General features: G+C 42.8%; 5 protein-coding genes across 6 annotated transcripts; 3 read left to right on the top strand and 2 right to left on the bottom strand.

Annotated features, from left to right (window-relative positions):
* Positions 1-4,870: 4,870 nt before the first annotated feature.
* NEMP2 (nuclear envelope integral membrane protein 2) lies at positions 4,871-16,430 on the top strand (the record flags this gene model as incomplete). Its single annotated transcript, XM_079538847.1, has 9 exons — positions 4,871-4,958; positions 7,129-7,244; positions 8,434-8,662; positions 8,841-8,913; positions 10,016-10,109; positions 10,757-10,871; positions 11,481-11,706; positions 13,900-14,076; positions 16,205-16,430. The coding sequence occupies 9 exons, from the start codon at positions 4,871-4,873 to the stop codon at positions 16,428-16,430; spliced, it is 1,344 nt and encodes a 447-aa protein (XP_079394973.1).
* A 5,105-nt stretch (positions 16,431-21,535) lies between these two features.
* Positions 21,536-39,040, bottom strand: MFSD6 (major facilitator superfamily domain containing 6; the record flags this gene model as incomplete). The annotated part of the gene is made up of 6 exons (XM_079538923.1): positions 21,536-21,709; positions 24,009-24,289; positions 26,026-26,124; positions 26,703-26,864; positions 31,810-31,907; positions 37,497-39,040. The coding sequence occupies 6 exons, from the start codon at positions 39,038-39,040 to the stop codon at positions 21,536-21,538; spliced, it is 2,358 nt and encodes a 785-aa protein (XP_079395049.1).
* A 20,079-nt stretch (positions 39,041-59,119) lies between these two features.
* On the top strand, positions 59,120-94,255 carry HIBCH (3-hydroxyisobutyryl-CoA hydrolase; the record flags this gene model as incomplete). Of its 2 annotated transcripts, XM_079539110.1 has the most annotated exons (14): positions 59,120-59,151; positions 59,953-59,995; positions 60,711-60,851; positions 62,060-62,144; positions 63,020-63,100; positions 64,927-64,979; positions 78,582-78,660; positions 81,234-81,379; positions 82,369-82,455; positions 84,106-84,164; positions 84,587-84,668; positions 89,238-89,357; positions 90,013-90,046; positions 94,140-94,255. In XM_079539110.1, 14 exons carry the CDS (start codon positions 59,120-59,122, stop codon positions 94,253-94,255), a joined length of 1,158 nt encoding a protein of 385 aa, XP_079395236.1. The 2 variants fall into 2 exon arrangements, with proteins under 2 accessions (XP_079395236.1, XP_079395237.1); XM_079539111.1 differs by lacking the exon at positions 82,369-82,455.
* Positions 94,256-98,509: 4,254 nt separating this feature from the next.
* LOC306949271 (small membrane A-kinase anchor protein) lies at positions 98,510-98,773 on the bottom strand (the record flags this gene model as incomplete). The annotated part of the gene is made up of 1 exon (XM_079539125.1): positions 98,510-98,773. The coding sequence occupies one exon, from the start codon at positions 98,771-98,773 to the stop codon at positions 98,510-98,512; it is 264 nt and encodes an 87-aa protein (XP_079395251.1).
* A 26,122-nt stretch (positions 98,774-124,895) lies between these two features.
* MSTN (myostatin) lies at positions 124,896-130,394 on the top strand (the record flags this gene model as incomplete). Its single annotated transcript, XM_079538959.1, has 3 exons — positions 124,896-125,268; positions 127,336-127,709; positions 130,014-130,394. The coding sequence occupies 3 exons, from the start codon at positions 124,896-124,898 to the stop codon at positions 130,392-130,394; spliced, it is 1,128 nt and encodes a 375-aa protein (XP_079395085.1).
* Positions 130,395-144,179: the final 13,785 nt, after the last annotated feature.

Here is a 144,179-nt window from a genome sequence, read left to right on the forward strand (position 1 = left end):
TTGTGTGGAGATGCATGCTTGCTGTCATAAAACATGTCAGGTATTTTATTTTGAACATAAGAGAAACTCTTCTTCCCTCAGATCCACCAACCATTAAAGCACCCTGAGCAAATGGAGGAGGACTGCATCTGACAGCAGCAAAGAGCCAGCAGTGCTGGGTGTGGAGGGAAGGAATGCCAAAGTGGCACATTTTGCTGTAACAGCAATTCTAAACGTGGGTATTTCTTGCAGGGGTGAAGAAGGACAGAGGGTATGCAAAGCCAGGTTGTGTAAAGAACTGCTGAACAACCCAAACCAGACAGGCTCTGAGAGAACAAGAAGCATTACAGCGCTTGAAAATGCTCAATCATGGGTGCGTTAAGAACAGGCAGCCTGAGCTGGACCAGTCTGAGCATGCATATAAAAGAGGAAGCAGCAAGACAGTAAAAAACTGATGGGGTCAAATGGTAAAGGATGCTACACACTGCCTTTTATGCCGTCCCCAGAAGTTTTAGGAAGAGTTGTCCTTACTGGGCCTTCTAGATACTGAGGTAGCTTACATTTCCCTGTAATGACTTCTTAGTCATCATCCCCTTGATTAAAACTATTGTTTTAACCACAAGAGCTGGGCTTTGACATGGGCAGCTAGAGAAGTCATTCTCTTGACTTCTGTCCTTAAGACCTCGGCTGAGATAGGCTACCAGCCTCCCAGGCAGGTCTCCACAGAAGAACAGGCTATTGACAGATCGCTCTACTCGTGCTCAGGGCATTAACGTGAACAACGACTGGGTTACAGGCAGGCACTGTGAAGAGGAGTCACCCCCAAACTTCCACCTGCCCTTATCACAAGTCCTTGGCTTGAGCAATGGGTACACCAACAACTGCAAAAGTGATAGGAAAACATTATCAGAAACTTAACAACTTCCCTTAGTCTGTAAGAGCTTGACAATCTCCTCTGACAACACAAGCATTAATCACGAAGGTAGTTGAGTGCATCAGGGATAAAATTTAATTTCACGAAATAAAGAACTGCTGGGAAGAGAGTAATTCTTTTCACATTTATTTAATAGTGCTAGCAATTCATTTCTCCAAGAGAGCTTTGTCAAATCCCAGAACAATTACAACAGGCTACTATATAAACGTAGTAACAAGCAACAGAGCTTAATACGAATATAAATCTGAAAGGATGAGACAGAGACACTCACGTACTTATCCATAAACAACACGATGTTCCTGTGGCCTCCTTACAAAACCATACACGTCCTGTGAATTTCAATAGCAGACCCCGGAGACTGACTTGATCTGTCAGTTCTCCTTTACTTCCAGGCTTTCAAGATCTGTTTTTAAATCAATCACAGTGATTTGGAAGGATGTTTTAAAGCTCACGACAAAGGGTGAGACGTACTTCCCTGCAGGACAGATGCAGCAAGAAAATTGGACCTGTGAGGCCATGCTTGCCTTTCTGCTCTGAGCAGTGAGGGCTCTTCACCACCAGTGAAGCCTTAGACACAGTTCAGGCTTGCTAGCTGGGATGCCAGCAGCAGTGCTCGGTTCTGTGATGTGGTTATTTAGCAACTGAAGTCTGAGCAAGGATCACCTATTTACTACAGAACACTTGTAATCAAAAGAAAGCAATTGATTTTGTTAGCTACTAAGCTAGGCTGCACATAAGCTATTGGCCCAGGAGCCTAAAGTGCTCATTTTAGAGTCACCTCCTGCAACCACACGCTATTTTCTAGCATTTCCAGCCACTAGCCTAGCTTATTTTTCACATGTCTTTTCAAAGAAAACATCTTTTCCCCCACCATACAGCACAAATGCACACTTGCTCACATCAGTGCTACCAACTGCCTGTCCTACATTGAGCAAAAGTCCCTTGGAAGAGAATACATTTTATTGCAGGGCTTTTTTTGTAAGCAAGAAGCCAGCTGTAAACGTGCTTTTTCTGTTCTTTGTGCTAGACATCGTTAAAAAAAAACATACTTAAGTGTTTGTCGTAACAATTTCTACCCTGGAATCTTCTTGTGCCTTTGGGACCTTTCTCTATGAAAAGAATTAATGCCTACACAGCACTGTAGGGCAAGTGCACAGCTGTCCTAGGACCAACCAATTACTGCGTGTAATCACAGTCTCCTTCTAGCACTGCAGAAAGCATTGGGAGCGAGAGAAACCTGATCAGTGGTTTCTTACCTCCCAGCAGGATCACAGCCTTGAATCAGTACAGGTGCAGCGTGTGCGTGCTTTTTCAGATTTATATATGAAGTTGTATTCTACAATGAAAAAAAAAAAATATTTGGGAAACGGATGTTAAGGTTTTCACTTTCCTCGTGTAACGCTATAACCGGATGGAAAGTACTGTGATAATAGCAGGGATGCAAAGACTTTGGCTGCAGCAAACGAGAATGAGCCCAAACGTAACAGCCACAGATAGAGAATGGAAAGAAAAGAGCTTACCTTCAAAATGCCTTAGGCAAGCAGAAACCTCCAACAAGAGATACCCTCACCTCCCCTACCAACCTTTAAATGAGGACTGGGAAGGAGGGGCTCCACCCCTCACAGTCACTCAGATGCATTGCATGCACCTGAACTCCTGGAGTTGGCCCTGCCTTCTCACCAGGTGCTCCATCACTGCTTCAGGCCGTGACTGAGCATTTCCACTATGCCTGGTTTGCTGTGATGGTTTCTGAGTCCAAGCACAGTCTGAGTGTGCCCCTCACCCCTCCCCCCCCATCACCAGGTGCCTTGGCTGTCCCAGCCCTGCACCACGGTGTCACAGCAGGTTTAAAAAAATGCTGGTTTAAAAATTCTTTACAGAGACTCAGATTTTACTCTCAGAAGCTTTAGTTCAAAGGGCTTTGTTTTCCTACAGCCAAGTTGTGAATGCAGTCCTTAATTTTCTCTCCTCTGAGAAGAGGCTGTACTTGCAGCAGAGATGGGCAGGACAGCCCTTCCTGCACAGCAAAGAGTCATGGTCTGCAGCACAGCATGGGCTGGAGATGGAGGCATCTGTAGGACTTTTTGGGGAATGGCTGGGCCTTGTTTCCTTAGACTGTACTATGCTCCATTCCATGCTCATGCCTTATGCTCATAAGCAGCCAGATCCATCCTATTTAAACATAGGCTCTTGAAAAACGAGATATAGCAAATTAATCACAGCAAATTTAACATAATAAGAGCCCCTGGTCAAATATAAAACAAACCCTTGCCTTCCTATTGCCGATGCAAAGCGAGGGAGGAATCCAGTCAGATTTATAGCACCGCTTCCGTGCTACAAAAATAGCTACATTGAGCATTCTAAAAATAAGCCAGATAAATATTTAAGGCCCACTGCTAGTCAACGGAAACCCAGTGCTGAAGGCACTCAGCAGGAATAGCATGGACAGGATGGGTGAGCTTCCACCGAAGGCACTGCTGGAGCTGGAACTGAGACACGGTCACCTTCCCACACTCGTTGCCATTGGTCCTCAGGATCCTAGCAGGTTGCTGCTGCCCAGGGCAGGGTATGAGCACCGTACCCCAGGAGGGCAGGCCCCCCCCATTTCACCACAAGCATCAAACATAGCCTCCATCACACTAAAAGCACCAACACTTCTCTTTGTAGATCATTTTTCTCACCGAAAAACAACGCGGTATTTTGCCCGTGAAATATTTCAAACTAATGCGCTCCTGAAAAAACAGCTGGAGATGAACAAAATAGTCTCAAATGGCTTTTCTGTCTAATTTTAACTCTAAGAGACCATTTACATCAAATAGAAAGACAACATAATGTACCTGATAATAAATTGCATTGTTTGTGAGGGTACTTATGGAACAGGAATTATTTGCGTTGCCGGCGTAAACATTCAACAGAACCCGCCAAAACATGTGCAACTATTTAAGAGGGAACACGGCGGTTCTTCATCCTCAGGAACGGAAGGCAAAAGAAAAGCGCTTCACCACGGAAAGGCGCCGCTTTGTTCTGACCGCACAAGGGCTGCCCGTTGTGCTATTTTTCCCTTTTTTTCCAGGAAGCCAAGTATTCAGCACCCGGATCGCAGAGCTCCAGCAGTCGGTCCCTCTTCCTTTGACGCTCACCTCCTACGACTGACACAACCCAGCGCGCACACAGCAGCTCCGAGGGGCAGCACAGCCCTCCCTTACCCTGCAGCCTCACCGGCAGCGGGCAGGAGGGCAACGCCCGCATCCCTGCCAGCACAGCTACCCTCTGCTGACGGCAGGAGGAAGAAAAACACATGCACACAATGAAAAGAAGCGTCCTGAGTCACCCGGAGCACACGCTGAGATGGCGGTGGCGCTCCTGGGAGCTGAGCTTTAGTTAAAAAGAGCCGCGGGCGGGCGGTGAGCATCGCCTGGCGGGGTGCAGTGCCCAGCACACAGGTGCTGCCGTGCTCCCAGCGCCGGGCGAGCTGGTGAGGTTCTGCCGGCACGGACGGGCTCCTGGCTGCCACTGGGACGCGGCCGCAGCTTCAGCAGCGGCTCTGCGAACATGTGGAGGCGCGGAGAGGCTCGGCGCTGCACCCGGCAGCACGCCCTGCCTGTGGGAGCTCTACGAGGGAGCGGCAGCGCCTCGCAGGGGCCCAACGCACGTGGCCCAGCCGGGAAGCAAACAAAACGCAGCGTAATGAAGCGCAATTCATGGCAGGAGAGTAAAGAGCCCCTTATGAAGGCATCCATGCGGCGGGGTGCTGCTCCCCGCGGAGCTCAGGCCGTGCCCTGCCCACCGCCGCCTCCCCCCGCACACACCAACCGGGTCAAAGCGGCACGAGAAGGGACGCGGCCCAGCACGCAGCCAGCCCCGCGCCACGCCCGCCCTCGTGGCCGCCCCCGCCGGCACCGGCCCGCCCTCGCCGCGCTCTCGCCGGGCCGTTTGAGGCGGAGCCGGAGTCACCGCATGGGTCCGCGGCGGCTGCCCTGGGCCCTGCTGGGGCTGGGGTTGGGGCTGCTCCTGCTGGTGCTGGCCGGGGCGGTGCCGGCCGCAGGTACGGGCCTTCCCTTTCTGCCGGGAGGGTCGGGCGGGGCCGGGGGGTGAGGTTGCGGCCGGGGCCGCCTCCGGGAAGCGGCGCCGGGAATGGTTTCCCTCCTCGCGCGCCTTCGCGGGCAGGGCCTGCCGTGCCGGGCCGGGCCGGGCCGGGCCGGGCCGAGCGGGGCTGAGCTGAGCGCACCTCGGGCTGCGGCCTGGGGGCTGCGGGCGGAGAACGGCGCTGCGGCTCGGGCTGCTGGGAAGCTCGGTGCGGGACGGCTGAATGCAGAGCCGCTCTGTGGCTGCAGGAGCCGGAATCGCGGCAGTGCAGAGGTCAGGAGGGAGCTCTGGGATCACCCCATCCATCCCCTGGTACGGCAGCTCGCACGGGCGGGCGTCCAGGAGATCCTGAGTATGTCCAGAGAAGGGACCCTACAGCCTCCGGGCAGCCTGTTGCTGAGCTCTGCTACTGACAACAAAGATCCCCTTTGTGTTCGTATGGAACTTCCCACATTCCAGTCTGTTCCCGTTAGCCCTTGTTCTATTGCTGCATGCCGCCAAAAAGAGCCCAGCCCCATCCACCTGACTTCTGCACCTCAGTTATTTATGAGCAATTAGGGCCACCCCCAGCCTTCTCTTCTCCAGGCCAAACAACCTCAGGTCTTTCAGCCTTTCCTTGTATGGGAGGTGCTCCAGGCCCCTACTCACCTTTGTGACCCTCAGCTGGACTCTCTAGGAGATCCCTGCCTTTTTTGAACTGGATGTGGTGATGTACACTGGCCTCACATAGAGTAGAGCAGAGGGAGAGACAACCTCCCTGACTTGTTGGCCCCAGAACCGTGATTCAGGTCTGCAGGAGCCATGTGTAACCCCCAGAGTTGTTTCACCTCTCACATGGAAGCTCCCAGGACTTATCCTGCCTCCTTTCAGCCCTGTGCATCTCAGTCAGTGCCTGAGGAGAGCGGCACTCAGCCCATCTGAAGTACTGCACTTCCTGCTGTGGGATCTGGGATGATGAGCATTTGTTCAAAACTTCACAATAAAAATGCCCACACTGAAAGCTGAAACCAATATACTTCAGCAGGATCGTCTGTAGACACATTCTAATTCTAGGATGGCTTAATAAACTTAGATAAGAACATGCATGCAAGTATTTTTAATTGGTTTAATTAAATTGTTAAGAAAACAATTTAGGCTGGGCTTAGCTCTGTACAGAGCTGGGGCAGGCCTGTACCTGCCAGCAGTATTCTCCTGTCCAGACTGAGTTTGCACTGGTGGTTTGCTCTGGCCAAGTGCTTACTTGGCGGTTGAGAGATTAGGAGACTGTTTCGGCAGTTACTGCTGAGCTTGGCTTGGCCCTACGTTTTCTATTCAGAGAGCCAGATGACTCCCTCTGTTCTGATCTGCATTCATTTCATTTATTCTGCTCTTTAATTACGTTCCTGGAGCGCTGCAGTAAGGCGCTGTAGGGCAGATGTTGGTGCACAGACAGGATTTCATGCCATTCTGGAAAGCCTGCTCCATGGATGAGTCAGGGGCCTTTCTCCCAAAAGGCACAGGGGGTCACTTAGGTTTCAGGAGAGCTGCACTGTCCCTGTCTCCAGACCCCTGGGAGCTGTCAGCACAGTGACCATACTGACACGCGGCTGGAGCACATCAGGAGAGCACAGTTGAAGGTAGAAATGAGGAGGAGTTCCATGCTTCACCGTGAGAACCGTGTTGGAAGAGAACAAGTGCTCTGCCTGCAGTGAGCGCAGTGTCACGTGTTGGGTGACTGCGGTACGTGAGCCTGTTTACCTGCTGGTGCTCCCACAGTTACATGCAGCATTGGTAAAGCATCAATGACAGTGAGGCTACGCCCACATGCACCAGCAGGGAATTTGGCCCAGAGGCCTGGTCCTGCGCCACGAAAACACGGGTAGAGATGCCAAGCTTTCACTGATTGCATTTGTAAAAAACCTCACCATGCATTATTTTTTTTTTCCCCAAGGTGTTGCAGTTTAGTTAGAGCCTAAATTACTTGATTAGACGTGTCATTTGAATTCTCGTCTAAATCATGCTGAACATGCTACCCTGCAGCCTAGTCTTTATGTTCTATTATCTGCAAATTGCTTGTGATTTATTTAAAAAAATTAAAAAATAAAAAAATTATATTTTGTACACATTTAAAGTGAACTTTCCCTCTTCAGGTAGAAGCTGTAGCTTTCTGGAAGAGGGGAATGCCATCCAGAAACTGCAAGAAGACTGCTTTTGTTACGTGCAAAACAGAATCATGCACTTACAGTACATTTGGTCAACTTTGCAGGTAAGAGCTCCTTTTGGGGATCATCCACATGTTCTATATGCAGCCCGTGGCCTTTTCTCAGCTATGTATATGACCAGTTATCAAGATCAAAGCAGCACCTCAGAGCACCATAAAAGTACAGCACTGCGATCCTTCACACCCAAACTGCTTTCCCCTTATTAGGAGGATGTCAGGCAGACTTACAGTGTCACAGGGGGATGCCAAACAAACATTAACTCCCTTATTTTGATGCACATCTTTCATACTAATGGACCGTTGTTAACCTCAACAAGGATTTTTGCACCTCCAAACATCTTTACACAACTTCTAAATTTGAAGATAAAATACACTGCTGTGAACCATGTATTGTAGCATCCCTCTTCTGTCCATAACATAAAAATTGCATTGTTATCTACAAGAAGAATAAAGCCAACTGCTTACAGCTCCAGAGGGGAATGAGGAAGGGTATGGACATCAACAGTATAAGAACAAAAGGTGTGTCAGGTTGTTACTCTGAAAGTTAGACAAAATAGACAAATTCTGGCTGTTTTTTCATTTGGCTCGGAGGATCACCTTACAAGAAACGTGCTTAGTAACAGCAGAACAATATAAAAATCTCATGCCACTAGAGACAATAACAGGGTAAGGAAGTAGAGGAGTATGTTTGGTTCTGTTCTTCCTGGGCAGCTGTACTGGACAACGGAAGGGAGCAGTTTTGCTGTGTTTGCTAGAGAAGCTGGCTCTCAGACCTGGAGGTGGAACATGTCTTGTTCTGTTCTTTACCCCTCTGTCCCTCATACACACATTGCATTGTTATCTACAAGAAAAGCAGTACAGGTTGTTAGGTTAAGGAGGGGAATGTGAAAGAGAATAAACATTTACAGAAGAAACCATGGTCTGTCAGACACTGGGTTTTGTTAGAACTGTGTGCATGGGCAAGTGTGGTGGTGGAACCAAACCCCCAGAGCCTGCGTGTGGGGGCAGGGCTTTGGATACAACTGTGCTTACACGGAGTTCTCTGAGTCACACCATAAGGCCCAAACAATATTTGCACAGTACTAATAACCAATATTAAACAACTAAAAATTGTAGTGACATTACTTTCTGTGCTGATCTTCATTCGCATATGCACGGTGTACATGTTGTGCATCTCACAAAACAAATACCGCAATGATTCTGAGCTACAACTCTGTCTTATTGTTTGATTTAGGTAAAAATAAACAGCACAAAAACATTCAGGTTTGTGCCTACTCCAGAAAAAAGCAACTGTCAGAATTCAGAAACTGTGTTCGAGTTTGCTGCCTGTGCTGTTCAAATATTCTGGCAACCAGAGACATCCACAGAAACTCTCTTAAAGGTAAAGCAATATGGAGAGGACTTCTGCTTCAGAATACAGCCCTTCGAGGAAGAACTGTACACTGTGAGCATAACACGAGAAAGTAAGTAAAACAGCTTCCTGTTTACATTACAGACAGATTGATATTGCCAGCATTACTGCCTGTACCATACCTTCTGTAAGAGGCCTGAAGCTTGTCTGCTGATATTTAATATAATCAGTGTTTCAGAATGAGTTAGTCTAAAGCCCCTTTCTGTTTGTTTTCTTTTTCCCCTTTTTAGTGCTAGATGGAAAGCTCTTGTTTTTGTTTGTAGCTGGAATTTTTCTGTTCCATTTTGCAAACAGTCTGAGCAGGTGAGTACTGGCTGCTGCGCTTTCATGTTTCTTTCCCAGAGTCTGTGCAGCTTTGGTCTGTTCTCAGAGCTGAAGGCACAGTTCTCTGGGAAAATTAAATAAGGAAATGAATGTATATCTAAACATATATTAAATATATGAATATCTACCTGGGAGCTTTTGCCATAGAACTGCATTAGGGTTCTATGTATCGTGACATCCTGCGCTGGGTGACACCAAGCCAGTCCTCAGAGAGCAAGAGTGTGGATTCAGGAAAATCCTCTCCTTTCTGTAGGCCACTGAGGTTAGCAGCAGCTGAGGGATGCTGCACGGCTTATAACTGGTGCCTTGCTGCAGGCAAAACGCTTGGGGTGAGGTCCTCTGGGGCCTGGCCTGCCTCCGCCTTGGTGCCAGCCTTTCCTCACCATTCTTTTGAAGCACCCTTGCGTAGCCCGTAAGGGAGGATTCTTACTGGCATAGCAAAACACCTGAACCATGACTTCAAAATGAATCACAAAGTAATTGGCAGGAGAGACCTTTAGAGCAAGCAGAGCAGCAGCAGTTTTCAGACTTAACCAAATCATATTTTTAAGTCAGATTTTTATCAATATGCCAACTTAGAAAACCTTGCTTTTTTCCCACTTTTAAATATATAAGCCTACTCTTGCAGCACTGAAGCATACAGAACCACGGTGTTCATAAGAAAATGATGTGACAAAAGCCTATCATAGAATCCTCAGAATTGAAAGGGACTCTTAAAGGCCATCTAGTCCAACACCCCTGCAATGGACAGGGGCACCCACACTAGATCAGGGTGCTCAGAGCCCCATCCAGCCTGATCTTGGATGTCTCCATGGACGGGGCATTCCCTACCTCTCTGGGCAGTCTGTTCCAATAAACAGTCTGGTAACAGTTTCAGTGATTTTATAGTAGTAATTGGATTTTTTCCTTTTTTTTTTTTTTTAACATGAATTTAAAATCTAAACCAAACCTATTACCTGTATAACTGACTTATAGTTGTGTTCTTACTGAAGATCGCTGCTGTCTTTACAAATGTTGGCATTTTTAACCACTCACTACTTGGAAAATACTTCTTACAACATTCTCTCTTGTTTTCTTCCAGGAGCACCAACTTCTTTTACCTGTCTGGAATAATACTGGGCATTCTTGCTCTGTTAATTTTTGTCCTGCTGGCACTTAAAAGATTTATTCCGAGGGTAAATCTACATTTGTAAAACAAAGTAATAATTATTATCATTATAATAATAGAGGAAGTGAGGAGTCCAAGGCCAGATTCTGACGTTGCTCTGTGTGGGGAACTCCACTGAAATGGGTGTGGGAGTCAAGTAAATATAATTAGGTCAGAATCAAGTTCTAATTAGCTTGCTGCCGAGTTGAAGGAGAGTGTTGGTGCAAGTTTATTGGACTGGAGCTAAGCTTGCTTTTGAGTATATGAATCAGTCTAAATCAAAATGTAATTTTAGTGGCAGTTGGGACAGATTTTCTTCCATTCAGCAGGGAATTAATTGTAAGGAGATGTGAACTTTTCTTTCACCAAATCTTTATCTCCGTGCATCGTTCCAGTATTGCTGAGTTACGTTAATTGAAAACACACTTCAGGAAACTTAGGTCATGACACTGAGACACAGCAGACAAAGACAAAAGGTGCAGCTGCTCTGCTCAGACTTGATGCTGTGTACTTGCAGCAGAGCACCGTGTAGTTCAAGTCTGACACAGAGCAGAAGCCTGCAGGTCTGCCAGAGCCACATTTGTTTTTGCCTGTGAATTCCTTTGCACACCGTGGTCTTGAGTCTGACTGAGACTCCCAGACTTTTTTTCCCATTTTTATTTTGTCAATTTCCAGCGCAGCACCTTCTGGATACTATTGAGTGGCTGCTGGATGTCCTCTCTCTATCTTATCTACTGTTTCAAAGAGAATATACGGTGGTTGTGGTCTGAACACAGGATCTACTTGTTGGGTAAGAATGTCAAACTGAAATCTGCAGTGCGCTTTTGGATAATTTGGTGGTTAGATGAACACCTGCCCATTAAGATATAAAAAAAAGTTACCGCAACTCATTTATGGATTACTTTTTTTCTCCCGAGCCAGAAATGCTCTAATATTCCAAAAGTTTCTAATTCACTCACTAGGTATTTACTCACATTATATCATTAAATGAAGAGTTTGATCTAGTGCGCCAGGAGCAGCTGAAACAGCAGACTTTGCATTAAGTTGTCATTGACTTGCCATAGCGTGCTCTCCCTATGACAGCAAAAGGGCAGCTACGATGACTTACATTTTGCTGAATATGGGAACTGGAAGCACAAACTGCAAACTGCTTGGCAAATCTATTGCTCTGGCACCTGCCTCAGCTTTCTTACAGTGGAAGAGAGCTCATGTGCAGCTCTTTCAGCATTACCCGTAAGCCTTTAGAACGCACAGCTCGTACAACATAATGCAGGTAACTACAAGCACAAAACCAGCACGCTGTGCTACTCAGCAGTTGCAAGCTTAGTCAACCAGCTAGTAAAGTTCAGAAGGGTAGTTTCCATCTGTTCCTCCATGATGTTGTTTCGTGTTTCCACAGGGTACTTTGTGGCTGTTGGAACTATCAGTTTTGCCACTTGCTATCAGCACGGACCGCTTACCAGTGAACTGAGTATAACCTTGTTCACGTGGACGCTGCAATTAACAGCCTTTGTTTTCATTTACTGTGGTGTCACCATACCTCAAGTTGCATATGCAGTAATAGCAGCCATGCTGTGCTCCAAAGGCCTGGGTTATCCCCTTGGTGCTGCCTGGCACATAGGCAGGTGCGTATGTATTTATGAATGTCCCGTGTCCCTTTATGGCCAGGAAACATTACTGCTCATAATGAAAAAAAGCCTTACACTTCCTTACACTTGGATAATTGGTAAATTTCTATTGCCTTTTTTTTTTTTTTTTTTAAGCAAATGTAAAGCTACAGTGGAAGAAGTCTAAATCCCCAAGAAAGACATATAATTACTTTCTGTTTGGCAGTTACAAATACAAATTTTGTTCTATGGGAAATGGAGAAATATGACTGCGCTCTTAAGTACAAAAGTAGCACCTTCTAGTCTGCAGCATATGGCAACCAAAACATTTCTGTTTGGTCGACTGATCAGACTGCAGCAGTAGTGCTTTGGTTTCACACGGTGCGAGAAAACCTGCAGGTACTGAATCGTACAGGATGGAAGTGCATGTTAGAAATGGACAGTCCTTCCTAAGTTAGATAGCTTTCAATATTAGTGTTCAGAGACTAAAAAGCTGTTTCCACCAAAACAGTGGTTCCCATTGATTTTAGTTCTCCAGGGATATCATCATAGATACGTGTGTCTATGTTTAGTACGTGGAAACAGTCAGTTATCACTGTGGAGACATTCCTCCCTGTATTCCCCCCTGTATTCCCTGCATGTGCTCCACTTACATTGTGGCATTTGAAGTTGGAACTGCTTTCGCGATGTAGATCTTAGTTTGCTAAGTACTTCTGTTAGCAATATGGGAACAACATGTTTGCTCATCCTTGAATTTAAAGCATGTTTTATCACAGATGTAACACTCAAATGAAGATTCTAAAAAGCCCTCACAGTTTACAGCTGCTTGTTACCTCCAGTGATGACACTCTAAGTGCAGACTGTTCCACAGCTGTAGACTTCTGCTGAACCTCTTAAGAACCACAAGCAGGCAAAGGTTAGAACCAAGATAACTGAAAGAGTAAGAAACAATTTATCTTTTAGTCTCACGCCATGCTTAGTGTTTGAAGAACATACCGCTTTGCTCCTCTGCTCTTTCCAGATGGTGCAGCATGGTCCCTGTTGAAGTATTATTTATTTTAGTTGGAATTTTTCATTTATCAAGAGCCGATTTTGCCAGCAGCTGAGAAGCAGTGTTTCAGCTGCAACGCACTATCAATACTGTCCTAATGTAAGCAGGTTCCATTTGCTCTGAAATCAGTAAGACGTGACTAGGAGCTCACAGAAGTCACAACAAACCTGTTTTACCATTAAACACTGTGGATTGTTCTCGGGGTAGGATCCCTTCTCATTTTCAATGAATTGATGCTTCCATAGAGCATACTGAAATATGGCACTACAGATCTTCCTTAAGAGAATAAAAAAGCTTTTCTTTCCTCTCTTGAAACACTAAATAGTAGCACCAAGGAGTGAGGCCATGATGCCTGATACACAGCTCAGAGCAACAGATATATCAAAATTGTTAAGAATCTTGCTTTCATTATTAAGATTAGCACTGATTCCACTAAGCCAGGAAGACCTTTGTCATTTGACCTGACCAAGGGCTGCAGTTCATTCTTTCTTTGTGGGGAAATAAGGAGGAAAGCTGAGTGCTGCTGGTTGGAGCAGGTGTTTTTATACAGAGCTGAAAGTTTTATGGGCATCCAGCCCTTGCTTATCTTAACTCATGACAACATTTAAATGGAAAGCAGTCGACAGAAGGGAACAGAACATGGCACGCTTTCTAATTGATACCTAATTATATTATACATCGCTACGCAGCAGCTAAAAAAACATCAGATTGTAAACATTTTGGCCTCAGACTACTCAGTTTTGTAATTTGAAGCAAGATTTAAGCTATCTAGTAAACAACATGAACAACTTGTAACAGAGCATTGCTTATCTTTAAATTTAAAATATGCACACTGGGTTTTGATTCAGCCCGTGTTTCTGGAGAGACTCATTTTGCATGCTGCACCTAAAAATGGCTGAGCAAGTAGACATCTCTTCTGAGATTTTAGTCTATGCGTATACAATAAGGAAGCCTCATTCTGTGGAATGCTGGATGACACCTAGAGTAAGCAGCCTTGCAAACACAAAGCATCCTGAAACATTAACACAAGCTTGTAGCTTTTCTTCATAGGATAAACGTGATTGAAGCACGTTCATAGCAGATAGTAGAGAGAATGGATGGACTATAATTATATGCCAGAAGACTTCAGAAATACTAACTGCTATTTCATTTCATTTTAGAAAAATGAAGAATCACTTTCAATCGAAAAAGTTAGTGGTCAGATGCCTTACTGAAGAAGAGTATCGAGAACAAGGTGAAACAGAAACTGTCAGAGCTCTGGAGGAGCTGCGCTCGTTCTGCAAGAACCCTGACTTCTCATCATGGTTGGCAATATCCAAACTCCAGTCCCCACACAGGTAAGAAGATGTGGCTTTTCTAAGAGAGGAAACACTTGGTTAGACAGCAAACTCACATACTAATTCAGGCACTATTCCAGGTGAATTTATGTCTTGCATGCAGTAAAACATGGGGCTAGTTTTATCTACCTGAACAATGCTACTAAAGATTGCAGCCACATCTCTAAAGGATACCACTTGCTTGTGGTATTAAACCCTGTTTGTTCCTCTCTGACCATAAATAACTCTGGGAGCTTGCAAAGGGACACAGCTAATTCGTGGTAGTGGCAGCTTTCTCTGAAAGGTGCAGGCTTCCTACAGTGCCTAAGCAAGTTCCTACATGGTGACCCAGGTCACCATCTAACCATTGACTTGCCCCTTTCTTCAACTTTTACAGCACTACACTTCTACACTGAGCAAAATCAGAGCAGTCTGAAGATACATGCTCAAGCATTTGCTGCATTGAGGTCTTCGACTGCCAATCTGCACAGCCAAGCAAACCTATTACTTGAAGTATCAACCAGTACTTAAGACTGCGAAATACCAGGGTCTGCACCCAAACAGGATGGCAGGTAGAAGAGCTACTCCAGATAGAGCTTCAGTGACAAATGTAAGACAAATACAGGTTGTGAAGGAAAGAGTCAGATTAATGTGGCCAGGAAATCTTGCAGAATATAAAATTAACCATCATCTCAGTACATTTCCTTCAAAGTCAAAACCTGAAGATACTAGGAGCGCAGTTTCACATCTCAGCCAGCCACAAAGACTTGGCTTCTAACACAGAACCAAACGTCACGACTTCAAAGTAGCCCCAGTCAGCTTGGAATTGGATGAATAAAAACTGATTTTAGAAACTTCATCTTCTTTGGACGGGCACACAATCTCTCTGTCAGGTTTTAGAGATTAACTGTTGAACTGATGTTTGCTAAGATACTTGCCTTCTGTAGCATGATTAAAAGATACAAAAAGTGAAAATTCACTGCAGTACTGTTAACAAAAAAACCACACAGAGCAAGCAACTTAGACACTCTTTTTATAGTCATTACTTAGTTAATATTCTTCTAAGTCGTTCCTATAAAAATACAAAAATTTAAAGAACCAGAAGTCTGATTTTACATTTAATATCCCTTTAAACTTCCTATGGAAGATAAGTTTAGCACATAGGCAAACGTATGAAACAGATGCAGCCCCACCCTGTTCTCCATATAGACTTACAGCGCTTCCAAGAAGAACAAGGTGACACCATTCATCTTGCAGAAATGTTCAAGTCTAAAATGCAAATTATTGATCAGTTTACCAGAACTGATGCAGAATGTAGCTGCAGTTCCTTTTCCTTACATTTCTCTGATGCTGTCGACACTTACCCAGGTGTCAGAACTGCCGTCTGTTCCCATGAGCTTGCCAGAAACCTCCAGTTCCATTCTGCATCTTCAGTATAGTTGTCCACTGCAAGTAAGATTTGCGGTGAACTGAAATGTAGGAAGTGATGAGTTGGTGCTTTGTTCAGCTAAACCTCCTGTTTGGAGTTTACCTGGAGCAGATGCAGTTTTCCCAGTCTGCAACTCAGTTAACCAAAAGCAGGAATTCTTTCAGGGCTTCAGTTCAGCTTGCCTGCAGCATGCGTGCAGCACCAGGAGTAAGGTGATAGCACAGGAATGTGGGAGTGCTATGTTCTCACCATTTTCCCCATCATTAGCAGTATCAACTTACCTGAAATTCTTAGACTTTGTCCCCAGTACTCTACAGCTTTTAATTAAGAAATTCAAACACAATCTATTCAGTGATAGAGGTGCTTTACTCTGGATTACCCCACAAGCAATGAAGAAAAAAAATGAAGTCGGATCTTGCTTAATCACAAGACTCTGCAGAGGGCCTCCAGAAAGAACAAGAGTTACTTGTGTAGGAAGGACTGAAGACAGAAAGGAAGATGAGGCAGGGGAGCAAATCTTCAGGGGTGTCATCATCCTTTTGTCACTCTTCACTCTCTGTTTTACGTGACACTGTAGCTCATTCTACAGCTTCAGGGGTGACCTGCACTGTCTGTAGACACACCCTCACATCAGCCCTGCTTAATTTGCTGCTTCCCCCCACATTTGCAGTGTTTTTTCCATTTCCAAACTGATCATTTCTCCCTTTCAAACTTTGGCAGGTTTGCAGGTTTTGTTTTGGGATCTCCCCACGTCTCACCTGCAGAAACAAAGGCACACGATGAAGAATACGGCATTGGGAGCTCCTTCCTGGAAGAGCAGCTCTTTGAGACGAGGACAGAGTCTGACCAAGATGAGACAGCCAGCTACATCCATGAAGAAGACCATGAGAATGAAGATGAAATACATGAACAGATTTCATTTCCATATGCTACTGAGCTGCTCTGAGCTTTGGAAACTACCCTAAAAAAGGGAGAGAGGGGAAAACACATTAATCCTGCAAAGGAAGGTTTGCAGACCAAGAACTCACTTCTGGTGATTTCTTGTGGATGCTTGGGGACAAACGAGTATTTTTCAATAACTGTTTCCTGCATCACTGATATTGCACAATTAGAGCAACAGAAAGAAAGCACAGGGACTGCTCAAGCGAAGAGGATGTCACACTATCAGTGCTTGAACTGGGAAGCGTTGCTTATTTCCAAAGCAGGTACAGACAGCAGCCTGTCCCACCACAATGCCTTCCTTTGCCAAGGATACTACCTCTAAACGACAGAGCATCTAGGCCCTGCTCATTGTCAGGTCCTCTGTGCTGAGCACTAGAGGGAGAGGAAGCCATTATTAGAGCTCTATTTTCATGAAGTACCCTAAATATTAGCAAATTTAATAATGTTCTTAGTTTGCTGATAATCACTTTACTGCTCATCTGACTTTTCAGTGATAGAGATCTACAGGTTTAACACAGCTGAGTGACATTTGTTTGCTCTTCTGGCTCAGCTTGCTATCTGCTAGCTTCACTTTACCTCCCCCTTTTGTTCTAAGCTCCTCTTACTTTTTAAACTCCTGCCTCATTTTTCACCCATCTGCTTTTAATTGTTGTATTCCTGGACTCTGCACTGTGCTCATGCTGTACCTTGTTCTTTACACGTCTTCGTTTCCTCGCACACTCTTCTTCCCCATTCCACAGGCCTTTCCTTCTCCATCTTTAACAACTGCAGGTGGTCCCCCTGGTTCATCCACCTGCAGAGATCATTCTCTTTATTTCTTCAGACTGTCCCCCTGTCCTCATTTCACTGTTTTCCTTTGCTGTCTCCAGACTGCAGAGAGCACAAGACCGTTAATTCTCTCATCATCTGCAGAACGTATCAGCGGTTGAAGGGCTGCCTTCTTAATGTGCCCAGAGATGCAGCAGGACCTCAGCAGTGTGAGTTTCCCTACTGTCTCTCTCTGGTCAAGAGAGAAAACATGCTGCCTCTCTAATGGTACTGCATTCTGAGAGCTCCTCTGCATAAAACATGACCCAGTCTCTGTTTGAAAGCATCATTTAGATAGCCCCTCCTTCAGTTGCTTCAGGATTGCTTCATTGTGGAAGGAAGTCTTCCACTGTACAGTAAAGAGACACCTAACTCCTTTTTGTGGCATATATGCATGTTCTGTAGCACGTTTAAGGGAGAGAAACCGTGTCAAGCAGGTGCTTCAAACTATGTTCGCTTGAAAGTCCACAGTATTAAAATAAAAATAGATAAATAACAAGAGAACTCTGTTCAGAAAAGCCACAAGCATTAAAAACCACCCTAAGAGAGGTTGCTACTACCAAATCCAGTGGAATTAGCAGCCATGCTCAGAAGGCAGGATTGCCCAGGTGGGCAGTGTCTCTGGTAAGGAGTTATTTTCTGTAAGAAATAACTTTGTCTCTTTTTAGCTGGCCATATCTTCCATCCATATAATTTGAGGCCAAGCAGGAGAATCAGATTCATCCTAGCTTAAACCCATAACTTCTTTGGAATTCCTTCCACTATTGCAGCAGAAATGATCCTCTTGTAAGTATATTGTATGTATACTTCTTACACAGTAGTCAGAAACTACATTAAAATAACCTTTTACTTACATGATAACTAAATGGAAAAGCCCAAACAAAATGGGCAGTGACATTTGTCAGACACTTTCCCTTTTGCTGAATTGTTAAAGGGCAACACCAGGTACATCCACTCCAAAGGGGGTGGGTAGGAAGCAAACATTTTCTTGTAGTTCCAAAATTCAACATGTGGGTAAATACTATCCAAAGTGGAGCAGGAAACCACTAAAGCCATCCAAAGCAGAAGTACAGCAGCATACCAGAAAGATGACTGCTTTAGTTTGCAGCTGATACTGATCTTAAAAATCCTCCCCAGTCTGTTCTAACATGGGAAGCATTTCACAAACAAAGCCTTCCAAAATCAACTGCTGTCCCTCTAGCCCTTTGCCAGCAGTGAGTTTACTTGCTCAGCGGTGCTCTGATGCACGGAGATTACATAGACGAACAGAAACCATACCGGCAAGAGTTATCCAGAGTTCAAATGGAAGATCTGGAAACAGAATCTTGATGTTAATCCACTGCCTTACCTATGATAGAAGCCTTCTGTCCTTAACAAAGGATGAGTTACGTTTATCTCCCGTTTCGCCATGTTAAGAAAGAAGTTAAAATGTTGTATTTGTTTTGTATTCGTGGTGCACCATTCTCACCTGCTGTCTTTTACTTTCAACATTTTTAAATAAAAGTACTTTTCCAAGACGTGGTTCTCTGCCCTTAGCAGTCACTGTGAAAAGAACAAGACGAGGAGCCAAGTGAAGGCGTGTGTGGATGTCCTCAACTTTCCTCCACCACTGCAGATTTAAGAAACCCCAGCTGCATGTTAGCTGTGGCCGCTCCACAACAGTCCTCCTTCACGCCCATCCTCCTGGAGGAGTCTGCCATTCCATTTCTCCATTCATGACACATCAGAACCTCAAAGCGAAACTTAGTCCCAAAGATCTCTCTTTGTCACAGCTTTTGTATGCATACAAATGAAGCAGCTGACACAGTAAAAAACTGAACTTTCCTATGTCTAAATAAAATAGATTCCAGGCAAGGGCACCACCATACAGATCAGATGTATTACTGCCAATACGTGTAGTTGACCGAAACAGAAATGCTTCCATACAGCCTGGCACAGCCTGCCCTCAGGAGCCTCTATCTCCAAACTGCTGGGTGACCAGCATAACCAGCTCAGACTTTCGCTCCTCAAGTCTTGCCCACTTCCATATCACCCTATTTATGATGCACTCCCATGTGCACCCCTTACATTCTCCTCACCCCACTGAAGGAGATTTACGCCTGCAATCTGACTTTATCACAGGAAAGACTGTAGTTCCCAGGTTCCAGGTTTGCTTTCCTCCAAGGAACAAACCTAGAGGAGTTAATTCTCACTGAGTTATCTTCTGTGCTGGTGGTTATGTTCACTGCAGTACCACAACACAAACACACATAATAAAAGTTCAAACTGATGCTATTAAATACATTATGGATATTTTATATTTCTTACCACAGTTTTTACAGTTTCACAAATATCAAAACCCAGTGTACATGTCCATTTTGCAACACAGAACAACTATACAATTCCAAAAAGAGCAGGCATTTCAAAGAAACAATTCCAAAGTGTAAACACAGTGTACAAGCTCTTCACCTCACAATCCAGGTGCTATGCAGTAGAAGCTGAGGTAACACCGTACAGCATGAACTCAACAAATGGTTGCTTTGTCTCAAGATGGTTTTTAGCATCCTTCTGTCCTTTCGCCTGTTCAGTCCTTTAGTTCTCCCCCAAGTTATACAAACATACAATAAATACATCTCTGATTTTAAAGGACACTTAGACAAGTCATGAGGATTTACGTGAGTACAGTACATGTAAGTTCAAGTGCAAAAAAAGTAATTAGTGGCTAGTCATCGATGTTCATTTTCTATGGTGTTGGTCCCAAGCAGAACACAGGTTGTTCTAAAAGCACAGCTAAAGCACAGCTACAGGAGACCCCTCAGCTAAGTGGATGTCAAAGCAGATGAAGCTGTGTATGCCCTTTTCCTGCTCAGCTGCTGCCATCCTCCTCTCCCCTAGCCCCATGCTGCTTGCCCCTGCATCGCTGCGCAGGCCACACGGTCCAGGAGCACGCACCATCCCTTGGAAGGCTGACACTGACATCTTCACAGAGGGCTGAGCAGTACCTACTCGAGTCCTGCAGAAGCTGAGTGCTCAGAATCTCCCAACAACAAGCTGTGGGTGTAAGCCAAGGGGCCAAAACACTATCCTGACTGAACACCTGGCTCCTCCTCGAGCCCAAGGATCTCCCTTCAGCAGCAGCTTTCACCACGCACCAGCCAGGAAGCTGGCTGTGGCTATTAGTGAACAGTATGACAGAACAATCCAGAGTCTTCCAGTGTCTCAACAATGGGCAAAGTAAATTCCTGCAATTTAGTTACGTACGCTTCGTCCTGAGAATCTCTCTACTCGATTTCTGCATCAACAACTTTGCCCCTGAAATTCTAATCATTATGATTATTAGGTGATTCTCCCCACCCGTCCCCCCTTCCCCAGGCACTTAAAGCTTGCTGTCTTCTTAATAAATAAGCACAGTAACTACACTTCATTAAATAAACCATTGTACAGATGATGAAATAAATAATAAAAAAGAAAACCAGTGTGCCCACTGAAACCTCAATCAATCTCAGGTTGTGCAATCTTGATCAAAGATGGTTGTTGTCTCAATACAACGTCAAACCTAAAGTTACCCAAACACACACACACACACACACACACACACACACACACACACACACAGCGCCCAAAAGAAGGGCTGCAAGCACTCTAAAAGCCTTCTTCTAGCTCTTCTGCTTCACTAAAATGCCACTTCAAAATCTCTCCTTTACAGAACTAAACTGTTATGTCAAACAAGATAACATTAGCTTTGAAAAACATATTCTTTGAATATGTTTTATTTATTCCATCACCATAATATGAAGCCACGCTTGCTAAAAGCTATTCTGTTTCTGAGAAATCCTTACAGTTCTACACTGCTTCTATATGTATTGGATCCAATATCTTTAATATGCTAAGCAGGGAAACCTCGGTTTCTCTCTTAAAAAGTCTTTTCATTTTGATTCATGAAGAAATTGAAAAACAAAAAATAAATAGCTGACCAAGTCAGGCACTCTGGCCTCAGCAAGCGATGAGCAAACTCTCCTTTTTCTACAGATTGCAAAGAAATCTCATAGCACTTGACTAAGCCTTAGCAAAGCAGCCAAGAATTCTTCCTACATTTAGATCCGACCACATCACTTCCCTCCAGCATTCCAATCTTTTGGCTTCCCTGCTCGCGTTGCTCTGTGTAGTCATGTGAATATTGTTTTTTATATAGTTAAAAGCACTTGCACTGCATCACATTATGCTCGTTAAAATGAAGGAAGTCCTACTTTTGAGCTCCTACTCCAGCGTTTCCCAGGTGAGAAGCAGAATTCCATGCACTGGATTTGATAAGATGAGAGCATCTCAGGGCCCCGCGGCGGCAGGCTGAGCATCACGGTCCGATGCCAGGCGGTCGCCATCTACTTGGGAATCTGATGGTGCTGTTGATGTTGAACAATTTCTGGACTGCCCAGAATCTGCCACTGTTGAGGGTTGCCTTTCCGAGCTGGCCAACGTATTGCAATTCTCATTGATTTTCTAAAGAGAGGGGAAAGCATTGCACACAGAAAGTGAGTACAGGCACCTGGCACTGCCCCCAGCCGATCCCCCCCAGTGCATTCAGGCACTTTGGGAAGCTCACAAAGCGCTCACTTTGAAAGCTCGCAACATAACAAATCAAAGAAAGAAAGACAGAAAGCAAAAGTGGTGCATTTAAATCCAGATGACACTAACAGCAAGCAGACGTTTGCTTACCTTCCATCTCTTTTCCTAACTGCGCTTCCCCAGGAAGCATGCAAAAAACAAACTTGTTGTGTTTCGAGGGAAAAAAAAGCAATTAACTGGATTTCAAAGTTCAGACAAGAGCATTACTATGACGAAACAATCCTGTACATTTTTTCAAGCTCCTTACATATAGCTTGCTTCAATAGTTCCTTCCCTCCCCCATACACTGTGCAAACTCTCTGGATGGCAAAATTTCTACAGTGCTGATGTTACATTTCCATTCAGCCTATTCAAATAGGCCTCACTGAGGAGCATGAGAGCACATTTAAATACCAGGTACATTCATTCCCTGGGATCGAAACAACTGAATTTGACATTACAAGATGACTCACTATCTATAAATATTTGTTTTGCACTGAAGAATAGAGAACATGGCAACAACACCCCTTTGCCTGGAGGATAGGTGAGCAGTGGCAAAGATAGAACCAAAATCCTAGCGAAATCAAGACAAAGGATTTTCACCACTAGTTCCAGTTTCTTTGTGTTAACCTTCTTTCCCAATGACCTATTTGCACGTGCATTTTTAAGGAAGTTATTCACCAAATTTAATAAGAGATTTGGACAGCCTTTTCAATAGTTGCATTGAATTTTGGCACAATCAATAAGAACTATTCAGCACTATTTCATATCGGTATTTTTACAGGAGGGAAAGAGAAAGAAGAGACCACGCTCTACCAAGCAACTGGTGAGCCTTCGTGGGCACAACAGCACGTGTGGCTGCTTCACACAGCTCAGTGAGGTGGCCAGGTGCATCCAGCAGTGTCAGCCAAGTCTCTCTGAGGCACCACACAAGTGCAAAGCTTCCCCCTGCCATGCCCATTGATGCACCCTCTGCTGCTGTGCTTCTCTGACTGTTATGTGAAGACAGTTTGCACCAGGCACGACCCTTGAGGATGCTTGCCAATGTGAACCAGAGCCTTGTCTGCACAGGTTACTTTCATGTCAGACACCTAGAGTACCTCTGGTGTCCCCATAAAAAAAAAAAAAAAAACAACAAAGAAAACTTCACTCCTTAACCCAGGGAAGTTCAGAAAAGCCCCAAACAACCAACACAAACAAATTAAAGCCAACTCGTCTGTGAATACATTTGCAATAATGAAGACAAGTAAGCAAGGCAGGAGAGAGCTGACCCAGTGAAACTCCTGTACACTCTGCTCTGCTGAGTCACTGTCATGCCTCAAATTGTCCATTTCTGAAGACACAACTGTGGAAAAAGCATTTCTGTGTTTCTTCTCACCAGGTAGGTAAGAGGGAACTTCACCCACTCCTTCCCAAGTGGTAAACACAGTGCCTTTCACATTACCCATGCTGTTCTAAAACCTGCACTGACATCTCCCTGCTTTCCTTAAGCAGCATGCTTCAGCTCCATTCTGGACTACACAGTCAAAGCACAAGGTGACAGTTCCTACTCCCTGCTAATGAGACTTTTCAAATCTATTTTAAGTGAGACTGGATGGAAGGGGAATGGTATAAAGAAAGGACTGCCGATCAGACAGGTTAAGTCCCAGAATGGCTCGCATCTGGTATAACTCCACATAAAGAAGGGATGAACTTTATCTGAACTGAAGGCTCTGCATCCCACCAGTAGTTGTCTGGAACTCCTATTTCCACTGCAACATGGAAATCTGGTAGCATCACCCAAGAAATCAGTACAAAGTTAGGTGTTTCACTCTCTCCTAATTAGTTCTAAGACTTCATGTTTAGTTGTCACTTTGTAAACTTTGCAAATGCAAAACCTGCATGTTCCAGTTAATATGAAAACAAATGTAAACTCATAGGAACTCAAGTATATCTGAGCCTGCGAAACAGAGTCTTGCTCCATGTCTCCCTCTCCTATCTTCAGGAAGATGGTATGTGCAAAAACAGTTACTCCTGCTGTAGTACACACAGGCAACAACACTAATTCATACAGTTGTTCAGCTATTGTTTCCCAGCTCTGAATCTGTTATACACTGACAGAGAATACTTGCCACGTACTAATAGATTTCCCCAGCTATAAAAGATTTCAAGCGCCTCCCAGTACATAAGAACTTCCTGTGCAACAGAAAATTACCTGCAATGGCTGATTCTCAGGCATAGGATAGGTTTTGGATAGCTTAACCATCTCCTTTATCTGGTAGATAGCATAAGCTAAGGTGACCCAAGGAGAAGAGCTGACACCCCAGGCAGGCTTGTTCACATCCTCCTGTTCCTCCTGGTGTTTCGTTTTCTTCAGAGGCAGCCTGGGCTCAGTCCGAGGCATGACATCTTCTGACTGCTGTTGTACAAGGTCAATAGTTGCTATGGGAACAGGACTGGAAGGCACTGGGATCCTTTCTGCCAGCATTGTCTTTTCTGAAGTTTAAAACAAAGTAATCACCAGTTAGATCCAACAAGCATTAAAAAAAAAGAAAAAACAACCATGAAGCAGACAAAGCACGTAGTGACTGTGCTATCAGTGTTCTTATCACTGTGCTGAAAGCCCAGCACACGCACAGATAGCCAGGAGCCAGACACACCGTAACCTAATTAGCGACTGGATGCTGTCCCTACAAGCAAAGCTGCTCTGCAGCTGCAGAGAGGATTTCAAGCTGGCTGCAGGAGGGGCTGGTGAGCACGAAGCAGTCCATTTGTTCCCTGCCAGCTATTAGAAATATGGTACCTGGACATTTAGAAGATGTAAAGCCTCAATCTCAGCAGATATTCACATCTATGGTCATCTCATAATCTGAAACAGTACTCATTACTTCCCTGAAATACCATAATAAAATGGCTATTGTGACCCTACACAGTGAGTCTCACAATCCTGAAGAGGCAGAGTGTTTATAAGGAAAAAGTAATCGTGCAGATAGTTAGAAACTATTGGATATTTTAAGTAATAGCTGTACGTTGTCTGAGAGTCTGTAAAAAACACATCATACGTGCTGAGAAAATATTCTATCCAAGTATTTCACCAATTAAAAAGCTCCTGTTTTCAAAAAGATAAAACTAAATTTTGTTCACAGACTCCTAGATAGCACTGGGTATTTTAAACAATGGCTGGATGTCCCCTACTAGGGCAGAAACAAAGAGGCCAATTCTGCACACACTTAACCACACACTCAGTTTTATTCCTCCAACTGGTATTGTTAAAAATTGACCTAATTACTGGCATACTTAAAATTTAAATATCCACTCTTAAGATGGGGAGAACACATATTAAATGAAAACCAAAGACTGAAACAAATGACAGAATATGCCATCAGGATGAAACCATTATTCTGTTGTTTCATGTGTAATTAATCAGATCTTGATGGGAAACTGAAAAGCAAATATCCTTCTTTCTATCTTTCCATTTTTCTCATTATCATTTGAATAAAGGTGAATAAATATTTGAATACCTCAGCCCAGGCAACTTAATATCTACTCGAGAACAAGTCATTTAACACTCCAGCTAAAGGAAGGTAAGTTTTATTTCCTACAAAAACCTCACATTGCAAAGTCATGTTTGGGTAAAAAGCAGTTTAACAACTCACAACGTTTCAGAATCACCCCACAGTTCTCTTGCCTTTATAAGAACTACAAATCCTCAACTTGGCATTAAGTTTTTCTTTTCTCAAAGGTAGAGATAAAAAACTTCAAGTTCCACATGTGGGAAGATTTCTCTGAAACCAGAACAGTACAGACACAACTACAAAAGCTGCGGTCCTCTGAAGCCATCTCAACAATTTCTGGCAGAGGTCACTTGGACCAGTAACATATGAGAGTATGCAACATTGAGATGGCAGTCGTAGGGGACTGATGCAAGAGACATGACTTACTACATCCATTAATATTAACCTAGGATATCCCCAGAACTAAGAGGGCATCCAGGAAGTAAAATACGTTATGCCTTCCTCCTGTAGATAACCAAGCACTCAATGCTGCACTTCTTACAGTAGCAGCACACCTCAATTTCTTTCACTGCTGAGGAAAAGATTTCTCATTCAAAATCAAACTATTCAATCAAGATCTCAGTAAGGACACCAAACAAAATCATCGGTGCAGGGAATTATCTTTGGAGATTCCCCTTTCATCTCTTAGTGATCTATTTTAGCAACAGGAATATTTACCTTCTTCTTCATCAGGAACCAACAGCCACTGGATCAGTGCGAACAGAAGAAGAATCACTAAACAAGCCATTCCTATTCCTCTGAATGTGGCAGCAGGACCTGTAATGATAGATTTTTTTTAATTGAGAATCTATTTAATTAGGAAAACGATACAGGATGAATCAGCATTACACACTCTGAGTATCTGTTGACCCACATAGACTTTTAGAAGCTCACCATATTATTTTTTCTTCCCCCCACACTTCTTAAAGAAGTTTTACAAAGGCCTTTTAACAGAATATTTAGATTCTCATTTGTTCACCAGAGGCTGTAAAGTATCAGCCTAGTTTCTCACAAAGGATTCCTTTGTCTTAAGGATCAGGTTGTAGGCTTGCCCACACAACACTAAAAATAGCCAGGCATAACATACAATTTAATGCATCTACAACGACAGAATGAGGCTGTAAGCAACCTGCTCTGAACTCAGTGCTGGCCTTGCTACGAGCAGGGGCCAGGACTGGAGATATCCTGCAGGCCCTGCCAGCCTGAGCGCTTCTAGGACTCCACAAGTTACAAAAAGCACATCGCTCTTTGAAATGCAACAACACTTTAAGCATCAGCACACTGTAAGCCAGTAGCCCGGTAAAACCAGAATTTCAGTAAACACAACAAAATTTGTCAGCACATTTATCACTTACCAAAGTAGTTGACCAAAACTCCTCCAACCATTGCCCCGCATCCTCTACCCAGGCCCAGGTGCAGGCCCTGCAGGATGCCCTGGGCCGACGTCCTCAGCTCCGAGGGCACTGCTGCACTCAGGTAGGAGATACAGGCCGCCCATATGGCTGCGTGCGTGACACCTGGAGAGAGGGAACACAGTGAAAAGGACGGGGTCCCCTGCACACCACAGAGCTGCTAGGGGAAGCTAGAAGAGCCCCTCCCTGCCCGCTGCCTGCAAAGCACCGATGGAGTGCTGGTGATGCACTGCTGGCAAGCAATCCGCACGGAGATGCGAGGGCTCCTTGTTCTGCAGAGGCTGCCAATGGCTCTTTCTCCCTCTCAGATGACTGCGTTTAAGAGACGGGCCTCGGGAACACTAAAGTGCCTTGAACATCTCTCTGCCAGACTCCTCACCCCTCTGGGCCTGCAGATTCAGGGTTATACACACTCTTCTTCTTCCCAGAAGGAGAGCTAAGCAGAAAGCCACTGAGCCACCAAGGTGTAAGAAGAAGCTGCAGCTGGAGCCCTGTCTCTGCCATCTGCCTGGTGGCTGTCTGGGCAGCGGGGAGGAAGGGACAGGAAAAAGCTACACTGAGAAGTTGGAAAAGCAAAACAGTCCTGAAGCATCACACGTTAAATAAGCCTGAACTATTTTGCCACCCTCAGAATGAGTGGGAATATTTATTCTTATTTCAGTGGTATTAAAAATAGTAATCACAGCTTACCGATGCCTAAGCTCTGCTGCCTCACTTTAATAAAACGTGTCGGCACAACTGATGACTCAGTCAACGTGTTTCTGTCCTCTGCACTCAACTTATTGAAGAACAGTTGGACACTCAGGAATTAACTCTGCATTTAGGCTGGGGGCTCTTCAGAGCAAGGCAATGCATTAGTTTGTAATATACTTGCACAGCAACTTAGATTTTGCTTAGCTGTACATTACTACTAGCCTATGAACCTGATACCATTCAGGTCTGTTGGATGCCCAAGAAGCTGCAGAGTTTCTGTTCATTCCAAGTCTCAAGAAAAATATCACAGTTTTGGGGTCTGCAATAAGTTAACTGTTTAGAAGACAGCAGAATACAGAAGGGCCCCTTTTATAAATTGTGGAGATGGCCTTGGAGACAGCACATCATCTGGTTGAAAAATAAAAGGCTAACATTAGGATGAATGTATTTTACCCAACCACTTACAGTTCAAGGCTTTGAACCTCACAAGCTTTCCACGGAAAAAGCTTTGAATTTAAGACCTACTAAATACCAATCTTTCTTTAATACAGACCCACACGGGGAGTGGAGAAAAGCCCCAATAACAAAGCAGAGCCAACACAGTACAGATAACAAGCTTACATCTTACAAACAGTGTGTTTTACAATTAATCTAAAACATTCTGTTTTACCAGCTATTCAAGAGTAAATCAAGTTATAAAGCCAGACAAATCAAAACCACACCAGAAATTACTTGAACCACGAGGCACGAAACCTCCATGTTTGTCTGCAAACAAAAGGCTGTACTTAACCAGCACCTTTGTGGATAGTTTCACCTCTGCAGGGAGATCCAGCTAGAACACAGAGTTTCTAGTTCCTCTGAAAACAAAGCCACCCCTTTAAAACAGCTTATCTTACTGGCCTCTGAAGGTACAGGCTTTTTTCATGTGTGCGCACATTACTAATGTGATTTTTTAATGTTAATTAATTATAGAAAAGTGACTTTCTGGAACGGGTTTTACAACAAAAAGAACTTAGCTTGGATTACTGCTAAGTACATTTCTTCTAACAATTTCTGTAAACAATAAATACATTTTGACAGTCCTTATTTAAACCACTAACCACCATTTGACCACTCAGACTCTGACAAGGACAAGGGCAACAACCCCACTGCTATGCTCAAAACGATGTTTAGCAAACAGTGCGCCTTCCATACAAACCCACAGCTGAAAATGTTGGGAGAAACATTTATTTCAAGAGAGATCTTTTCTAATCATAGCCAGCGCAGGATTCGAGCTATCTGCTCTCCAAACAGAGACCTGCTGCAGAAGGCAGCACCCAGAACAGTACTTGCTAGAATTGGGTGGGTTACAGCCATGTGAAAATCACTCATTTTCAGGTTATTACTGTAGTTTTGTACTTCAGAAAAGGTGTGCTGTGCAATTCAGCTGGCTGGCATAGCTGTTAAAAGAGAATTTGGACCATTGCCCTGAAACAACATGAACAATAAGCTGCAGGTAGTGAATACATTAAAACTTGGTCTGTGAACTGCAAAATGAACAAGACTTCTTGCAAGTTCAGGCCGATGGTCTGTGTCTACTGTGGGTATCTACCCACCAGAGCGTCTTGACATTTGCAGTTAGAGACTCAGCCTAAGGTCTCGTTTTCTTACAGTGCATGTGCAAACAAATCCTACAGATTCCAAAGTGTGACTTAAGAGCTGGGCTGAAATCTCCTCCTTTGTTGCCCAAGAGTATAACACGCTTGCAGAGTCCTTGCTGCCCCAGTTACACTGACAGCAACTGAAATGCCACATGACTCTTACTGCCATCAATAGATGGGGCTTGCAGAGTCATCTTCTGGAAATCTCTCCATGCCCTTCAGCACAGCACATGGGGATAATCCTCCCTGTATTTCAGAAGCTTCTTAAGAAGAAAAATAAATTGAGAGTCAGCTGAAACTGTTGTTGACCTTTACCATCCCTTCAGCTGAGTGTACCGGAGCAAACAGAATCTGGCAGCTTCCTGGAGGAAGAGGTATGTTTGACTGCTGCTAGGACTCCACAAAGGGATCTTAGAAACCTACCAACTTGATGCAGTCACACGGCACACGTGGTACCCACACGCACTGCACAATGAAACCTTTTTTTGCTTTCAAATACTTCTACCCTCAAGTACACAAAGCAACCACAACTCTTACCTCTGTCAACAAACTCATGTAATAAATTCAAGCTCCTCCCTCACCAAACTTCACGAAGGTGTCACTTAGCTCTAATGACACATGCAGAAAGTAAAGGATGTGGTAAATGCTGCAGAAGAAAAAATGAGTCAGAAAGAGAAAGACCAGTAGGAGCAGGGAGGGGAAGAGATTCATGGGCAGGAAAGAAAAGAAAAAGCCAAGTGTACTTTAAAAAGATGAACTTGTTCTACCATGGAGCAAGGCTGAATGAGATTACTGCAAGGCAACGGATGCCGCAGCGCAGCGTCAGCAATAGGTACACATATACTGTGCCTGCGGGCTGCATGGATGCTAACACACCAGGGCAGATGCAGGCTGAGATGTGCAGTTGGAACACAACGAGGTTATGGGCTGGTTTTGGTTTTTCTGTGTATGACTTTCAGCTTTCTCCTTTTCTGGCTGTGAATAGCTGCAAATCTCTCTCTTTTTTTCTTTTTTTCTTTTTTTTCAAAAAGCAAAATGAACCCAAGGGTACATGATTCAGCAGTGGCTGGACAGAAATAAGAGCTGGCAGATAAATGTGTAAGGAAGCACTATTTTGCAGGGACTTCTCTTTTTCTTGGGTAAATTTGACATTACTCTGGATTACAGCACAAAAGAAACAGAATAGCTCCCTTGCAGCCTTGCTGTAAAAACAAACCCACATGATAAACAAAACAACCTGAAATTTCAGTAGAATAAAAACAAGTTGCAAAGGTAAAGAAATTACTTTTTCAGCCTCAATGCTTCCAGGCACAAACTTTGGGCTGGACTGCTGAGACACAAAATCTTCCTCTGTATTTGGAGTTCAAGCAGCTTTAAAACAGCTTTATTTACACAGTAACATCCAAACCTCTGTATCCATCGTTTGCTTCCCGCTGATGTTCAAGGAGGAACTAATGCACATACACATTCTTCATGCTCTTAGTCACATAAACACATCTCAACACTTAGTGTGACAGGGAGGCAATGGTTCAATTGTTGTGGTTTGGGGGATTTTTGTATCAAAATTCAGAAGCTTACTCTTACAGCACATTTGGTCTTGGTGGCAGGCAGAGAAGGAGACAGGATGCAAATTTATTTCGGTGTCAGTAGGAATCTACACTCACCAATGACACCTCAATTAAGTTAAATTTTCACAGAAAAAGATTTCAGTATATACAGCAGAAAAAGATACTGCAAGCTCAAATCGTGCTACACACAAAATAAAGCTCCTAAGTAAAACGTGCGGAAGATCTTCCAAGCAACACGGTATGAAATCACAATACTGGCTTTAACAAAGACAGCTATGTTATTTTTAAAGGCGAGGAAAACACTCCCTGCATTTCAATCAGCCATTCTCTGGCAGGCCTACGGACACAAACAGCTCAGTATTCCTCCTGTACTAACAGAACAGAAAGGAAAATAGTTCAGATTTTTCTTGGTTTTGAGGAGTGGTACCCGACACAAAGACAGGAAGAAATGTCATTAAGACACAAGTGAGAGCAATGTATATTTCAACACTGTAATGAAGGCCTTACAAACTTGTTCGAGGATGAGACTTGCAAACAGGGCTCGACTTACTTCGCACAGACCAGACCTCCGTCCTTCCCACTACGTCTGCTAACGGGCAGTGACCTTAAAGGAGCTCTTTTAGCATTCACAAAGCTACTGCAAGAAATTCCTCTCCAGCCATTAAGAAAATTCAATAGTCTGAAACACTGATCAAACAGTGCCCCTGAAAAACGGCTGCAAAATAACTGAACAGAGACAGAATGACCCGGTGGGTTCTTGTCCTTTTTCATCTTTTCCCTCTGCATCTTTTACATACTGCAACCTTCTGCATGCAACGAAGTTGCTGCTCATCACCAAACAGAATCTGCAGAAGGTGTGCACCCAGCTCACCTTCCCTCTCATTGTTTAGCTAGAGGGTGTGTTGGCCCTGCACAGATCTGCTTGAATCAAGAGCCAACAGCGCACAAACGCAAACCCACCCTTCTGACGTCAAGCACTTCCCGAGATAAACAGCAATGTTTTATAAACCTGTGCTGCCTGGGAAACTTGTAGTCACAGGAAGAACGGAGAGAGAAGTGCCACATTTTTACTTAAAAATTACAATTTGGGTGAAAAATAAACATAAGCACAGGAGCTCAAACCAAAAGGCCACGAATGCACCATCTTACCTTGAAGTACTTCCATCGGGAGAACCGTCCAAGCATTTTCCAGATAGGAGATGTAAATGTAGCGGGCAGTATTGCAGGCAAGACCAATATAGAGCACTCTGGATGAATTAAGGAAAAGAGAAGTCAAAGCAGTTTCCACTTTCCATTTCTGGTTTGTTACAGTATCCTTGCTGCTTCAGAAATCAATGGCACACAGAGGTTTTACAAGTCTGAAGCACTTGCTCAACACAACTCCTTTGAGTCCTGCACCTGCATGGGAACTCTCCTCTTGCTTACCCCAAACACATAATCAAAACAACGCTCAAGTTAAGACTCTCTTCCAACTCCTAATGGGAAAAACACCAGGAGGGTCAGCAGAGACACAGGGCTTCAATGTCCTGCAGCTTCATGCCACGCTCTGCATGGAGTTCTATTTCAGAGAGACCATTTCTGAGCACATTCAGCATCCCTTCCTAACAATCCTGTTTGCAACTCATTCAGAGACTAATTATTGCATTTTAACAAAAGCCTGGTGCAGGTTTGCATTAGACAAATTAATTTTACCCCAATTAATACAAGTTTATAGTCCCAGTATCTACAAATTGCTCAGAACTCCTCTAAAAACACATCCCACAGAAGCAATATGGTTTGTAACAACATGCCTCAGGATAAAACTTAACCATCCTGTTGAAAAGCAGCAGATGCTGCATCTCTGAGTGAAGGGATGAAAAAGGAAAAAAAAAAAAACAAAAAAAAAACATAAAAGCTCTTGTTACAGCTCTTAAACAATGAAGGACAGAGGCTATTTTTCACAGTGCACTACCCATTGAATCTGAGGACTTTTCCCTTCCAGTTTCCAGATTTAGCTTCCAGATTGCATATTCACCTACATTTCCGACCGACTCCACTCGATACAGGATTTATCTTGGGAAAAAAAGATGACTGCAACCTCAGTAAATCCCTAAACATAGTTCCTTGGTTGGCTCCTGGTTTGGCCCAAGTGATCCAAAAGCAATTGGCAATTAATTCATAAGCACTGATTAACTCATAAGCACTGATACTCCTTGTGCCAGCGCTTAATTAGTTGTTCCACAAATGCACAATGAGTTTAAATTCAATGGTACAGAGCCACTGAAAAATCTGGAGAGATGCAATCATAGAACTGCAGCATCTTGACAACACCGGAGGTCTCCAAATAAACATGTTGACAGCTACAATACCAGTGCCATCACTTCCATTGTGTCAGCTGTATCAAAAAGATTCAAAATTACAAAGCTGGGTCTGAGCCTTTTGCAACAACACAAATTTGCAAAGACAGTATGGCTTACTTTCAGTAAGTTGTGCACATTTCAGATACTGCAACTTGTCCGCACACCACTCGGCACAAATTTCACCTCTCCCTTCAACTCATGTCCTCTGTGCCAATAGCAGTCCTTCTCATAGCCCCAGCTTCATGTAACCATGATGTATAGTCACACTACAGAAGGTAAACAACGCCAAGGGGTTTGCAGGCTCCCTTCTTCCTTCCTCTTGCAGTAGGACCCAGGGTGCTGCACACCTGGGGATATGAAGGCACCATCTCATACACCTGTTTCTCCACACAAGCAGCACAGATGCCCCCAGCTCTCTGTTTAAGACAGCTTCCTGCCATCTTATTTTCACTTCTATCTACCAACCACTTTGCCAGCCCAGCAAGAAGTTCCTTCCTTTCCTCCCAAGAAGTTCTGCAATGGCCAGACCGCTGGTGAGAACAGGCCTGCTCCGTCCTTTCACCAGCACCACCAGCACACCCAGCTACCTGTGCTTTTCCCATAGTGTTACACACAGAGCCAAATCTGAACCAAGAGTTTCAGAAGAGCAAGTTAATTACGTTCTACCTTTTAATTTATTAGAATATAGATGGAGTTGCAGGTAAATTACAGTTACTTGTAAGAAGATTTCTCTAATTATACTTTTGGAGGGGCACATCACATGGGGATCTGTGTGTATTTATGGAATCTGCTCAAAATTGCTTACAATAACCACTTAGGCTCTTTATGAGACCTAAATGGATAACGTAAACTGGCAATTCTCGCGAACCTTATTTGCAGTATCCACAGAGACAGCATATTCAATTTGCAGGTCAAACATTTAAAGCATTGGATCTATATTTGCGTGGAGAGTCTAAGCTGTTAGCAGCCACAACTAGCAGGCTCTGCTGCCCATCAAGACTCGCATGCTGGAATTATGGTCAGACAAACACACTCAAGCCCAACCTCAAGGAGGTTATTTTCAGAGGTTAACATCCTCCTCCTAAACTCAGCAGCAGCCCTGAGTGCTCCTACACAGGATGCCACTCAGCAGTGCTGTCTAAATATTTGATAACCCGTTCTGTGTGTTTTCTCTATCCATATCCTCTCAAAGAATGGATGCCCTTCACCACGCTTCTTGCACTCTGTTTCATGGAGGTTGGCTGGAGGCAAAGCGAAAAAACCTCTCTTCCTTCCACCTCTCAAACCCATACAACCCCAGAACAGCTTTCTAGCTACACTACTGGCTGTCATGACTCCAGGTTCACCCAGTGACCTGCTAATGCACTGCTGGAAGCATCAGCTGCACGCGTAACGTGCGCCCACATGCAGTGCCTGTGTGTGTCAACAGGAAAGCTAATGGAGACAGAAATAAGGCACTGTATCAGCATTTATTCAGTATGGTCATGTTTAAAATGCCTGGACAACAACTTCAGCAGTAGTTACAGCAACCCGTGAAACCGCAATCTGAGCGATCTGATCCAGCTGGGGATGCCCCTGTTCATCATGGGGAAGCTGGACAAGATGGCCTTAAAAGGTCCCTTCCAACTCTAAGGATTCTGTGATTCAAGAATGTGGGGAGCAGCTGATCTGCTAACACATATAGTGGTAGACACAGAAAGCTTCACAAAGTTAGAAAATGAAAACTGAGTTTACATCCATCACGGGTGTGAAGTTCATTTTATTTCAGTTCTACCAAGAACACTTCTGTCACCGTGACAGCGCAAGCAACTTTGCTACCCCTGCCTGTCTTCAAAGAATTAGGACAGGAAGGCAAGATTGAATGATACTGTTCTAAGAAATACTGCAGAAAGATTGTCCACACCTATCATTCTAGCAACTCAAGAGAAAGCGTGCATATATATTATTTTTAATTTACTGACATAAACCAACAGAAAATGAAACAACCTTCGCACTTGAGTCATCCTACCAAAAAGAGAAGTCAAGCCACCGCGAACATAACTGAAATACTCTGTGAAATATTCACAGCTTGCTGTGGATTGTTATTTCCTACAAGATCTTACATCAGAATTGCTATAACCATGTAACTTCTTGGATGCCAAAATGGCAAACAAGGAATTCTGAGGCACTAGGGGAAAGAGAAGATATGCATCCTGAATGCTTATGGCTCAGGTGGTTCTGAGAAGGACGTGCAGCTGAAGACTATTTTTCTTATCAGTACTAGAAAGAACAGCAGCAACTACGTGACAGACATACACAGAACTATCAATGGCTTCATGTGCCCAAGAACGGCAACAAAGCTGTGAAGGGTCTGGAACACAAGTCTTACAAGAAGTAGCTGAGGGACTGGGATTGCTCAGTCTGGAAGACGCTCAAGGGAGACTTCATCACTCTCTACAGACACTGAAAAGTTGTAGCAAGGTGGGGTTGGCCTCTTTCCCCAGCTAACTAACGATAGGACAAGAGGTACAGCCTTAAGTTGTGTCATGAGAGGTTCGGGTTGGATGTTAGGAAGCATTTCTTCTCAAGAAAAGTGATGAGGCATTGGAACAGGCTGCCCAGGGAGGTGATAGTCACTGTTCCTGGAGGTGTTCAAGAAACATGGAGAAGCAGCACTGAGAAACGTGGTGGTGATGGGCTGATTGGACTAGAAGATCTCAGTGATCTTTTCCAACCTTAATGATATTATGATTTCAAGTTTAGTTAAAAAGTAAAAGGACACCTTGAAAGAGACTTCTCCAACTGCGATGACTAAATATGAGTAAGCATTAGATAATGATAAAATATGACTAATGTGCTTTTCCCAAGTATAATTATAAAGAATGTTGTATCACTGCAAATACAAGCCAGTATTTTAACAAATTCACATTGATCCAATCTTGGTTTCATAGGCTTACTAGCACAAAGGAAAAATGAAGAACAGTTAACCCTGTACGTCATCTTTCCCTTTAAAGTCCATTGGGACTGTTATCCCCCTCCCTACCTTTTTATGTCATCTTATTTACAAGCCTCTCTTGTAGGCTTGTCTAAAACTCATTCTTTTGGATTTTCTTCTTTCTCTAGTTGAAGTCCCAGCCTAAATTTCACACTACAACAACATAAACGGTACAAATATACCCAAAGCTATCCTTAGCTATCATGATTGTGATCTCATCTCACCACTCCTCCATCACCATATCCTTCCTCCAGTCTTTGCACACTAAGTGTCACATTCTCTCAAGCTAATTGTTTTTATATTCAGAAATTAAACAACTGACTCAAAGTAAAGATAAAACTCCTTAACTTTAAACTCCTGAGTTTAAAGGAAGGAACAACAACAAAAAAACATTTATTGAGTAAACTCTCAAGTTACCATGCTAAGTATCTCAAACATTTTGAGTAGAGAGGAAATTAATCAAAGAAACTCAACCCTATAAGAGCAAATGAAAAGAGAACAAAAAAGCAAAGAGCAAAAACACAGAGCAGAGTGTAAAAAACCAGCACAATCAGCTTACACAAGACATCTCAATGACTGTGATTACAAATGGGCCACTGGAAAAGACATGCTAACAACACAAAGAGATCTATCTGTACTCGCTTGCACTAAGCACATACAAAAACAACTTTTATGACTTCATCAGCTCAGATTCACCACTGCCTTTCCTCCTCTAATGTTTTTTTTTTGTTTGTTTGTTTTTAAAGGGACTTCGAATATACAGAAACTAAGTAACTTGTGAATTGAGAGAGATACAATGTTCATTATTACATGCTAGAAGTAACCAATTTCACTTCAACCTGGCAAAAAAAAAAAAGAAAAAAAAAAAAAGAAGTGAGAAACTATCTCATTTCAGCAGCTAACACATGCAGTTGCGACTACAGGAAGAGAGCAAGGAACTGAACTTGTAAGCAACACTACCAAGCTGCAACCTCATTCTGCCAACACCCTGAGCCTGATCACAAGTGCGAGCACACAGCAGGTGCTCACCTCACTGCTTCATCTGATCCTCCTCCTCCCCTCTCAGCAGGCAAGTAACACCTATGCAGGCTACTGTGAGGGCAAAGGCTGCCTCGCAGGGAGAAGTGAGCTAAGCAGGAGGTTTCCAGAATGCTGCTACTCACAGGAAGAAACTGTACAATTATATTTCAGAACAGACAGTCCTTGAGTAGGAGGCAATCCATCGTGATCTCTAAGAGAGTTCCCCATCAGAGAGCTAGGAAATGTCTACACAAGGTTACAGGTGCCACGAATAACACACGCACTAACATGCAACTGAAATGCTAAGGAAGCTCTGCAGAACATTTTCAGCTCCTAAAATAATAATAAAAACACCTCCATGAAGCACCTATGTAACTGAGCAGGACTTTAAAATAAAAGATTTCATTTGAATTTCACTTTTTATCAGAAGGCCGGGCTTAAAATTTAACTTTTTAAAAATCTACTCATATATAGTTCTTTAATGGCAGCTAACATCTCCTTACCTGATATGACCAACCAACTCTATCAGTTTGTGGCTGAAGAAGTAGGCAGTCAGCTCAGACACATGACTGAGCACAGAGCAGACTCCAAAGAGAGTGGTGGTACCGTTCAAATCTTCCAAGTGCCAGTAGAGAAAGGTGAACACAAAGCCATACCCAAAGCCCATGAACCACGCCACAAAGAGCACCGAGCCATACTGGATACTACACAGCAGTTTTATTAGGTCCCAAAAACTGAAAGACTGTGATTGGCTCATACTGGTTGTAGGAGTGTTGTCAGAGGATTCGTTGGAGGCATTTCTGTCCACCTGTGGTATTTCCACCTCTTTTTTCTTATTTTCATCTTGCTTGAAGTGCGTATAATGAAATCGAAACTGGGTGGCCACAATTAATGCCATTGTCATCAGAACACCAAAAACAATGAAGACTATTCTGTAGTTCTTGTATTCAGGAGCTTTACATCCTTGACCTTCAATGGCAACTTCTATATGGGTATAGTCGATGCCGATTCCCACAGAGAGCATGGCCAGCCCCCAGCCCAGAGACCCCCACATACGCTGCAGTCCGTACCGATCCCGGTGCTTGCCCAGGTACTGCAGAGTTACCGTGTCCACAATAGTGACAGAGGAAGCACTGAAAAATTCTCCTATGATGACAACCAGCAGAATGAGCAGGAAGATGGCTTCTACTTCTTGTTGATCATAAACCAGCATGGCTTGGTCAGAAGGTAACGGCTTGGTGGTGGTGGCAGATGGGGTGGTGCTTGGGGTCACGTTCCCCAGTGAGGTGGTGACAGTGGTGTTTTTCAAAATAAAATGAGTACTGTTTTCCAAGGTAAACTCCACATCACCGCTCCGCGTAGGTAACAGAAATGTTACTTCAGGAGTAGCAGTCCCTGTAGCTCCCAACGTGACTGGCCTGGAAGTGAGCAGGTCTCTCTTCCCACGAACTTTTGGGGACGCAGTACTCACGGTTGTTAGTGCAGATGACACGGAGGCGTTTTGTGAAATGGTAGTTAAAAGGCTGCTTGCATTGGTGGGATGTGCTGGGGGAAGGCCCTTTGGTACGCATCTTAAGGTGGCTGGTCTAACAAATCCAATCCCTAGGTTAAATAAAACCCAGCATAAAAGTGAGAAGAGAAGGACAATCTTCCCTTTCTTGAAGCGATCCGCTACCACTCCCCAGAAGGGAGCACTGCAGAACTCAATAAAGTACCTGATGCCCACCAGAAGTCCGCTCTGACTGGGTGACATACCCAGCTGCTTGTAATACACAGGGAGCAAAGGGTAGAGAGAGCCATATGCAGAATAGAAGAAAAAATAGAAGACCTTTGAGATCAGAAGATCGTTGTTGATTTTGACGCAGTGCTTCTCTAACCAGTCTAGCTCTTCATCTGGGACAGTGGTTGTCTCTGTTGAAGGGGATTCATTCTGGGGATGCAAGTCTTGATCCTTAGAAATGCCATTGAAAGGATCAGCAAGCACATATTTTCTCTTCTGTTCTTCTTCATCATCGGTTAAAATGGCAACCTTATCATCAGCTGCCATGGCTTACCACAAGCATCCAATACTCTGTGTGCTCTCAAGGAACCAGGGCTACCCTGCAAGCAAATAAAACACAACATGATGAAGGAACAGGTCTGCTACGTCAGTCATCAAGGACAAACATGGATTCTTTTTCACTTTTTTTCCTTGAAGTGACTTCCCTAAGCAATAAAGGCAGTATTAGAGCAGGGAAGGTCATTTGCCTCGATTATTGGTACACAGTAGCATCAAGAAAAACGTGTTTTATGACCAGTGCTGTGACTGCTTGTTCTCCCAGCATATTCTCTTTCATGCTTAGGAGACAGAATACTTTATATATTCAAAGTTACGGTGGCAATTAAGTGCTATTTTAAATTTCCCTATGAAATGAAAGGCTAATAACAGAAAAGAGGCTAACATTCACACAGATATTAAATTCAATACTTCCTGGTGATCCAAGCTGCATCTGGCCCAACAGTTGACAGAACAAGCCTCAGATACCTCTAAAGCAACAGCCCATTAAAATACTCTAAACCTTACACAGTTCAGCATCACACAAGTGTAAAAAAACCACCACTAAGATTCCAAACTTCTCCAAGGTTTCTGCTCCTCACATTTCAATGCCATTTGTACGGGATATTATCTACAAGGATCTCTGGTTGCACTTAGGCAAAAAAGGTTACATACAAAACTTGGAACTGTAAATATTCACGTGTTGAAGGTCAGAAGTTAATCAAAGCAATGCCCGTGCATACACACAGAATGCTTTTTTCCTCCAGTTGCCCTAGAAAAACTTCAGAGACTTCTGATTTAAAATAAACAAACAACACGGCAACACATTAGACAGACGTTCTATTTAAGTTGCTAGCACAGTCAAATGTGGAAATACATTGCCTTGCTCTTACCCACCAAAACCCAGCAGCAGCGTTATTAGTTCCTGTAATTCCCAGTTCAGCCAGCCACTTCCACCTGACACTTGGAAGGACTGTGGGCTTCTAGCTCAACCTGCTCACTCATTTCAGGCTCTCTATGCACAAAACAAGTCCTTCTAATGAGTAAATTACATCAGCCATTATCTGTGCTTTTATTTTCTTTAAGCCTTGCCTTGTTTTGACAACAAAACCTCCAGAACTGCGCAGAGCTCCACTTACAGCAAGGGGAGGAAGCAGAGGACAGAGAGCTGTTCCTGCCCTGAGCAAAGCAGTATACGCTCACCTGCTTGCAGCAGCTTGCTTACCAGCTGCACCAAAGCTTTACAGCATTCCTTTATTCAGAACAAATTTCCTCCTGCGGACCCCATGACAAAAACACACTCCCTCTTAACCACCTGGATATCAAAACAGCTTCTTTCCAAACACAAATTGGAATTATCTTCATATGAACCCAACAGCCATCCATTTCCGAATGTATAAACTCAAAACCACCTGATTCCGTATCAACTATACTAGAGACTTTTAAAGCAATTTGTATTTGATCTGGTTGTTAAATCAGCTTCCCTTTTGTATTGGAATGGGACAACCATTTCTTAAGTTGCACTGATAATATTGCTGGTCTTCTTCCACTCCTCCTGACTTCAAGAGCCATAACATCCATCCTCTTCTGACCTGTTGTGTGCCAGGATGAACCCAACACTGCTAGCATGCTGACTAGAGCATCTAAATAAGAATGCTATGAAAAGTATATTTTGTAATCACTTCAGTAAATATTTTCCCATCCTGAGAGTGTTTCACTGAATATTATTAATAACACAGAACATACTCTTCAGAAATACAACAGCACCAAGACTGGTAGAAGCCATATGGCATTCCTTAATGTTTTGATCAGTAGTTTGTTTGGGAGACAGGTTTTGAAAGTGATTTTATTTTGTGAATTCTTAAATTCTAAAAATAAGCAACTGGAAATGAGAGAGCCAGCAAAGTGGTATTGTTACTGAAAATCCCCAGAAACCTTACTAATCTGTCTGGCTTTCCTTCTCTTGATCAAAAAAACCCTAAGCCAGACAGGGATTGAATGTGCAGCAAAATCAATCAGATGGCAAAAAATAAAGGTCTTTTACGAACCAGCAAGGTGTCTGCCTGTTACTTTAACCACAGTCTTCAAATACTACAGCTTCACTTTGCAAAACCGTTTTCTGATTCACAACACAGCAAGAGGACAGAAGACAGTGCTACCAGCAAGCTGAAAGCAGCAGAGAACAGCAGCAAGGAGAAAAGGCTGATAAAGTAAACAATGATTTTGGCATGAACAGGAATTCTAACTTGGTCAAGGCAGAATGAAGCACGAAGTTTGGGGTCAAAGGCTGTCAGGATACTACAGCATACTCCACACTCTGGAGCTATTCATCCCAAAAACATGGAGAAATAAACCAACCAAACCAACAGCTTTGCCCTGACTGAGTGCTGACCAGCACATCTGGCTGAGGAAACAAATCCTCACAGGGGAAACACCACAGCAGAGTTACAGGGTTAAAAACACAGCATGACAACTCCATCTGCCAACCAACAGAAAGTTAAGATTTGGGATGGAAGAGTACTGTGAATAAAGCTTCATTCAGCACCAATATTCCATCTGTTAAGATTTGATAATTAAATTATAGTTAGGATTCTCAAAGCAAAATCCTTAACAGCCCCATAGTCAGGGTTTGAACGTGTACTGAATTAAAACAATTCATCAGCCACACCTCAGTTCATCAGAACGCAGACAATCAAGAGTAGTTTCAATCCATCCAGCACCTGGAAAGCGGGCTATGTCCATACTGCCTCCAAAAACTCTCCAAGGGCAGAGCTCCAAAGCAGCAACTGACCTCCCAGCAACACACAGCTGGAAGAACAGAGCAGGCTGGAGTGCTGTTTGCCTGTGCAAATAAAGCAAAGCCAGCCATGGGGGAAAGCTTCTCACCTCACTTTACCTGAGTAGAAAACTGAGTCTGTTGTAAACTTGGGAAACTGTACAAGCTCTCCTATGAACATCTGCAAACAAATCTCATAAAAAGAAAACATGTATCTTATTAAGAAGTGCAATGAAGGTTTATTCAAGTTGCTCATTAACATTTGCTTCACAGCTTCCATGCCAGAAGGAAACTTACAAACAATCTGCCTTCCACGGCAAACTCACCTCTGTTGTGGCCACACAGCAGCAGCCACAGCACTGCACCCTGGTACTGCACCTCCTCCTCAGCCCTGTCTCCACACTGATCCCAAACACAGCACCTCTGCACCAAAGCCACCCGTGCCTGGCATCTCTCAGCATTCAATCCTGCATACAGCAGGCCTACAAGGCTGTCACAAACATGACAGATCACATCTTCCGTTTCCAAGTAAGTTCTACCCCAACAGAGCAGCCCAGTGCCATCATCTCACGCCCAAAAGAAGAAAGTAATGCACATAACTTATATTGTGATAGAAGAGTCAAGAGAGTCCATCCTTCACTACTCAGGCATTGTGTGTCCCCCACCCGTACTCCAGGCTCCAGGGGATACCACACAGCAGCCCCTTCCAGCTCTCGCAGGGCCATTCCTCCTGCTGCCCCATCCCAGCGCCTGCCTTCTGAATTCATAACACCAGAGCTAGGGCTCAGAGTGAATCAATTCTGCACTGCTGAGAAATGTTGCAGGTGTGAAGTGAGTGCATCTAACATTACCTACCACAATTAGCATTTCCAAGAAGTGAAACCACCTCGTTCTGTAGTGTTTAACTCTTTAAGTTGCTTTGTGTTCCTTAGCAGGCGCATGCTTTGTGTTTTGGTCTATGCAGGTATTTTCCTCCTCTCAGTATACACATGAAACCCCTCACGCTTTGACACGCTTCGTCAAATTAGACTGAGAGACTCAAGTATGTCTCAGTATGGCAAGAGCAGGTTTATAGTAGATTTAATGCACTTGATAATAGGTCTGAAGTTGCTAAGTGGATACAACAGTGGTGGCAATAGCATTAAAGAAGATAAGCCTGCTGTCAGCCTGGTCTGTGAAAGCAGAACCATCAAACTCATATCTCAGGACTCCTGCTTTCCTAGCCCTGTTTTCCATTTTATGTGTGCCAATTGGGATGTATAGAGTAGGAAACTCTTCACATAACACTAAGTAGTGAAAGAAAAGCAGTAATAGCAACTATGCACATCACTAATACCAGTAACTAGACTATTAAGTGCATGATTTTAAAACCGGTTCACTTTCTGTCAGCAGCATGCTCCCAGCTCCAGCTTGCTGGCAACGGCTGCAGCTGGATACCGGCAGCCAGCACGCAGGTGCCTTCCACGGCAGCCAGCCGTGTGGCCCAGAGCACCTGAAGCACAGCAGCACCCAGCCCAGACTACAGAGCGCTGCGGCAGGTTTAGCCAGATGAAATTAAGGCCGCGCAGAGTGCCGTGGCACCAGCTCCACCCGTGAGCAACGCAACTCTCTCACCTGCGTGGCTTCGTTCCTACGAGCCGCTCGGGCCGCGCCGGGGCCGCCGCCTGCCGTGAGCAGCACCGCCCTTCGGAAGGGGATTGTTTCGCTCCCCCTCCGTGCCCCGAAGGCCGTCAGAGCACACGCAGTCACACGGAAGTCCCTTTGCCCGCTGCTCGTTTACACCCAGTAAACAAATCCAAGCAATAACCGAGCTCGCCAGCCAACACCCGACAACGGCTTTCTCTAATAGCAGAGGACAACAAGACCCCGCGTACCTCGGTAACGCAACGCTGAATGGAGCGAGCCGTTCCCGAGACGCGCGAGCGCTCGCGCGGCCGGCAGCGCTTCCCGCGGCACAGCCCCCCCGAGCCGCCCGCCGCCACGGCTCCGCACCGCCGGCCCGAGCGCCAGGGCGCGCCGGGATGCAGCACGCAGCGCGCCTCCCGCACGGCCGCCTTCCCACCGCTTTAACGACAGCACGGCGCTGCCTCCCGCAAAGCCCGGCACCGCGCGGGCTGGAAGACTCGGACAGCGACAGCGATATCGACGGCCGGGCGCGGCGGTGCGGAGACGCCCGAGCGGGAGGCGGTCACGCATAAGGCCCGGGCACGCAGCCCAGCGGCGCTCGGCGCGGAGAGAAGCGGCGGGCGAGGCGAAGGCCCGGCGTCCAGCGCCCGCTTCCCGCCGCCCGGCCCCGCATCGACTCACCTCGCCCGGAGGCGGCTGCGCGGGGGGCGCCGGCCCGACACCATCGCACCTCGGCTGCGGCTGCTGCGGGCGGCGGCTCCGCGCACCAGGCCCGCCCCCCCCAGCCGGCCCCGCCGACACTGGGCCGCCGCCGGCGCGCAGGGGCGCTGCGGGAGGGAGGAGCCGGCCGGCACCGCCTCCGGCCCGGGAAGCACCGGGGGACGAGCGAGCGGAGCCGAGAGTAAAGGAGCTCGGCGCGGCGATTTGTTTCCCTGAGGCTGCGTGAAGGTCTGGACTGCGGCCCGTTGGAAGTTGTGACGCTTGCTCAGACAGCCCCTGCTCCGTGCTGTCAGCTATAAAAATGAGGATTAGCAGAAATGGAGAAATTGCTGCATTGCACTAAATTGCACCTAACTTTTTTTTTTCTCGAAAGCCTATGCATTTCTGGCCAAAGAGAGCTCAAAGAAGAAGAAATACAGTTTTAAGTCACATAAAGTACAAGCTTTTCTATTAAAACGCTCACTAGTATAAAGTATAAAATCATTGTAGAATTACACCGAAGTCAGTTAAAAGATTATCTGATTTTTCCCCAGGAAATCAAGCTCTAAAACACCATGAAATGTTGTTTAGAAACGTGCTGCAGAATGAAAAGAACAACAGCCAGCCAAAGTTTTTTCTATAACAAATAGCAACAAATTCATACTTTACCTTGGGACACTGGAATATTCAAAAACACTGCTTTATATCACGCCAATATACCCCATCTAGGAAGCTCTGTATTATGAACCCACAGCTTCTCAATGAAACAGAAAGAATTGCTGTGGATTTCTGCATGGGCTTTTGGTTACAAGCTTATTTTAAGTTTTACAGATTTCAACCCATGTGCCCCATCACGGTGAGACTGCCACTAAATAGTTACAAACACCTCGTTGTTTTACAAGGCTATAAAGTAAAATCCCAATTAAACTGAAAAACATATAGCAAAGTAGTTATAAAAAAAATAGGATAAAATTACCAACAACTATCGCTGGAGCTGCACACTGCTAACAGCAGGCTTTGCTTGGGAAGGACTTGGTGTCAGCTGACTCTGGAAGCAGCTGACTTGTTTCGTGGGATAGAGCAAAAATAAAGCAAATGCAGCACAGCACAGACAAAATTTTTATGTAAAACCATCTGACGCCGTCAGTATGATATATGCAGCCGATATTTTGCAGTAATGGCAAAAGTAAAGTACCTGAGCCCCGTAAGGAAATGGTTTCCAGGAGTTCATATTTTAATTTATAGTAAAGTTTCTTGGTTGGTTTCTTTCATGAACAAAGGCTGTGCTTTGAAATCAGGAATTTCCGGCTGACACCACATATTCAGCTGTCCTTCAGCAGCTTTTAACTGCGGGCCAAAAAAAAAGAAATAAACAAAGATACTTCACAGCAGTCAGATCAGAAAGATAAGCTGAAGGTGAGATCTGTGCTGCTAGGACTTGTTCCAGAGCACACAGGAGACAACGGGAGAGCTTTCATTTCAATCAGGCCTTTAATATTCTGCACAAAACATGAACAAAATCACTCGATGTGAGGCTGGATCAGGTCCTGGGCAACCTGATCGAGCTGTGGTGTCCCTGTTCATTGCAGGGCAGCTGGACTAGCTGGCCTTCAGAGGTCCCTTCCAACTCTATGGATTCTATGATTCTATGCTGTGCATGCATTAGGGTGACTATAGCAGTGGTTTCTTGCTCCAGGAAGCTTTTCATCACACACAGTTTATGGGTATTCCCAGGTAATCTGGGCAGAAGTGAAGTCACGATGGGGAACAAAGCGGCTTCTTCCCTCCTGTTTCAGAGACAGCCAGCAGCTTTATTACCAGCATATATTATCAGCAAAGGGAAATGCTGACAGAAGAACTGAGAAACAGTCCTAGAGTGAATCAGCAAATCATGCACAGCTACGAGCACTGCTGATGGTAATTGAGCACAGCTTGTTCACAGCTGGTAAGATGAGGAGCTGCCATCGCCATGGCCTGTCTGGTTTGGCAGGGAAACAGGGGATCCCCTTCCTCTGGATTTTCATCTAACACCTCTGGCTGTACTGCATGCATTAACAATCAGAAGGCAAAGTAATGCACAAAAGCGAATGCCAGCTGCAGAAACATATGTGCACGGGCCTTTCCCATTCTCAAAACCAGATATCTGTTTGTGCAGTATCTGCCTATAGAACATAGAACAATCAACCTTTCCTCACCTCGTGAACGTTTGAACCCACTGCCAAGTATCAAATTCAGTGCGTGGCAGCAGTCTTGCAAATATTAAATTCGTTCAAGGTTGTGTGAACACCAGCAGCTGGCAAGGAAAGAAAGACAAGAGTGCACTCTGTGGGAGGATAGCCCACATCTTGAACTCCTCAGTGGGCTCCCCTTGGCCAGTGACTTGTTGTTCTTGTCCAAGCAGGAGCTGAGATCACCCTGGAGAAGGGGGGGAGCAGAGGGGGAACTTGGGTGAAAGGGCATCTGAGGCTTTTAAAGTGGTGGAGGAAAGATAGCAGCTTGTAAAATTGAAATGCATAAACCCACAGGAAATCAAGCTTCATTAGATCTTGCTGTCTGCAGAGTAAATTGTTTATGTGTTGCTAACGTTAATGCCACTGAACACACGCTGAAAATATTATGACCTTGATCCTGTCGTGAGCTTTGCTGCTGCAAATTGTGGAGTGAACAAAGCCCTGCTGCCTTTGCTATGTTCCCTGCAGGAGCAAGGGAGGTTTGTGCCATTTAGCTACTGACACCTGCAATGGGTTCTGCATGGCCTGTCAATACGGAGGGAGGCTCAGCTGGGCAGAGCTGATCAGTGGATGTGCTGAGACTTCCTCTTGTAATGGAGTCCCCAGAAAAGACTGCAAAACTTAAGCAAGCTTGCATATACACACAGTGTATTCCAACAAAAAGTAGGATGCTAGAATAAGAATGCAAAGTGACTGAGACAGGAAGGAGAATTAAAACTATGATACATGCACCCATCTCTGCACATTTTCATGGTGATAGGTCACAGCAGTTTTTCACTGAAATGGTTGTTGTTGTTTTGTTATTTTTTAATTCAGTACAGCTATATAAGGTTAACTCCCTGATTAAATTCATGTCATCTACCACGTAGATTTGTAAACCTAAGGCCTCACCAAAGCACTCACTTTTACTCAGTACATGCAAATGTGATTTGTGATGAAAACCACTTGAGTGGCACAAACAGGAAAACTACCTTTGGTGCTGAGGCATCAGATTCAGGGTAAGGCTCACCACTGACTTCAAAGGCCTCATATCCAGCTCTCTCTAGAGCTGAATTTGCCTAATTATAACTAGGACCAGTAATGACAGAATACAAAAGAGAGTCAAGTGTCAGCCAAGCTGTTTGACCTCTTCCTGCAAGAATCAGATTGATCTTTTATTTTCTATTTCACCTCAGGACCACTAGCATAACTGATTGGTTAGCCTCCTGTAACATCTTGGTTAAAATAGAGCAGCACCTAAGTGATACAAACAGTTGAACTCAGTTTTAAGGTCAAATATTTCTTCCCCTTCCCAACATGTGAAAACAACAGGCAATTTACTGTTGCCCTTCTCAAATTCTTGAGATGATACTCCTCACTTCAGAGAGCAAAGGACCTCAGTGTTGTAGGATTGCCAAAGATGTCAGTTACACTGAGATTCAAAGTGGTGTCTCTGATCAGAATAGACCGAGAAATAAATAGGACCTGCTTAGACAAATGGAAGCAGTCATGTGTTTAGTATGTGCCCAGGACAGGAAGTCTCTTTTGTCAGCCATGCCACAAAATGATGAACGGGAGATTTAACATACACTGACAGCACTGTAGAATAAAGTCATGTTTCAATTTTTCTACTCAGACTTATGACGAGAAACAAAAATCATTATTTACATATAAGAAACACTTTAGGTATTTTCTTTTTAATGTTATCACTGCAATCTGAGATAAAGATTTCAGGTAATGGCACAAAATGTTTCAGAAGCATTGTACACAGCTATTTACCCATTTCCTACAATATCCTGGTAGTCACAATGTATTTAAAATAGGACCTAACATACAGTAGTACTCTCAGAGGAAGGCTTCAGAACATCTGTTTATTTCAGAGTCTGAAGCTGAAGACAGAATTAACACAGACAAGATCTCAGGAGATATTAATAGTTCTGTACTTACCCAGCTCATTAATAAATTCATTGGATTCCTCCCCAGCAATGTTTCTTTTCCAAACCTGGAAACCAAATTGTTGACAGTGAAGAAAAACAACATATGTTTAGTCTTCAACAGAATGTTAATTTAGGTTTAAAGAACCTCATTCTGCAGAGTGTGTATCGGCCTAGACTTCTACAAAAGCCAACAGCAGTTGGAGACGCACTTCAAGGACGCAGACCAGGTGCAGCACTAGTGATATACTTTTGTGTTTGGCAGAGACTGAGAACACAAAGCTTGTGCCAACATGACATGGCTCCTGTGAAATCCAGCCTGCTTTCATGAAGCAACTTGCCTTTAAAACATGAACGTGCCACTGGGAAGGTTAGTCCTTTCCACTGAATAAGTTACTTTGGAACCGTCACCAATCTTTCTCATAGTTACTCTGGTGGAACTGGTCAAGAGAGAAGCAGCTGGACCTCAGCTCTATGTACTCACGGTCAGCTTGGAAGTATCAGCAGGATCTAAAGGATCTTACTAAAGGACTACTCAAGCAGAAGCAAAAGAATATCAGACTGTTTCCCACTCCTGATTATTCTTTTCTTACTGCCTCACTGGATAGGACAAGTTTTCAGCCCGTGCCAAGATGCTCTAGTGATGTTAAGGCCTTTTAGGGGGAAAGTGCAAAACGGGAGCAAACTTGATCAATGCTACCAACATGAGTAGTGCCAGGAAAGTTGCAGGGCAAAAGTTACACATTCTGACTTAGTGGCTCTGCTGTGTGTAATGGAGCAATTGACTCCAGCATTTCATCCTACAGTGAGGAAGGGCAAAGTGCTTTCTCCTCACATCACTGAGCTGTGAGCTCCCTGAAGCAAGGCTGGATGTCACTCCGTGCTTGGCTCCACTAGCAGAAGTGTTACCTTACTCCGCCTGGCCTTTCCCCACTGCTGCACATCAGGCCAGGTTCCTATGCTCTGCTCAGTAAAGCATTTCAGACTGAGTGCTTCCATTCTCAGAGACATCTGAAATTGCAATCCGCATCTAAAATGTTCAGCCAACCTCTTATAACATTTCCATTCTCTTTGTCTCTTGCAGATTGTGATCTATTTATAACATCCCAGCTATTTCTAAACCTCAAGTAGACAGAAAATTGACGCGTCATTGCAAAGATGTGCCTCTGAAATGGTGGGGTGGGGGAAGAAAAAAAATACAGGAAGGGGAAAAGCTGAAAAACACTGTATGTAACACTACTAACATGTCTCACCTTTTTTTTCTTATACCTCATCTTACAACTTCCTAAATCAGCACACGAGGTGTGAATTTTAAATAGCTATGCCTTTTAAAATCATTGACTAAATTTTTTCTCCCTTTTCTTCCCCCTGATCTGCTAATAGTTGAGAGATGGTTTGCTGCGGGCAGTGGGTCAATTGTAGCCAGTTTGGGGATACAGAACCTACCTTCCTAAGGATTTGTTACATTGCTACAGTGTGTTGTTAACTGTTCAGTACCAAAAATAGTGACAAAGAACTTAGGAAGAAAAAAGTAAGAACTGCAAAGTAAGATGGAATTCTATTCTAGCGTAATATATGGATTTTTTTTTCTACATAGAGAAACCAAGACATGCATCCCGTGTGAATTCTAGGAGAAAAAGAAACATCAGTATAATCTCCTCATTTCCAAAAGAATGTAAAGAACTAGAGAACAGGGAAGGATGCTCAAATGTCTGAAATGACTTCTCTGCCCAGAAGAGCACAGAAGTTGTCGGTCAGGACAGCAGCAACATAGCAGGGAAATGGCAGGTTTACAAAGTCACAAGTTGGAAAAAGCACATTTATCTTTCTTGGATTAGGGAACATTAAATGAAGCTAGTAGGAGGCACGTCTGCAGGAGAAAAACAGCAGGGACAGGCATTAGACCTGTGGGAATGCTTACTGCAGGTACTAGGAGTTCATAAAGTTCTGGGGGAGGCTGGACAAGAGTGTGGAAGGGAAATCATCAGGAGGCTTCTACACAGTACATAAACTTCATTTGTTTCAGGAATCACGAGTTGAAAGCAGAAGTCAAGACACGTTACTCTGTTCTTACCCAGCTCCTGACAGCTGTTTTCCAGGAGACAGTGACCTGGATCTGACTCAGCATGATTGGTTTTTGTCTTTCTGCTTTCAACAGCAATTATCTGGCAAACAATTAAAAGAGATTAGAATGACAGTGATTCAATAATTCTTCAACGTTTTGTACCCCAGTTTATATTCCCTTCAGTTTTTTGAATCATCGTGTATTCTTAGAATTGTTTAAGGTCAGTGCTGGCTCTGTTTTGTAGATAGCCTTTATCATCCAATGGTTTCACGGACTGAATTCATTAGGCCAAAGTGTGGGAAGTGCTGCTAACTCTTGTGCTTAGCCTTAAGCAATAGTTTATAGAAGCACTGTGTTAGGAAGGCATTTTTCTGAAGCCATTCTGACTCACAGCAGTAGTGTTCCTTACAAGAGCAGGTCCATTAATGCAGAGCGATGGAAGAAAACAACTGCTGCTGGCTCGCTCTGGCTTCCCCTCTGGATATCAGTTCTATCTCAGGCAGGAGAGCATCAGTCCAAAGTTACTTGTGACTTCTGCAGCCCTGGCTGTTGACAGCAGCAGCAGCAGAGGGGGCTGTTAGGGGAAGCCTTAGAACCTTCCTGCTTTGAAGCACGAGTGCTCAGTTATACCACTGCAATGAGCGTGAGTGCCATTAGCTCTGCGGCTTTTGTTTCTTGTTTTTGTTGTAGTTGGCATTCGGATGGTAGTGGTTTAAACAATCTACCATAAACAGTTTGGAGAGCCATCGCACAGCAGGCCTCCAGTCCCCAAGGACAGCACTCTCACAATAACGCTGTTAATCTTGGCAATTCTCAAATAAGCTGGGCTATTTATAATTTCCTTTGGTGAAAGTGAGAATGTGCAAGGACATAAATCGCGTGACGTAATGACTGCCTGCCTACCTCTTACATCCCTTACTTTCTGAATTAATAATACGACTGCCAACTATAGTTTCAAACAGTAATAGCAGAATAATTGAATTTCAACTGGAGTGCATTTTGTATCTTTGACTTTCAGAGAACTGGATCTTAAGCGATAGCCATATCATTAAAACAGAGCTCAGTTTGCAGAGCCTGCCTTATCTTACCCACCTTCAGATTTATTAGCTAAAGGAAATTGGTGAACCTTTGGACTGGGTGGGTGATGGTGCAACAGCAGTGGCTGAACAAATACATATGGCTCATACACAAAAGGCTCAGAAGGAAGAAATGACTATCGGAAGGCTGAACACTATTTAACTCAAGGAGAGAGGTGAAAGTGGATTAAATTACACTTTCTTCTCCACAGAGTTGAGCTTTCTCTTATCTACTCTCCGACCTAAAGCACTTGCAAAATACGGCTGAGCTATGATTTTTTATTTCTTATTATTTTTCCCATGAGACACCACTTCCATCCTGTGTTTGAAATACGTGTGAAGGATTATACCATCGATCTGCAAACAGAAAGGTGAAGGTTACACAGCACGGGTAACCAAAATCTTTGGCAAAAAGCTTCCAGGACCAAGTGACATCTCCCAGGGAGGACGTGTCCCTTCGCCTTCGAGAAATAACTCAGCACACTCCTGAGATCTGTTTCTGTCTGCTATTACGCAGCGACAGAATGACAGCGCCTCGTTGCAGTCATTTTGTAGTGAGTCACTATGCTACCTACGAGTGTTATGACTGCCTATTATGAACACCTAACAAAATTAAATGTGTTACTGCGAAATAAAGCCGACTGCTTGTGCAAATACACCGCAAACCTCCTGACACTGCATACTGGGGGACTTCAAAGGACTCCGGGCTTTTTATTCCTCTATATAATAAGGGGAATAAATAAATATGAGAGGTTCTTAGATGAGAAATACTCCTGAGGAAGAGATAGTGTGGTTGAGTAGATACTTGTTTATACAGCAGTTTGTCCTTTGCTAGGAAACATCCCTGTTTCCTTCTGTACAGCTGGGTAATGCCTCATGGGTGACAGCACCACCGGTTTGTATGAGCTCTTGTATTACACTGACAGCAACAGAAGTCACTCTCTTCCCTTCGCAGATGTGAAAAGCATAGTAGCAAAGTGACTCGCTCACACCCAAATAACCAAGGCAACTTTACTTAGAGCTGCAATGCCTGTGTTATCTCCAACAGCCAATTCATGTTAATAGTCGTACTGACTTCCAGGTTACATGAAATCAGAGGTTACTGCAATCTTTCGGCTATTTCTTGTAGCTTAATTAAAACTTCCAACTAATGTAATGAATTTTAAGAGCAACATTATCAGCTACAGACTTACTTGTCAATGTCTGATTCTCCTGACTATTTAAAGAACACTGAAAATTGTATGTTGCTGTTGTAATTAAGATTGTAGACAGATGTACCTTCAACATGCAGCTGTCTCCTACTAGGAAAGAACAGGTCAGTGGTAAATGTTATAAAAGGCTCACAAAGAGCGACAAGGATGCTTTTTAAAGGCTAGAAATGTCCATGAAATCACTTTACAAACAGTCTTAAATTTACCAGCTCATGTCTCAAGCTACTTCTGCATGGAGCTACATCCCCTAGGAAGAAGCACAGCCTCTAATTCAAGCAACAGATTTACGTGCTTTAAGGTCTTTGCTGGCCCCAGACCCAAACCTTGCTGCTAACTCCTGCAGCTATCCATACAATGAAGCAGCTTCGTGCTCCCCGAGCCTGAAGGATTGCTCTCAGCAACAGCTTTAGATGGTATGCCTGCCTATTTCTTGGCAGACAGAGGTGTGTCAAAGTATGACTAAATCACACTGTGTAACATGTTATTTCTGAAATAATTATCTATTCCTACCTACTTCTCTTAGCAGCATGAACCTCCATTCCAGGCTGGCTGCTGTCACAGACAGAGCAAGTGAGAGAGAAGGAAGGTCTAGACAGAAGCCGTGGCATCACGAAAACCGCCGTGTGAAAAAGAAGACTGAGATGACAAAGAGAACTGATGACTGCATAGCTGCCTGTGCACAGTTCAGATCTGTGCTGCGCCCTGCCAGGGCTGCCACTGCTTTCCTCACCGAGCTGCTCTTCTCCCCTGCAGAAGAGCACTTGGTGCGCGGGGCTGTGGGAGCCAAGCACTCCCCCCATCACTTCCTCTGCAAAAAGCTGACGACCTGGAACGACAATGTTTCTTTGAAACAAACAAACAAACACGTTCCCTTCTGCCTTGCTATACATTCTTTCAGTGAGGTTAATAATTACACCTACTTACGGGAATCTGCTACATTGAGTTGCACTGAAGTTAGCATTTGCCCACAATTACGCCGTAATGGAGCCCAGTAATTTATGCTTCAGAGCAGAATATATCTGCTAACGAATGATAAATGCTTACTTTTAAATAGCTTAAGGACCTCTCTTTATTCTCCTGACCTATTTTCTTCCTGACTTTTAATTTCTCTGATCTGATCTGCCCTGTTCTTTGCATCATCTGTGGCATTAAGTGAGATACTTTCCCCTGGGCAATGTTCTTCAGAGCCATTATTTAATGAACAGTGTTAGCTGCACCTCAGAATCAAAGAAAATGGAAAGAAATGTGAACATTTCTTCTTAATAATACATTTTCTAAGCCAAATGTAGAACTTTTCAAGTGAAAATTAATACTTGTGCAAGGTGCCAGGAGAGTAACGTGTCAAGTTTAAAATACACACACATCTGTGTAATAAGAAATTGTCATTCTCAGCCAAACTGCCTTGCTGAAGAGGCTTACCTAGGCTTAGAGCACCAACCAACTCTTAACACAGACACCCGAAGTGCTCTCTGTACCCATCCTGGACTGTCAGAACACTGCTAATTAACGTCAGATGCTCTTATGCTTAGGTAATGACTGGTTCCCTATGACCCCTGAATAGGCAAAGTTTGGTACCAGATGCTGCAAGACCGAAGTGCATGACAGTTCCAGGGCACGGCAGAAAGCCAAGAGCAGTGCTACACACATGACTGAACTCCTAAAATAGACTTGAAATTGTTCTAAATGTCTCTTTTTTTTTTTTTTTTTTTTTTAACTTCTTGAATAATATCATTCCACCACAATAGATCACCTGAGGAAAATTCCAGGCTAGCAGTAGCTGGCAAGATAAGTGTATAATCTGCATTTAAAATCTGATGTACATTCATTGATACAAAAGGTACGAAAAGCACTACCTTTGAAGTTAACTGAACCAATGCTAAATGCAGGATAGTATTACAAGCGTGCCAATACTGCTTCCAAATGCCACTGACAAAGGAATTAGTGCAATGTTTTAAAGTAAATCAGCCAAGTGACACGAACTCACTACTTGGAATATATTTCCTCCTCAGTGTGGGTATGTAATTCCAGTAGATAATAATTACAAGTTACATAAGATTCAGTGGAAAGATATAAGGATATACTTCAAATATTAATCAGCGAAGCCTTTTGGAAATGAGACTTTTAACAGATGGGGGCAGCTAGTTGCACTGAGGTCACGTCTCTGTTGATCCATGTCTCATCTCACCAACGTACATCCATCAGCTGGTCCTCCTGTTGTGACACACGCAGATCTGCGTTAGGCTTAATCATAACTTCATTTGTTTCTGAGCCCACCAGCGGAAGGCATTATGCCTACGCCTACCATTCCTAAGCCAGAGTAAAATCTCCAGAGCTACAGAAAATGGGCCAGGGTTGGGGAGGCGCTGAAGTCAGAAAGCCCAGTTCCCTCGTGCATTACAGCTGTGCAGCCCCAGCCTCAGAAATGGCTCCGGCAGACTGCTGTCTTGTCTAGGAAGCAGAGCGCCTTGGAAAGGGCTTTGCACTTTGGCACACCCTGGATTTTCACAGAGAAAGTTACTATATCGAGCAGAAACCACTCCAATATGGGGCTCAAGGTCTCTACTACATGACCCACTCCAGATTTTTGAAATATCTCCTGTACTTTGAAAGTCCAATTTCCCAAAATGCATTAGTTGCCTGTTATTGCACCTCTTTGAATATCTACAAACCACATCCTGATATAACAACTGGCCTCAGTAATGCACATGGAAAGCCAGACTGAGAAACATATGGGCAGTTCTAGATTGAGAAGAACGCATACAACTAGCCCAAATTAGGACAGTTGTATTAGGATTACATGTTGGAAAACCTTTCTTTCTAGAGAGGTGGGCTAGGCTGTGTCAGAACCTGAAAGCCATTGTGTGCCCTCAGTTCTCTATCGGAGATATTTCTTAAGAAACAGTGGTACCACTTTGCACTCTGTGCCATCGGTCTGACGATGAAACACGATTTCAGTGCTATTTTCAGGTAACACGAGCAAAGTATCTCAGATAACGTCCCGTTAACATAAATAAAGCTGAATTTAATTTCTCATCAGAGCACAGATTTAGAGTAAATAGTGAATTAACTGGTATTCTGGGATGCTGCTATTTCAGGAGGTCCAGCATGGGTGGTATTTTGAAATACGGCTCCATACTGTGAAAACCAGATGCTTCTTTTTTTTTTCTCTTCCTACGTAGCAGCAGCTCTGACTCTTACCGAATCAGGAGAGCAGGAGCATAACAAGAGACAGGATGACACAACAGGATGCAACACAAATATCCCTTGCTTCCCTGAGTGCGGAGTGCTGGCTGCCACTTTGACTACCAGGGAAAAATAAACACCATTTCATTCTTTCCAGTCCTGGGAAACTCAGCCATAAGAACTAATTGTATGCCTGAAGACACTCTCAGCAGCAAGTTATCCTTGAGTATTTTTTTCTAGTCTACTAGAAGTAACTGTCCTACCAACAGAAAATTCACTTTCCCCTGGCCCCATTCCCACCCACTCTCCCTACAGCTATTTCCACCCACACTGCAGCTCTTTTTAACTGTGTTTAAAAAGCAGAGAGAGAAATGTACTGCTGCTGCTGCTCCTCCTCCTCAGGTGGGCGGGCTGGTGGCTGGTCAGTCTTCTGCAGCGTTTCTCATCGCTGGGTGCGTGGGAGGCCAGGAGCAGGAGTGGAAGGAAGGAAGGCAGTGGGAGGCAAACAGCCGTTTCCCACCTGCACTTGTGTAATTACACGCAAATGAAAAACTATGGCAATACATCTGCAAACAGAGCTCGCCGCGCTGTGAGCCCAAAAGGTATCCAACCCCTTGGGTCTCAAAAGCCAAACACGGGGGCGACCACCAGATCTCCAGGAATTTTTCATCTGTTGAGAAAAACAGAGCGGTGGGGAGCGAAGGGGGAAGGAGAGAGGGTGTTCCTTGCAGTTATGGCTTTGCGTGTGGGTGGCGGGTGGTTTGAGGGGAGGAGTGACAGATTGCTTGCGGCAGCAGGGAAGAAAGACGTAGGAGGGTGTTTGCCCAGGGTCCTGTCTAACCCAGAGGGTACCGGTGGGCGGATGCAGCACGTCTAAGCCAGGGTGGTGGGAGTGCAGGAGCCCGCTGTGGATGGATGGATGGACAGACCTTACTGGAAGGCTGTCCCGGCTGTGCCCACGCAGAGCGCCTGCTGCGGCAGCAGCCACCCCCACAGCTCCCCAGTGCCCCAGAGGCCAGAGGAAAATGGAAAAACTGCTTCACTCCTGCAGTTTCATCATGCCTTTGCTTTCATCTTTTTCCAAATGCTTCTACTTCCCCATAGTAAAATGCAGGATAACTGATAAAAGGGCAAAAAGCTTCCCCCCATTTTTGTTAGGGGAGAAATTCGATTCTGAATGCCATTCGCTGTACACTCCTCCCAAATATGACTTCAGAGACTATGTGGATGCATTATCTGACAAGGCTCTGACTAAAAGCCTGGGGGAATAGAGTCTCTCCCTGTGGGATTACTCGCATTACAAACAAAAGCAAAAATTGCTTCTCCCTATTACATATGTATTTCCTGTGTTTCAGTCCTTCCCTGGGCTGGCTTATTTTTAGAGAGCGGAGATTAGTTTTCCACTTATTTTAAGCCAAATTCTGCTCTCACCGAAGCCAGTGGCAGACTGTCCACAGCAGACCTGAGCCTTCAGTGCTTACAGTCCACATTGGAGCAAGTATGTGTTTTACGGTGTTGTCACTGAGCTGAGGAGGAAAGAAAGGGGGAAAAAAAAGACAATTTGTGGATTGCTTGCCAGTACAGAAATAACCAGTTTGCTGGGATGAACTGGAGATTCCCCCATTCTATTCTTCAGCCTTCACACTCATTTTTCCTTACCTTTGTATACTGTAAAGATGCACTACCTGTAAGGATTACTTCCCACATTCTCCACACACAGAAATTAGATTCTAGCTCTTAGACCAATGGAGGAAAAAATACAGTTTACTGAAAGCCAAGATGCAGTAATGCAGGATATAATGAAGTACTTGCACCATTTATTATCTGGTCTAAGGCAGAGCTCTAAGGCAAGTAACTGAGAGGTACCAATTAATCATTAATTAGAAACATACAAGTGGCATACAGAATGCAGTTGAGCTGCTCTTGGAGTCCTTGGGAGCAGAAGCACCTACATCCTGATGTATAAGTTATATTTTTCTAGAAAAGAAAGAAAACAAAAAACAAAAAAAACGCCAATAACCAAACAAAAACAAAACCCCAAAACATCTGCTCAGCTCTGAAGTCCTCCTACAGTCAGCAATTTGTTTTCTCTTTCCAAACCTGCTGAACACACTGCCAGGAAATTTCTCCACAGGGAGGAATTACAACCTGCCTGTCCTTCTGGCTACTGTACTTGCACTCCCTGAATTCCTGGCTTGGTGACTGTGGTGCTGCTTACTCTAAAACATCCAGTCTCCTGCTGGTCTCAGCTAATAGTAACACCATACACGAAATCCCTGGTTAAAGGTCACCTCATTCAAATTACTTCCATGTAACCCCATAATTTTCACTCTTTTTCCTACTTTTACTTACTTTTGTTTTCAAATAAAGTAGAACACTAGTCTCAAGCAACATAGCTCCAGTCCTTCTTGAAACCAATGGGGAAAGAAAAAAAAAAATTAAAGAAAACATTAAGCACTTTGAAAAGAAATCAATAGCTGCTGCAAGACGATGCTTGTGGTACTTTATTATTTACAAAGCAGCAGGCCTCCTTCTACATCAGACATACAGCCAGGAGGCAGCAAAGGAAGGCCATTATTTGCACTGAAGCCAGGAGGGGATGAAGCAGATGAAAACCAGGATAAGTAGAAGGTGCATCAGAGAGCAGTGACCTGCGTTCTGTGCTCCCAGGCACCCACACCCTGTGTAACCGTGCCCTGATGACAGCCTCGCCCTTCGCGTGCAGGTGGAATCTATTCGGGGGTTTCCAGGAGTCGCACACAGGCTCCTCCAGTTCCTACCCGCAACGAGCTCACGTCCTCATTTCCACGGCACTAACGCAGGGATCACCCCACAGACAGGCGCAGCCCCTGAGATCTTCGGGCACCAGACACAAAGTGCAACGACGTTACGTGCTCATTAAGTTCCCGATAACCGGGTTACGCCCCGGTAAGATGCTACCTCATCCTTAGCGACCTTTCAGAACGCAGATGGATTTAAGGGCGCGGCGCCGAGCAGGCAGCGGGCAGAGCGCCTTCCCGCCACACGGCGCACGGCCGCCCCCTGGGGGTCAGCGCCGCACGCTGCGCTCGGGGCCAGCGGGGCTTCTGTTGGCTTCCAATACAGGTGTAAAGAGAACAGCCAGCGCCCAGCTCGCTACGGTGAGAGAGAAGAGGGCTAGCTACCACCAGGCAGCGACCACCGCCTCCTCGAACCCGCGTTCACCTTTCGGGACAGCCCCCCTTTCGGGGCAAAGTTGCACGAGTGCCGCGCATGCGCCCGCTCCGCCTTACCGCTGCCGATGACGGAGACCGACGGCGCCGGCTGCCGCCATGGCGGCCCGCGTGCTGATGGCGCCGCGCAGGTAACGGTCGGCCCGTTCCCGCGCTCCCGCCTGAGGGCGGCGGCGGCAACCCGCGGCCTCCCCGGCCCGGGTGTCGTCGGGCGGCGGCCGTAGGGCTGGAGCCCGCTGGGCCCCGCTGCCGGCCGCCCCTCTAGAGCTGAGGAGGGTGGGCGTATAGGCGTTATGCTCGGGTTCGGCGCGCTTGGCCGCGTGCGCTGCAGCAGGGTGCCGATGGCAGTCGGCTGACCTCTGAGGCTGGGGGACCGTGGCCGAGAAGGGGCCGTAAGGAGGGTGCGTGCCGGCTTGCTACAGCTGAGCCCGGTCCCAAAAGATGACCTTGCGTAGGACGGCAGGCCGCCAGAGCGTGCTGCCGCTGCACGAGCTCGGCCGGCCGGCCGTTCCGTGTGCACACAGCGTGCTGACAGACAGCGCTTCTGTCTCATGTTAGCATAGGCCTGGCGCCTCTAGTCTAAAGTCCAGCGGCTGCCACAGCTCTAAATCGTTAGAGATGCTGCTACGTAGCAAAAATAGCCCCCGGACTCCTACTTTCCCTATTAGCACCCAGACTTGAAACTTCACTTCAGAGCTTGGAACAGGTTAAATACACCAAAAGCATTAACTGCTGTCTGCCATCTATATAATAGCATACTGTCACATCTCCAACCAGTTTGATCTCAAAATAGTTCTTGATTAAGCAAAAGTAGAACCTAAAACAATCCTGTCCAGGAAGTTTTCAGGTAGAACCTTGCACAGCTCACCAGTTGTGTGCTTAGGGATTGTACAGTTGTTTTATAGCTACAGCTCTTAACGTTTCTCTTTCAGACTGACGCCATTTAACAGACTGCAAGTAATATTACAGCATTTGGTAAGAACAGCGTGTTGTTTGACCGAGGTGGGAGCTTCTGGGACTCACTGCTGAGACAGACAACACATGCAACTTGCAACATGTCTGTCCGTGGTGCCCACGAATACCACTTGAGCATAACCTTGCCTGTGTCTCTGTGCACTCTCTTATAACTGCCTGTTAAATCACAATTCAAAGCCCAATTATTTTGGCCTTACCTAATTTTGTAGTTTGTTTCCATGCTGCCTGCCTTATATTTTTCCCTTAAATATTATTCCACTTTGAAATCAATTGTAAAAATAGTTTAGTGAGCAATTCTCTGCTGTTAGAAATTATACACAGTCAAAGCTGTGTGCACACACTGGCAATTTGATACCGCAAGCCTGAAAGATACTTGGCATTCTTACTGTAATTGTTGCAGGTTTTTTCAAAATGTCTGGCTTATACAACCATCATTTTTTGCTTATCTGTTTGGTTTTTAAGTACCCTCAGATGTCTTTGTCAAACAATGTATCACTCAGGAGCTTGTTGGAGGTTTTTTGCATCAAGTGATTTCAAGAGAACTTTGTAAGAAGTACCAGTACTTGAAGTACAGTGGGAAAGCCATAGCATAGAATCCAAAGTGTATGTTTTTAAATCTTAAACTGTGAACTTTGAGTACGTTTCCATGAACACTTTTGTATGCCACTTAAGAAATCAAAGACGTTTGCTTTATGTAGTGTTTTTGCTCTTACAGAAAAGATGTGAGCATACTGATTCTGAAGCTGATGTTCTGTTGCAAAAGAAAGGAGGTGCAGGAATAATAACTTTGAACAGACCCAAGGTTCTCAATGCACTAAGTTTGAGAATGATCCAACAAATTTATCCACAAATAAAGGTGAGTAGCTGTTAATTTATCAGATGCCAGTTTTAAGATTCAGCCTGACTCTTCTCACACATACTTTGTGAGATCACTAATGAGCTCAGATCTATAGGATGGAAAGGAACAGACAATTTCAAGCACATTAGAAAAAGATGTCAAAGCAAAAAAGTGTCAGACAAAAAGTTAAGTTCTAGCATCTACACAGATAAGACACCCATATTAACACCAGGTCTGAATTAAAGGCAAGCAGCTGTCAGCATTCATACATTCCTGTTGGCAATACCCAGCTGGTCATGCATGTATTCCAAGCTATACATATTGCTAACCAAACTTAATTGAGTGCATGCTTGGTTGGGGGGCTGCATAGTTGAAACAGAAGATACAAGTTATTAGGAAGGAAGCTGCTTTTAGTTTTGTTCCTTAAAGAGTAGCTTTATGGAGTTGCAGGCAGTGTTTCTACAAGGTAGTGAAGTAATGTTGAAATTTTAAGCACGCAAATAATCCTTTTTTAGTTATGTTATTTATCATATTCAGGAAGTTAGACATGAAATACCAGTGTAGGTGAGATAGTTACCTGCATTTGTATTTTGGTAGATGGTTTCATTGCTAATTTATGCATTCTTTGAAGAACATTTAAAGAAATAGTTTATCTGTAGTACTGCATACTGACTTAATTTGAAGCATAACCTTTGGAGGTAGCATTATTTTGAATACAGTTGCTGGTACACAGAAATATCCTGTCACAAATACGCCTGTGCACAAAACTGACTTGATCCAGTCCACGGCTGGCTCTGATTGCCGTCATTTTGAGAGTGTCCATCAACAACTTCAGCGCTGTTCTTTGCTGCACATCTTAGGTTCAACAGAACTGACTCTGTTGAAACAGTTACTCTATCTCCTGCATTCCTAGTTTTCTCCTTCATCATTGCATTCTCCTTGAGATTTCTATAAGGCCCTGCTTTAGGGAAAGCTGCATGTCTTCAGAGCTTAGGAGCTCTCCATAAGCAGCTGTGCTGATCTCCAGAACCAAGGCTGAACATGACAGCGGAAGGGGAATGAGAGATTCCTAAACAAACACATATTGCCCTCTGACTTGCTTTTAAAACAAACCAAAGTGTGTTATTTTTTCATAAAGCAAATCGTAATCATAATATACTGCCCATAGACAGTATATTTTTATGCATAGCCTTTAATCTTATGTGGGATCATTTACCTCTCTTTAGGCTTGGGAGCAAGATCCTGAGACTTTTCTAATAATTATAAAGGGAACTGGAGAAAAAGCTTTTTGTGCTGGCGGTGACGTTAGAGGTAAGGACTCTTTAACCAATTTCTATTCCTTCATACACTGTTCTAACAGCTCTCTCACAGTAGCACAGCAAGATGACAGAAGTCAGCAAGGCTCATCTCTCACTGTTTTGTAACACATGTCCATTTACCTGAGTCTCAGTAAATAAAGGAGTTCAATCCACACAAAGTAGGAACTGTGAAAGATATGTCAAATGTTTGCCTATGAGTAACTGGCAATAGTAGCCAATCATTACCAGAAAGAGAGGGTTCTTATCTTTTCCTTCCCCGTGTTTCCTTATTGACTGCTTCCCTACAAGAAATTTGAAGCGTCTCAAAAGGTAGCACTGTTACTACTGAATAATTTATGTCTGACATTTGACTCAGAGATGGGAAGATGCATAGTTAACAACAGGAATCAATGTATTCATGACTATTCTGTAACTACATACAATATGAAGTCTCTAAGCAGTGAGAAATGGTTGTTTAAAAGCTTATGTAAATGAGCACAGGTGGTTGTTAAATTACACCCTGCTCTTACCATTTTTTCCATTCTTAGTATTCAGTCTTCAGTTTTAAGTGGCTGGTCCACATATTGATATGAAATCACTGCAAACAACATTGCCAACCATTACAAGAGGTCTTATAGCGCAGCAAGTAGACTGTACTCTATCAAGAAGTACGTGACAAATTCACCACCATAATGGAAGTCACTCTATTTTGATAGCTTGTTTTCATATTTCAGTTTGGTAAGTTTGACTGCTCAGCTGAAATACAGCAGGATTGTGTTGTTGTTTGCTGTAGGACAAAATATTCTCATGCAGTACTCATTTCTGTACTTTTTTTTTTAATGTTTTATTAATCCTGCAGTGATCTTTATAACTTTTATTTTTCTTAAGCTATTGCAGATGCAGGAAAAGCTGGAGATAGAATGACACAAGAGTACTTCAGAGATGAATATACACTGAACAATGCCGTTGGTACGTCTGATAGCAAATCTTAATGCAATATAATGTTCATAACAACAGCTTAGAATATAAGTTCACTTTCTCTCTTCTCTTGTCCAAAATGACAGCATAATAAAATAAGTCATTTTTTTAAAAACCAAGTTCAATACTAGTAATGTAACATGTCACTTTCATACCTTGAATGCAGTTTCTTGTGTTTAACCTTTCACAGCTACCCCATCCCATGTTGTTCTTGGTAGTTGCAGTTCAGCAACGGATGATCCAACTGTTAGATTCAGACAGAGCAGTTCTGCACTGCTTATCCTTCATCTACTTCAAAGGCATAAAGAGATAAAAATATATACATGGAAGTATCATTAACGCTCCACTAGACAGCAGAAGATCAAGTTATTTTAAACCTTTCCATTTAAGTAGGCTTCTCAAAGGAATGGTCAGGCTAGGAGATTGCTGCCTTAGTTTACTGCAGAGAACCCGGGGCTAAGCAGCGTTACAAGTTAGAGAATAATCAAGTAAAGGAATGGAGATATTAAAGGATACTAATTCTTTTGGGTGGAAAAAAAAAAAAAAAAAATCAAGAGTTGAATGTTAGTTTGGAAAAACATCTCAGAACACGTTTTAATTGAATACAGTTTGGATTTTTAAACAACCAGGGTATCCATTATTAGCCACTAGAGGAGAGGAGGTGAAGATGTTGAAGAATAACTTACATTGCCAGAAAAGTATAGAGTAATAGTCATTAGAATAAGAGAAATGTCTGAAGAGCTGTTTTTATTTCATTTGCCAAGGTTTAGCATTTTTTACTATGCCTTCTTGCTTTCAGCTTGAGGTTTCTTGTAAAAGCTTAGTATTGGTATAGCAAACATTGCAAGAACACATGCTCAAATGCTTGTTTGCTTGTCCTAATACCTGAAGTACATATAATTACAAAACCTAGGTTTCAGGTAATTCTGGCATGACTGTATTCCTCTAGGATTGGGATTTCTACCATAAATGAGTACTTGAAATTGCACTCTACAACTTGAAATGGACAGGGCAGCCGCTTTTTTGCTGCATTTGTTATTGGGAAGACATACCTTCACAGAAATTTAGTTCAAAGACTGTCATCTAGAGCTTATGTGCTATCTTCTGCGTTTGTGCAAGAGCAAAGTTGGAGATTCAGTTCTCATATTGTCTGACTAATAACCTCAAAGACTGAAGTGCCTTGTAGCATGTTTTTTGTTTATTTTAAAACATGGGTCTATAGTTGCAGCAGATACTTGTATCAGCAATCTGATTAATTCTCAGAATGAATCTGAGTTTTCCCATAAACAGTAATTGAAAGCATCAGGTGCTCAGTTTCATACCTCCTAGAAGCTCCAACAACATGAAGAGATGCAGTCACAGTGCTTTAGGATGGCATCTTGACTCGCACCGCGCTAGGGCTGGAGCATGCAGCAGAACTGGCAGGACAGAACACGTTTACATTGCAATAGCTGGTAGTCATGTTTTAGCTTAAACCTACCTTGCCTTTGTGCTCAGCTACTGGTGCACACACTGTACCCTTCATCCAAGTGTAATATAGGGTGAAAGGGGAACTGTTGTGTCCAACTTCCTGCAAGGCTACTTACAATAGCCAGATACAGCTGAATTATCAGGAGCTCACATTGACACTTTGTGTTCTTTTGCAACATGAGGAATGTACCAAGATAATCACATGGAGCAGCTTCATTGTAAGAAAGATATTTTTTTGATTAATTAACTATTTTCTGTTTCTCCTGCTTAAGTTAGACATGGGGAAATGTATATTTAGCCACATTCTATTTTTTTGGATAAAAACCAATTTTGAACATTTCTTGTAGGCACTTGCAAGAAGCCATACGTTGCACTTATTGATGGCATTACAATGGGAGGGGTAAGTTAAGTACCTTGGTGTGATACCTGGTGTAGATTGTTTTAAAGTGATATAACATCATGTACCTGAGTTGCATGAAGCGCACGCAGCGTTCCAAATATTGCAGTTGAGAAACATTTTAATCCACACCTTTTGCATCCAGCTTGTCAGACTAAATTGCTGCTCTCCTACCACTTCTCTTCTGCAATTGCTAGTGCAAGTAAATCCTCTGAGGCTCTGGCAGCAATCTTGTCATTGCAGCAAACACCACCTCAGGGTTTTTGAAACGCAAGTTTAATTTTCCACTCAATTTTTAATTGTATTTTTATATAGTTGCATTTCCTAATAAAGGCCAGTTTTCAAAAACACTAGGAAAACCTCATTCAAAGCTTTACTTAAACAGATGCCCATATCATTAGTTCTGCATTCTTCTATCGAATGATCTGGAAGTGCTTTTACTGTCTCACCTCTCCATTACTTTAAAATAATGAGTTACAATACCCTGATTTTCTGTTCCAAAGTTGCACTTTACTTTTAGAGCATATTGACTGGAAGAGGCTCCATCACATTGCGTGCCATACTCAGTGCTGATAGTTGTTTTAGCAGTTGCTGGTACTAAATAGTGTGAGTAGGCAGAACCATGCTTTTCTACTTGTGTGTGGCAACCATTTGATACATGTGCATCAAAGCAGGGATGAGAGTACAGCAACTGAGAGTTACTTTGAACAATGAATTGACAGTGATGGCAGTGTGCCATGTTGCCACACAGATTTACAGATGCTGACAAATATTCCTGGACTGCTAATTACAATTGCTTCAATACAGTTCTTGACAGAGACTCTTCTTTTTCCTTAAAGTAAAGATTTGAAGGGGCTCTGTATTATGGACTATCAGTAATTATGCTGGAAAGCTGCTTCAGCATTTCTGCTGCCTGTTCACTCAGTCAGTGACATTTTTGATTTGTTTTCATTTTGAATGTTATAGGCCAACTTATTACATGAAATTGACTGTTTTTATTGGGTTGGATCATCGAGTTCCAACCCCCCCTGTTACAGGCAGGGCCAGATTCAGCTTATTGCCTGATGTACACTGAGCAAGAGGGAACATTCCTTCCCAGAAAGAAGGCTTCTTTATGCTCCTTCTATCTGTTGTACAGAGGTCTATATAGCTATTTTAACTAGGATATTTGAAACATGGCCTACATCTTACGTTTTCAGTAACTGCTCACATCTGAAGAGGACCTTTCACTGCAGAACCTGTTACATAGATATGTAGGTTGTCTAGACACTGTTTTAGTTACTTGTTTGGATTTCTTTCTTTTTGAGATCAACTCTTCAGGCATTTTTGTTTTACCCTTTTCTATGCTGCAGCATCTATTCCACTGCACTCCTTAGTGCTCTAAGAAATAACGTCATCAGGTAACTCTGCTTGAGGCAAAGTTTAGCAGAAGTACAGGGTGAGCACTGAAGATCTGTGGAGCCTTACCTTAATTGCTTTTGTCTCCCACCTCTCTGAAAACATTAGTGTGGTATAACAGCCTAAAACAATACTTTGCAAAAGGCATTTTGCCTTATCTTACTTCAGGCCTTCTGAAATAATCTGAAATGAAAATAAATAGAAAGATGAGACAAGCACATAGTTGCAAAGCCTGTATGCTTTGATGGCAAGGAAGTGCGCGTATTCAGAGTTTTGTCCACTCCTTCATCTGGTCTGACAGACAGGATTTTGGTTCTCATTGCTCTATTTGAGCTTTTGCAATACCACTTCAAGGTCTGATGCTCAGATTGTAGTTGTCTTTCATGTTTCTACAAAGCCACACAACACAGTCTATTAAATTAAGTTTGTCTTAGACACGGTGCAAGAAGTGGAACACAGCTTCCTCCTTCACCTGTTGTGACTCTTCAGTTTCTCTTTCCTTGCTCATTTTGTCCATTTTGGTTGTGGTCTTTTCAGTTTATGATCTAAAAACTGACAATTGCTCTTTTTACTCTTATTTTTTGCTGCTGAGCCCCAAAGATCTTGCTAGATGCTTTTATTAAGTAAAAAACTGAGAAGCTATGAAAATAAACTGCCTAGCAGCCAAAGTATTTTTAGAGGTTCCATAGATTGCTTACTGTGATTGTGAGCTACATGCAACTAGTGTTCAAAAGGCAAAGTAACCTTGTATGCTGTTTGTTTTGCACTTGCTAGTAGAGATGCAGTTCACTCCAAGGCAATGGCCTTCCTGCACATCTTTTCATTAACACTTAGTTTTCTGCTCTCTTCTGCAGTCCATGGAGGTGTCTGCTGATAGTTTAACAAAAGAGGCAAGAAGTTGTGCTCCACAATACCTATCTATTTTTGTGTGTTGTGTTAGTTTTGAGTTGCCTTCCATTCAGACAGCTCTTCTGATTAGAGCAAGGTTAGGTTTCAGTTGTCTAAACAGACCAATGCTTTTCCAAGAGAAATTTGTTAACTGCCATCATATTTTACCCTCTCCCCCACTGCTTCCAGCATTGGGAACCCAATGAGTAATGACCTTAAACTTGAGGCTGCAGTGGCTGTTTTCTGTTGTGGTACAAAGAGGTTCACTGTGGCAAGATTTTTAGATTAGGCCCACTAGAACAGCCCTTGAAGTTGTCATATTCATAGTACTATCCTGTTCTGCTCCTACTGTAATTATTCACTGGGACTGCATTCATACAAAGGGGTTATTCATGTTATAATTAGATACTGTTTTAAATTACTTAGATGCCAGTGATCAGTATTTTTGACACAATCAGGTCATATTTAATCTATTTCATATGCTCACAGTCTGTCTTAGTCAGACAAAGGAGAGGGAGCACTGGTCATGGACAAACCACAGTAGACAAACAAGGAAATAAAGCTAATGACTCAAATTTTAGTTAGAAGCTCATGTTTAGGTTTGGGCTTAATAACCATGAAACACTTCATTTTGACTCTAGGCTGCTTATCTATGAATAGACATGCAAGAAATCAATGTGAGCCATGCTTAAAAATGCAAATGCTCCTTTTGTGTCACTATGATTATGTAGTGCACTCGTGTTCTGGTTACAAACTACTTAAAAAAACAGCAGTGTATTAAAAACTCACTCACTGTGTGCTGAGGTAGCTTAAGTTGCTATTGAGTCTCAGCTAGCTTAGATTTGTAATGGACCTTTGAATGTTATCTTCAGAACAGAGCTGCTTCCACTTCAACACTGCTTAGAAGCTGGTAAGTGGCACATGGGGGAGATAAGCAGCCATCAGGTGGGGCTGTGGAGCTTCTTCTCTGCACCTTGTACAAAGTCCTAGAGTTCATCAGAAACTGAGTTCCATGTCAGTGTGTTCTTTAATCTCTTATCTATTTAGCTTCAGGATTGCAGGCTCAACTGATAACATCTGATGAAGCAGAAATGGTGGCACTTTACTAGTGGAACAGTTGAAACAGTCTGTGAATACATTTACTGTTAAAGGATGGATACTGTTGAAGGGCATGGCAGGCATATAGTCGTGTTGCTTGAAGTTACTAATCAAATTCTAGCTGCCCTTTATCCAGACTTTTTACTTCAAAAATGAAGTATCTGAGCAGAATATTTAAAATTAACTACTTTTAAAATTTTTAATTGTCTGTAAATAAATTTCTGAAGTTAGGCTGCTTGGTTCTAGTAAAATCCCAATCTTCTGGAGATGAAAAGAATGCTCGAAGCACCATCAAAAACCCGTGTTTTTAACTAGGGCTTCGTCATTAAGTTACTGAGTTGGAGAGGAATGTTTTTAACCTGTTTCCTAGCCAAAGGAAGTGAGTTACATTGATTAGAATATTGGCTTTGCAATGTTAGAACTCAGAGTTTAAGGGGAACATTTGTTAGCATTCAGCAAAGGAAATTGAGTAAGAGTAGATGGTGGTACATCCTTTTCAGGAGCAAAAGGACACTGCTGTTAGTTTATTGAGCCATCTCAGAAGGCATATATGGAGCACTGTCTGCCTTAAATAAGATGATTTAGAAACCACTTCAGCTAGGCTTCATTTCAGAACCAGTGTTAACACTAGTAATAAGTTACCTCTGCTGTATGCATCCAGTGTTTCTGATGTTAATTAGGCACAATCCTTAGAAAGGCCTGCAGTATTTTGGCAGTTGAATTACCTGTCGCTCATTAGTGTTGTAGGTTTGTGAGCTTAATTATTTATAAGGCCAAAATAGGTCCTAAAGTACTTCTAAGTAAAGGCTGTTCCTCAAATGGAGGTATTTGTGCCTTTTAACTTCTAAATACAGGATTTAAGCCTTCAGTCTGACCTGTTACACAATATATTTGTTAGGCTTATATTAGGAAGTTACAGACTTAAGGGTTAGGTTGTTAGGTTACACTTTAAGAATTAATGCCTTAAGTTTTAGCATAAGAAAACAACTTCCAGTTGAGCAAGTCTACTTAATACAGTAGCATGCTAAACTTTCAGGTCAGAGGTGGAGTTTGGCAGGGATTTCAGCTCTTAAGCCCTTTCTACAGCCCTCTTCTTGGAGTTATTCGGATAATCTTATTTTCTGCTATTCACATACAGAGAGAGTAATGGGAGGTTGGAATTAGAATATAGCTTGCAACTTGGAGATCACTCAGCCTTGTTTCCACCCTCATGCCCCCAGGAACCAGGTGACACGGTGACAGCATGCAGTGCTTAGTTCTCAGCAGAGAGAGACCTCACTTGTACTTACTGTCAGTAGAAGAAAGCAGCTTGTGAATTGACTCTGTGGGCTCATGAGTGGCTTTCCATTAGTTTTGTCAACACATATCAACACAGATTCTTTTTGTAAGGCATTGTCAAGTGAGAGTCTACATCTAAGGAACCTATATAAAGCATCCTTAAGGTGACTATTGGAGTTGTTTCGGGTTTCCTTCAAGCCCATGTCAGTCACTCAGGTAGCCACGTTCAATACGTTCAGCTTCAGAAGAGCTGGTGTTATCATCTTGCACTTAAAGAAGGGTTCAACATAGCTTCATGAGATATTCTATCCCAGATAAGTCATGCAAATCACAAAGCACCAAATGCTAGGAGGCCACTGCATCTATGTATTCTTAAAGCCACTGCTCTTGCATAGCATGAATACCATCGCAATGCATTTCCTTAACAGTTTTACCAAATCCTAGTTCTTCCTTGAATGCAATTTGTACATTACAGAGTTGTTCCTGTTGAATTACCCTTTACCTGATGCACAAAACCAAAATACACTTCCTCCTTGAACTTCAGTCACTTGCCATTGCCTTCCATAGCCCCAGCACATCAAGCAGGTCAGGCTTCCCAGGTATATTAAACGTAGGCCCAGGCTACACTTCTGCCTTTTGGTGCCCTCTGCAGCATGATATCCTAAGTAGCTCTTCCTGCAACAGCACTGCATTATTACTTTTATTACATTTATGGCTGCTGTACGATCTGGAAAGCATCGAGTCATCTGTTGCCTAGAAAACAGGCTTGCAGCCTCTGCATTTGATTTTACTTCATTAAACATAGCTGCTTTCATTTCATTAATTTGTCTCATTTTTATTCCACTATTTCTCTAAAGTAAGATTAAATCCTTATCCCACCTTAGTGTTCATCTTCCCAAAATGTAACCTCAGAGTTAAATAGAAACCTCAGTATTTCATCATCCAGGTGGCTTAACAAGAAACATGAGATACATTTTTATTGATGTTGGCTTCCAGAGTGCTTCAGATGAGGTGCCTTCTCTTAGGCTGTAAACTGCTGAGGTCTTAAACGTGTTCCCGTCCCTGTGCCTTCTGTTCCACAGTGATATCATCCAGGCTGTGTTTTGCAAGTTTGTTTACTTGAGGAAACAGCTGTGTAAGAGGAAGTATCATAAACTCACAGCTCAGAACAGGAAGTTTTTCTATCATGTTTTCTGAGCAACAACATTATTTTAACTTAGGCCACAGCCATTTACCAAGTGGCCAGCACTACAGATAGGAGAAACTCCTTCTGTTGTGCAGGAGTTCTTCCTTCCTGGATTACGCATTCAGTATCACAACTGCAGGTTGTAGCAGAAGGTGTGAACTGAGCACCTAACATTTGGTTTTAACTTTTTATTGTGTCTCTGCAGTTTGCTTTTCAGTGGAAGATTCTAATGGCTTTTATTGTTAGAGGAATCAGAGTCCTCTTTTGAGTCAGATGTCAGAACCCAGAAAGTACATCTTTAAGGCAGAAAACCTCTGAGCTGAAGTTTGTATGTCTGCTACATAATAATTCTCTACTGCATCACATAGAGCCTACTTGTCTTAATGAGGCCTTAGGGTCGGATCTAGGAGAAATGTAATATTTTACTGCTCTTCCATAAAGAGGAATATTTCTCTTTTAGGCTTTTACTTGGCCTTAAGCAATAGACTCATCAAAACTCTGAATTAATTTTTTGGAGGAGTCTGTAGTGTTTATTTCAACTCAAGCCTGGCATCTTAGTGAAACTACCTCAAATGTTCTCACAAGTTAAAGTCCCACAAAGGAGACCCTTCACACTATTTAAGTATGTGCAGTCACTTTTAGTTTAATGTATACCCTAGAAGCTGCCCTGAAGTAACTGTCACACTAAATCCGGATAAGCTGCTTTCCAGTTCTCTCTGCCCTGCTCATCTAACTCATGTGCATGTACTGCAGGGAAAAAAAAAAACAAAACGATTTGTGGCCTGTTTGTTGCAGTTACTGCAGAACAGAGATTCTGCAAACAAGTATCTCTTGACCCTGAAACAAACCTTTCTGATACTGACTGGTGTACTGCTTAGCTTTTGTAATATAGAATGCTGAAAACAGCACCGGAAGAACAAAATGAGATTCCCTCTCTGCTGAAATTACAGTGTCCTTACCATCTGGCATGTGGGTCTGCCTGCTAAGCTCCTCTGACTGATCCTGGACAAATGGCACTCTTGGCTTTGTAACTAATTGGACCAACACAGCAGCAGTTTTTGACATCAGTAAGAAATAACTACTGAATTCTCTGTGATTTGCACATAGCATTATTCCTCAAAGGGCTAATTACAAAGCACCATATCTTAAATTATAGATCTGATATCCATAATGCTATAGCAAGTAAAACTCGTTTCCCCTCTCACACCTGCAGTGACTGATATATTTAATGTAAAACTACAAAAAGGAATGGTACAATTATTTTACACCTTGAAAGAAAAGGAGACTTGAACACACATTGCCCAGATATTGTTATACAGACACACTGCACTTAATGTTTTCAAATCACAGAGTAAATGCCCTTTGAATTTCTACGCAGTGTAATGAGGCAGTGATCACACCATAGAGCAAACATGACAAACATCTGAGGCTCAAGTTGAGGTTTTAAGCTATACTTCCTAAAGAAGATTGTGTGTGAGCCTGAAGCCTCAGCATGTTTGCAGGAGGTCTCATGCATGGCTTTATGGAAAGCTTTCCTGCCCTTGCACTGCGCAGTGTCATTGTGGAGATGCGCACCCTTCTGCATGGGTTCATTCTTTCCATTGGATACCACTTGCTCTTGCTACAAGTTCCACTATTTTCCTTAGTTCCTGGCCTTCTCATGTTGAATGCATTTCCTCATGTCATTATTGCCCCCTCCTTCCCTTCATTATAGATCCAGAAGTAATCTGAAGAGAATTACTCTTCCCTGCTTCTTCATCCTTTCATAATCCTGATAAGTTTCCCTCTTCTAAGAATGTACATACATGTATTCTCCATGGAGATAGTTTTAATGTCTGTTTACATCCTTCTATTTTGTAAGCATTTTTTGTTCCCTGAGGAACAATCCATTGTGTCAAAGCTCTATTAGACTGTGCCTGTCACCCTAAATAACTAGGCTCCTGATTAAATAAAGCTCTGCTGCATGGGTAAAACACCACAATAAATATTTCTTCAGTTTTAACAGAAAACCTAAAAGCTGAGTTGTTTGTTGGATACACCTTTCTACACCCCAGCCTTCCCTGCAGACATTAAGCTGTGCATATTAAAACCTATGGATTTTTTTTGCGTTAGTTGCATTTTTCAGGTGATTCAGGGGAGCAGAGGGACATCTTGTTTCCCAGAATTTCAGAAATAATTTTCAAGTCAAGGTGATCACTAAATATAAGTCTTAGAAATTAAAAAACAGTTGTGAACAAGCAACAAGGTCAGCCTCCTTACTGCAGAGGTGCATGTTTGACCACTACTGCTTCGGTGTATCTGGTGCTTGCTATCAGAAGGTTGGATCAGTACCAGTGGATTAACTGAGGGGTGAAAAACAGCTGTTGCAGACAACTACCCTAATAAAAATAGTTTAAAAGCATTCATGAGTTTCAGCTTGCAATAAGGAAACAAACAAACAAACAAAAGCTTTTCAAATCATTATCTAAATTCCATTCCTAAAGGACAGGCATAGATTGCAACATGGCCTCTGTACTTGGTTTTCAAGTTTCACAGTAGAAAAAAAAACTGACCTACATGATTACTATTAATGTAATTGAATTTGTTTAAATAATTAGGAGTCAGGATAGCAGGCTAGACTCATAGAAAACAGCTCTGCTCACAAGAAACAAAACTGCTTCTAACAGGTTCAGAGCAACATCAGCCAAAGCATTCACAGGCAAGCCAATAGTCACATACAGAAAAAAGAGTCAGACTCACCCAGCTGGTGAAGGAGCTCTCTGACAACACAGCACCCCTCAACAAGCAACCCAAGAGATGCTGTCCCTTCAGTGGCTGGCCTTTATATGAGCCATGGGGTGCTCCACTCTCAGCCCACCTCTTCTGGTCAGCTGGGGATCACAGGTGCAAACAATCTGTGCTCCCTGGGCCAGACACAGCCCTTCACCAGGTGCTCCATCACCACTTCAAGCCCTAAACTAACAGTTCCCCTAAATCACCATACAAAATATTCATAAATTAGAGTGGGCTTTTTTACTGTCATATTTGAATCTGTGGCGGAGATACAAGTAAGCTTGTGGAAACATGCAATGTTCTGTGCCATGAGGCATCAGAGTATTCCCCGAATACTGGTTAGCATTCATAGCACAGACTACCTTATAGGTTTGAGCTTCTCCAGGCCGTTGATCCAGCATGTCCGGATCCCTCTGTAGGGCCTTCCTAATCTCAGGCAGATCAACACTTCCTACCAGTTTGGTGTCACCTGCAAACTTACTGAGGGTGCACTCAATCCCCTTGTGCAGGTCATCAGTAAAGATATTAAGTGACTCCAGACCCAGTACTGCCCACTAGGAACACCACCAGTGACTGGTTGCCAGCTGGATGTAACTCTGTTCACCACCACTCTCTGGGCCTGCTGCTCCAGCCAGCTTTTTACTCAGTGAACAGTACACTTGTCCAAGGCTATGGGCTGCCAGCTTCTCCAGCAGAACACTGTGGGAAGCAGCGTCAAAGGCTTTGTTGAAGTCTAGCCTGGCAGGTCACCTGGTCGTAGAAGGAAATAAGGTTGGTCAACCAGGACCAATTCTCATGAACCTTTCTGGCCGGTCCTGATCCCCTGATTGTCCTGCACATGGCACATTTCTCTGATTCACCAAGTCATCTTGCCCGTATCTCTGGATAGAAAATGAAGTATATCATTAGAGGTGGTCCATAACATTAATGATGAATGCAGATTAATTTTGCATTTCTTTTTTGATATCTCTTGTGCTTTCTTAGGCAGTGATTCCTTTGTGGTGTTAGTAGTCCCTACACGGGGAAGAATAATTTATGTTTTTGCTGTGAGACAGGTCTGCTTTTCTGTCTGTGAACAGATGTTTATTCAGTCAGTAACTCCAGTGCTCGATGCTGCAGGTGAATATAAGCACCATTTAGTTGTGGTGTGTTTCAGTGGGATTTTCTGTTGTGGTGGTCTTGGTTTCTGCAGTATCTTCCTTTGATACGGTGTGTTCTCTGACTGACTAACCTGGTCATTCTCGATTGGAGATAATAGAGCCTCTCATTTACAGCTTAGTTTTGAAGATTTATAGTAGCTGCATCCCATTGCTCAATTTATATCAGTAACTATAACTTTTATTCCACTAGAAGAATATTGAGGTTTGGTATTCACCATAAAAAATGGAAAATCAATTCTAGATTTTCCAAACAGTGCCACATAATGACATTAGAAATATGGCATTGAGTAGGGAATCCTGTGTATTGAAAGTAAAATTCAGGTACTTTATTGGCTTTTTCAGAAGACAGTTTATGAATTTCACCAGAAATATGTAAAAGATTTGTTTATATTATTATATTATTATATGCCTTTTTCAGATATGCTGACTCTAAAAAAAAAGGTGTGACATACTATATTTATTAGTATTAAGATATTAATAACTACACCTATGTATCTGTAACAATACATTTTCAGACCACTATTTCTGCTCTTATGGCTGCTTTTGATTCAGTCACATAGAAGCACTACAGAAAGGTCTATTGAATAGGTTGGTTGTTACTTAACGCCTTCTCTTCTGATACAAGTTTTGAGTTTCTCTTGCAAAATGAAAGCATTCAGTTGCCAGTGGGGGAAAAAGTTTCTAGCCAGAATTAATATAAATCATCTGGATTAAGAATCAAGCCTGATTCACCATAGAAATGTAATCACAAAGTCATTTATGTTGGAAAAGAACTTGAAGATTCTCCAGCCCAGCCATCACCGAATACTTCTCAGTCCACCACGAACCCGCACACCTAAGCGCCACATTCCCCCATCCCTTAAATGCCTCCAGGGATGGGGATCCCACCTCCTCCCTGGGCAGCCCATTCCAATGCCCAGCCTGCACTCCCATGAAGAAATTCTTCCTGGCTGCCAATGTAAACCTTTGCTGACGCAACAATTTGAGGCTGTTGCCCGATGTCCTTTAAACTAACACACGTCTGTCCTGGATTAGACAGAGAAGGTGAATCACATACAGTGGATGCATTAACCGTGTGGGAAGCTGCACATAAACATACAACACTCAACAGCATATCATCATCAGCTTAAGAAATTACTGGGCTTTGTACTGTGCCTTCAGAGTGTTAACTCGTTTTTATCTCCTCGTTTTATCTTAACGTTGGATTATTTTGAGATGGTCTTCAAAGCAGTATAGATGTACTTGTGCCATTTTCTTTACAGTGAATAAGGAGAAAATGCAATTTTAAACATTTAAATATGCATCTGAATTAAACCCTTATCTGTGCTGTAAAACTTGAGGGCTATCTCAAAAAGAAAACAAATCCAATTATGGCCAAGTCACATGAGAGAGTGAAATCAAATTTAATTACTTCTTTCAAAAGAAAATTACTTCTTTCAACCTTTTATTAGCAAAATTCTACAGTTATTTTTATCGCTATAAAAAGGAACAAAGTTGGAAGAGAAGCTGTCTTCATGGAGTTTGCACTCCATTCTTTATTACTTAGTACTCAGCTGAACATGGCAGTCCTTTCTCTTATGCGAACTTCTGATTGCCCAGAACATAAGCCAGAAAATGTTTTATGGTAGAAGATGCTTGTACTCAGGGTTAGAAAAAAGCCCACAAGTTTATCGTTAGAAAAAGCAAAATGGACTTGATTTATTTTATTGCAAGTTATCTTTATAAAAATATTGTCATTATTGCTGAATGTGCATAAAAATCACAGCAGAAGTATTGTGCTTTCTCTTGCTGTAGGAAGGGCTTTACTCAATGCAGTGGAAATAATGCTGCTATGACCTTCACATTGGAAGTGTTGAAGGCACAATTCCATTGATTCAAGAATTCTAGAGCTTTTTTGTGAGTGAATGAAGCTTCACAGAGAGGGCTGCCTTCGCTCCTCAGATGTGATCTACAACCAGTCAAGTTAGAGAGGGACAGGTAAAGGATAAGACATTGATTTTACCCTGTGGAAGTAAGATTCAAGTATTTGCCTCCTTGAAGAAGAAGTTCCTCATGTATGGACTTGGCTTAGTCTCTGATATCACATCAAATACAAGAGCCAGAAACCTTAAGTGTCTGTTTCTCAGGAAATTAGACTGGAAGCTTAAAAGCTTCATAAATTCATATTAAAATCTGAGATTGGCAGTTACTCATTTTACAGGGGAAAAAAAAAAGAAGCTTGAAGATGTTTTCAAATTTAATCATACATCACTCTGATGGAATAAATGGTGGCAATTAATTTCTTGCTGTGCAGAACTGTGCGGGAGGCCTGGAAAGAATGTTTGAGAATGGTGCAAGGAAACAGATGTCATTTTTATTAGCATGAGATAACTTGAACATTGTAATGTAAAACTCACCCAAAGAACTCTAGAAAAAGTGAAACGAAAATACATTCTACTCTCTCCTTAAAAGCATATCAAATATGTAATGCTGGTCCAAGCCGGTATTGGTGTCCTGAGGGAACTGGCTGATGCAGTGTCTCGATGATATTCGTGAAGTCACAGCAATCATGTGGAGGCCCTGGGGGCTGGAAAAAAGGCAGTGTCACTCCTGTTTTTAAGAAGGGTTGAAGGGACGACCCAGGGAACTGCCAGCCTGGGAAGAGAGGGGTGGTACAAAACAGCCAGCACGATCCTGCCAGCCAATTCATCTCACTGTTTTTGCTGGAAAGTACGGAGTATCGTGAAGATGAAGAACCCTAGCTGCATAAGGTGCCGTTTTTCTAATACCTGAACAACTGGAGATGTTACTTAAAACCTGATGACTTGGAATTTTAACAGTGAGAGGAAAGGAAGTAAGCTGAAACAGTAGAGATAAAGAAATGCTGGTATAAAGACACTTCTCTTGAAATATCCAAAAGATAGCATTTGTCTCTAAGTAGAATCTAATGCAGATTGTATATGGATATGTGTCCTGTAGACAGTTTTAAGAAGTGAGACTCGTTTACCCAATTGTGGTTGTGTCAAGTAGTGCCAATATTCTTGATGGAAGCGACCTGAAAAGTTGTGATTGTTTCAGATAACTGTTTCTCTTTAAATATGTCAGTTTGCCTATCGAGCACTTCTCCGAATGAAATTCACCTCTTGTGAAATGAAAATGCAACTTTTTCTTGTGCCTTGCTGCCGCTTTCTGCCTAAATGAGGCAAAGAGGGTTTGGTACTTAGCAGTGTGGGTTCTCTTTGGGACTTGAAGAGCAGCATTCCCCAGGTTAAGCTGGTTTGAGTTTCTAACCACAGACTTTGAGTTTGAATGAGTAATGCTGAAGACTTTTCCTGCTTAGAATATTTCTGTATTGATAAAGTTGGTAATCATCATATAATAATAACAATAATAATAATAAAATATTGTTTATTTTAAAGGCATTATAGTTACAACTTCAAGCAACTCACATACATTCCAAAAGCAATGGGTTTTTTTGTTGCTGATAGTTTGAAGCATGTGCAAAAGTGATAGATGAGAGAACATAAGCAAAAGAACGGCGTCTCCCTGAGTTGTCAAATGGAGAAAGATTTGCAGTTGCTGTCACTTTGGGCTATTTGTAGTCAATCTCCAGATGAGTCAGCAATCTTCTAAAGCACAGAAAGCTATTTCAGTCAAATCCTAGAGGCAGTATAATGCTTTGTCTTTGAACCCTAAAAGGCCTTTCAATATTGTGTTGAGATGTGCATGGAAATCTAACGTTTTTTAGTTGTAGAGCAAAGCAGGAAGCTTTGTGTTGCAGCGGATAATGGCTGTGATTATTTTGCCTGGTCGTAACCGTTTCCTTGGTTTGGGTTCCATGTGCAGGGAGTTGGCCTCTCAGTCCATGGACATTTCCGAGTTGCGACCGAAAAGACAGTTTTTGCAATGCCAGAAACAGCAATAGGTAAGTAGATTGTAGCAGGTTATCATACATCAACGTGTTTCAAATTATGCCCTTCATGTAATTAGGATGAGATGCAGTTGAGTGAAACTAACGGCTGTATTGTATTTTATACAGGAGCTGGAAATGACCACATTCTGAAAGTATTTTTTCTTGTAAGTCGATAAGAACTTGTCTCAATTTTGTTGGTCACTGAGGTTCTTAAAACAGGCTCTCCTGCCTAGCTTGACAAAAACTATCAGGATGCCGTTTGTTAAAAATAGAAGTAGATGTGAGGAACAAAGGATTTGCCATAACGTGTAAGCAGATAAAGTCAGAAGATCCCAGTGCAAATGAGTTGAACCTTATTAGAGTTGAAGCTCAGCATGAGACAAACCACCTGATCTGCACTGTTAATGAAGCAAACGTTGACATTCTCTTTTTTCTTGTGGACTATTGCTGTGAGGTCCATTATAGCTGTGTACAGATTATGGATGAGATCACTGTTACGTTGTTCCTTTTAAGTAGCATCCTATAACTTTCATTTTCTGATGTTTAACCCTACAAAAGCTTTGTCAACTTTGAGATGTATGATAGAAAATTTTATGTTCCTGAACTACGTAAAGAGAGGGATAGGCTTCAAGAAAAGTCAGATCACAGTGAACCTTCATGTGAGATCACTCATGCGCCCCTTGAAGGCAATACTGGTAGCATCAAACTAGCCACATAGAATGTATTACTGCCTGCACAAAGATTGCTTAAAGAAGACTAACAGTGTAGTTCTTTTGCAAATAAAATTATTCTAATAATAAAGACACCTTCATTTTCTTCTTCAAAGGTAAATATGCACGTAGACTTATGCTAAGAAAGGTGATTTACTTTACATACATTTTCTGTGAATACAGGGACTTATTTAAGCAAAAATAGATCGTGAAGATGCATAAAGTAAAAGCTTAGATCTTGCTTACGAGGGAAAGTAATTAAAACCCTTTTAGGATCAATTAAAGTAAAACCACTGAAATCTGCTTGGATTTAAGGGCTTAGCTGTTTTGATCTTTGTGGTGTATGTTTAAAATGTCTGGCTGCTGAGAGACTGTATTAGTGGAATTGTTTGTGTGTTACTTTCAGAAGACATTGTACCTTTTTGGTGAAATGAAAACAGTGCTCATTGAGCTGCTACATTTTCACAGTTACTTACACACGCCATAAACAGAAAGTGACATTTATATGCCATTTGGGAAATAAAAATAAAAGTTGTAGATGGTAGGCGTTTCCTGCTGATAGAGATAATGCTGGATTGCAGTTCAAATGTGGGAGGGTGTGGACAAACCTCCCCTGGTGGGAAGAACAAGAGATGAAAGTATATTGTCAGAAATGGGCTGTAAGGTGCTGCTGGAGTACCAGCATGTTCTCGGATATCTAACCATTCTGTAACTTTCTACAACTCATTTACAAACTAAACTCCAACTGCAGCTGCAAGAAAAGGTGAGGTGTGTCGTAGCATCTGTGTCAGAGCTCAAGTTGCTCGTAAGGTCGATGTTACAGACATGGGCTTCTGGCCTGGCCTGCCCAGTGCTCATTCATTTTCTTTTCAAATAGGGATCCGGGAAGCAGTATTGAGAGAACTAAGGGAAATGCTACAGGGACAAGAGGAGTAAAATCTGTAGAGGAAAGGAAGATGGGATCCTTGCATGGGGTACAGCAGAGGCTGCAGTGGACTGCTCTTAAGCATCTGAGCAGGTTTAAGTGGATTAGCTGCACTCTTAACTAACCTTGCTTGTACATACTGCTCTAATTAAAGAGATCTTCATTTAGTTTAGTTTCACTCACCTCTAAAGTGACTCGAATCAATCAACTTTATAGTTTATTTAGAATTAACCTTCTCACATATGGGAAGGGCCCTATAAATCACGAAGATGGGTTTTCCTTCGAAACCTTGAGGAAATTCATGGGACCACAGGGAGAGTAATGCTTCAGTACTGATGCTAAGGCATCGGTATTTAATTGCAGAAAAGAAAAGGTTTTTACAGCCCTGATGGATAGGGAGAATGATGCAACTGACTTCGCAATGGATTTGTGAGAGCATTTTCATTTTGAAATGAAGGAGTTTTTTTGCAATAGTAGGGAATCCAAGAAGAGACAGATGAATAGAAATATAAAATGAAATGGTGGTCTTTGCATCAACATGTCTCAAACTGAGGAAGGACAAGGCAGAGTAGCCTATTCATAAAGTGACTGCAGACGAGAAAGAACGTAGGTGATGAAATAGAGATAATAGAGCTTAGGGCTCTGAAAGGCTGCCAACAAGACAGTGAGTGTTTTAGAAGAGCTGCAAATAGAATGAAGACAGTTGTCTGGCACATCTGTAAGTTATGTGCCAGTAGAAATGATGCAATTTGGAAGGTATTCAAGAGTTTGCTTTTGGGAAGGGTTCAGATGATAGAGAAATATAAGTCAGAGAGAAGTTGTGACACGAGAGCTGTGCCCAAGTTAGAGATGGAAGTGAGACAAGCAGAAATGCGCGCTGAGTTACGTGCACGTCTGGGACAAGTTCTTCTCCCCTCATTTTCATTTTTGTTTTGTTCTGTTTGTTACAGGCCTTTTCCCTGATGTAGGTGGAGGTTATTTCTTGCCAAGGCTTTCAGGAAAGATCGGCTATCTCCTTGCACTGACAGGATTCAGGCTGAAAGGCAGAGATGTGCTAAAAGCCGGCATCGCCACGCATTTCGTAGAATCAGAAAAGGTAAGCTGCCAACTGGAGCTCACCAGGGCTCAGCCTGGTGCCTCCGTGACAAGTTGGAGTGGTCAGCACACTGATGTGCACTTAGCAACGTGAGCATGTGAACAGGTACAGTCACTGTAGCTGGCCCTGCTCTGTGAATGGGAACTGTAAGGGCCTCTCTGTAAGGTGAGCTGTAAGGTGTCACTGCAGTGCTTGCCGGCTTGTGACAGCTTTGCTTGAACAGGGAGCAAATGCTGCTGTCACCATGATTCTGCTGTTTAAGGGCATGATTTACTGAGCATAACTTGGTCACTTCGAAAGTGGTACCATATACCTTCATCTTGTCTTACTATATCATATCAGTTGTTCGCTTTCTGGACGCAATCTAGACAACAGTATCTGAAACAAGAGGTTATTTACACAGCTGCAGAGTCTCTAATTTAGATAACAGCCAATTAATGTGTTCCTTATCAGTCTCCTTAATAATATCCTGTTTTTTACAGTGGCTGTAAGAAAATGCAAAAATTAGTATATTTGATAAAGTCGGTCATCGTGTTCCCGTACTTCAAGTGGTTATAAGTGTAGGAGAAAAGGCATCTGATTCTCTTTTGCCAAGACAAGACCAATGACTGTCAGTGTGACTGCACCGCTGGAGCTGGCAGATAGCACTTGGAGCACTGTGTGGTTGCCAGGCTTCCTGCTCTCAGGATGGCTTCACCTGCCCCAGCTGCAGCACCGGGAACAGGGCTTTCTGCTGATCACTGCAGACATACCTCAACCTAGGATCAGCACTTCTGAAAAGTGAATGCCACTTGTTTAAGACTTGGCCAAAAGATTGTGTGCTTTTTATTCTTATTATTACTATTTATTTTTATTTTTTGTAATAGCTGCACAGTTACAGATGTATATGTAATACACACATGTAGTTACACTATACTGTACTATTGTCATAGCAGTAGTAATTCAGAAAGTACATTGTGTTTTCCTTACTCTTAATTCTTATTTTCCAGCTACCTGACTTAGAGAAAGACCTGATAGCATTGAAATCTCCTTCAAAAGAAAATATTGCAGACTTGCTGAACTCTTACCACATGCAGGTAATCCAATTAGTTACTGAAATGAAGTAGAAATGTTACTTAAGTGTACGTAAGTGCAAATTCCTTTTTGTGCTACTGGTTATTTGTTCTATGGTGACAAGATAATAGGTTTCTGAACTCCTTGTACTCTATGAAATAATACTTTGTAGCACAAACACCCACAGAAAATGTCTGCCTTTTCTTTTCCCTTTTTATTCATTTTGTATCCTGGAAATTCCTACTGTGGTCAGCGAACTTTCTCTTTCAGTGTGTATAAATGGGTTCCCAGCTGGTAGCATGATGATGCAGAAAAAACATTGCTGCTTATTTTTTTCTGTTATTTGATTTTTAGCATACTTTGCAGAAGGCAAAATATACAGCCAGTAGCAAAACGTGATGGCAAGTACAGGCTGGGGAGTTATCCTCAAATGAGACAAGTACAGACATAATGGGAAGAACCACGGTTGTTCTCCAAAGGCTGCAGGAGTCACAGGGCCAGATGTGCAATGCTAGGCTGCTTGCTTGGAAGTGGGTGTTTTCTATTTGCTGGCCTGAAGAATTGTGCTACCTTTATGCATTTGATGTGAATTTTAGCATTCCTGTGATACAGACCATCTGCAGACGGGGTTTGAAGCCTGAACTTCAGTTGTCCATTAATTATTCAAATATTTTACATGTGTGTCACCTTGAAACAATTAAAAGTCTAAATGAGTACAGCACTTGTTTGTAGGATATTTATTAGCAGAGTGCTGATATTTTCTCTTGAAAGCATTTGAGAGCTCTAAAGCAACATTTTCATGGAGAAAAAGACGCTGTTTTCCCAGTGGACAAACCCATCATTTTTGGAGGCAAATTGAAGAAGACTGCTAACATGTAATTGGCATTTGTATTAGCGTCATGGCACCGTGGGTATGGCAATGGTTTAGCCAGTGGCTGTTTATTTCAAAAGGAAGGGAACTTCTGGAGCCAAGCTGGGTTTCCCTTTCATCGGTCATCCTGAGTATTGCTGCCCAGTTGATTGGATTTAAAATGAGCAGTGCCTGCTCCTCCTATTCCTCTTTCGGAATTACTACGTTCATAAGTGAAGATTAAATAGAAAAATAATGTAGGTAAGCTGATTTCCATAGTGGCACTGAATATTTTGCTAAATTGAAAGCCCTGAAAGAGGAGTGATTCTGCGTTGCAGTGTGCTGCTTCACAAGATGACATTTGGGGCCTGAGAGAAGAACCACGCTTGCCTTTTTCCCACTTTGCTCTTTTCTGTTTTAAATGTGTAAAGCCATACGTGTCTGTATGGGAAACCAGGCATCTCTTTTTCCTGCCTTCTACATTCCCTGTTTTTTGAGGAGACTTACCAACATTGGCTTTCTTGGTCCGTTTGACAGAAACATATTCATAGGATAACCATGATTACCCATGTACAAGATGACCGTGCAGTCAGACATGTGTATGGCACAGCTCAGAGCCAGCACTGCAGTGTGATGACACCTCTGACACTCACAAGATGAAGCAGGAAGATCATTGTGCGCACTGTAAAACAAATTCATTAAAAACAGCCTACAAGCATTACGTGTTCATTTATCTTACTCTATTTCTGATGTTTTTCACTACTGGTGGGCTTTCCAGACAACTGAAATAACCAAGTCAAAAATGTGTTTGCTTTTTAAATAGACCAAAATTGACCAAGAAAAGGAGTTTGTCCTTGATGAGCATATGGAGAAGATTAACAGGTATCCAGAAATCTTCTCTTTTATTCTTTTGGGTAGAAGGCATGAAGACAGATCCAGAAACAAAGTTCTGCAGATAAGGTGAAAGAGATGCCATGTAAATATTTGCTTTTGGTGTGCTTCATGTGAAGCTCATTAAATATTTCAGTCTTCAGAATATTGACTACTACTACTTGAACGTAGTAGCCCGAATCATACACCATTCTTTTAAGCAACATAGCACATTAAAATACATGTTTTGTTCGAAGGTGGATGGAGTTTTGTGAGAGTAATTTTTCAGTTGGAAAGGAAATGTTACATGGTACATTCATGTTCATGATAGAAGGTTATTTCTGTTTCTCATTTCTCTGTTCCTAGCATTTCACAGGGGAGAGGAGGGCTGAAGACATGAGACAGTTAACTTACTAATTTTCTTCTTCTTTTAGTATTTTTTCAGCAAAGAGCATGGAAGAAATTGTTCAAAAGTTAAAGCAAGATGGTTCTCCTTTTGCCTTGAAGCAGCTAGAGGTAATGCCTTCTCTGTTATTTCTGTTAGAGGTTTAAGCTGGTTCTGTGCTTTCCTGCTGCAGAGCAGTCAGTAGCTGCCTTAGTAATGCAACCAAAAATGAACCAGAAATGAACAAAAAGCCCAACACTCCATATCATAACCAGCAGGACACTGACCATGATCCTCAAGTTCTCATGTGTGCTTATGTGGGATTGTAAGTCCTTTCCTCTGACAGGAATATTCGTATGTGAAATGACAAACTGTAAATGCCATTGTGTGTTGTACAGAAGTGCAATCTAGTGAAAAACAAATGCCCTTTCCCCTTTTTTCCCACGATCAGGGGATGATGGTAACAAAGGTTCCTTTTACAGCTTCTCATTTTATTGCCAGGGGTTGGAATAAAACAGTGCCAGCACAATGTTGTTCATTTACTTCCATTTCAGATATCTCATCCGGGCAAATAGCACGCCATTTCTCATCTCAGGTTCTTTGTTGTTGTTGTTTTTAATCTTCTTTAATGCCCCTTGCTATAGTCATTAGTCACAAAATACGTGGTATTAGCGCAAGCTTCCTGCAAGCCTCAAAAGCAAGAAGCAGCTCACATGTAATCTCTGTGTTTTCTCTTTCTCCTGTTATGTACCTGTATGTAGGTGCTTTGTGAAAGTCTGTCTTCAGGATGTTCAAATACTACTTACAACGGGACGGAATACAAGCATTTCTCAGGAAAAGCTTTGTTTAAAGTGTCATTACTTCTTACAGTATCATTATGTCTTACAGGGCCCTGATTCGTAGGAAAACAAAACATATCCATCATCTACAGGCTTTCGTTTGGACAGGAGAATAATTTTGTAATGTAATATTGTTAGAATTAGGCATCCTGTCCCCACTGCTTGCAGGATGGTCCTGGAGCAGTGTGTTCTGGAATTACTCCAGGTAACACATACATTTTTGTTCTTCATCAGAGATTTAATATCTTGCCGTTGGAACTCTCAAACGTTTGTGAGAAGGGAATTTTGGAATTATCTTTGTGCCAGGCAGCACGCTATTACTTTGCACCCTTATGGTGCAGACTACAAAAGCAAAATGGGATGAAAGAGGAAGCTAACACTTGTATTCATATTCTGTTAACTATCAAACTTATTTCTGGATATTTTGTTGCATACTTAGTTTTATTTCTTAGGACTTTCTAGCAGATTTTTTTCTGTTATATGATTAATAAATGAATGGCTGTCACGCCTGAACAGTTCTCTGAAGAGCAATATTTGCTCCATGTAAGACATCGGATCTTGTTAACCTGAATTGCTTCTATCCGCTCAGAATGCTGAGAAAGAATACTTTCTGGCAGGGAGGAGGTTTGGCAGTGTGAGCAGTACGTTAACTTCAGACAAATTTCTGACGTGCTCTGTACTAAGCAGGATATGTTTGTACAATTGAATACTTACCTGATCCTTGTGGATGTGCTCTGCTGTGTTTCTCTTCGGTGTCCAGGTACAGAAACAGCCGTTCTGCTGTTAAATGCAGAGACCAGGAGTGATTCAGCAATAGGAATGGTTATTTTGTTTCTTTTTTCCTGCTATTTCTTTTGATATGCATTAGCAAGCTGATTGAATAGGCCACGACTGAAAGCTCAGTTTGGAATTACTCACTGGGCACATCCACACCTTGGATATAGAGATACTTCTGAGCATTCATAAAGTGGAATTTCTGCTTCTGCTGTAATCCATGTACTCTGTGAGCTTGGTATCCTCTTCTGTCCACACTACAATACTGTTGTTTTTTATTTCCAGATGTGCCTTCCTGGTGGGCTTCCACCTGTCTGATGCTAAAATAGACTGCACAAATAAGGAACATGTAAAGTTGTTAAGCCAGTCACAGTGAAGTATTTACTTAATCCAACCAGAAGTGCTAAATGGGATCAAAATCTGCAAAGCATCACATTTGAGTTCCTTTTCACATGATGCTTTTATAGAGCTTTTGGGGGAGCAGGTCAGCTCAGCTACTGATCACCTTCATTGTTAGCGAAGGACTTCTAGGGCAGCACGCAGAACACTGCAGAGACTGTAAGAAGGAAGAGACACCGTGCTGACAGCAGCTGGCTTGCAGGGATGTAGACACCAATCCCTGAAACTCTAAATGAGTGTGCAGTAGGTGGGTGAGATAGATGGTAGGGATGAAGCTGGGTGGTTTCCTAGTAGCAGCGAATTCAAGAAAAGAAGCATTTGCACTGTTACAGACCAGTAAGTGATGTATCAGTCCCTAAGTAGCTTTCCAGCAATGCTTTGGCTAGAGCTCCTTTTGTCAGAGCTTATCCAGAGTCATTGTTCAGTGCAGACCAACGAACGCTTTGGTATTTCAGAACGTGAGTGATAAATGTCTTCACCTATTGCAAGACAGGTGATACATTGGACCTCTGGGGTTTCTGTTTCTTTTAACTTACAGCAAGCCTCCTCAAGGACCCTCAACAGCTCAAGTTCAGGTCAGAAACTGTAATGGCCTTGGAGACAAAGATGTTCCAGCTGTTTTTCTTGTAAGGGACTCCACTGAGTCAGAGCCGCTTAATTTGGTCATCTTAATTTGCTGGTATCTTATTGGAACTCAGATATGTTGCAAATTGAGCTTTGTAGCTTTCAGGTTCGTTAACACTGAAATCAGGATGGTCTCAGAGATGCTAGCATAGATGTCAGATACTTGTATGACAACTCCTTTGCATTTTTGTACTCGCTCTCCCACGCCGGCCTATCCTGTCTCCTTTTCAGGTCGGTTCCCAAGCACCAGTCCCCTCCTTCTCTTTGTACATAGGGCTTATTTATAGATATACACTGACTCATTTTTCTGCATTACCACCTACCCATTTTCTTCCCTTCTTCCTCTTCCTTCAGCTTGATTTGTAGCAGCGTCTCCTCCACCTCCAGCCTCATTGATATGCTGAGATAGGCAGTGCTGTGTGCACATGACTCGTTAAGTTAATCTTCCCCTTTTCAGTTTTTTTCCCGTCATTCCATCTGGGGAAGCAACGTGTTGCCCTGTGCACACCTCTTGGCTTGGTCTGAGCAAACACATTCTGATATAGAAGACGGAGCTTGAAACCAAGCAAAGGAGAAAAGACCCAGTTCAAGGGTAAAGCCAGCAGGCATGCATTAAGGGAAGAAAGGAGTCCTGTTAGGAATTGCTGCACATCTGAGACCTATATCATGATGTAACTAAACAGGCATAGCTGGGTTCTTTATCTGCTGAAAAGATGCTACTTGTCAGCTTTACCAGAATTGGTTCTTTCTTAACTATTTTCTCTCTCAAAAATGGTCAACATCAGCATCAAGGAGAACAATAGAACCAATGCTTTTAAGTCTCAATTCCACATCGCCCTGCTCGTACAGCAATCACATGTTTTCCAGCTTAACTGGGCTAAATGGGTCACTGCTGTATCAGCTGGTGTCTGGAGAGGGATGAAGAGTAATTGAGAGCCAGAAAAAATGTTGATGTTGATGACTGGAAAGCTGCCATTCCAGTCTGTGGGTAAGGAGTCTAATGTCTGCAATGAAAATAATGCAAAGAGGCAAGTCTTCCATCTGCCACTTCTCAGTAGAGTGGTAAAAATGTCCTAATTGACTGGAAATGTCTTTTATACTGTGAATAATAAAGAGGTTTTAGTTGGGTTTGCAGGAGAAGGAGGCACGTTTAGATTAATGAGCTGAAGATCAGCAACCATAAAATGTAGCTTCTTTCCTCAACAGACCTCAAAGCTTTGAAGCTAAGTACTGTTTTATTAACCAGATTTTTGTCCTTCTCCCCACCTCCTCTACTGTTTACTGGCACGCTGTTAATTGAAGGATAGTCATGAGAGCCAGATTTACAGCATTTGTTTGTATGCTTTAGGCAGATCCTGTCTGTTGCGTAATATTTATAGCCTGTAGCTCTGTCAGAAGAAGGAAGACTTCCAGGCTTTCTGTCTGCAGAGCAGGGTAGGGCTGAATTACTGCACTGTCTGCTGATCCCATACAAGAAGCCTGTACAGACCTGGGTTTGATATCTTTTGTGTCATTTCCCCTCTCCCCGGGATTTTCTTCTTGTTATATTGCAGATAGTCATAAAACAAATTCAAGGTTTGTGGCTAACCTTGACAGTATTACCTTGCTATTCTATCAAAGCTTAAATGTTACACCATAGTAATATCAGCTGCAGCATCAGTAACATCTAAGAGCAATTCAGACTGTATATGTATAAATATATCCTCCAAAAAAGAATGTAATTGCTTGTAACAGTCGCCTCCACCTCTAAAAATATGTTAGGAAATGTCTTTCAAACTGCGCTGGATTCTGTAGCTGGCAGTGGTTGGATCAGAAGTGATGGGACCTGAAGAGTTCTCGGCCTCCCAGAGGTTCTGGCCTGCTTCCCAGAGACTTTGGTGTAAAGTCTGTGCAGGTCACTTCACTGAGGATGAGAGCATGGTGGCAGGGAGCAGGAGGACTGGGCAGCCTGTAGAGGAGAGCTCAGGCAAGAGTGCCATCCCACAAAGTTTGAAATGCAAAAGAAGGATTTTCAAATGCATCTAAGTTGAAGAGTACGGAAATAATTGTTCATGTCTTCCCCAGACTATCAATAAGATGTCGCCTACGTCCCTAAAGCTGACTCTCAGACAACTCAGAGAAGGTGCTTCCTTGAGTTTACAAGACGTGTTCACAATGGAGTACAGACTGAGCCAGGCGTGCATGGTAAGCAGGAAGCAGACAGCTGTTTCTGCAGCCAGGGTTGGGGCAGATCTGTCAGAGACGAGTTTTACATAGGTTACACCAAAGGCTCACATTTATTTCCAGCATGTTACTTTAAAATAACGTTTTTTTTGCATGTTGTTAAATGAATCAGATGTATGTGAGAATGTGGTGTATCCAATTCTGATACATTTGATGCCTGCTGGTATCTTCACCTGATACAATACCTAATGGTATTGTTGCTCCATTACCAGTATAGCGTCCTTAGAGATTTAAATGTTAAGTTCTCTCTTCATCAAAAAGAACTGGATATTTCCAGGATTCCTTTAACTGCAGTGTTCTAAGTGTGCAGAAGACATTCCTGAAGGTGAGCTTCTCTCTGAGGAACTCTTCGTCCTGCACATTCACCATACAGACCTTTTCAGGAACACCCACAAGCTGCAGTGGATGAAAGCTGCTTGCTTAATAAGGGATGGATGTTAGGAGTTCTGGCTGTGTTCAAGCAGATGTTGTAACTTCTTAATGAAGAAAGTATGACTAGGAAATAATAGTACAAGTAGAAATTAACTGAATCCTGAGAACTTGCATCACAGAAGTGGGAAAAGGAAAGAGGGGATCAGTAGTTTATCCTGTTACAGCTTGGTCCTTTGTCTTTCAGAGAGGCCATGACTTCTATGAAGGGGTTCGAGCAGGTAAGTGCACATGCCAAAGGTTTCCCAAGCTAAACAATCTACCACCTCACTGTTGTGTTAACCTCTGGAAATGAAGTGTATGCAGCAGCAGCCCAACAACACTTGCCAGCTTGCTTTATTTTGGCTCTGCTTGGTCAAAAGGTTTCTCTCGGTACAAACTAACAGCTACAGTGTTTCCTCTGTGATCTCACTGTCCTTAAGGTTTGTATCCACCGACTAACACAGCGCTGTGAGAAGGTTTCAGGAGGGCATTGGGCAAGTTCTAAGCATATTTAATGCCAGGACTAGTGATTGCTAAGCTGGTCCCTTCTGTGCCAAGTGGTAGTGCTGCTACACAGCTGGCTCAGCCAGCTCTAGTGTGGTTTAAGAAAGGAAGACTGAAAGTCAATAACAAGTATTTGCATAGAATACAGTTACAACAGAGATTACTTTTGGCAGTGTCAAAAATTCCTCTCAGTGAAGGTGTCTCACTGCAATAAAATCACGTCTGTTAAATAATTCAGCGTTTTACAGCAGTGTTCAAGATAGGTAGCAGTAAGAGCAGAGCAGCAGTTCAGCAGGTTCATTCAGGGGACAGATGCCCTTGATTCTGCTGCTGATTCAACGTGCAGTTTGTCAAACCCAATGTCACATCTGTTAGAAACTGCAGGAATTATTTATGTACTATTCAGCACGAGATGAAACAAAACAAAAGCATTTTCTTCTCCAAGGAGCTTACAGTGCAAGACATTTGTATAACACTTTGGGAATAAGAGGTGGGAACCTGGCTTTTAGTTTTCACACAGTTATGCACTCAAGTATGTACTGTCACCTCCTCCTCACTCTTTATATTTGTCTTTAAAATCTACTTGCATAGCGAAGGTTAGTTTGAGTATTTCTTGTCAGTAATGCTGTATTAAAGACAGCCTAGGGATGAGAGATTCAAAGGTTTGCACGACACAGGACAACCTTCTTTTATTAATTAGTCTTTAGCACTCATTAACGGAGACTCCTTTTAGGATTTTACCACACGTTGAGAAGTATGTACTTTTCATTGTGTAATGGGGTTAATGATATCTTCAGGAGAGAATATTCCTACAGTATATTCTGAATTCACCATATAGGTTTTCACAGCTGCTGAAATGAAGTAATTTTGGAAGATACAAACCTCAAAGGCTGGGAGTTGGATGAACACCAGACCAACTCCTGATTTGTAACTCACAGTGCCATTAAACCATCTGGGGACAGGCAGAGGACAAAAGGAGATTGCTTCTCACCGTGCAGACGTAAATCCCACACAGGGCTGTAAAGAAAGCAGCTGCAGAAGCAGTGGTTGGGCACCTTTCCTTCTGACGTGGGATGACGAAGCAAAGGCATAACTGTGTCAGAAATGGGGAAGGAGAACAGATTCAGCTGTGCTGAGCGGATGGCTTAGAATAAGCACCTGAAGCACTTCTGAACTTGTTGTATATACGTTCTCAGATTTGTCTTACATTTGTGGCTTTTTTTAGTAAGATCTTGTTTAAGAGTCAAGGAGAATCTGTCATTTTTGCAGCTGGGTCTGATCTCATAAAAATCATTATCCAACAAGGTGCCAAGCACCCCATCTTTGATTTGCAAGTGACTTTGCTGTGCACTTCACAGGATCAAGCAGATTGAGTGAAAATGAATTTATGTATTTGTTCTTTGAATTCCAAGCACTTCAGAGCCAACTGTTGACCCCCGCAGAAGAATTTACCCACAAAGTGAACTTAAAATACAGTTATCAGATTTTAGTTTTTGAAGATGGTCTTTCAGCAACTGTGGCCATAGGTCATGTTTTAATAACAGCTTTTACCTACTTCAAGCCTTGTTTTTAAACAAAATACTTCCCTAGCATATGTAGTAAAAGCTGACACAAAGGTTTTTAAACCTACTCTGATCTGAGGTCAGAAGTGTTTTTCTCTTTTAGCCCAATTTCCTTCCAGACAGACTGAGAACCTGCTGCAAACCATCTCTGCATTTATGTTTCTTGTTTGTGCTACTGAAGAAAAGCCAAAACCTTAGAGCATTTAATACATGGGTCGTGCTTCATCCGTAGGGCATGGGATATTCCCACGTAGCAGTAAATGTGGTCTTCGAACACTTCAGGTGTCTGTAGCTCCTCTCAATTTACATAAATTAAGGAACGCACAGCTCTGGGTGACTGCTAAGGACACAGAGTTCTTTCTTCATCAAAAGGACAGGCACTTTTGGAGTCAGTAACTGAACACATTCAGGTGACTACAGCCTCAGCAGTTTGGAGGGACCAAAATGTGTGAAGTTACCCTCCACTCAAAGTGGAACTGTGAAGGCTTTACACAGTGCTGCTCTTGCAGAGATGGTATTTCTGCACACAGCAGCAGGGCGCTGCTTCTGCCCTGCAGTGCTGGCAGCTGCCAGCCTCATCCCTGTAGGGGGGAGCAGGCAGACAGTTTTCATAGCAGCTCATAGAATCTCAGGTGCTTAGAAATGTCAGTGCTTTGACTGCGCTGAGTGACCATAAGCAGTAGAAGACAACGTCTCGCAAACTCATTCTTATCTTTTTTCTTTTTCCTTAAAGACCACAGGAATAAATCCATAACCATAACACTGTGTTACTTTTATCTTAATGAGCTTCTCTCCACCTACCTCAGAAGTCCCCAGAATTCCTGTTCCATTCTCGTGCAGAAATCTCAAGCTGGAGAAGAACAGAATATAGAGAAGTTATTGCAGTGGAAGAGAGCGTTCACAACACTATTAGATAATAAGTACTTGAATTTAAGAAAGATGAAACATTTCATAGGAGGTACCATTAGGATCATTCAGTGTGACCAGCTGTCAGCCTGGCTGCTGACCCAAACAGATCATTCTGCCTGATTGCACAGTGCTGCCGTGTCAATGAGAATTACCAGCAGTGACTGGTGTCTCAGATCTGAAGCTGTAGCAGTGTGCAGTGGACTTTCCTCCTATTTCTCTCTAATGTGAAGCATCTCCAGTCAGCTTTGTCTTTTGTAGGGGACAGATGAGATGATTTCTGCCAGTCTGTGATTGCAAACTGAAGAAAATAATAAGTGCTATTCCAGTGCAACAAACATAATTGATTTGGGATGGTTTTGACCCAAACCAATCAATGGCTTCACATCACCACATGTGGAAAGGAAAGAAGTGTGAAACAGTGCAAAAAAGTGTGTAGAATTGTAACTTTTCAGTAAGAAACTAAATTAGTGGTAAAATAAAATCACACTGCTTCTAAAGAATTACCCACATCACTTCTACTGTATCTATGTAAAGAATTTCTAGTCGGTGCTTATTTGCGTCCAAGGAGCCCTCAGTCCTGAACTTGAGGAAGAATGCGGTCAGTGCTCCGATTCACAGCTCCTCCTTTCTTTGGTAGCTACAAGAAGAAAAGCCATGATGTTGGTATGTCCTCAGCCTCAGCAATCACTGCAAGTTGTCCTTTGAATGAGACTTACTTTCCTGGCGTTCTCTGTGTGGTGCTCAGTAGAGGGAGAAATGTTTCTTTGGCAGAACACAGCCTTACTGCCATGCCTTCTGCAGCTGTGACACAAGGAATGCATTATTAATCATGTACCTCATTGCACTTTCCCATGCAGATCGTTCATTGATGATTTTCGTTTTCAGTGGTGCATTTCCCAGCATACAGCGCCAACTATATATCTGCTACAGTTGTACAGATCCTCACAGTTACATCTATACAGCTCTGCAGCACTGTCAGTATTCACAAATAAATACTCCTGAATTTCCCACAGTGATACTGTGCTGTGCTACTTCCTCACTGATTATTTCAGTGATCAGTTTATCTCATCATTAATTAGCCATAGGAATCTCCTGTTCTCTACAAAGAGTCCAGTTTGGCACTGGAAATCCTAACAGTATTGGAGCAATTCTTCTGGGGTGGTCCAGCACTCCTTGTGGCCCTCAGCTCCCCCTCTGCACGGGTGACAACTCAGTAGAGTAGAAGGGTGCATTCCAACTGCTCTGTCTTTTGAGAAGCACACTGATTTCTGTCTGGTGTATCTCTGTAGATGTGGGTGCAAGCAGAACTCATCTCAGAGAATGTACTCACTGTTGTGTTTCTCTCCCCACTCCGCAGTGCTGATTGACAAGGACCAGTCCCCCCGCTGGAAGCCTGCTGCTCTGGAAGAAGTCAGCGATGAATTCGTGGACAATTGTTTCAAGCCTCTGGGAAACAACGATCTCAAGCTGTAGAGATCACATCTGTTGACATCTTACACATTTGCTTCATTTTATGGTACAAAAGCTAAGAACAGCATGACAAAGTATGACGAAGCTCCTAGCCAGCCTGACTTGTAACTATTTTTCACATTCAGTACCATTCTCTTTTGTTATGCAGCTGTAACGACAACATGATTACATCTCTGGTTAATAAGGGGAAAAATGACTTGAAGGCAAATAGTTATACTGACTGCTGTTAGACAGTGATTAATGTTCAGCTTTGGGCCTCAGCCATTGAGGGGAATCTTGCGGGGAGACAGCACGGCTCAGGGATGGGCTGCAGAGCAGGAGCTGAAGAGCCCATGGTATTCGTGGCTCTGTTGCTGGGCTGTTGAAGCAGGATTGGGCCTCTGATTCTTCTGTTTGCAATGAAATTAAGATATAAACATTAAAACAGTCAGAGCTATGAAGTTAAACGCCAGACATGCTAATTTCATGGTGTTAAGTGGTCTTTTAAATCAAAGGTCAGACTGACGTATGATTATTAGTCTGAGAGCAAGGAATTATTCTATTGATCTAACATTTGGTCTGTGTACAACATTGCCACGTGATGCAGACGTTGTTTCAAATGTCATAATAGTGTCAGAGCCTCGAGCACATTTCTTTCCTCTTCTAAAATCTATTTTGTAAAAATGCCATTGATTGAATTGCATAATGAGCTTCTCACGATTCCAAGCATTGTTGGAGCTTTTCCTGCTCTCCCAGTGGCAAAGAAGTCACTGTCTCCAGCCTCCTCTGCCTGCCAAGGAGCACGTTGACTGCTGGTGGTCCAGCGATTCCAAAGGCAGCGGCCCTGATGCTCACGTGGCTGCAGTGTGGCTGCGCCACGCCGGCTGGCTTCATTTCTCCTTGTGCCCAGCAGCATCCTGAGCTGGAGCCATCCCTGACTGCTGGGTGGGAAACTTGGGACAGGTAGGAGGAATGCAGCAGGATGCATTGGTGATACAGAATAGTGGCAAACAGAGTGCCTGCTGCTACACAGACCCTGAAGTTCTTTTACACAACAAATCCTCACAAGTATGTCTGTGGGGATCAACATTTAAACATTCATCAAAAAAACACCCAGTGTTCATTAAAGGTCACTGAATTCTGTTGCTAACAGCATTTAAAGTTCTGTGATACAACCAGAGCCCCTTGATACTACTACCAACTCTAGGGAGGGGGCAAGACTTATTTTTCTATTGTGTATGCAAAGCACAGCTACAGATCTTTGTTCGGTATGAAGGCTGCACACTTTTATATACTCAAGCAAATTGTACGTCAGTACCTCTTCTGACTTGTTCCCACAGTTAGAGACAGGTTACAAATGCACAATTTGGGAAGAGGAACCACTGACATTAAGGAAAGAACACTTCTGCTCAATACCATCAGTTATCAGCACTGGGAATTAAAATCAGAGCCATGGAATGGTTACAGAGCTCCCAGCGTTTGGCAGCTTCTGTTACCAGCAGCACTGGTGAGTGCTGGCTGAGGGCTCTTTCCTTCCTAATGCTGTTGCCTGGAAACAAAGTTCAGGAAATTCAAGCATCAAGGTGAACTGCTAAATTGACTATCAGAGAATTAAAGGTGAGCAAAATGAAGAAAAATGGCACTTTGCTTTGTCACTAGAATCTGGAAAGTAAAATTAGGAACGTTTCAGCTGCCATGTAACATTAACTCTGTACGTATTTACAAGAGAGACCCTGGGTTTATTATTAAAAGTGACCGAGAGGCTTTGTTAACACCTTCCGGATAACTATTAAAACATGACTCAAATTTCTCACTTACTGGTGCTGTAAGAAATGCAGACCTTCCTCTTGTTTTAAAATTGTGTTCTAGATCCTTCAACAACAACTATTCTTCATTTTAAAAAGAACTGGTCCATTCCATTATTCCTGTACAAATGCTACAACTGTCAGCTGCTGCATTCACGGCACAACACAGCGATCCCCGTGGTGCAGGGATTGTCCCTTCTGTGCCTGAGAGGCACCTGCAGTATTTTAGCTGCTGCTGAGCCAGGAAACAGTGATGTGCATGTCTGTGAGCTTCCGAACTTGATGTGAATCATCTGGAGCTCACAATAACAAGACCCTCCAACTTGTGCCTTTTTACCAAATAAAAGTCGTATAAACAGATGGTCATTTTAATTTTATTTGGTCCACAAGAAAATATTTTCCACAAAAAATATTGTAAAAATATATTGTAGTATGTTTTATTTGAGAATACGGATGTGTTGTACTACAGAAAGGTCAGTGGTACAAAGTTGTGCTGCAGTTAGTGTGCTCCAAACCATTCCTAGGAGGTTGTCAGTCACACACTACCCACTCAGACCCTGCGTGCGTTCCACAGAGAAAACACAAAGCACACAGACTGAACTCCCAAACAGAAGGATGTGTGTATTTCAGAGCACACCAGTCCCCTGCCAGAGTGCCCTTAGAATGCTAAATCGAAGAATTGGTGGCAACTTTGCACTAAGAGTGGCTTTTGAAGACTGCAGAATAGTTCCATCTAAAGGTAAGCAGACAGATGGAATTCCATTTAGGTGAAGAAGCCTTTATTATTACCCAGTTAGCATCAGACCTGTTAGCACAGCAGCACGGCCTTTCCAGTCACTGCCGCCTATGGCACGTGGACAGCCCAGTGGCCGGGCCCAGCCTGGCCAGTGCGAGTCAGCAGCAGCCGTGTGCTGAGCTACCAAGAAGTTCTTCTGACCATTCCTTCTGGACACACTTCCCTCAAGTGATTCAGTTTGTGTCAGAAAGTTTGCAAAACAGCCGAGCTCTCTCTCAATTCTCGTGTGAGAGTAAGCTGAAAACACTGGAATGGTCCTCCTTCTGCTGCTTACCATTGCTTCAGAGTTGTACTCGTATCAGTCACGAGGACTGTGTGTACCTTTTAAAAATAGTAGCCGTGTTTGCCAGTATGGAAAGCAGTTTCCTTCTGCAAAATGAAAACATGAAATGGAAAGCACTTGGATGCAGGAAAAAACGACATGGCTGATACACTGGCCTTAACAGAAGAAGGAGCAAATGGGTGCTAAAAAAACACAAGCTTCCTAAGAGGCATTCACTTTGCCTCAGACGGCAGCAGAGCTGTAGGAGATCAGTTTGCTTCCTCCTCAACCCCAGAGAGCAGTGCAGTGCAGTAGAGGTCAGGCCCCAGAGAAGAGTGGGGCTGTGAGTTCTGCAGCACTGCTGACGAATGCAGCAGCCCGCTAGCCTAGGGCCCAGGCTCACTCACAGCACTGTGTTCCGCTCAGGCCTGAGGCTCCCACAGCTCAGCTGTGCCTCAGTGCACGTGGCTCTACCCGTGGGGATGTGCTCAGCCTGCGGGAGCAGAAGGAGGGCAAAGGCCAGCAGTTCTGAGGGCGTGATGCTGGATTGCAAGCTCAGCGCAATGCAGCCGTAGACCCATGAAATCAATACAGCCCCCGACCAAAAAAAAAAACAGAAAAATAAAAAAAAAGCAAAGCAAACAGCTTTGGCCTGAACGCAGCAATTAGATGTAATTAAACTCTTACTGCAACATTTTAGAGAACAGCCTTCATGCATTTGCAAAAGCCAGAGCATCTGTTAACTTAATTACAATGCACTATTCATCAATACCGTAATGTTTCTCATCGGTTCTGTTAAGAGTGGAAGTTGAATAGGATCATAATCCATATGGTTCCCTGAATACTATTTGGTTTTATAAAACGCTTCTCACCGCCTTCGTCATTTTGTGGTTTGTAGGCCTGCTCGGGACAGAGAATCAAAGTGAAGGTTACAACAGCAGCTGCCTTTGCTCCATAGAGGTCCTGCTTTCGCTTCCGCAGAACACAGACAAGTTTGCCAAGCATACCATTCTCGTCACCTACAAACAGGCCATGTATTTTTTATGCAGTACATAAATATAATCCATGCTTTGTTCTTGAGCATCTCTGGGGCCCCTGTGGCAGCGCTCCTACAGTTGCAAGGCAGTTGCATTCTTCCCATTTTCTTTTTTAACACTGATTTCTGATCACTCAACACATACAAAGACAGACAACACTCATCATACGGCTGATAACGAACAACACTTGATTAATAGGTTCTACTGTATTCCACAGGGTTTCCTAGCAATATAGATCAAAAGGCAATTTTTTCCAGCATCTCCTTGCAAACACATTCAGAGGAGCACTCTGCTCGATCACAGCTGACTTTACTCAACTTGCACCAGCACCAAACACCAGCTGCTGGCAGACAGACGCTCGCTGAAGCCAGACCAGGCTCAGGGCACATCGCTCTCAATGAAAGGGATGTCGCTGTATTTGCTCTCTGTCACTGCCCACTGCTTCACTGCCTGATCGACAATCTCATGGGAGAGGCGGTGTGCGTAGTCCAGCACTATGGCGCTCGATGGACCTTTCTCATCCACCATCCCTGCTATCAGTGACGATTTCTCCCCGCTGCACCCTTCTTCACCTTCCCTGCTCCCTTCCACACGGATAGCGTTTGATCCCGCAAAGGCATCTTTGGACTTGATGCATCCCATGGTACATTTGAAAACCCAGCTGCAAAATTCAGTTCAACAGCATGTTTTCATAACCTGGAAGCGGCTCCTTCCTTTGTTGCACAGCGTTGCTGCTTCTTGCCAGGGGTTGCACTGTCTCCACCAGTGCTTCTTTACTTCTGGAGAAATCTGTCAAAACAGTGTTTCACAGAAATGCGGTAAATAGTTCACCATTCTCAGTGAGCTCAAAGGGGAGCTAAACTGGTTGCAGAAGCTGTAAAACCAACTCCAATAAATCTGTGCACGGTGCATCTAAACTGTGTTTTATCAGTAACACCCATCTACTACAGTCATCAGGCAGAGTCCAACTTGAATTCAAGCTTCCCTGGAATTCAGTCCCCAGGGAGTGACAAGAGCTGTAAGCCATCTATAAGAGTCTGTCTGCAATATAACTGTACAGGTCCCGGGAATTGGAAGAAACAGATGAGACAGTGCTGCTTTCCTCAGTCTGTACACAAATACCATTTAAACTGCAGTGACTGCTGCTGCTGCTAAGAAAGTAAAACAAAGAAGAGCCTCACGCAGACAAAAGCAGCAGGTAACCATCACCTGACAGGACTCGAGTTACATAAACGCCAGATCTGCTCACCTTGCCAGAACAAGCGCTGTAAGAAGCACACGCTGACATGACCTCCAGGTCTGCTTCACAAGAACGTGCCAGCAGAAAGCTCTACCTTTTTCCCCACACCTGAGCGGGTCCTTTAGTCAAACTGATTGAGAATGTGAACTGCTGAGCCCCACATTCCGCTACATGCAGCTTTGTTACTAACCTACAGAGCAGTTTCTCAGGCTCTTTGCTCTAGAGGGGCACAGCAGAACTGTACGATCTGCCTGACGTTGCTTGGCATGAGCTTACCACTCCCCAGAGTTAGTAGACTGCCAGCCAAAATAAAGACTGTGCTGCACAGAAACCAACTGTTCCCTATGCTTTCACCCAATGACGTCGTACTGAGGTCAGCCAAAGTTAAACATTTTTTTGTAAATAGCCTTTGAAAACATAATTACGGCAAAGATATTAAGCTTTGTTTATTTCCTTTATATATTGAGGGAAACAGGGGCTCCAATCCAGTAACCTGATGCCAGGCAAATACTGAGAGAGGAAATCCCATTTGCAGGCAGGTGACCACAAAATGGCTTAGGTTGGAAGAAGCCTCAAAGATCATCTAGCTCCAACCCTCTGTCATGGGCAGGGCTGCTAATCATCAGATCAGGCTGCTCATCCAGGGCCCCATCCAACCTGGCCTTGAGTACCTCTGGAGATGGAGCCTTCTCTGTTCAAGGCCCACAGGTAGGACAGCACTGCCCCAGCCCAGCAGCTGGCATGTGTGAGTCAGGCTCATGGTGACAAGCTTCTGCCCTCCTGTAGGAGAGGACATTCGTGAGAATGCCCCTACCTCTAGAAGGCAGCTGTGACTGGCAGCCCCAAGCACCACAGTGGTGGTTGGTGCTCCTGGAGGAAAGTCAGACCTGTGGGGCTTCTGAAGCCACAAAACATTTTCATACCTTTCACTTGGTATCAGAACCTCTCAGCATTTTAAAGAAACATCTGTAAATCACTTAAATCAATGCAGTGTTTATTTTGACCATAATGACATGATGCAGCAGGTGCCAGTGTGCTTTAAGACTAAGCAATGTAGCCATCGGGCCTGTGACATAGACCCTGCCTCCAGCATTGCTAGTTTGACCCAACACAGAAGATAGTTAAACTGTCATTGAGGTTTATATTGTGAGAACTTGTTATTAAATGAGTAAAAGAAAGGATTCTCTTAAGTGCACAAGAAACTGAATATATTTTCCTGTGGAGGTTTATGAAAATCCACGAGGCTCATACCCATGTCTTTCAGCCACGTGCATTGATGCAACTTATAATGCTGGCAGAACGTGCTTACAGACCAGAGGCCAAGGAGATGTCTGAAAGCCATTCAGACTCTGAATAATTCAAAACCTCTAAATAGTTTTGTCTCATACCTTTCTAATTTCAATATTTATCATTAATAAAACATAAATAAAATAATTTCCACTTGCACTTCTCAAACTCTACAGAGCTCAGAGCATCTCATCTGGTAAAGAATCACTGGACAGCACTGCTGATCCCTGAGCTGCAACCTTTATCCAGACCAAGGAATACAGAGGCTTCTCCCACAGTGCACAGATACCCTGCCTAATCCCTTCTCATTATACTTTGCTGGTGACAGTCAGAAGTTTCAGATTAGATCTCATGACACCCCTGGATGTCAGAACCATATTATGAACATTAGTCAGAACCATAAATACTATAAATTTAAACCTCAGCTTCCCCTCTCCATAGTTGGAGTGCTGTCCAAATACTCTATGCCAACGGTGATATATTAGCATATTTTTGTCCCTTTCATCTCTCACATTTTGTCTAATGACTATCTGAATTTGGCTTTTTATCTATGGTTATAATCCAATTCTTTTCTATGTAATCCTTTTTTCGGTGCTCTTTAGAGAAGGTCTGTTAAATATCAACCACTTCTTGTACTTTATCCTGGTGTTAAGGTGTGTCGGCCCTACAGCTGGAGATTTCCTTTCCCCTTTTTAAGCGACTCCAGCAAATGAGTTAGGGCCAGGTGGAAGATGGAGGGAATGTGAGTAAAAGGACAAGCATTTCCTAAAGCAGATATGGAGGGATTCTGTAGGCCAGGATCTTCCTCTCGAGGACTTCCCACCTTCTTACCTCCACCGTTTCATTGGGGCTAACTCAGATATGGGTGTGACTGTCTAACACGGAGAAAGGAGCAGGCTAGGAAACAGCAAGACATGCAAGACAACGAAATTGTTTCCTATTGAAGCAAAGTTATTGACCCTGGTTTCAATCGTATACTCCTGCTTGTTTCATTATTCATGGAGCGCAGTACTTTCTAAGTCAGCGCAGTAGGTTTTACTGTTTGTCTGCTCTACTCTAGTTAATAATTGTTGGCACATAAATGCTTGTAAATGAAGTTGTCCTCCATCTTCTGACTGATTTCCCATTTTTCTGACAGCCACTGCTTGCACATGTAGGATAAAGCACTGTTTAAATCCTCTCTGCCTATCTCATTTCCAGCGTTGTTCTGATAGGGATTTTAACGCGGCTGGCTGCCTCACAAAGCACACATCTTTGGGAGAGGTGAGTTCACGTTACTGCCAGCACGACGTTGCACTCAGGAACCGCACAAGGCAAAGCCGGCTGACCGGAGTCTGTTTCAGCACCCAAGCTCTCGCCTGTGGCTGGCTGTGTTTCAGAAAGCACTGCAGGGAAGGTTCCAGGCTCAAGCCAAAATCACTGTGGATACAGCTGCTTACCTGACCAGCTCTTGTGCTTAGCTCGAGGCAGAAGTTAGTGTGCTGCAACCTGTTTTGTTGTAGTTATCCAGGAGTTAAAGCAGCACCGCTGCAAATCTTAACAAAGATTCTCTTCTTAAGGATCAGTTTTATAATAAGTGAAATGCATTTTTCAGACAAACTAAACTAACGGGTTGCAGGCTGTGCTAAATTTCAGTGAAGCTATGATCAGTAAGGCCTTAAATACCTCATATTTAACTTCAATACTGCAAATGCCACATGTTGTTTTAAAAAGGGTCTTGAGGACACAGCCCTGGAATCTCAAGTACAAGTTCAGGTGTTGTTTCCCATTAGCTCCTACACGCTCACACACTGCGGTAATACAAAGAGGGAAAGTCCTGTGGGAGCCATGCTGTGCAGTTGAACTCACCTTGCATGCAAGGACCACGCTGCCTCTCTGCCAGCCTTCCTCAGTGCTTCCTGCCAAACCGAGCTCATTTCTAATCACTGAAGGAAAGAAAACAATGTTAGAAAGATGCCTGCCGTTTCCTATCATACCATACAACAAGGGAAAAACATTAATAGTACATACACAGTTTTATTTTGATAAAAATGTTCCATTATTGAAAACTTCAATCAGAAGTAATCACAAAAAGATAAGCATAAGCCATCCACCACTAAGAGTTTTGTTAACCTCCCTTCATACAATGAAGAGAGACATAAAAGGAAGTTTTTGTGGCTTGCAGCAGCTCAAGCTGTCACAGGCAAATAAGTCCCATCTCCTGTGTACGTGGTTTGCCTTTGGTTGGACCTCTGAAATATCTCCCTGAAGAGCAGTGCTACACTGCAAGGAATCACCCTCTCCAATGCTGTTTTATCAGTCAGCTGATTAAAAACAAGTCCTACTTTCGGAAACAGCTGGGCGTAGCTGCACCCAGTTGAGCACAGTGAGAGATTTCTGCTGCCAGAGAACTGGGCTCCTCACTTCCCAACGTCCCCATGTGACACCCTGTAACAGGGAGGCTCTTAGGTCTTTCTCCAGCACCCATGAGGAAGGAAGCTCTGTGTGCTACTTACCGAGGACCTGGCTGCTCTGAACAAATCATGCCCCTCGTCCCTAGCACAGCACAGACTGCTTCACGACTGGGACTCTGCAAAAAGAATCCAGACATAAAACACTGCACTTACAGAGTCAAAGTTCTGTAGTACCACAGAGTTAAAGGAATCCCTCAGTGCTGGCCCTGCAGAACTCTGCTCGCCTGTTCACCCACAGCGTTTGACTTTCTCAAAGGCAGAAGGATGACGCAGCACTTCAGACATCAGACTGAATGGCAGGCTGCAAGAATTTATGCCCGGTTCCCAACCCCAGGGCCACTGCGGGTGGGTGGCTCCCGTCCCCAAGGACAGGTCGGGCAGGGTGCGGGATGGGGCTGTGCCAGGCACCCAGTGCCCTGCCTGCTGCTGAGCTTAGAGCCCTCTTCTCTCTCCCCCTCTCCGGGTTTCTGCAAGGAGCCAGGCCTCTATCACCAGGCATAGAGGGACAACGGTCAGATCATCGCAGTGCTTTTAGCAAGGCATCTGTAGTACCCCGCTGTAACAAAACCCAGCAGGCATCTCTTGCTTCCTTGGACAGTTCAGACATAGCAGCCGCACAGTTTTCTGTGCTGATGGGAAAAAAAGGGAAGTTTAATGTTTATTATAAATGTTGCAGAATAGGGATAGAAATGCTGGGAAGTGTTCAACACAAGTTCTCCCTGTGACCAACAACAAAAAAAAATAGCAATGGGACTTCTAGAACTACCCAAAAGCACACACTGCAGAGACATCCAACAACTGCTTATGCATACCAGCTGGATGCACAGCTACACTTAGCAGAAGTTCTCAACCTTCCAAAAAATGGCATGCGATTGTTTTACTCCTTCTGAAGAGAACTGAAACATTAAATACAAAGGGAACCAAATCACCCTCTATTTCCAGCTGAGTGCCTTTTCCCAAACTCAGGTAGAAGCACAGCAGAGCATGCTGCTCAGACCACGGGGTGAGCTGAGCAGTGCTCACCCAGGAGGCAAACCTGCAGCACCTGGGCAGCCAGACTTCCGTGCTGCATCTCATGGCGGCAAAGTTCAGGTCCTCCATGAGATCCAGCAACGAGACAGGGCACACCCAGCCTGCTTTCCCTCTGCCCAGCAAGGCAGGACCTCGTGCTCTGGGACACGAGATGTGATGCTCGCTTATATTCTGCCCTCCTCCCTCGCGGTGCTTGCTGCTGGAAGAGATAAGCGCTGCAGGTTAGGAAGGGCTGGATGCTGGAGACAAGCCGCTGCTGAGCAGGATTAGCATGGCAGTGAAAGTTTTCTCCTTATCTCCCTTACGGTACTCGCTGGAATTTCAAAGCCTTCCCCCCTACTGTGGCTGGAACTGATTAACTCCAGCAGGCGTCTAAGCCGGTCTGCAGCTGAATGGGGCGACAGTGCAGGCTGGGGGAGCGCTTTCCTTCCTATCTCCCTTTTGAGAGCCAGGCGTGACCATCAGCTTATCCTAAACGGCTTTTCAGTAAGAGGATGGCTGATGGAGCAAGCAGAGGCAAAGGAAGGAACCGTTTGGTCAAAATAGCAGTAATTCAGAAAACAATAGTCAGGCAGCAAGTGCAGCTCTCGGCAGCCACAAGGTTAGGTTTCATCCAAGAAAAGCGTCGTTGGAGGTATGGAGTGCTGTGTGCATGGTAGCTCTGTCCTGAAAGGCTCACTTGCCATAGCACAGCAGCGGGTTGGGTTCAGCTGGGAGACAGCCTGAAGGTGAGGTGAGGAAGACGTTGAAAGCTTCTTACAGGCTCGCTTAATGTCGCTGCTTGCCCAAGCAGCTACAGAAGAAACGGCAGGAAGAACCTAAAGCTACTGAGCTTCCCAGGAGTCCCGCTTGCAGGAAGCCTGGCCAAAGCTGCGGGAACCCAACTGCCGGAGTCACAGAGGGGCGCCTCCTTCAGGGGAGAGAGTAGCCGATGGCTGCAGAGATCTGGAACTCCTCAAAAACCCAGACCCAAGTGCCAAATGATGCTCAAACGGGCGAATGGAGACACGACGCAGTAAATGGATGTTACGTTTTCAGCACGGGTGTAGAGCTGTTTCCTCGAGCAGCGTGCAAAGGAAAGCATGTTCGAGTCCCCTCTCAACAAAGCCCAGAGTACCGCGAGCGTCGGCAAAACCCCATACGCGTCAGCTGCCGCCCCAGAGCCGGTGGAGACACCGGAGAGGTGTCACCGGGAGGACACGCGTGGGGCGCTCGCCAAGAGCCCTGCGGGAAGGGCAAGACCCGGGGGGCCCGAGGAGGGGGCCGCCGTCAGGTACCTGCGGCAACACCAGGCTGCCGTGGGGTGGGTGAGCTCAACAGAAGGGCCGCTTTCCGATCCCACGCAGCGCGGCACGAGGCGACGCAGCCCCGCGCCCGCAGCCCCAGCAGCGAGGAGCCGAGCAGGCGGCCGGCAGGGCGGGGCGCGGCCGCATACCCCGCCGCCGTGGCATTCCCCGTAGCCCTCCCGCACCTGACAGCAAGGCAGAGCAGGGCAGGGCAGGGCCGGCTCGAAGAAGAGCCGCCGGCGAGGCGGGGGATCGCAGCGAGGTGGTCGGAGCGGCCGCAGGCTCGGAACGCCGCTTCGTTAACGGAGCGATACCAATCTCTATAGTTTCCGCTTTTTATTACTATATTTAGAAACCCGATTCCGACTCCCACCTCCCGAACCGCGAGGAAGCACGAGCTGCCGCTCAGCTCCCCGCGATTCCCGGCGCGGCTTACCGGGCACAGCCGCACCCCGCCGGGCGCTGGATCGGGGCAGCCCTCCCCGGCCGCTGGGGGCGAACCTCGCGGCTCCGGCAGCCCTCGCCCCGCCGCCGCCCGTCCCGGCTCCCTCCGCAGGAGCTCGGCGCTCCCCCCCGGCCCCGCTCTCAGCGCCCCGCGGCGCTCCGGGACCCGCCCGCAGCTCGGCGCCGGTCCGCCCCGCGCACACCCCACGGGCGCAGAGAGCGCCCCGCGGCCACCTGCCGGCGGGCGGCGGGCAGGGAGGCGGCGGCGCGGCCCCGCCCCTCGGTGGGTGCGGGTACCTCCCCGCCTCCGGCTCTGCCCGGCCCGGGATGAGCGCGGGGGAACGCGGCATCCGTGCGCGGCCGGGCCCGGTAGGGATGCGCGGGCTGGGGAGAGCCGGGTCTGATCGCACGCAGCCCCCAGCTCGGCCCGTCTCGGGCCGCGGGCTCTACCGCTTCACGCCCTCTCTGTTTCTCCCTGTGTTTTTAACCCGAGTACGTAAGCTGCGTTAAACGGGGCTGTATTAAGCCAGCGCTGAAGGACCTGGGGAGCCGGCAGCCCCCTTCAACCGGCCCGCAGCCACACGGTGCCCCTCCCTCCCCCCCAATTCCATCTGTGCCCGCAGCCACGCACCGACCCGACGTGTTGGAAACAGGTGCGTGGTCTGAACGCGGAGATTCTGAAGAGCTCACACAGGCAGCGACCGCAACCCCCAGTGGCCAAAGCTCCCACCCGGCACGGCCTGCCTGCCTGCCCTGAGCTGCGGGGTACGATAAGCAGAACGCAGAATGGGTGTTAGAACAGTTACACGTCTCCATGCAGCACAGGTTTTAGTCAATTAAAGGCGACAGCTCATAGAAACTTTTGTTTCAACATGTGCTAGCTGCTCATCTGCAAATTGAGACAAGATCTGGGAAATCTGTCTAGATCAAGCTCAGGAATGTTTCAAACAAAAGTTAATTCACAACTTGAGTATTGGTTGCTTGAGAAAACCCGTAGTATTTTCAATAAATTATGTCATACCACATCTCATTTAAATACTATTGAAAATCCCACATTTAGAAGACAAGCCGGTGTTGTAGGGAGGAACAGGGATGAAAAAGTTAACAAAAACCATTAAGTTAGAGCATATTGATGCTTTTGTCCTCTCTTTTCTGCTATGTAAGGCCTGAGACTGCTTCCCTCTCCCCTCTTCCCTCCCTTTCAGTCAGAAACCAAGGCCTGCCTGAAACAAACCTTGCCTCCATCATTTTTATATGATGGATTTTTATATGATGGAGGCATAGTATGATTTATATTTTTATATATGTCTTAGTAACAACCACTGATAAGATGACTGCTAAGAACTGAAATGCACAGCTATCTGACTTAGGTTCTACCTACCTTTGGTAGTGCTTTTGTCACAGCTAACAGATGCTGAGGTAAAAGCTGGCCTAAGGGAAAAGTCTTTAGGACTGAAGGAGGGCACCAAACAGCCTTTTACACACAGGACATAAAAACTACAAGAGGAAGGCACAGATTCATTGCCGTTAGCATTTCTAGTCATACCAGAAATAGGAGCTTGGCAGGTTGGGATGCTTTTGTAATGTAAAACCTCATTCAATAAGCACTGTGTGCTCCAGACACAACCACACACAACTAAAGGAAAAAATGTTTTCAAGAGAAAAAAATTACTGACAATTCAAGACTATTTTTATGTCTTGTGTCACATACCAAGTAGTTTCATTGTATTGGACTCTCTCTGAGACTATAACATCATAAAAACCTAATGGTTCCCTGATGCTCCTGTAGCTGTTTGCCATGGGGAACACAGTGCTGGTTGCCTGGGGCTCTCTGGATTGCAAAGGCAGCTTAGGGGCACATGCCCTTAAGGAAAGGCAGAGCAAAGGCTTTTGAAGAACTCAGAAGAAGCCAAAATAGTTTTCAAAATAATTCTGTGAATTAATTCTCATTCAAAATGGCAACATGTTTGAAAGGGGGGAACTTCTTCCAATGGAAAGTTGTCAAGCACTTCAATTAACAGAGAGTCGTTGGTGACAGTCCCTGACCAGAGAAGTCAACTGTCTCAAACACCGGCCTCCATCTTGGTGCCATGGCAATGCAGAGGCATCTTCTCCCTTATTTTTAAGAACATTTTCTAAATGCTGACTCTGTCAGTGGTGTATGTAGATGCCAAGTGCTCAAACATCACATTCACCATGAAGGAAAACCAAAAGCACAGTGATAAACACACCCCAGGAGCCGAGGGAAAAAGGCAGCAATACCTTTTGCCTTTGTGTCTGTATGAAGCAGGAGGTGACGTTTGCAGCAGCTCTGAGCCTGACCATTGGTTGTCATGAGAGGTGGTGGGATGCTTGGTGTCAGCCTTCCATTGCCCTGCAGCTCGGTGTGCTTGGAGGCAGCCTGTGCAGTCCAGTACAGTCAGGCACGTACCCTGCAAGCACACACCATCCTCACCCTGCAGCCTCTGCTAGAAAACAAAGCAGGGAAACAGAAAATACCAAATATTAGTATGTTTTTTTTTTGCTAATAAGGCAGTGTACCAGCCAGAGACATAGTCCTGATTTATATGCAAGACTTTTTTTTCTCATTTGCTCCACTTCTGAGCCCAGTAACACAATGCAGGCCTGCAGCATGGCAAGGAGATTAACTGAGCATGAGGCATTAGAATATTGCAAAGAGGATCAAAAGAGATTTGTGGCTGAAAAGCCACACACCAGAATTACAGTCAGCTGAGAAGCTGGGCAGACAGAAAGTGGGTAAATCACTTAAATTTAGAGATCTTCTAAAATAAATCCAAACGTTGGGGTATGCGCTGCAGTGTGTCACATCAGCCCTCCCTGTGACATGAAGCTGCACACAACACCAGCTTCCTTCAAAATGGAAAGTAGTTTTGTGACAATCAAATATTACCCAGCAAAAAAGCAAAGTCACAGTAAACATGGCCACGGATGTGCCAAAACCTGAGAGCCCTGAGACAGCAACAGACAAAGCAGCAGCCTTGCATCATTTGCCACACAATAGTAAGTACTACAGAGAAATAACAGCGATGGAAGTACCCGATCTTCTCACAGCATTCCCTTCTCCAAAGCAAAAACCACTACCAGGATTCCCAGGACAAAAGATTTTGAAATAGAATTCAAAATTACATCTCGACTGAGATAAAAGCGTACTTCACTACTGCAGCCAAAGCCGTGGATCAGCAGTGACATGCCAAGTCCCTGCTCCTCCCAATCCTCTAGCAGCTCTGGACACTCACATACTTAAAACAGAGAAGTAATGTGTTTCAGAGGATTATCATACCAACATCTGTACTCAACCTTCAAATTTTCACACTGAGATAAACCCTCACTACAAACAACAAACAAAGAACAAGTGTAAGTACAGAAAACAAAGAGCAAATACAGATTTTGTACTGTATGGTACCTAGCTGGGATGGAGGAGACTGCGGTCACACGCAGGGTGCTGCATTTTGGATTTGTAGCTACAGCAGTGTCAGTAACTCACCAGCAGGCAGGAGGCTGGGAGAGGACAGCCCAAGGGCCCCAGCTGTATTGTGCCATCCAACCCAAACAGTGCACCAATGGAACAGGCGGGCAAATGGCCTCCTTCAGAGCACAGGGCGAATGGATTTGCAAATAGGAAATGCCTTAAAAAAATGATGCCTTAAAAAGAAGCTGGGGAAGACATTTGCTCATTAGGGCACAGACAGAGGACTGAAGGAGGAGAGTGCTATGGAAGCATCCCTCAGGGAGGCGTATGGGTGGCTGGATCAGAGCTACTGCTGCAGAGGATGGTTTCATTCTCTTAGATTGCCTTGTTGGCTGAGATCAAGCTCTGTATACATTCTCTCCTACACCAAGAGTACCTTTTGCAGTGCAAATGTCAAATAGATTCCTTTATAAAGCCACAAAATGTCTTTTACTGACACCAAAGTGGAAAGATAAATTTAAAATTCATTTTCAGAAGAGTCTAGTTTACTAAGAACTGACATCATGATTGTTTTACATAATAAATGTTGTTATCTGCAGATATTATCCAATATCTAAACAATCGAGCTCATCTTATCTGAGGCTACTGTCCCATATTTTATATCCTTTGCACTATATCAAGGGGTTTTCAGTTGCATGATCTTAAAATCAGAACTCTTGCACCAAGTGAAATTTATGAGAGTAGACATTAAGCAGCAAGAGAAAAGATAATGTTAGGGGCATAAAATGAAATATACAACTGCACACAGATTAAACAACAAGATATTTTTCTGGGGGCACATATAGAAATATTACCTACCACCACATGGCAAAGAAGAAAATAAGAGAATCGATTTCATGTGTGGTATATGTAAGTCCCCTAACTGTGCAGTTTGGTTTCAGGAGGAAAAAATAACCTTTAGCACGGTACAAGTGATTGCTCTTTGGGGAAAAAGTATCTTGAGGAATCACGAGCATGAAAGAGCAATTCAGTTGAAATAAAGGGCAGTTATGGACAGCTTGTGTTACGGTTACTCTCTACTGAGGGGTTCAACAGAGCATGAGTACTTGGCTCAGGAGCCCATTTTTTGGATATGACCCAGAGTTCTGCTTTTAAATCTCAGTTTGCCCAATTTCCAGTTAATTTTGTGATATCCAGTTCTACAGCAGACATGAACATTTTGTGCAGTGAACACTGGGTCAGGATAAAGCTGGGATTAAGACCTGAGCTGCTGTGTTCGGTGGCAGGGGCTCCTTTACTGAGCCAGGGCTTGAGCATGTCTGTCAGGAAGTGTCAGACATCCCGTATCACTGTGGGATGGAGTCCCAAGCCTGAACAAGGAAACACATACATACAGTTCTGTACACAGATAATATGCAAAATACAAATAACAACTAATGCCTTTTAAACCTAAGTGTTGTCTTTCACATAGTTTCGGCACATTCATAAACGGTGAAGTTTTCTGATTTGTAAATGTACTTAACATAGGAATGATAATACAATCTCCAAGACACAAACAGATGGTAAAAAATCCAGCAAGGCCATTCAAACCCCGGTGGTCTGCCAACAACCCCACAGTTTAATGTTGGAAATTAACTCCTATTAACTGGAATAATTTTTAGTTCTTCTTTTAGCTCTCCCTCCTTCTCCTCCCCCACAGGTCAGAAGTCAGCTCTTTGATGTCTGAATTTGATGCTGTTCGTCCCACATAGTTCCAAGTTCAAGACCCCACTGGTGGGCTGCACAGCATCTTACTTGCTGGAAAAAGTTGGTCAAAGTCCTGACTGCCATCAGAGGCTAAGTCTCTGGGTGCAATTTCCACTGCTAACTTGTGTCACTTAGCACCAAAACAAGCCTACATTTAGTGAATGAAAGGAGTCATTCCAGGAGCTCAGCAAAGAGCCCAAACACACACAGTCCGACAAATTCTTTTCAGCAAGCGTCAACAGTACAGACAGACAGACACATTATTTCAAGGCTCAGTTCTCCTGAATCAGAGAGAACAAAATGGAATGAATTGCTTCAGCCAAACAAGAGTATTTAGTATTTATATCTATCTCATCTATGAGCAACATCACATAATATCAGCAATTAAATACCAGCTTAATTTCTCCAACCGCTGCCACATGTCTCTGCTTATGTAGCTACTTAGTGGCTTGCAAAGGTCTCAGCCCTGCACCATCTTAGCACACCACTGATTTTGTTCTCAAAACTGTCCTCCAAGTGGAAAATTATATTTTCTTTTAAATGGTTGAGAGAGGAGGGACAACAAAGCGGAACAGGTGGGGAAATCTGCAAAACACATAGGCTGCAGTCTGCGCATACACAGAGTGCTGAACTGGACAAGCAGGGGTACCACTGCTTTTATCTATAAAATAACAGAGTATTTAACAATTACTCCTTTTATGTGGATTTGTTCATGTCTCACACAGTCTGGAGAACAGAACCAGAAAATCATGCTTTCATTTTTTCATAACTGGTACTAGCAGTAATATAGTGAAGCAGTGAGTTTACATCTGTACAAGTGAATAACAAAATTCTCACTGACATATTAGTCAAGACCCACGCTTTAAGATTCCTAAACCAAATAACCTTTCCTCATTGTCCAATCTGAACACCTCTGAGCTCTGTTAGTCAGCTTTTTCTATGCTGAGACATTGATCCTAGACAACTGCAACATGCTTACATTTGCAAACAACTTGTTACTCGTTTTCCTATTGGCATGATTTTAATTAAGGGTTTTGTAATTTTCTTTCTAAACTATTTGGACAGAATTCATTTAAAATATGCTGGATAGAAAGCTGCTGCAAATAAAAATACTATTTAATGAAGAAAGATTGATAAATTTACTTCCAAGATTCTGTGCACACTCATTATTCAAGCAATTTGTTCCAAATACATCAACAATGGCAAAAACTTAATGACCTGCACTAGTGAATGTAATGTATTATTGCATGGATACCACATCATGCTGTCACGATATTTGTTTGATTTTCAGGTGATTACAGTTAAGTGGAGAATATTCCTCAACTTTTTACTAAAGGGAGGAAAGAATGAGAAACATTTCTGTTTGGAAAGATGCTTGTTTGGAAATGATCATCAAATGTGAGCCCTCCCAGGAGAGGGGAGGGAAAATCTCTGCTGTCTCTTTGCAAAAGCAGCCTGTGAGCCACGTTCATTATCCTGGCCTGAAATTTGTAAGATGGAAGATTTACTTCAGTGCTACCAGAAGTTTCAAGTTTCATATGTGTTCTTCAACTAATTTAAGGTTCGGTTCTGCTTTGAACATTATGCACCAGTACCAGGCACTGTGCTGGAGCATTTCCATTTAGGAAATTCTCATTGAAAGAGGGTCCTGCTTGATGCAAAAAGGGCGCTAGGGTTTGAAGACAAGAGCGGATGTCTGTTCAGATTTGACCCGCAGCCTTTGAAAGTCTATAAAGCCCTTCAAATCAATGGATTTCAGTACTTCTGGAACAGGCTACCTTTGGAATATGTTGCCTTTTGTGATATCCTAAGGCTCTATATGTCTGCTTGTTGGAACACAGAGTTGCACAAAAGATTTGGTTTCTTCAGTCAGCACTATAACTGCTTTTGAGTTTTCATCATGCTTCATATTTAGTATGATTACACAATCTTTGAAATAAAGGTGCTTTACATTCTCTGCATTTGACTCTGTCTGTATTGCAGGCATGAATTAAGACTTTCGTCAAAAGATGTTTGCATTTCTTTGGATATTGCTACAGCTTCTTTCTTCTCCCTAGCAGAAAACTAGTAATCAGATTTTAATGCTTTTTTCCCCTTGCCTATGGATTTCATGGTGGTAGACATGTTTACAAGGGCATGTCAGTGAACTTCCTAATGCAAGTCAGTACAACAGCACCCATTACCTCCACTCCCAAAACATAAACCCCAAAGACTCAGCTACAATATTCTCTAGAAGGCTCTTGGAAGATTCTCAAAACCACTTTTTAGAGTCATCCCTGAGTGCTCGTCAAATGAACAAAGCCTGTTTGAGCTTCTTTTTTTTCCCCCTTTTTCCTTATATACACTTTCACCGCTCTTGTGCATATAGGAAATGGAAAATAAACTGATTCTGACTTAGTCCCTGAAGTCTTCGCTACACGGCTGGCAATACTAGAGGTGTTATTAAGTATAAACGCCACCATGTAGTAGTAAAAACATCAGCTTTTTTTGATTTTACCTTGTAAAGAAATGTAGATTTAAGACCTAATGCAGAAAACCAATGTCTATGTGATACAACATCACATCTGAGAAATTTGGGGTTCTCATACACTGTTAAATTACATTTAAGGAATCTCACCAATCTCAACAGTAGAAGTGCTTACTATTGCAATTATCATCACAGTAAACTCACAGTATTTAAAGCAGTGCAGTATTTAAAACTATTGCGTATGCATATTTTGAACTTAATCTACTTTTGAGGTAAATGTAATCTGCTTAGATGTGAGACGCTTTCTTCTCATGAAAAAAGCCAGAACCCGGCCCCGAAACAAAACAGCTTGGTGTTCTCTTTAAGGTCTGAAGTTCTCACGATGTTTAACAGTGGCTAAACTGGAAATGATTCCTCAGTGATAGCTTCCTTCTGCCTCCCAGCCAGGCAGACTTGTAGAGCAAATAATCCAGCTGAGATTGTTGAATGTACAGTCAGTCAGAGGAAAGAATTGTTTGCATAGATTATAGGTTTTTATGTTTCTCATATATATTTTACCTTATATATATATATATATATATATATATTTAACACACATATAAAGGAGAACAAGACTGCAAATAGCTCAAGTAAAATTTTCTATCTCATGTGCAGGTATTTTTTTGAAAATTTCAAATACCTATGAACAGAATGAGTAAATAAAAGGCAACTGTAGTTTGTCTACACCTGTGTAATCAATACATTCCCTGAAATATCACGGACAATTACAGAGAATTGATGGCTATTCTATCTCAAAACAACAAAACCTTACATGACTGGAGCGGTTTTGGAAACTGAGGAGAATGGAAGCAAAAAGGATAGAGAGCTGGATCAGTCTGCCTGAAGTTAAAGAAGTGGAGATATTTATTATAGAAAAGAACACAATAAACTAGATCATGTTCTGATTTGGACAGAGAAGATGTTTTCTACTTTGCATGGTAAAGGTAGAATAGACGGAATATAAAACAATAATACAATACAATATAATGGAAAGGAAGAAGTCCATAATGATAACGAGGCGTCTTTAGGTAACACCTAATTAGACCTCAGAAGTTGGTGCCTTCAGAACAGATTCAGAACACCCAGGTTTACTGTAATATGCAAAACGAAGTTTGGAAGGGCTATCTGGTCTCATGATTTCACACAGAATCCAAGCCTTAGCAGAGACTGCAGAGGAGATGTATGAAGCAGCAGACAATTCTGCAGGCTTACACAGTTTGAGGATTTTGTTCTGTGTTAGATACATAGGCATTATCTCTGATTCACAGCCTCACCAGTCTTATTCTGCAAGCTTACCAGGCTTGTTTAAATTAGTATGAAAAAAAAAAATCCAACAGTCTAAATTCTTCAGTCTCGTCTGATTTCCTCATAGGGATGCAAAACCTGCTGTAGAGGCATATGACTATTCTGACACTCCTGAGAATTACACTGAGCTCCATCAGCTTTCTTATCAATTACCACTTGTTAAAAAGATTCATGTTTAATTTTGGTTCTCTATTACAATACATGCTCTTCCTGAGACCATGGGTAGAATGGCAAAACAGGTTTTCAAAAACAAAACAAGCAGGAAAAAAAACACAAACCCAAATGAACATTATTTTAGAGCCATTGCTACTATTGAATTTTTTGATCTGCAACTGATATTTCAACTTTACTGCTTAAGTAAGTTTGCCATGGGAGACGAATGAACTGGAGCAGACACAATAAAAATGATTGATTTTATTTGCCATGCCCAAAAACTGACCCAAACCCTTTTGTGATGAATCAAAAGCATGCACTTACCACAATAAAAGCGCTGGCAGCTCTGCGCAGCTCTTCCTGTCAGCACAAATCACACGTTAGATTGTGACTCCTCCGTAATTCAACACTGGCTGAAATCACGCAGCGTTGGTCCACTTGGGCAAGCTTCTTCCAGTTCCTTGCCTTTTCTGCTGCCTTTGTTACCCTTTTGTAATTGTGCAGAAGAAAGAATGTGATAAAGGTTACCATAAAGCAATATCCTGACAGGAAATCTGACCTACCCCAAATTCAGATTTAAATATAATGCTTCAGGTTCAGCCCTGTATTGGTGGAAGAGAGATAAATATTCATTTACCGCTGCTGCAGCCTGGGAGAAGCAGAAAGCTACCACTCTCATGCTCAGTGAATATCACTTTAGAAAGAACTTCTTGTAGCAATTCTGTGTCCTAGAGCTGGTTCTCAAAGAGCAACTCTTCCCCAGCAACCAGCTCCCAGGGGTCAGCTCAGAAAGTTGGCTGGTTTACAGGAAATGATACCTTCTCTGAAAACACTCATAACGTAAACATTAGGAGTAGTTTAGGATTTAAATACTATATAATCTAATTGAAAGGAACATATCATGTTTGCCTGCATGAAGAAATTACGGAATGTGGTGATGACTGTCCCACTATCTAAAAAACTAGATGGTCCTACTACATGAAAACTATGTTTCGATTAAATTCTCTCCAGAAAATCAAAACCAAACTGTGCTATGCACCGGTTGTTACTGCTACTATTAAGAATTCCTGTGAGTTTGTATGTGCAGCTTTTTGTCCTGTTTCACGAAGGGCTAACACAGCTCCAGGCTTCCATTCAAAAGCTTCTTGAAACAAAGAGCATCTTATCTGCTTGATAGAGCTTTCCAAGGTGCAATGCAAATAACATCCTTCCCATTGTCTTCTGGCTGTTTGTGTTCAGTATGACTCAAAGTACAAGCTACAAAACTGGCTATCAATTTTTCCCCTTTCAGTTCCACTTTAGTAGTACTGAATGCCTGTACGATAAGTCTAAAATTAACCTTTATATAGTAATGGCCAGATAATAGTGTTAATTTCACTGATGATTGACGAACTATTTTTATGTTGTTTGTTAAATACAACATCCTGAAAGAGGACTAATAATAAGTTGTTCCGAAAATAATGCCTCCTATTTATTTCTATAGAGACTACAACAGATGCAAAGAGCACAGTAACACTCTCTGACAGTGCAAATTCTCAGCTACAAAACATTATTTTTCAACAGTCACCACCAGTAGGTGCACGCTCTCAAGCTGCCCCTCTGCTGCCATCTGCTGCACAGCAACAAAACGTAACATTGGCAGCAAGGTTCAGTCCCTACTGCCCTACCACCAACATCCACCTCTAACTTCAAGGACCAGCGTAATGAAACAGGAGGCAGTACTTTCAGAACAGCCCTTGTATGCTTCATACAATTCCAAATCCACGTTGAAATAACTAATTATTTCTTATCATTTTTATAGGTCTTTTTTCCTTTATGAAATGCATACCAGTTCTCATGTAGCACAGTTGAAAGAAGTAATGTTAATGCTGCTCTAGCTAACAGGAAGGGGTATACATGAAGGAAATCTCTTTTATTACATCAAACAGTGAAGTATCCACTCCACTCCAAATATCCTGGTGCAAAGCTCACTGGGCATAAAACAAGCTTTGTGCACTTACCACAAAATCAGCAGAATACAAACAACTCTATTAATCTGAGTATCCTAGAATATTATTTATATTAACTACTCCAGATCTACTCACAAAAAAAGCCCTCCTATAAGTTAGCACATACAGCATGCCTATTTTGGCTACCATCATGCCAGCACAACTTAACACAGAGCTCTGGAGGAACACTAACTGTTGTATTTCAGATCTGTTATATGAATTATGTTTTGTAAGCGTCCTTTCAATTACGTGAATAGTTGATGAAGAATATGAGATGTTCTAATCATTTCCATGAGTCCAGGGTACATGTCCATTCAGGCAACGACAGGCAGCTGTTTGGTACCAAGTGTTGAGTCCTAAGTTGGTGTATTTATCTGCAGAATGGTTAAGGTGTTTTGAAAGTCTATTACTGAAGGTGGGAAAAAAAAAAACCAAACCCAAATCAGTCAATTTCTTTGCGGTTAATCCTTATTTCTCATCAGCCACTCGGCTTGCGCTGCAAATTAGGGGGCTTGATGAGAAAGAAGAGCTTGCACGTGGCAAGAAAAAAACTTGTAAATTTTTAAAGCAGCAGCCTTTATTGTGAGAAATTGGACATGTCTGTGAAAGGAGCCAGAGACGGTTCCCAAGAGAAAGGGGCAGGACAGCTAATGCTCTAACCAGTGCAGATTATTTTCCTTGAGTTGGTGCTCTTAAGGGAAGCTTCATAATGGAGCTCATAAATAAGAAACATCTTTATTACGTCAACAGGAAACAAGCAACAAGGAAGAAAACATTTATAAAAGGAAAGACAGTAAAAGCTGAGTTTTTATTCTTATAGAGTAGGCAACATTTAAAATATTCTACAAACAACATCATAAGACCTCTGGAGTTGCGTTAACTTTTGAAACATTTATGTTTACAACAGCTAAACCAAAGTATTACAGATGAAAGCCTGAGGCTTTACCAGCCAACTTCTCTGGTAGATATGCCAGCAGCCAGGACAGAACTCTGCAGAGCATTCTGAGTGTCTACTTGAATATGAAATGACTGCACTGCATTGCTATGGACAGCATTACAGCATGACTTGTTATGTTCCATTCAAAAAGAGTTCTGTGAATGCATTGCCACCACAGATGCACAATGCTGGAGCAATGTGCCAGGCCTGCAATCACAGAAAGCTCTTTTATTTTAACCACTGGAATTTGGCACATGTGTACACATTCACTCTCTGAAGTTGTAGAATGTTTGCAAGACTTCATTTCAAAGCCAGCTTTTCCATTTGCAAAAAAAAAAAAAAAGTGAAAACTGACTTCACCACTGCTTATCATGCTGCTGTGGTTATGCTTATCATCTGTAGACAAGGGGGTACCAGGCCTTGTAGGCTGTCCCCGTTCTGCCTACACCTGAGTTCAGCAGAGACAAAGCCATGGAGTGGAGCTGTAGCAGAGGCAGAGCACAAACACAGGGAGATCTGGCAGAGGATAGCTCGAGGTGGACCCGCAGTGATCTTATATGAAGCCATCTTTAGATCAGATGGGTTAATTCATTCAGCTGTGGCAATGGGCAAAGATTAAGGACAGTCACCATTGTTGCATTTCGCAAAACTGCGTTTTCCTGGATTTGTTAGAACATCTCATAAGTTTTAACTTCTCGTGTACTAGGGAAAAGGAGAAAAGATGAGACAGGCAAGGGGGAAAAGAAGAGGGAAAGGAAGAAGAGGGAAAACAGGGAAAAGAGTGGAAAAAAAAAGAAAAAACTTCAGACTTGGAGCAGTCTGGGTCTCCACGCCCCAGTGGGTGCCATTCCCGCAGAGCCCAGCAGAGGACAGGCCGCACACAGCAAACGACAGATTGCCAGCCCCAAAATCCCTACTTCACTTTAGGGAGGAAAGTTGTTACCGTTAGAGATAACAAAATGAAGGGCTTTGGTGCTTCATATGCCTTGGTTGCGCAGAAGGGAAACTCTTCCCCGTCCAGCACCGGCTCCTCATAGGAACGGCACGTTTCCCAGCACACGGTGGCCGTGCTCCCAGCAGAGTGCTAACATCTCGCTGGGATGGCTCCAACTTCACACCTCCCAGGCTGATAATGACAATCCCACCACCACCTGCAGGTTTCTGCAAGGATTTCATGGTTTTCCTCAGTGCCCAGAGGTAACTTCCCCTACTTGTTAGATGGCACTGAAAGCTGCCTTGGACAATGACTGAACAGGCACATGGATTTCAATCGCACGCCTGCACCTGGGGTCATGCTGGTACCATTCCCTCCATTGCTCTGTGACTTAGACCTGGTTTTCCTCAACTGTTTCAGTAAACATTGAATATTTATGTCAGAAATTCTGTGTAGAAGTATAAAAGATTCAAGGCTAAAGAGAAGAGAGCATCTTGTTACAGGGAGGGAGCCTTTAGAAATAAACAGATGTTTAACAGGGCACTACTGTAGGATTTAAGACTGTTTATAAACATCATAGTGAAGGCTGCAGAATAAAAAGATGAAAACAAAACCCAGAAAAACTGGAAGCATTTATTATAATTGCATCCTCCCTTAAATGTTTTTAAGAAGTCCAATGGGAATACATTTCCTTATCTGCTCGTAAAGTTCATTTCCATCAGCATATCTGGTCAGTTCCAGAGCAATGATGTGAATTAATGAGCACTGGAATATGTAGAAGAGAAAAACACAACAGGAACATTCTAGCCCTGCACAAGCATACAGCCCTAACCCACAGTCAGGAGAAGACAGTGAGAAGAGAAAGCTGTCAGACACCAGCTGAAGGAGACCCAATGTCATTTCCCTAAACTGCACTAAATTCAGCAGCAGCTCCTAGGCAAGCTGAAAGGTACATCAAAGGCAAACATTGCTGCAGCACCACTTTCCCACCCATTTCATCCACTGCATACTTACATACCACTGCTGGTGAGGAAGTCCTGAGCAGGTAGTACTCCCTACCTCTCTAAGCTCCTGAAGCGAGGAAATCATCTGCCAGGCAGAGTGAAGTTTTGCCTTGGTACTTAAAACGCAGATGCAGACCCAAGCATGCCTTGAGAGGAGGCTCTGCAAAATCCCAGATGCATGAACGTGTTGGTTTCCCTGGGAAAACAATGGGAGAGCAGGAATTGAGGAGTTGCAGCAGATCCCATTCAGATGGCAGCGCATCATGGCACCTGGATCCAGCACCACGCTCTTACACAAATCCTGCTATTACCCAGAACTCAAAACTGGTGAAAACAAAATGAACTTGCTACTTTATTTTTTATAAGTCAAAGGAATTAAATATCCATACCATCAAGTAGCTGATGTAGCAGAATGTTTAGGTTATATATGACCACTTCTGCAGGAAAACATACAGAGAAGGACAAACTATTCTATGGCTTTTGTTACCAAGATTTCTTCCTAGTTACAGATCTCATATTTTAGTTAATGGCAATAAGTTCAATTAAAAGTGCGGTTACTTTTGCCTTACGGTAGCTGCAGCTTTAATTTGCATAATACAATTTTGATGATGTTTTTACAGTTTTTTTGTTATTGTGATACTTGTTTCATTAGACACTATCTCATACGCACTGTCAAGTTCAGTAAAATTCTCTCCCTTACATTTCGGGTGTCTGAGAGAAAGCTCCTGGTGAGTTAGAACAGTTGGGCTCATACCTCACACTTAAGCACTTCAGATACCTCAACTCCATTGCATTTCACTGTATGTCTAATTTTTCCTATTTAGTAGTAACTGTTCTAACCAAAATTATTTCATAACCATTACACACAGCTATAATAGCAAATAAGTGAGAAATGAATCTAGTAAAGAATATTTTAAATGGATTTTCTCTTCTTTTTGATACTTTATTCTAGAAGCAGGAGGTTGGACTCCGTGATTTCTAGAGGTCCCTTCTTACACCTGCAATTCTGTGATTCTAAAAAGTGATACAAGGTGACTGAATGGTTATCGGACCCAGATGTCCAGGAGCTTCCTTATAATATTTGTTTCAAATTAGGGGTGGAATCCAACTGGTTCTGAAGTAGAACAAAAATCATCGTGAGCAACAAGTGCATGTTTACATTGTGCATTTAATAATACAATAAAAGTACAAAGTGCATTTAATAATATTCGAGATTTTATTTAAGTTCTACCTTTTGCAGTAAGCCAATTATGGGAATAATTTCATTTAATTTAAATAACAGAAAAATGAGGAATGAATTTCTTGTCTTCTATTCTGTAAGGAAATGTTTGACAATCTAGCCTACAACAGAATGAAGATGCCTGATTTCTGGCACGGTTATAACCTACATCCTTCTCCTCCCCTGCCATGAGCTTCTTCATACTCTTGTAACTCCTTCCCAGAAATGGTCTGGTTCCCCTTCATTGCCATTTGGTCCACCCCCGTAACAGGCTCAAATCCCATCCTGTCCTAACTATCTCTTCTGGGTTGCTGGCCAGGCAAGGGATGACACAGTGTAGATGGTCCAGAGCTATCAGTGCACTGACTAATGACTAAGCACATGCTGACTGGCTAATTAAAGGCTGCCAAAAAGGATGGGTAATGGTTGGGCTCTGCTTGCCTTCTCCTCAGGGAGGGCATTAGTAATCTTCTTTTCCTCTACGCAGTCACTGTTTTTCCATAAAACTCACAGTAACAGCATCTTCAAAACCTCTGTCTCAGTCATTTTGGGGTTTGGATATTTTTTTCTATTTTCTTTAGGTTTTCCAACGAGTATGAACACTACTGGGGCAAGGCAGAAAGCCAAAAGGCAGCTGACAGACAAATGTGTGACTTTTCTCCTTTGAAAGAGACACATGTTGCTTGATTTTGGGGGCCTGAGTCATGATCTTTGAATAGCCAGGGTTGGGAATACTGTTCACTATTGGCAGGCACAGCGGGTAGAATGACACAAATCCCAAAGATAATATTAAAACGCCATAAAGTTCAGTAAGATGTGCATTTCATTTTTAACTCTTTGGTTTTGCTGATGGTAACGTGCTGCTTATTTTTAAATCATTTTTGTAAAATCATTTTTTTGGGAAACACTTCTATCTGGTTACTTTCCTTTCACTTATTATTTACTTTTGTCACCTACATCTGTAGTCAGCATTATCCTTCAATGCCACAATGAAAGTCATAAAGAAAAACCATTTCTGTATGGTACTGTTAAAGACATTGAGTGTTTCAGTACCTCCTAATCAAATGCTATGCCTTAAGCTCTCTCCAAATTCTTGCAGTCTCATAGAAAGGAAACAGCAACAAGAAAAGATGAAGACAAAGTTATTCTACTAACAACCTACAGGTATTCAGAGAATGTGCATCACCATGGTGGCTGAGAGAAAGCTCTGCCCTTGCTCAAAGCTTGCTGGCATTTTCAGGCATGACAAATAAAGGATTTACATCCTGCAGTCATGAACAAATGCATTATTGATGGAAAAAGAGTGGCTTTTTTTTTCTTCCACAATTGTTACACAACACTGACAGAAAATCATGCATTAGTTCACAACAAGCCACAGTCAGTGGAAGACCTTGAAGGAGGAGGAGGCCAGGTCTCGCACCAGGCAAGCAGCTGCACAGCACAAAGAAGAGACATGCTGGTAGAGGCGTTTCTCACCGGCCACTTCTCTCGTCCCTTCTCAAACATGATGAGTGGCTCCCAGCCAGTCTGCCAGAGCACTTAATGATTCTGATTTTAACGACTGCGTCAGTGTTCCTACCTGTTTATTGATGGATCATCATTCCCTTTGGAACTGAATCTACTGTGAAACTTGGCACTATTATTAAGGTTTCCACTTGGGGGTAGATTCCCTTTTATGCTCAGCTTTTTAGTCATTCTGATTAATATTAAATAGCTTTATTATGATATGCATTGTTATAATACATTAAAAAGAACACCATGACCCAAAACAAATAAAGAACCAACCAAAATCTTATAAATAGTCTGGAACTGGGTTAGCTATTTTCGAGATTCTTTATGTGAATCATCCTATCCACCATTCATAAAGATGTTTTTCCAGCACCTGTAGTGTACTGGCCTCTTAAAAGTGCAAGAATATGCACAGCAAGTATTCACAGCAAGTATGCTGTGAACATGGCATTGCAAACTCAGATCTCTCCTAACTTGTAGTTCCAGTGAACCACGAGCCCCTTTATGTTTCCATACACTGAGAGCACTGACAGGAGCATCTTGCATGAAAATAAATGCTCAGGATATAAGCTGTCAAAATGCTTGCTCTACACATGGATCTGGCTGAAATGAGAACATCAAAGTTAGACCCTAAAGCTGCAACCTGGAACATGTGAGCACAACACATTTATTGCTTGCATCAACTTTACACCATGGAAAGACAATCAATTTAAATCGAATACTCAAGATTTATGAGCTGAATATTAGGCTCAGTTCTGTGCCATGCAGTGAATTTCTGTGCCCTGGACAGCTAATGCAAAATAACACAAATGACTAGGCAGAAAAAGAGCTCTTGGATTGTTCTATCAAGTAGCATTCTTCCTATACGAATGTATGCAAACAAATGCCCATATTTGCCACGCTTTCAGGTGTACTCACTATGGAAAAGAAACAAAAAAAAAAAGTGAAAAACTGACAGCATGGTCCCAAATTAGGCAAACTGTGACATTTTGCATGAAATTCTGGGATTTGTGTTTGCTCTAACATATAGACCCCCGATTCCCCAAATGAAAATGAATTTTTTTTATTTTTGCTAGCAGCATGTCTAGTCTCATCTACATTTATGTAAGATTTTACAAGCCATGACCTGTAATTATACAATGCTGTCTAGGTGTGCCTTATGCAGTAAGCATATTAAAATCATAATTATAAAAATATAACTGGGATATAGAAAACTTACATGCTTGAATAGAAAGCCAAACACACTATCACTTCAGTTGGCATAATACAGAGGTACCCTGAACTGAAGTAAAATAGGATATGAAAAATGAAGATTTACTGACAGAAGGAATTTAAACAGTTTATGTCATTTACAAATTTCAGTAACAATGGAAAAAGCAAGCTGGACTATTTCTGTGTAATATTAGAGTTGAGTAGCTCATGATATTCCTTAAAAATACCTTTGTTACTGAAGGTCTCTCAGTATCTAATTTGCTGCCCAGGATTTTGCTGACATGGCAAACTTTCTTTACTTACTAAGTGTCTACATACTTCAGTAATTCATTTTGATACTAAAGGGTCAAATAGTTAGCCCTTACTTTTACTCATACATGTACAAAATCTTTATTCCTGCTTATCTAGTACCTATCAGAAATGCCTATTACAGTTGACTGAAATCTGAACTGCTTAATACATTTAAACTGTTGCACAGCACAGATTCCTAATGTGTGCAGTGTATGATTATGTATTTTTTCCCTTTTTTTTTTTTTTTAAAGAAATCCCTCATAATTTTACTTTAGATAGCACAAACTTTCAGTCAAAATAGTGACAGAATCCTAAAGCAACTCTAAAGAAAGCTCTGCCTCAATTCATAGTGCAGCTATGTGTTCAGTGTATATTTAAGAATGATAATGCTGTCTTCCAGCACTGCTGCCCATAGTACTTGGAAACATATCCTTTCAGTATGTGAAGACGTATCCTCTATGAAGCCACCAGATAAATCAGTTCACCCTTGGCTGTAACTAAATGCTGTCTAGTGACTTGTGATCGACAGGGCTTTAACCTCTGACAGCTAGATTCATTGTTGGGACAACAACCAATCGTCGGTTTTGACGACATGAGCCTAATCAAAGTTGGAGTATAAAAGCCCCCTTGGCATATATAAGGCACACCAGTGTGGCAAGCTGTCTCTCAGACTGCATTTGCTTTCACGGATCTGTTCAGAACTGAAAGAAAAAGGGAAAGAGGGACAGGGGGGAAAAAAAAAAAAAAAAAAAAAAAAAAAGGAAAAAAGCTGCAGTGACTGTAAGATCATGCAAAAGCTAGCAGTCTATGTTTATATTTACCTGTTCATGCAGATTTCAGTTGATCCGGTGGCTCTTGATGGCAGTAGTCAGCCCACAGAGAACGCTGAAAAAGACGGACTGTGCAATGCTTGTACGTGGAGACAGAATACTAAATCCTCCAGAATAGAAGCCATAAAAATTCAAATCCTCAGCAAACTGCGCCTGGAACAAGCACCTAACATTAGCAGGGACGTTATTAAACAACTTATACCCAAAGCTCCTCCACTGCAGGAACTGATTGATCAGTATGACGTCCAGAGAGACGACAGTAGCGATGGCTCTTTGGAAGACGATGACTATCATGCCACAACCGAAACGATTATCACAATGCCTACGGAGTGTAAGTAATAACCCTGCTGCTTTCGTCTCGCTCCGCTCCTCCGAGAGTTGTCTCCGTGCTGTAGAGCCACACAACTCCTTCTCAGGCTCTCCCAACAGGCTGCTGGCTGGAGTCTGCCGGAGGGAGGGAGGAGAGTGTATTTCTAAAGAATTTGAGTCAGGTTCAAATGACCGTGTTGCGAGCCTTTGTTTTACTGTTCATTTTTTCGGCTCCTTGTAATGTGTGCCCTGTAGCACACTTAGGATTTGCCTAAGTGTGTTTAGAAAGCAAAAGGACATCTGCAGTTGGCTCTGTTACGCGCAGCATTCAGGAACTTCCCTATTGCAGATAGAAAGTGCAAGTGCAGCTAATAAGATAACTATATTTTCTGCATGACATTCCACCTGCTACTGTGTTTAAAAGCCATAGAAGTGAGTAGAAAGACAGCTTAGAGTAGGAGACCTACCTAACTACAGCATGTTATAGCAAGTGTAAGCATAGAGTTAAATTCTTGCTTCTTTGCTGATCCCACAGGCTAGCACCACCCACCTCCGAGTTAAAACTGTATATTTAAAGCAAATCTATGTGTAACAGATTTAAATGTTAAAATGTCCACGTTATAGTTATCAGCTCCAGTAGTGGTGCCAAGGAAGAATGAAGGCATTTACTGAATGAGCAGATTCTAAGTTATCTTCTGAGTGCTAAACATCTGCTATGGCTCCTATCAAGTATCTTTTGCACAGCTAATACTATAGTATCTTATGTTCTTCATCAGCTGAAGTATTTGGCTATGGCAGCTGTTTTTTAAAATAACACTTAAGAATATGATGTCAAAAAGGAAAAAAGATGTCAGGACATATAAGGCAGGTTAGCAGTTACAGATATCATTACCATACGTATACTAGAATAATGTCAGCTCCTGTAGCCAGCTAAAATGGACAAAAGATTAACTTTGTCTGAAACCTTTTTTAACTTTGATAAGATGCATGCTTAACAGCAACACATTATTGCAGCCTTATCGCAAACTGTCAGTTTTATTCTAGCCTATTATGTACAAAATTTCAAAACTATTTTAATTAAACCTCTATATAGTCACAATGACTGGGGAAAAGTCATTATGCTTTATTGCTCTATTTTCTTCTTTTTATAAAAAGCATTTGAACTACAATACATACGCTAAAGAGGCAGTTATCTTAAGTGATCTGATTTATGAGTGTCAAAGATCTGTATCATTTAAGATCTGTTTTATCCTGGCATGGAGATACGCTATCATGACTAGGTAGGACAGCTGCATTATAGGCTACAGGAATGAAGCACTGCACATGACTTTCCTTTAATAACGTTGAAATGAAAACAAATATTCAGATTAGCACTTCCAATTTTCTTTCCACTCAGAAAAGAAAATGAAGTGTTAAGGGTAGTTTGCACATAGTCGGCCCTCTTTGCACAGTACACAGCACCCTAAGGTTATTTAGTAATCTAAAACTTCCTACAGGTGACAGAAACATTGAGTCAGCTCATGCTAAGCTGCTGTTGCTTTATGAAGGTCCTCAGATGAGCAGCAGAAGTGGGCTTGCAGTAGTCACCATGAAGTTGCATTGGCTGTGCCCTGTCCTCTGACAAATTTAGTCTGGGAAAGAGACTTTTCTGCAGCTGCATGGGTCAGCCCACAGTGCTGGTGTGATGGTCAGATCCTTGAGGACCACAGGAGTCCCTTAGCTTTTCTTCTTTTGCCAACCATTCCTGAATTTCTGCCTGTGCACATCGCTCAACTCTGCATACCTACAAAGTGCAATGGATCAGCTACAGTTACTTAGAAAACTGTTAGCCAAACCTTCTTCTAGCCTGCTTACAAAACAACCATCAATTCCTTGTCACATTATGTTACTTATAGGTGACAGTATAATGATTATATTTGCTGTAGGATGTGAAGTGCAGAAATTGAATGATATTGCATCCACTTTGTTACCAGTACTGTTTATATAATATTGTAAGACATCCTACATGATCTGGAAAAAAATTGGGTTGATATATGCATATTTCTTTTTGTTCCCTGTTCAGTAATTTGTTCTTTCCATTCATTTATAGCTGATTTTCTTGTACAAATGGAGGGAAAACCAAAATGTTGCTTCTTTAAGTTTAGCTCTAAAATACAATATAACAAAGTAGTAAAGGCACAATTATGGATATACTTGAGGCAAGTCCAAAAACCTACAACGGTGTTTGTGCAGATCCTGAGACTCATTAAACCCATGAAAGACGGTACAAGATACACTGGAATTCGATCTTTGAAACTTGACATGAACCCAGGCACTGGTATCTGGCAGAGCATTGATGTGAAGACAGTGTTGCAAAATTGGCTCAAACAGCCTGAATCCAATTTAGGCATCGAAATAAAAGCTTTTGATGAGAATGGACGAGATCTTGCTGTAACATTCCCAGGACCAGGTGAAGACGGACTGGTAAGTTTACTAAAAAAGCCTCATTTACATATCTTGGTGTTGGTTTTTTTTTTTTTTTATCATTGGAAAGTGATTGGTTGTCTTTTAAGGATAAAAATGGAAGTACTGCTTAAGGAATGGACGATAAAGGTTCTATATACCCAATTTTTTCACTCTTTGCTCTCAATACCAAAATCACTTGGACATTCCTGTGCCTCCATTTTCCTGTTTGAAAAATTGAGATGAATTGAAATACCTCAGGGTCATGTTGTAAGGCACTGACTGGAAAATGTTTTGGCACTTACAAATGGATGGTACTATCAAAGTTACACTATTTCCAAACTTGAGAGCAAATACTGCATAATGTGAAGACTTTTTGCATAAAAGAAGCTAAAAGCAATTCAACTCTTTCTGTGATAAGAAATTTGCTGTAGATGGTGTTGAAAAGATTTTTCGCTCAACACATAAGAGAATTTCTCCCTATTCTGTATGCATGTGTTTTCCATTAATGACAATGAAAATTATCTATGTTTACGAACCCTGAGTTGTGCATCTTTTAGTGACAGAATGAATAATTCCTCCTACTAGGAATGTTTGAGTACATAAATTCTGCTCGATGCAATAAATGCATCATAATGACGAGCAAGCATAAAATAACTTGTGTTTTTTTTTCTGCAAGGTGAACATAATAAATCTAAAGCATACCAGTTTAACTACAGCATTTTCCTTGTTGCTTCCCCAAGTTGCTAATCTTTTACAACCACAGCTGAACTTGCTGAAACAATCAAGAAATTTCTGCTTTTGAATAAAGTACTAGGAGCTTAATTTTGTTTTTACTGCTACACAATAGATCATTCTGTTTATATAGCTATGAGATGTTTAACTTCATAGCAGTGTGATGCAGTGAAAAGAATCAAGGGGAAAAGCACATCTTAATTGTAGATCCATCACAGATCTGAGTCTTCCATAGTTGGAGGAGGCCACTGAGATATCAATAATGGCCATGCCACCTCCACCCATTCCAATTCCATCCAACAAGGTGTTTTCACATATGTGGATAAGCCAAGGCTTTTCCAGAGCTATCATCATCTGTAAAAACAAACTGAATCAAGAGCAATACAAGAATAGATGCTCTGCAGTCCACAGCAGAGGAAATGTATTTCCTCATTCCTCCATCTCCTCTCCAGCCACTCTCTGTAGCGGGATGCCCCTCTCCATCACGCCTCTCTCCAAATTGGTTACTTTTGGAAAATGCTTTTCCTGCAGCTGAACAATGTACTGACCTGAAGGTGTGTGTCTTGAAAGGAACCAACTTGAGCAGCAGTTAGCTGGGCTGTTACTTACTCCTGAGGCAACTGCCTGGTCAGTGGCAAACAGGCATATTGCTGAAATTGACATGGGGCAGAAGAAACTTTGGGAACTTTTTCAAACTTATGATTACAAAGGTTAACATTTATTTCTATTCTCAGTTAAGGACTGCGCAAAGACACCTTCAGTAGGAAGCATGTGGCTCAGAGATCTGCCCAAAGTGCTCTCCTGGCCACAAGGCTCTCTCAGCAGTCAAAATATCACTTGTCCCTCCAAAGTCACTGCAGCATATCCAGCCCTCTGAGTAAAAGCTGTGAAGTGGAAATAACCTGCCTAGCAGGTTACTAATATTTTTCTACTACCACTCCAATCACTCCACCCAACCGTAATTAGATTTCATGTCCTCCTGGGTCTGGATGAGAGGCCTTCCCTGATATCCAGAAAAATCAAATACAGTAACGTTTGAATGGAGGAAATTTCAGATGGACTCACAAAAGGAATCCAGCACAGGTTGGATCCCGCCCTTTAAATGTGTGGGGGGTTTTTTTGGGTTTGTTTGTTTGGAGTTTTCTCCTTTTCAGAGTTCTTCTATAAAGAAGAAAGAAAGAAAGAAAGAAAGAAAAGCTCTTATTGTAGCAGCAAGGAAAACAACAGCTAAAGTAGGAGCCCAAGATCCTCATAATCTCTGAAGCTTTCTCTTAGCAGTTAATAAGAAACAACAATAACGGTGATTTCAGGAAGAGATAGGCAGAAATTAACACTCTTCGTGGAGAAGCAGCAGGGAAATGCTGGTCTTCAGAGTGAAGAAGAGAAACAATCCCTGAGCAGGGAACAAATGTATCAGCCTTGGGTGAGGAAAAAGTTCTCAGAAGGGTAGAAGTTCAAAAACGTTTGCAGATGTTATTTGAGAATATTAATTTGATACGTTTGTGTCAGAAATATCTATCTGCATGTTCTTACTCAAATTACATACGCCTACCTTGTTAATACTTCCGATTCCTTTTCCTCTTCTCTCAGAACCCATTTTTAGAGGTCAGAGTTACGGACACACCAAAACGGTCCCGCAGGGATTTCGGCCTTGACTGTGACGAGCACTCGACGGAATCTCGATGTTGCCGCTACCCACTGACAGTGGATTTTGAAGCTTTTGGATGGGACTGGATTATAGCACCTAAAAGATACAAAGCCAATTACTGCTCTGGAGAATGCGAATTTGTATTCCTACAGAAATACCCACACACCCACTTGGTACACCAAGCAAATCCAAGAGGCTCAGCAGGCCCTTGCTGCACACCCACCAAGATGTCCCCTATAAACATGCTGTATTTCAATGGAAAAGAACAAATAATATATGGAAAGATACCAGCCATGGTTGTAGATCGTTGCGGGTGCTCATGAGACCATCGTGAGATCCACCACTTCATAAATTGTGGAAGCCACCAAAAAAGCTATATCCCCTCATCCATCTTTTAAACTGTGAAATTACGTACGCTAGGCGTTGCCAACATCCTTATACTGTACAATCATACAGACCACATATAGCACAACACGAGCTGCAGAACGTGAACTAAAAGACGATAGAATTACCTAAGGGCTGGCTCTGAAACCACGGACAAAGAAGCTACAATCAAAATCATCGGATTTAACAAATGAGTTTCTTACACTGTGAGGGAATCAATATTCAGTCATTCAGACACAAATTTATACGTAGTTTTCAACATCTGTTGGTAATCAAAAGTAAGCTCCTTCTCATCCAAGGACAGAAGGAGCAGGCTATTAAATCAACTTCTTCACAGCTTCACTTAATATTGTATTTACAGCAAAATATATACTGGTAACATATACACCACTACACAATACCACCAGAATCATCCTTGAACACTTGAATATATAGTGCAGAGTTGTGATAAGATGAAATTCCACGTAAATGGACAAATCCTGAAGTTAGGGATGGTATATTGTATTTAGCGTGTTTCCATTCCTTTTTTTCATTAGTATGTTAGTAATCAATGGCAATGGTGCTACGTAAGCAGGCTGAGTAAATAGAAAGATAGTTATCTAAGTGAAAGAATTTGGAGTAATAATGAATTTGCCCTATCCTCAGGTACACTATTCAACATTCGCAAGAAAAAGTTATTTTTTAAAGGAAGGTGAATAGTTTTCTAAATGTAGTAAAACAAAAGGCAGCACAGAAGTCTAATGTTCAAACCATAATCCCATATTGTAATCTGCCTTTGCAACATTACCATTTGCACTATGATAAGCCAATGCAAATAGTTGGTTGCTACAGACATTGTTAAAAAACCACTTTGATATAACTGACTTGTGTAATATGTATGCATCAATATTTTGTAAATAAATGTTTATTTTTTAATCACTGTTGGTATATGTTCATTACAAAAAAAAGAGTGATGTTAATCTGTACTTTAGTTTAATAAACAAAAACCAGTATTCTCTTCATAACATAATTTCCTGGTTTTTAACAGTGATATGAAGGAACAATGCAACAAAGTAAGCCATATGCAGAGAATTAGACCACATTTTGTATTTTTTTTTTTTTTTATACTAGCATGAGCCATCTGTGGAGAAATGTTGGCTGTTGACATGTTTACAAGATTCCTTTAGGTTTCTCTGGTCATTTCGATCCATACCCCATTTTCCATATGCTGAATGTTATATCCATAAGAAATAACACCACAGAAGACTGCTGCTAAGTGCCTATTATTACATTGTAAATTTTGCAGCAAACTATTATCTTCATTTGGGTAAACATAGTAAACAGATTTTCACCCAAATTCTATATTTTCCCCTTGCGATACAACATTGTTGATTGAAATTAAAATGTTTTCATGTTAATGAAATACATTTTTCGCTATATTGAAGAAATCGATTTTGAACTTTTCTTTGCGCGAAGCCATTGTAGAATTGCAACAAGAATGGATTTTCCCCTCCGATGTATTTTTTTGCATGGGTGGTAAATATTTTTTAAAAGGCAAACAGTCTTGCTATAAAGAAATCATACAAGGATGAAATTTTAAGTTTGAGCGATAAACTTGAAACTTAAAGAATGAGCAGATTTTTGAGCATTTCTTTTCAACTATGAAGAGTTGTGCTAAAGTTGTGCCCAAGCATCACACAGATGTTCACCTTCTAATATAGTTCATCTCAGCAGACCTCTGGAGCCCTTACGTACACCATCAGTTTACTTTCCCACAAGACACAGAGTAAAAGCAGCCTCAAGCGAGCTCACCAGCAGTGCGCAGGATTGCGAGCCCTCAGGCACACTGAAAACCTGCTACACTGCTCAGAGCTTTCCATAGCACAGCACACAGCTGTTAGCTGAGCTTGTTCATAAGGCAGCAGCTGCAGAGGTGGTGGCACGTTGGAGCTGATGGCAAAGAAGACATGGTCAGTCTGCACTGCAGTGCTGATATGGCACCCGCGTGCTGACTTCTAGTCACAGTAGCTAAACTGAAGCGAATGCAAAGGCAGTTAACTCACATAAGGACATCCTTGGCTGTACCCTGCTGGTCCAGCCCCTGCCATCGCTGCCCTCCTGCCTGCTCCTCAGCCTCAGCTCATGCTGAAAACCGTGCTCTGGTGGGAAATGCTTCCAATACGCTTAAACGGAGCTCACAGGAAGCTTAACTGCTGGCAAAGGAGCCATCACCACCAGGCACATGTGAGCTGCAGCTTTTCACAGAGGTACTGGTTTGCTAGCTACGGGCAGATTTCAATGCTCAACACAGAACTGCTCAAGGCCAATCACATTCACAGTTTTAGGTCTATTTTCCAGTTCCATAGTGTCTAGGTTCATTCTTCTGTGGTAGCTGGCTGGTGGTTTTATTTTCCTTCCCCACTTCCTTTTTTTTTGTTTGTTTGTTTTGTTTTTTTTTTTTTTTTTTTTTTTAATCAGAGATTACCAAATTGTCTCATTCTTGGATGCAAAGGAGTTCTTTTGGCCAAATGCCTTAAAAAAAGAAGGCCTGAGACTTGGACAGTCCAATCCAGGCGGTTACATCTTTTAAAGATACAGCAAGACAAAACATGGTGTTATAAAATGAAGTTCCCAACAAACTCAATAGCCAAATGATCCCAAGTCCACTTAAATATTTAGTGAAAAAAATTAAAAGTTAGGAAACAGTAGGTAGATAGAAGGCACTAACTAGAAACGTTATTTATATTACCTATGTATTTCAGCAAAACAGTCACCAAGAACCTCAGCCTAATGATCCAAGCTAGCCGGCATATTAACTTCATCCCAAGAACAATGGTTAAAGCAGCAGCATCTCTGCGTATCACTGCTATCTGTGCACTGATGCAATAAAACACACAGCAAAGATGCTCACCAAACCACTCAGCTGCCCCTGTGAATGGTCTGACCATAATGCTCCCTTGAAATGCGTTTTGTGTTTTGAATCAATGAAATTGGATGTTCACAAGCTCTGGAAATGCTAAAGCTCCAGTTCTCTCTCCTGCTTAGCAAAGAAAAGCCCTGACAATATTCAAAGACCATTTTATTTATTTGTATAGGCACAAAGTACTGCTCTGCTCACGCTTTGCTGTTTGTATAAAAAAAGAACTTATAGTGCCATCATCTCCTGAAGCAAACTCGTGCAAAGAACAATAGAAAAGGGCAGGCATACAGTTCGTTCAGCATTAAGCAGCTGTGAAGCAAAATTGCAGTGAATATTCTACAGCCTATTGTTTGGTACACCAGAAGTACTGACAACGAGAAGCCTGGAAGCCATCTGTAGGTCAGCTGGAAAGATGGGCAATGAGCTCTGCAGCACTTTGGGTGTAAATCTGTCTGACGTTCATCAGCCTTGGCTGCTAAAGCTCATTTTGAAGCTACAGGAGAGACTTCATTTTCTTCTGAAGTGGACATGATTCATCTGGCGTGTGTTTTCAAGATGGTACAGCTTCCAGGGAATATAAACCAGCTCAGTGCCCATAAGTCAACCTGTAACACATCAGTTTGTAACCTAAAGGCCATCTCTTGCCACACTCTCTAAATCTAATTATGCATGCAAACAGCTCCTGCACAGAAATATCTTCCACTGAAAGTCAAAGACCAAAGTTAATTTCCAACCTGTTGCTTTTCTACTATATATGTATCATTCTGCACTAAGCCATTAGAAGCAAAGGTAATCCCTCCGAGCACTGAAAGGATTCAGCCAAGATGAATCCTAGCTGAGAAAAGGCAATGAGAAATGAGCTGATTTGATCTGGGGGCTTTTCCAGCAGAAATATCGTCACTTTTTTTTCCCCCCCCCTTCACCAATTTCTCACCTGAGAGAAAACAAACGACAGTTCGAGCTGAGCAACGATATTACAGAGATCGCACTGCGAATTCCGACGCTACGGAGCGCTCTGAAGTAACGCTCACCTTCGGACAGCACACACAACAGCACGCACACAGGGCACAGGCTCCCTCGGCGCTGCAGCATGCGCACCTTTGAATGAGAGGCTTATCTCACTTTTGGCCAAGCGTTGAGCCTCTCTCCCGCCAGCACATTCGTCACCATTTTTCATGTCGTTATCCGTCAAGTTCGGCCCCGCTGACATATGAACCAGGCAGACCGAACACCTGGCTGTCACGCATTATAGCATCAGGTTGCAGCGCGGCGCCAGGTGGTCCCACGTCAGGCAGATGCCTGCGGGCTGAGGTCAGCTGCCTACTGTATGCCGCGGGCCGGCCGCACTGACACGTGGGCAGTGCAGCGAGGTGCTGGGGAAAAAGCCTTCTCCTTTGCTGTGCCTGGCACCTAGGAGCTCCACCTCGCCCATCGCTTTCTGGCGTGTTGCTCACATGTCACTGCTGGAACAGCATCTGAAATGCCCTTCCTGCTTGGAGTGCTTGGGAAACATGACGCTCTAAAAATTTCTCCAACTCAAACCCTATATGTTATCTCCTCCTTATGAGTTTCTAGAGTCTTCCGCACTTGTGATCATTTATACATAGGAACGTTCAGGAGGAGAGCATTGATATTTATGCTGCATTTATGCCGCTGCCTGTAAGTCAGCACGGCAAAACCTATTTACTGGCTTGTGGACACACCCTCACTCAGAATCAGAGTACCAGTCTGTGGGTACCAGGATTCACAGCCAGCTTGTCAGTCACCAGAAAGGTGCAGAAGAACCCAGCATTCCAGCAACCACGTCTGTATAGCCGGGGCATCCACTAGCAAGGTCACACCAACCAGCACTAGCAGAACCTCCTCTTTTGTACGACAGCTTATTTCATTTTTCCCATACCTTACCAAAACTGGAAATGCTATCAAAGCATCCTTGCAGATTTATCTTCTCATTTCTATAAGGATCTCACCCCTCTGGTTCATACCACTGCCTCAACTCTTCTTGTCAACCAGTCCTGATGTAGATCCAAGCTCAAAGATAATCTCTTTTGAGCTTATCATCACCTTAGGTTTGCTCATTTCTGTCAAAAATATTTTCTGCTGGCAACTTCTCATGATTTTTTTTGAACTCCTTTGTTCATGAAAAAAAATCACAGTAAGATTTTCTAAAGCCAACCAAATAAAAGCAAGGACAAAACCTGAACATGCACAAAAAGTCTCAGGTTGCAGGGAAAGAAAAGCAGCCTCAAAAGCCCTTATTTTTACTGCTTTATTCTCACTAAATAAATCAATAAATAAAATTCGAATGGATTCAATTCCTATCTTTCCTTAAAAACAGCTATCTGAGGAATATAGAATTAAAAAGGGAAAAAGGTCTTTTACTGAAAAATATATTAACTATTAGTGAAAGAGACCTGTATTAATGATTTTTCTTACGTATTCTTTCAGCATACGTTATTTGCAATAGGGAACAACATTTTTCTTGGTTTTATTTCAAAGCACAGATTTTAGGCAGCACAGTATTGGCCTGGTAACAGATCCTAGGCAGCCCTGTGCTCCCTTTGTGCCATAGTGACAGTGGCTCTCCTGGCGCCTTACCATTACCTGCATGTGTTAAGACTGCTGGCCTTTTCAAAGATGCTGCCAGAATCTCTCACTGTTCATGGATTTCCATTCCTTTACGTCTCCAATGCTGTACATCTGTCACGTGTACAGGAAGCCATCTGATTAAATGTGTGCCAAACTGTCATTGCCACATAATCGCATACAACAGTCCTTTTCGTTTTCACAGCAGATCTCAAAGTAAATTAAGTCTACAGTAGGTACAATGCAACCCTTTGTATCTGTTGTTTGGAATTAGATACGACTAAACTTCAGATCTTCAGCTGAAAAACAACCAAAGATTGGTTCCACAAATTTCTTTCGACTGTGATTCAGCAGGAGCTTAGTTAGAACCAAATGTGATTACTCGGTTTTGGCTATGCAGCCTTTGTGAGGCTTTCCCAGATCCGCTCCCACGGACACTAAAGCTAATTCAGAAGCCAATTGTTCCCTGGCAACGTTACCATGGGTCTTGATTAGCAATATCTCCATGGGCTTGCAGCAAACACCAATGTGTCACACACATGTATCTTTCTGATAACATAATTTTAAAGCCATAAAACCATAAAATCATTTGAGTTAAGATGGACTGTTAAAGATCACTTAGCCCAATTCTCCCACAGTGAAGAGGAACACCTACACTTAGATCAGGATGCTCAGAGCTCCATCTAGCCTGACCTTGAATGTCTCCAAGGATGGGGTACCCAACCACCTCACTGGGCTACCTGTTCCAGTACTGCACCATCCTTACTGTAAAAAATTTCTTCCTTATATCCAGTCTAAATCTCCCCTCTTTTAGTTTGAAACCATTTCCCCTTGTCCTGTCACCAAGAACCTACTAAAGGGTCAGTCCCCTTCCTTCTTATAGCCCTCGTTCAGATACTGAAAGGCCACTCTCAGATCTCCCCAGAGCCTTCTCTTCTCCAGGCTCAACAGCCCCCACTCTTTCAGCCAGTCCTTGTAGGGAAGGTGCTCCTTCCCTTCAGTTGTTTATGTGGCTCTCCTCCAGACATGCTCTAATTGCTTTCTTGTGCTGAGGACTCCACATGTGGGCATTGTACTCCAGATGATGTATCACCAGCACAGAATAGAGGAGCAGGGTTACCTCCCTTGTCCGGCCAGCCGTGCTTCTTTTGACGTAGCCCAGGATACAGTTGGCTTTCTGGGTTGCAAGGACACATCGCTGCCTCATGTCAAGCTGCCATCCCTCAGTACCCCCCACGTCCTTTTTGGCAGGGCTGTGCTCCATCCTTACATCCCCCAGCTTGTATTGATAGCAGGCGTTGCCACAACCCAGATGCAAGACCCTGCATTGAATTTGTTAAACCTCATGAGGTTCTCCAGGGCCCAGTGCTTGAGCCTGCCTAGATCCCTCCCATCTTCATTATGATGGAGGAAAGAGTGGCATTCTGTGCCACCTGAGAGGTCCTCTAACCATATCCTCTGCTGTATTATCGCTATAAATAGTTAAGTATTCTTGTAAGCAGAAATGCAACTACAGTCTAGAGAGAAATATCTGATGTGAATACAATTTGTTTTACAATAGTGAATGATGGAGCAGCAAGAAGCTGAGTGTATGCCTGCAAGTCAGCTGGTCAGGACCAAGCCCTTGAGCTTCTCCCAGTAGAGCTGGTAAGGCTGAATCTGCTGGGCTCTCCACAAGCCCCACACTTCATTCTCTCTGCTCTTTCAAAAAGCGGAGTTACATAAGGCACATGGTAAGGGCTTAACGTGGTTGTTAAGTACTTCTGCAGCAAGGAAAGCAAGTCTTCAAAGCAGAATCCATCCCCAAATATGCCACCACATTCAGACAAGGAGCCGAGTCCCCATAGATATTTGGCCTACCTATTTGCTGGTTTATCTAGAAGTACTCAGGTTTCATTTAACCAGTTCAAAACAACTTTACGCTTTTGTGAGGCTTATGCAAAAAGAACAAGCCTCTTTTCTGATAGAGAGAAGCAGAAAGAGAAAGGACTGCTATGAATTCCTCCTTTGCTATCACTCGGTTCAGCAGCTGGCTGCACAGCTGCTTGCAAACAGGTACGGATTCCTGTAATTGCAGGGCTGTCTTTGTAGGAGAGCTGTAGCACCTGCTCAACAAAGAGGCCACAAGCATCTTTGCCAGCAGGCTTGCAAACCAATGAAGATTATCACTGGATTATTTGAAAGGTGGCTAACATGGGATTAGGAGAAATACCCCTAAGTGCAGGGCTGCTGCAGCTCCTGAACAAGCTGCACAGCCACAGGGTCCATCTCAAGTGCCTGTACCAAAACATCATACATAATCCAAAAATATACAGCAGATGAGGACTCTCCAAGCATTTGCAGAGCTATTGGGGTCAAAGAGGTGCCTCCTCACACTGGAGGCATCATAGTGAGTGTTTGTTATGGACTGTTTGCTCAACAAGTGAAGAAGTCTGCTTTTAAGAACTTGAGGAAGTGTCATGGCCACAAGTTTATGGGGGGACTTGAACCACTCCACACCTGCCAGAAGCAGCACAGCCAGGCACCAGCTATGCCAGGGATTTCTGGTCCATGGCAGCAGGTGGACTCGCAGTGCAAAGCCAACCTGAAAGGCAAAGTTGCCCAAGATGACTCACTGATTCTCACAATGCCTTGAACAGTCCTACGTGATGGGCAGAAGGACAATTCCCACAAGGTACAAGTTGCTATTATCAGCATGGACAGGAAAAAAAAAAAAAAACAAATGCACCATTTAACAACTCAGCTCATTATTTTGACAGCTATTTCTTAGCTTCTTGTGGCTGCAACACTTCTGGGCTGCAATGAAGAAATCAGCGAAATCAGTGAAGTGCTTTAAAACCTTTCAGAGCATTGCTTTCTGTGTGTTTCACCTGTTCAAGATGTGCTAAACAAACAGAAATACGGATTAAACTGAGAAACTTGGCTAGAACAGTTAAGCTCAAAGACAATTTCAATAATGGCCTCCTGTCTCTTTCTTAAGCCAAAGCATAAGTTTTCCGTGTCCAGAGCAGCCTTCATCCGTCCATGCAAATACGACAGGATGATAGCAGAAGGCCAAATCAGACCGTTGTCATTCAGTGACAGCATCTTTTGTACTTTCTTGTACTACCTCTGTACTGCCAACTTCCTGGAAAAAGAATCACCAAATTTTCATCCATAAAAGTTATGTACCTATTACAACAAAAAGAAACGAGCAATAAAAGAAACCTCCACTTGCTTCCTTGTAAACTTAGGAAAACTAGTCAGAAACCAAGGACTTGTGGCACTAACTTGCAAATGAGATTCAGGGACCTTGCAGTGACACTAGTTCTTATTACTGAAATTGTGATAGAAATAATAATTTATTAGATCAACAAGAGGCCTCATTCTACTGGCCATTGCAGTGTGCTGGCACTCTCTGCTTTCAACTTCTTCTGTTCAAGAGTGACACACTTCACATTCTTTACAGAACGCACTATACATGAGAACATAAGTTGTCAAATATCCTACAGGTGGTACCCAGAAAGTCAGATGGAAAAAGCATAATGAATTCATGAGACAACTGACATCTTTCACCTTAAATTATTTTTTCTACAAAATACGGCAAACCATATCTCGAACGGTATTCTTCTTCAGATATTAAATAACTTGGTAACTGCTCCTTTGGGACATGACAAGGTGATAGATTCACGGATTACACCACTGAAATCTCCCAGAATTCCCAGACTTCTCCTACACTCCTATCCATTGTAATAAATGCAGTAGATTGGTATTTTCCAAAAAGTTATTCTTAAAATTTTATTTTTCATCCAAACATTTGGCAACCTGGCAACATATAAAAACTGAACTCAAAAAAGAAAATTCACTAGTAAATTTGAAACAGAATCATAGAATCAGAGAATATCCTGAATGGAAAGGGACTTGCAAGAATAATCAAGCACTCGGTTCCACAAAGAACAACCCAAATTTCAAACCCTATGTCTGAGAAGGTTGCCAAGCACTCCATGAACTCTAGCAGGGCTGGGGCTGTGTCCATCACCCTGGGGAGACATTTTAGAGAGTGCCATCTAACGCACAGGTGCCAAACACAAGCATCCATTTCAATGAGTCCTGTAACTGCCTATGCCTTGCTACCCCTAGAACTAAATCACTCCAGCAGAAGTGCAGCCATATTTTTTTTCTGACATACCCCACGCTCAGCATTAGACAACGCACTGTAATCTTTCTGAAAAAATTATTTTGAAACAATTGCGCTGAAATGTTTGAAGTTTAATTATGTTATTTAATGAATAAGATTTTTTAATGCTTGACCTCTCGCAATAATGCTTGGCCAGCTTGATGAACTGGAAGAGTTACTGACACCTCTACAGAAAAATTACAGAGAGATACCTTCTTTTGTTTGACCAGATGGTCATATCCCATTGAACAGTAAAACAATGAATAAAGTCCATTGGACTCAATGACAAAATCATGAGCTGGAATCTGAATTTCATGATCATTTTTTCTAAGGGAGGTGAAAGCCTTCAATCCCAGATTCCAGTTGTGCTAAAGTAATAGAATAAAGATTATCCGATATGTATGGAAAGAATGTAAGAGAATACTGCCATTACAGCTGCTTGCTTTAGCACACTATGGAGATGGCTACAAGTAAGTGTAGTTCACCCCACTAACTTAGTTGAGAATATCAGGAAAGCTACACGGCCAAGTGGATGGAAGGACACAAATACTTGTTTGGTCTGTTCTTCAGAAACCAGGCACCTAGATTTCTGGTTAGAGTTCATAGCATACGCACACAGTTTTCATTTAACTTTGGACACATCTGTTAACAAAAATCAATTTTCATTCACTCTCACTGCCAGCAAGGCAGTGGAATTTGGCTGCTCAAAGACAAGTCTCCAGTTGGCCTTTTTTAAATGCTTTTTTGCTATTTTCTGTATTTGGTATTAAAGGGAAGTTTGATTACGCATAAACTTGCAGGTGAAGAAGTGGCTTTGCAAGAGACCTCGTGTTCAGTGTCACACCATAGCCTCCTCCCTGATTAAGAGCTCAACCCAGGGCAGGCTATAATTCACATTAAATGATGCTTACAGAGCAAAGTTCTGTCAGGTTTACTCACGTGTTGTTCAGTGCATTAGAACAACACTATTTGGAGTCTATTGATTGAGTATCCCTTGAGGAACACAGACTTTTCTGAGCTGATGCATGGCCTCACAGACCTTTTTCAAACTAGAGGCAAAATAATGAACCTACGTCCCATTTACCATCAACATTGCTGAACAAATGAAGATCTTAGTGACTGTGACACTGCAGGGACACAGCGTCTAACCTTACAGCCATTTCTGATGATACAGTGAATATGCTTCCTAGCATGTTCTCCTCCCTTGCAAAAGTTAAGTCAGTAAGTGCTCCTGAAACATACTTGGATATACAGAATAACATGTTTCATTTAACTGTACCCCCAAAACATTCCACCCTATTTGGTAAACAGTAAAATGAAGTAGCAGGAGAAGGGAAGGCTAAAAAAAAAAAAATAATAATAATAATAAAACCTACCATGCACAAATTTTATCTTTCAGTGCCATGAAGCAGAACCAGCAAGATCCAAATATAAGCAAACATCTTTATCTTTAGGATAGTGCAGATAAGTAACAAAAATAATTCCTCCCATATTAAAGCATTATGCTTGTCCTTCAAAGTACTACTCAAAAGGTAAATTGGCTCCTAGAGCAGTAGTAATGGGCAATGTCCCATTAAACCTCTTCTTTTTCCTCCATCCTCCACACAATTATTTGTAGTTTCCTATAGCATACCTTTCTGTAGAGGCAACATAATGATGTGCAACTAAGATGCTGAGTGTTCAAGTCAGGTTATACAGTTTTCAGACGGACGAAGTCACATCAGGGCAAGCCCGGAATCGTTCCTCAGAGCAGTACATCTACCCCAAGCACACCAGGGCGAAGATTCTCCAAGGATTTTCACTCTTTGAAACTTCCTTTGAAATTTAGGTAAAAGCCTACCATGATGTTTTCCCTCTTCACATCACCTCAGTGGTGCTGAGGTCTAATCTGACTGCACAGAGAAATAAGAACTTGCTGGTTCTATTCTATTTTTCTGAACCTGTTTATCACCAACTGATCACTAGCTTACATTCAATTGTAAATCCAGTTTCCATCCCTAGAGAAAAAGAAAAACAACACAAACCTATCAAGTGATAAAACAGCAACTACAAGAACAGTGCTGCAAATAGCCTACTAACAGCAGATGCTCAGTGCTACTTGTCAAGCAGATGAACTGCAACCATTTCTTCGGAATAAAGCATTAGCAGAGAGCTGTAACAGAATAAACATGCAGGCAAACACTTGTTTTTAGAGCAAAGTGCACCTCTGTTCTGGAAGAATTACTCCTTTCAAATACAGAAAGAAAGAAAGATTAACTCTAAAAAAATATTAGAGTATCAAGCACTCCTTGCTTTAACAAAGGTGAATAATACATTATCACCATCCCTTTGAAATGCCTTTTTTCCCTTTACAATTAAGGACCTATGCAAACAGAAGCCACAAAACAGAAGCCTTTTTTGTACTGCTGCCAGCTGATTTGCCTTTGTTCATGACCTGTGCATGTTACTGGGTTACTTCTGCCTTTCCCAATCTCCTGATCCATAAAGACAACCACAATTAGTAGCCCTGATGGACTGTTTCCTATGATTTGCAGTTTTTATCTCGTCTTTGTTTGCTATCCACCATGACTTCCCCAAGAGAGGCACAGCCCAGAGAACTCCTTCAGTTCAGGGCAGCACAGGGTTGGAAGGCTGAGACATCAGCAGCTTCTCCCATGAAGCCACCAACACACCCACATCTCCCAGGCCTCACGATTGCCCTTGCCTGGGGACCAACTTACTCCACAAAGAGCATTGCAGCAGTTACCTCCAAACCCCAAAATACCTTGCTCCTCCAATTTTCACCGTCTTGTTACTTCCATAAGATGTGGGGTCTTTCAGCCCCTGACTTTCTGCCATTCTGCTGTAAATTTGGAGGCCAGGCATTAGGAAGGAAACAACTCTGAAAGAGATAGGTACAGGAATTACTTGAACGTGGCTAATTTGGAAGCAGTTAATGTGGTTTTATTATTACATCCTGTTTTTAATGACAAGGAAAGGAACAGAGGGGAAAAAAAAATGAATTTTTACATTAGCAGCAAAGCTTCTGTCTCCCCCTAAAAAAATTACTTGAAAGAGGTCATGATTTTGACATTTAAGTACAAAACTCAAGTAAACATGATTTTGCCTCATCTTGCCAAAAGCTTGTTGAAAAAGGATGGAAAGTATCAGGAAGCAGAGATTTTTAGGATCCTGCAGGCATCCATTTGTTGCTCCAAATCCTGTTCCTGTAATGTGAAGCATTCCTAGTGAAAGGAGACACCTGCTTTTCCACGAGGCAGTTCCCCTATGGGCCGTGAATAATCTGATACACTTCAGCAGGGTTTTTCATCCTTCTGAATCCAGCAGTAATCCAATTTAAAATACAGAGTGGATTTTCCAAGGTAATAAATTATATCTGTTATTAACATAATGTTTTGGACAAACTTCTCTTTACAAAGTTAACTAGAGGTTTCTAAGGGCCTGGATAATTCATCAATATGGTTTTGGCATCCTCCTTTCTCAGTATTGATAATGAATATTCCAAGCTGAAATATCTCTCTGAAATAAGACAACGTGATATACTGCATTAGAAAAGTTCTTATACATGATAGGTTTGCACTGTTACGTATTGAACCAACAGTCTGAAACAGCTGTACAACTGAGAACATCGGTAGAAAGCTAAGCCACGTTACATACTTAGTATCAGTAAATTCAGTATATGGCAAAACACATTTTCCAAGTCCAGAAATCCAAAGATAGAAGCAATGCATGTTAAAAATTCTTTCTACTTACACTTTTAAACCAAGTGATCCTGATTAAGTTTAAGTGTTCTATACTGAACTGAAAGCAATAACCTTCAAGCAAGTGATGCTTTTACTTTCTTGTTCTTCTGGCTTAAGAAATACTACAAACTTGCATATCTTTCTAAGATGCACACATCAGATGTGTGATTATAGATGCTCAGCATATAAGGCAGTGACAGAAAGAAGCTAAGCCAGTGTTTTTACCACACCAAAACTAAGCACATTTACAGACACCAACAGCGTGACCACAGTGAGTCCACAAAAAATAGTTTGAAAATAAAATACTGGTAAAGTTTTCTTAATGAACACAATGTAAGTA

Source organism: Tetrao urogallus, assembly GCF_951394365.1.
Source record: "Tetrao urogallus genome assembly, chromosome: 8".
Classification (NCBI taxonomy): domain Eukaryota; kingdom Metazoa; phylum Chordata; class Aves; order Galliformes; family Phasianidae; genus Tetrao; species Tetrao urogallus.